Raw genomic sequence first — 111,559 nt, 5'->3', positions numbered from 1 at the left:
CATCATATTCCTGTCATGCAAAATGTTAATGTCATCCATTAGAAATGTTTGCTCAGCAAACATGGTAAATGCATAATAGAAATGTGCAAATGTGCTACAATAAACCTGTATTAGGGGCCTGCTGGAGTCTGACACTTATCTACTCTGCTCAGAGTGTATCAGAACAGATGGAAATACATGGCAGTGATAAATCAAATGCCTTTTAACACATTTTAAACCGGTTTAAAAGTTGTAGACAGATCACAAGATGATCAGAGGTTTAAAAAAATAATAACATTGCCACTGTGGAGCATTACTGAGTAGTTTGTAATTAGCCGGTAATGTATCTGTCTAATCAAAGATCAGTAATTTGATGCAGGGAGTGGATAAGATTTCCAGTTCCTTTTGTTACACAGAGAAACTGTGGACACACAGGTAACCACTGAACAAGATCTCTCTGACTCGCTGACGTTAATCATTGATGAGCCTCAGTGCCAGCAGAGGAGTCGGGCTGAGAGAGAGAGACCGCTAGACTGCTACCGGGAGCCTCGGGATAAAACTACAGGACTGTTCCTTAATGTGGATGGTGACGGAGCAGCTTGGTAGCCAGTTTACCTTGAGGATAGTCAGGATGTAAACCAAGGGGTCTTACCTGGAGCCTCTGACAACAATAGGGGTCAGCTTCTCCTGCACAATGGCACTCCACACTGGATACTAAAACACTCAATTCTATCTGGAGATCTTTTTGAAGCTGCTCTGACTGTATATCGACATGACTCCAGAGGTATTTACTAATTACTTTTGCATTGTTTCTCTTTAAAGGAAAATGTGGTATCGGCTGTGATATTAGATGCTAGCAGGATGCAGATGCTCCCGAATAGCAGCAACAGGACCTGTACCTGAACATACACAGAAAAGCTATATTAGTGCTAATGATGGGTCAAAACAATCCTGGTTATTAAATATGTAAACTGCCCTTCCTAAATCGTCTTCAGTGGCAATGCAGTGGTCCTCCGACAGCAATGCAAGGGATCTGTACTAAGCAGCAATAGTAGCACAGTGGCAGCTACAACTGGATGTCAGAATGGTAAAATGTGGTACATGTTGACTTCCCAATGGTGTGCATTGCTGTGCTACTGCACCAGTACCAATGCCCTACCATGTACACTTCCAGATTCACTGTGCTGCCGCTGCTGGGAATGCTGGTGTCTGCCAGGGTTCTGTCGGAATTAAAACACAGAAGGAATCCTAGTGGTGTTGTTCAGTAAGGGTGATTGCATTCCCTGACATAGCCTCCTCAGATTCTTTAATCTCTAGCGCTGTGCCATCTGAAGCCCAGGTGTGTGTGTCTTAATGTTGTTAATCAGTGTCTGTAATGTCACACCTGCCAGGAATGAGAGGAGATGGCTTGTGTTAAAGATGTTATTTATTTAGTTGCACCGGGAGATTCTCATCGATACACAGATGGTCGTGAACACAGTACCCTGTAACGTGTTACAGTCATTTGCTGGAATGGATTTATTTTCCCCTGCGTAGATTTCCCTAGCACTACGTGCTGCTATAAAAACAGTTCACCCCCCCTCCTTCTTCCCATATAAAAAACAGTTCCCATGTAGGAAGGGGGAGGCAGGGGAGAAAGGAAAGGGGGTGCAGCGGTTGAGAATTCCGACAGGTCTTTGTGCGATTGAAGCTGACGTTTCAAATGGTACTGCTTTAATGGTACTGTTCACCTGTCTCATTGGCTTAAAGTAGGGCCAGGCTGTGGAGAGGTGCCAGGGGGGGTCGGGAGCTGACTGGCGGAAGAAAACCCTGAGAGGAGCCCCCGGTCTCAACGGGGCCCGCACTCTGAGTAATGAAGTCCAAATTACAAGACTCTATTGTTCGAGCTCCTCTGTAAATGAGTGTCAGAATGGGCAGGGGGCAGTGACCATTAAATGCACAATTTCTTCCGCCCGTTGTCTGGAGCAGACCCCACCTTCTGAGAGTTTCTCAGATTAGAGATCTGTCCCTTGCCCTCCCCTCTCTAAATAGGCCAAATCCCCTTCTTTTGTGTGCAGACTGCACAGTGTGAAATCCACAGTGACGTTAAATGTTTTCTAATGAATAATTAGTGAAAGGATACGCAGAGGAATATGTGTAATGGATTGTAGCCTGGGTTCTAAAACCTTTTTGTTTTGTTTTGTTATTTTAAGGAACAAAAAAAAAAAAAAGTTGCCTTTCACACAAGTTACAGCGATTGTTACGAAACTGAAAAAAGAGGGCTTTGTGTCAGTTTGATCCAATGGATTATCTTTTAAGGTTTTTTTTTTTTTTTTTTTTTTTACATAGAAAACAGAAAATCAAAGGATGCGCCTCCCCACCCCGTTTAAAAATAAAAGCTTTTGCACTTTCAAACTGGCAGCCATGAAACCTATGCGCTAACTGGGGTTTGATTTTAAAAGGACAACCTGAGTCGTGGGATTTTTTCTCACTGCTGTGCCTCCCTTTGATTTCGGTTCCACTCAAAGGTGCGACTGTTTCGTAACTTCACCCCCTTAACCTTCGGGAAAAACTCCCACGTGTGGATAAAGTAGAGACTGCTGGAATCTCTAAGGGTGCCAGCCTGCAGCACCCCTTGCATGTATTAACAGTGCTTTACTCTTATACAGCCCTCCGCACTGAGATCACTGTCTGTCTGGAATAATCGTGTTATTAGAAACGCTAATGTAAATCGCAGGTATTAAACGAGGGGCCCCATGCGAGAATCGGAGCGCTTCTTAGAAGCAAACGTTAAGCCAAATCATTTTTGTGTTCCGGCGTCATTGGACAAATCAGCAATTAAAAGAAATGCAAAACAGAAAATGTGTGTTACAGGAGTTCGCTCCCAGACTGACCTCTGCGAATCGCTTAAACTGTTGCTCTTAAAAGAACAGCAGTCGTGGGATTTTTTTTTCCCGGTTCGTCAGGTGAAGTTGGAACAGTTTAAACAATGGGATCATTCACAAATGGAGAGGGATGGTGAGGGACAGGCCTCATCAGAGCTCCTTCCCAACAAAGCATCTGTCGCGATTGAGAATGCACTGTATGTATGTTGTGGTTACTTCACTTGCGTGTAACACATGAAAAAAACATGGCATTCTGGTTTGGCTTTGTTTTTTATGGAAGGGGCCCCTCAGCACTGCAGTACATACAGACTTCAGACTGGGGTTGGAAAATAATGAAATATTCATTTACAGATAATCTGCTACAAATGATCACTGTAATCAGGATTGTCTTAATGAAATCATGTTTTAACCCCAGTTAATCGAGACTTTCTGCCTAGTTATTAGTTCTTTCTCTCTTACACCCTTATCTTTTCTCAGTCTACTTTTCCCTTTAAAAAAAGTCATTCTGCTGTTCTCTCTCGCTGTAGAGTGGGGACTGGATTAATTTAGATGAGTTTTCATTGCACTAAACATCAGCTAGCATCTCTTTATGGACTTGAATCAGTTCTCTACAGATAGAAACACTTTAGATGACTGTCCGAAACATGATTATTGATATAAATGATCAAGAATGAACAACTTATCGATGACATCACGACAATTAATTATTGTTCCAACCCTGCTTCAGACACACAGAGCCAAACATTAAAGATATTATTGCCCAAGATGGATTTAAAACTGTTAGTTCATGAATCAGTTTGGTACAATGCTTTAATTAATGGAGTGTGACCTTGTTTGTTCAGTGCTGAATTGCTGTTGTTGCTGCTGACAGTGCTGTGCTATGTAAACACTTCCCAGAACCACCCCTCCCTCTTTACAAAATAGAAAAAAGCAGCTTTGGTCTTAATTGGTTCATCTGCCTGGGTTGCATCAAATGGTAATAGTCACAGACACCCCCCCTATTAACACCATTCCTGAACACAATGGCTTTCCTCTTCTGCCGCCGTGGTGAATTATTTCTGTTTCTTTCTGCTAATCTAAGACTTGTTAGTTTTGCTTGTGCTGAAACACAGCAAGCTGCTGCTGTTGATTATGACTGGAGGAGACTGAGCAGGTGTCGTGCCGCGGTGTGCGTGAGCTCCCTCTTCAGGAGAGAAGAGGAAGTACTGTAGTGTAACACAGAAAGGCGGCCCCTGTCCCTCTGCTCTGTATCTGGTGCGCTCAACAGCTGACTTTTGGATTCAGTCCACCAGTTTATGTAAAACGCTTTCCTGTGGATCCGTGCATACCTATATAAACAACTGCAGATAAACTGTGAAAAGACTTTAAACTGCCAGCTGAATCAGAGCAATGTGCAAGCTGTACCACAGTGTGATTGAAACTGGAATTACAGTCTGCACACTGTAAGCGTTATTCTATAGTGGAGGTGCAATGGGGGCTCAGATTGCCTGGCGATTCGTAGGCTTGCTGGTACAGACACATCCTCATTCACGTCACATGTATTTAGCTTCTTCCACACTGAACATAGTCCCAGCATATCTTCCAGAGCTTATTTAGTGACAGTTAATAAAAGGATTTGTAAGTGCCAGCTCCTAGGTGGATGATTACAGCATCGCTTGTGCACATTTTCAGCACTGTGCTTTAGCTCATTGTTTTTGGGTTGGTTACATGGTCGCCATGTACAGCACAGCACTTGTATTAAGGAATAGACTTATGGATCTGCTATAAACAACCCAATAATACAGTCTGCCATTATTAGCAATACCAAGCTAGAACAGTACTGTTTTGAAAAAGTAATTTCCAGGAAAGCGTAGAATTACTTGATAAAAATGAATGACTGTAAGGTTACAAGTGTTCTATAGAGGACAATACAGAGATTTGGGGGTCTCTGTTAATTCGATTTTTGCTTCAACACACAAGCCCCCCATCTGAATCATTGGAGTTGATGAAGGACAAGGTCAAGATGATTAACAGACCTTCCTAAAGTGTGGACACCTCCAGGGAGAATAAACACCTCTGAATAAACCCAAATAATAATAGAACAGAGTTGGTTTCCCAGTGTCCGGGCAGAAGTCGGGCGGTGGGTATCCTGTTTTAGCAGCTCTGTGTTTGTTTTGGCTGCAGACTATAGATGTAGGAAGTGGTAGGAAGTCTTCGTTAGGCGCGCACAGCCACTGTTGGGTTGACGTCAAGGAGCCGAGCCGAGCCGAGCCGAAGTGAATACAGAACCGCAGTGAGCACCTTGCCTGTGTGTGTATCTGAGAACGTGCCCTTCATCTCTCTTACAAGGAAAGAGGCTCAGGAAAGGGGATCACAATTCTAAACAGATTCATTACTGTTTAGTGTAGTGCCCTTGGTCCAGTCACCGACTCACCCTAGGAACTGGCAGGACTTGGTCTTCCTGTGAGTTCTGCTTACCAAAATAACCATGCATGAAATAATAGCACTAAAATATCAATGAAAACATGCAATTGAATAGTCTCTCTCTCTCTCTCTCTCTCTCTCTCTCTCTCTCTCTCTCTCTCTCTCTCTCTCTCTCTCTCTCTCTCTCTCTCTCTCTCTCTCTCTCTCTCTCTCTCTCTCTCTCTCTCTCTGCCTATATTATTGGTGGTTTCTTATTGGTGGAAACCTGTCAGGCTTCAGCTGTCAATGTTTCCTGTCAAAGATAGGACTTGTTTTTTATATAAGAAAAGTGAGTTCCCCTTTAAGCATATAACCGGTCTCTACGAGACTGTCAAAGGAGAGGCACATATACAAGGTAGGGGATTTTCACTGATTCGTGTTCTAGTTCAAATATATATAATTCCTATATCTCAACATCTAGTCAAAGTAAATGGAATATATTCCTTATTATTCTTTACTAATTCTTGTATCATTTACCTTTAAGATAGGACAGGCTTATTATTTAGGGTGGTGACTTGTGAAGAACAGCAGCTGCAAACCAATCAAGCGATATGTACAAGGAGCTCAGAATATACTGCATTTCTAGCAGCTCCTGCATTGTGTGATGAGAAGATGGTAGAAGTCTAATTTCAACCCATTAAAGTTACAAAATACAAAATAAACAACTCTTAACAACATTATAGCGATTGAATGCATTGGAAGAAATGTAACTTTGTATGTGTTTTATGTATTTATTTGCCTATTTTAATTCCATGCTTTCACAGAAGGACTCTCATAACCACATTTACACAGGTGGCCTTCTTCATGAGTTGCTTGTTTTAACTTTTTTTAAAAAAATTTTTTACAAAATGAAAACGCAAAGACATCCTTCTTATACAAGTATTCTATTAGCTGCAGGTTGACAATGAAAAACAGCTTTAAATCATAAAGATATTAATAAAATATGTAATTAAACATAACTGCAAACAGTTGGCAATTATATGAAATAAGTTCAAGCAGAGACGCACAGTAATAGCAGACGTTTCAGTACAGTGTCTGCAGTCTCAATGCAGTTACAGTGCAGGTATGATGGGTCTAAACTGCGCTTCAAATTATACTTCAGCCTCACTAGCACTGCGCCGGCCCATTTCATATCTGTCTCAATTGAATGCATTAATTGCAATGGTTTTCTACATGTTTTTCATTGATGAATAGCAGCACTGTATTTAACCACTGATTGCCCTGTGAACGTGGCATAAGCTGGCCATGGACCCCCTATGGGTATCTTCTATCTTCAGTGTTCATGGCTTCTCTTTTTGATATTGTCGGTATAGGTGCCCAGGTGCGACATGTGTTCTGCCTTTTTTTTGACCCCTGATGGCTGGACCATAAGACACCTGTGACCTCTAAGCACCTCCAGGGGTGAAGGATAATCCTCCTGCACCTCCCACCTAGCCCTCAGTGTTTTGTTTTTCTTCTTGTTGAAACAAATCGCTTGACCTCCAAAAGCAGAGCTATTGTTGTGCATCCGTTTCTCTTTCTTTCAACAAGGCGGGACGTTCTCTGCCACAGCTGACTGTATGAAAGGGCGTGGGGTGTTTGTGGTTTTATCTCAGTGGTATAGTGGAATAATAGAAGGTGGGTGGTACTGCGGTGGTTGCAGCTTGGCATGAGCTCCCACGTCTGAAAGGGAACCTGTATCTCCTTGCTGTCTCCTCTGCTCCGGTTCACAGTGATGGATTATCCAGAGATGGAGACGGGGAAGCAGGTCGGAGATTAGAAGCCCTGATGCAGTCCCACGCTTCGGGTTGATTTCCAGTTTTAGGATTAGGTTAAAGGGAAGTCCCTCTAGGGTGGGACCGAACTGAACTTGATCACTTTTGCAACATTTGCAACTGAACTGAACTTGAACAAAAGTGCAGCTAATACTAATACTAATCAGTGGAGTAGTGGTTACAGCTCTGGACTCCTGACCGGAGGGTCGTGGGTTCAATCCCAGCTAGGGGACACTGCTGCTGTACCCTTGAGCAAGGTACTTTACCTAGATTGCTCCAGTAAAAACCCAACTGTATAAATGGATAATTGTATGTAAAAATAATGTGTAAAAAAATAATGTAGTTGTATGTAAAAATAATGTGATAACTTGTAACAATTGTAAGTCGCCCTGGATAAGGGAGTCTGCTAAGAAATAAATAATAATAGTAATACTAATTCTAAAAGTAATACTAATTATAATAATAGTATAAACTAGCAGTCAAAACTATTAGTAAACCACATGAGTTGTTATAGTTCCACTGTAGCAAAAAGAAAGTCTGTATTTCTTTCCACACAGAAAAACGCTCCTCTAGCAGTCTGCTGTAATTGCCTCTTCACTGGTTGGTCAGGTTTAAAGAGTGGTGATAGAAATGTTTTCCGAGGTGACTGTGCTTGCTTGTTGCACACTTGGGTTTCAAAGGGTTACAGAGCTGATGTTTTCAGTGGTGTTTGTTCTGCTGAAAGGGAGTGCGGGCAGCCTTGACATCTTCAGATACATTTTGAGGAAACAGGACGCTGGGGACGCTTTGTTTTCAGAGCTGCTAGTCCAGTAAAGGGGGGGGGGGTCTTCATTGTAGTGCCATTGATAAGCTAAAAACCCACGACTTGCTGATATATGACTAACTAGCTTTGCACTTGGTATTGCTGTTGGGCTTATTATAGAGCTAGGGGTACCTGATCTCCAGAGCAGGAGTGTACAGGGACTTAGCAGGTAACCCTGCTGTGAGTTTCAGTGTGGCTCACACTGCTGGGGAGTGTGAGGGGCTGGCCTGGTCTCTCCAGGCAATAAAGACATGACTTTCCCCAAGATTAAATAATAATTGTGGCGCCACTATCCAAATAACAGAAAAGACAACATCTCATGTTTGTGAGATTTGGTGTTTTTTAAAAGCCGCTATAAGGATAGCTGTACTATACTCTTAGTGTTGCCTGCAGCAAAATCCAAATGCAGCTTTATTATTTTTTCTATATAAATCACAGATAAAAGAGACAGCACAAGGAAGTACAAGTAAGTCATTAGTTTATGATAAAGACATTGTGTTGTGTATCTCTTAAAATACAACTTTCCGGCAACATTTTCTGGCAACTTTTCAAGCAATTATTTACTAATGTCAAGAGAAACAGCAGTAACAAATTGCTTTAAAAAGTCACAACCAGTTGCTTCAGTGGTTTGAGTTGTATTGCTTCATGTCCCTGGAGATGAACCTGTCCCCCTGCCCCTGTGTCCCAGGGCTCGGAGGTGCGATTGAGCCGGGTCCAGCTCAACATGGAGGGCGCTCTGACGGCACGAGACCGGGTCGGGATCCAGGACTTCGTGCTGCTCGACTCCTACACCAGCGAGTCAGCCTTCCTGGACAACCTGAGGAAACGCTTCCGAGAGAACCTCATCTACGTAAATATGCTCCGTCCGCAACCCCGCGGCACGCAAGAGTGCCACATTCACGAATACTCAGAGAAACCCAAGACATTGGGTTTAACGTTTCAGTTAGAAGTCAATTTGAATGTCTTCGATGTTTCAATGAGTTTTGATTAATATATCACTGATGATGACTCTACCCCACCACCCCCACCCCCGAGTGATAAAGTGTGAAGGATCTCTTAATGGAATGTGCCTATGCTGGTTTTGCTTGTATTAGGCATTGCATAGCCTTGCGCAGGTGTGAATGGCGCCTTGTTTTTCCGAATGGGCTAGCAGTTATTAGTTGTTCTATTTTCTGTTGTCTTTCTTGCAGAGTAAATATGCTACCCATTGATCTTGAGCTTAGTATATTTAATATAAAGTACTGTCCCCACTATCACAGTTCAGCTGCAATATATCTTCTTAACATCACAATTCAGAGGTAGAGGTATAGAATGGGAAATTCCAGAATCTATACAGAAAGGTTGACACACTGACGATGTCACTAGAGTTAATTATGGGAGCCTGCCTCATTAGTAGCATCAGATAATCAGAGCCTCCTTCTGGGTCCCTGAGTGCCGGGGCTATGCCTCACCGCTCCTAGTCAACTGAGGCGGGAATCACTATCAGACAGGTACTATTCAGCACTGAGCCAGACTTCAGCAGGCACTTGTCTGTGCCCCTGTCACTGTGACCATCTGGCTGTCTCTGCCATTGTTTTCCAGGCACCATCCAATGCCAGGAGCCTCAAAGAAAAGTACGCTTTCTGACTCGAACTACAAACAATCAAACAAACAAACACACACTCCAACTCAGACAAAGACCCAGTAATTAGTTTACGCTGGCTAGTTAATGACAAATTGGAGGCTAAAACTGGAGGTAAAACTCAGTTGAGACTAGAAACTTTACACATTTGGTGGTGTAGTATTTTTAATGAAATGTTGGTCCATTCATACGGCTCACATTTATACTTGGCAATGTCTTTGTTTAGGATATTTTCTTTTCCGTTTTTGGGTTTCATAATTGGTTATTTTACATGCACTTAAACCTAAACTGCACCTAAAACAGTGAACAATCCACAAGGACTATCCACAAAACAATAATCCGTAAAACAAAAGTACATGTAAAAACTAAAAACAAGACCTGGTGTGGACTGCATAATTTAACAATTGCCCTACCTCGACAGTACATTATTAATACTCTTCCTCTGTCTGTGTGAATTGTCAGACGTACATAGGCACCCTGCTGGTCTCCGTTAACCCCTACAAGGACCTGGAGATCTACACCCCCAAACAGATGGAAATCTACATGGGGGTCAACTTCTTTGAGCTGCCTCCCCACCTGTGAGTACACCCTGCACAGTGCATGTGAAAGGGTTCATTTAAAACAGCATGTCAGAATATTGCAGTCAATTTTGCCTTTGTCTCTGGATTGCCTCAGCTATGCTCTGGCTGACAATGCCTACCGCACCATGCTGACGGAGTACAACAACCACTTCATCCTGATCTCTGGAGAGAGCGGGGCGGGCAAGACCGAGGCCTCTAAGAAGATCCTGCAGTACTACGCAGTGACCTGCCCCTGCACAGAGCAGCTCCAGACTGTGCGGGACCGCCTGCTGCTGTCCAACCCTGTCCTCGAGGTGAGAGGTTGGGGTTGGGGTTGGGGATGGGGTTGGGGTTGGTGATGGAGTTGGGGTTGGGGATGGGGATGGGGTTGGGATTGGGATTGAGGATGGGGATGGGGATGAGGATGGGGGTGGGGTTGGGACTGGGGATGGGGGCGCTGACTCAAGGGGCCAGGTTTATCAAGGTCCAATTTTAAGCAGTATAATTTTTTAATCCCACAGTAAATTTGGTCAAATGAGACCCCATCCCACCATTTTAAAATCTGTTAAGTTTCTGCTATTAAGATTTTCTCCAGTAATTGATTGCCGTTGTTCCAGGCTTTTGGGAATGCCAAGACTCTGCGGAATGACAACTCCAGCCGCTTCGGGAAGTACATGGACATCCAGTTTGATTTCAAGGTAGAGAGAAATCAGGGTGCGGTAGTCTACTAGTTACAGACAGATTCTATTACCACTCGATCATTGGGCTGTATATTGCACTCACACTACAGGTTTCAAAACAAATCTTTCTTCTCTGGTTGAAACAAACCCCCATACGGCTGTTTATTCTACCGGTAGGGGGCGGCAGTGGGCGGACACATCTTGAGCTACCTGCTGGAGAAGTCGCGCGTCGTCCACCAGAACCACGGAGAGAGGAACTTCCACATCTTCTACCAGCTGGTGGAGGGGGGCGAAGAGGAGCTGCTGCGCTGGCTGGGGCTGGAGCGCAACTGCCAGCACTACAGCTACCTGGTACAGGTGAGAACTAAACAGAGCACTACAGCTACCTGGTACAGGTGAGAACTAAACAGAGCACTACAGCTACCTGGTACAGGTGAGAACTAAACAGAGCACTACAGCTACCTGGTACAGGTGAGAACTAAACACAGCACCACAGCTACCTGGTACAGGTGAGAACTAAACACAGCACTACAGCTACCTAGAAAAGGTGAGAACTAAACACAGCATCACACCTGGTACATTGGCACAAATAAGGGTTTTTCTTTGCCTCTATGCCTCTACTGTTACCGGATGAAGGTAATGTCCATACCTGCTATGGGTTGATGTTACTTCTCTATGTTGTTGGTACAGGTAGACACAGTAAGGTTTTGCTGCATGCTCTGTTGTTTCTAACACATTGCTTCACTGCATTGCCTTTTCTCCCCACTGACAGGGTGAATGTGCCAAAGTGAGCTCCATCAACGACAAGAGTAACTGGAGGACAGTGCGTAAAGCCCTCTCCGTCATTGACTTTAACGAAAACGACATTGAGGTGAGCGCCACAGAAATATAACTAGAAATGTATGTACAAAGAACTCTGTACAGGGGATCTGAGAGCCAACAAAATAAGACTAGACGATACAGTAGCAGGGGATTGGGTCTGTGGGTTAACAGTTTCTTCTCTGACCCTTCCCTTTAAAGCATCTTTTTGGGATCATTGCCAGTGTCCTTCACCTGGGAAACATTCAGTACGATGCAGACAATAAGGGATCCGCCGTTATTGGTAACAACGCAGAGGTGCGGTGGATTTCAAAGGTAAACCTGCGCTTGAGAATCCATACAGCTGTTTGATTGGCAGGGAGCTGGGGGCATGCATACAGCTGGGATCCTCTGACTGCTTGCTCTTTCTTGTGTAGTTGTTGGGGGTGTCGGTGTTGGTGCTACAGGAAGCTCTCACTCACAGGAAGATAGAAACCAGGGCAGAGGAGGTAAGACGTGACTGCATCGTGACCCTTCAAAAGAGGCTCTGTCCACATGTTAGTTCGGGGTCCTTTTTTGTTGTCATCTTGGCAAAAGATGAGAAACGATAGCAGTAATTCGTGATTGATTCCTTACTCCAGGTTCTAAGCCCTTTGAATGTAGATCAGGCCTACTATGCCAGAGACGCTTTGGCCAAAGCAATCTACGGACGGACGTTTACGTGGCTGGTCAACAAGATCAACGAGTCTCTGGCGAACCAGGTAAGGGCCCGACAGCCTCCACACAGATGCAGCTTCTTCATTTCTTCCATGGCATCACTCGTCGTTTTTGAGGTTGGGCATGCGGAGAACAACCATGATCCAGGGCACATGTAAGACTTCATTTTGAAGTTGAGGTGAACACATAACATGTCTCCAGATGGCGTAGGAGTATATACGTGTTAGAGAAATGAGGTCAGGCCAATCCATGATTTCTGTTTTCTTTGCATTACTAGATTCTCAGGTTCTAGCTTGTGTATTCCGGAGATGTCTCAGCAGCAAGATGTTAACATTGTATAAAGTCGAGCTGGTGAGGTGTAGACGTCAGTGCTGGTGTTACCCGTCACATTGCTCCTTTATTGCGGGTTGCTCTAGTCCGTGTGTCCCTGTTGACTGTGTGTCTCTCTGCTCTGTACTTCAGGATCCCAGCAGGAAGACAGTGATAGGGTTGCTTGACATTTATGGCTTTGAAGTGTTCTATATAAACAGGTACGGACCCTTCACCCTGTGATCTGCCTATTCTCATATCACAAGCTGAGCTGGAATTCTAGCACATTTATATATTTATAACTGTATATCTGTGGACCAGTGTCTATCATATCTAATTAAAGATACAATAACCATGACTACTAACAGCCAGGGGGTGTCTGCTTTAAAATCCTTGCAACAGTTACTCCATTTGAAAGTAAGGGGGCACTGTTTGCTATGTAAATATCCTACTAGAAGTTAGTCTCTGTGTAGCCGGCAGGAATCTTGACTGAACTGTGCGGTAAAACAGTAGGTTTTTGTTTGTGTGTTTCAGTTTCGAACAGTTCTGTATAAACTACTGCAATGAGAAGCTGCAGCAGCTCTTCATCCAGCTCACCCTGAAGTCAGAGCAAGAGGAGTATGAGATGGAGGGCATCGAGGTGACTACACTGCTGTTGATGTTGCTTTGGTTTGATTTAAACCCTGATGTCCTTAAAGCATTTCAATTCCGTCCTGTCTAAATCCCACCTACCCAGAGTACTTCCATTCACCAACTCAGGAACAGGACTTCTCAGGGAACAAGATGTGTGTGGTTGACGTATTCAGGCATGTATAAATATGCTCTAAACATCTCTTTGCTCTGCTCCCCTCTCTGTGTGTTTCAGTGGGAGCCAGTGCAGTACTTCAACAACAAGATCATCTGTGACCTGGTGGAGGAGAAATACAGAGGCATCATCTCAGTCCTGGTAAGCCGGCGAGCCGCAGGGTGCTGATCACAGGACAGTTCCACTTGCACAGCGGGCTCCTCTGCACAGTCTAACTCAGTAAGCGGCAGCAGTCCAGTCCAGAAACCAGAATGTGTTTTTTTTTTCTTTCTGTGGACCAGGACGAGGAGTGCCTGAGACTGGGGGGGGCCACAGACCTGACATTCCTGGAGAAGCTGGAGGAGACGGTGGGGAATCACCCCCACTTCGTGACGTGAGTACCGCTGTAGAGCTACGGGAGATATAATGAATGCCTGTGTTAAGACATTCAGAGACAGTTCTTCATGCAGCATTGATGAAGAACCTATTGGTTGTTGTGGAGGTGCTTCGTTTTCACCTGACCCCTAACCCTGCCCTGTCCCGTTGTCTCCAGGCACAAGCTGGCGAATCAGAAGACACGCAAGACCCTAGAGCGAGGAGACTTCAGGCTGCTACACTACGCTGGGGAGGTCACCTACTGCGTCATTGGTGAGGACTAACACAATGCATCTGCACTGTATAACAGTATACAGTGGTGCAGGGAGCGTTGTTTAAAAACGGTCTTCCCCATCAGTAGTTTGGATATAGTTCGTTATTAAGTTCTGTGATTGAGCACTGGAGGTTTTACCGGTTCTTCACATGTATTCTTTTTATCACTGCGACAGGATTTCTGGACAAAAACAACGATCTCTTGTACAGAAATATCAAAGAGGTAAGAAAATGATTCTAACAGCATGAATACATTTGCCTGGCCGTCTGTCTGACTTGTTGGCAGTGTTGACAGGGCGCTGACCAGTCCTTTTCTCGCAGGTGATGTGCAAATCCCGCAATCTCATCGTCAAGCAGTGCTTTATGCCCTCGGAGCTGGACAGCAGGAAGAGACCCGAGACGGTAAGGACCAGAGAGAGAGAGTGAGAGGGAGGCCGTGTCTGAGTGTGCTCGGAGGGCAGCATGATTGAGAGTGTGTTTGTGTGCCCGCAGGTTGCCACCCAGTTCAAGAGCAGCTTGGTGGGGCTGATTAAAATCCTCACGGCCAAGGAGCCCTCCTACGTGCGGTGTCTGAAACCCAACGATGGCAAGCAGGCAGGTGAGGCTGGCACTGGGTTAGAGGTGGATGTACAGGGTGCCTGTACTGTAGCCCTGTTCTGATCTCTCTCTCTGTCTTTCAGGACGGTTTGATGACGTGCTGGTTCGGCACCAGGTAAAGTATCTGGGTCTGATGGAACACCTGCGGGTCAGACGGGCTGGCTTTGCATACCGGCGGCGGTACGAGATCTTTCTGCAGAGGTACAAGTCTCTGTGCCCCGATACCTGGCCGCACTGGCGAGGCCCGCCTGCAGAGGGCGTCGAGAGGCTGGTCAAGTACATTGGCTACAAACCAGACGAGTACAAGCTGGGCAGGTGAGAAGCTCTGGGCTGGGAGATGGACAGTATTGTATTGGAATAGTACTAAATATTCAACGTAATGCCGTAATTCAGTAATTCCAGATTCTGTTTCGTTTTCTACACTCAGAACGAAGATATTTATCCGATACCCCAGGACGCTTTTCGCCACCGAAGATGCATTTCAGATCTGCAAGAATGAGCTGGGTAGGGGCTTTTACTACTGATACTTTTATTGGTTCTTTCATTTAGAGAGCCTAACCTATGTTTATAATCTTCACAGAAAGCAGTCCTAAAAGAGTGTTGTAAATAGGGCTCATAATAGCACTAAGTCTGCATTACCCTGCCTGTTTGTTTACATTGTAGCCACGAAGATTCAAGCCAAGTATAAAGGGTACAGGGTGAAGGGGGAGTACAACAAGCAGAAACAAGCAGGTGAGTGAACGCTGTGGTGAGGAGCTCTTACATTGATAGGAGACGTTTAGCAGACTGTACCTCTGATGATAAACACAGAACAGTGGTGTGGAGAGGCTGGTTTGAGAGAGCTGTGTAATCCTGTCCTGTAGCCATCAAGATTGAGACGTGTTTTAGAGGAGTGCTGGCCAGGAGGAACCGCAAGAAGAGGGAGTGGGCCGTCATCACCATTAAAAAGTAAGAAGCGCTCGGAACTCTGGGATTGAAAAGAGCACACTGAAGAACTCTGGGACTGAAAAGAGCACACTGAAGAACTCTGGGATTGAAAACAGCACGCTGGAGAAGACAGGGGCCGAAACGTTTGTCTACATGACTCGTAGTTTCTTATAATTCTACCTTATGCTTACTCTATAGAAAAAAATGTCAAAGTCATGAAATCCCAAATCCCAATTTAATGATATATATTCATTGACAAAAGTATGTTAAACATACAGTAATGTTGGGAAGTTGGCTCTTTTGAGCAAAACTATATGTATATATATTGGGCTTCTAAAATGAAATCTCTGGTAGTTGACTGTGTTGAGTAACAGAAAGACGCCTCTGTGTGAATGGAGCCTGCTTCTTTTGGTATAGCAGGCGGTGCATTGGTGTCTGGATAATGCATTTCCAATGCCTGCTGTTCTCTGCATCAATAGACTGCACTGTTATCGGGTGGAATTGACTTTCTTTTTCCCCTGCCAGGTTTATAAAAGGTTTCATGTACAGGAACCAGCCTCTCTGTGATGAGAACGCGGAGTATTTAAACTTCGTGCGATACAACTACCTGACGAGACTGAGAGAGCACCTCCCCAAACACGTCCTGGACAAGACCTGGCTCAAGCCTCCGGCCGTCATGGAGACGGTGAGGTCGTCTTTATCATCTGAAAGACAAGGGTCTGTGACACGGGCATTTCCATAGATAATATTTCATTTTTGACCATCACAAAATGTCCCTCTTACAGACCATTGTGCTTGAAAGAAAGAAAGTCCTATTAAAAAGTATGGCTTATAATTATAGTTTGAATTCTATAAGTATACTTTATATTAATAATATCCCAGCAGGAAGAGACACAGTGAAAATATAAGACCTGGAAAACACTATCAGTGTAACAAAGAGCTTGTAGATGACACTGCTGTGCTGCGGGCTGTAGCGGCGTGGCTGTGCTGTTTGACTCACATAGTGACACAGGGGCAAGCTGCTTTGAGAAGGGGAGCCAGCAGGGGCCACAAACAAGTAGGCAATTAATAGACTCTGCAGCAGGGCTCGGGGCTCAATGACAGTCCTTGTTGTTGTCTGTCCAGACCTCAGAGATGCTGCGTAAGATCTGCTATCGAACCATGGTCCGGAGGTACGTCAGGGGGGTCAGCGCCCCGCGCAAAGCACAGGTAAGGACGAGGGGAGGAGGGAGCATGATCAAGCAGGACTGGAACTCAAATGGTGTTAACCCTTACCATAGTAAAAGCACAGCAAAGTGTAATAAAGCATAGGGAAGCCCAGAGAGGTATGGCCAGCATATTAAAAAACATGGCAAACTATGGTAAATGCATATTGTAAGTGTGAGAGCATGGGAAAATGACTGTGCACATTTATCATGAGAGAAACGCAGATGTTTTTAACCTACCAATGAAAAGAAAAGGAATAAACATATAATTTGACTTCCTCTCCACAGCTGCAGCTGAAAGTGGTGACCAGCGCAATATTTAAAGGGAAGAAAGAGGGCTATCCACAGACAGTGCCCAAACCTTTCATTGACACCAGACTCAGTAAGAATGAATATCAAGCCTTATCTCCTGCATTGCAGAACATGCAATAAATAACACTGAAAAAAACAAGAATGTGAAGACATTCTGAAATGATGGCCTCCATCCTTACAAACAGAGGCAAAAAGATATTTTTTAATATCGCTTAGGATTATCACCATTATCTTAAACACAACAATAAGGAGACAGTTTATATTGCTAATCCTAAATGGTAAGAAAATGGATCGACAAAAATGGCAACATGAAGAAATTCCATTTATATGGAACACCAGGGACACAGAGAGGTGATATCCTTTTTTTTTCTTTTTTTTTTAGAGCTTGCTCATTATTTTCTTGATGCTTAAAGACACAATATTTTTGTAGTGCAATTTGCAGTTATACTTTGTTTAGAAAGTTACTGTGTCCAAAATACTGCATTACACCGTATTTATAAATTTTTTAATTAAAAATCCCTGCACTAAATTGTATACTTGCTGTTTTTGCATTCAGGTGAACAGGAAATAAACATGAAGGTTTTGCAGATGATTCGAAACGAGAGGATCAAGGTAACTAAGCCATGTGGTTAAGGGGATGACAGCTGACAGCGTCTGAAGCTCGGAACACAATGCCAAGCAGCATCAGATTATACAACCAATACCTGCTTTTTCAGATCAACACAAACATGTGTGTGGCTGGAATACAGAACCTTCCATGCAGCCGTTCAGTTCTCCATCCAATAAGCCACTTCGCGGTCATTACTGGGAAAAAGTTTCATTTGTCTATTCGGACGTGATGTCACATATACTGTGAGAAAATAGGTCATGCACAAAGTATATCCAAGTACCTTAGTTGTCCTACTCATCTGTGTGTGTGTGTGTGTGTGTGTTTTTTCACGCAGTACGGCACTCCGGTAGTGAAGTATGACAGGAACGGGTACAAGCCCCGGCCGCGGCAGCTCGTTCTCACCCAGGGGGCAGCGTACATGGTAGAGGAAGCCAAGATAAAACAGCGAGTGGAGTACGCCACACTGAAGGGTAAAGGGGACCCCTGCACAGAACTGCCTCTGTACCACTCAAGCACTTCAGTTTGAGCTTCACAATAAGAGCTGTAAAAATTGAAGAAAAACAAGATGCAGCAATGAGATAATGATGACACCACGTGGGGTTGGGGAGACTCATCAGTTGAGAAAGGACAGTAGAAAATAAAAGTTTTTAATCCTGTGGTAACGTTCACGGGTTAAATAATGATCAAACTCTTTTAGGGATGTGCAAAACCAAAAAATCTGAATGTCATGGTTAAAACTACTTCCTAGTAAACCTTTTATTAATAGTTACCGGTATTTAAAAATGTGCTACTTGGCCCACAGTGCCCCATCGTGTTGAAAATCGCAGCAAGATTTTCATGGGGAAGTTGAATTGCAATCATACTATCTGTTTACTGTTAAAGTTGTCCTGCTCTTTGCTCATCCAGGTGTGTCTGTCAGCAGTCTGAGTGACGGGGTGTTCGTAATTCACGTCCCTTGTGAGGAAAACAAACAGAAAGTAAGAGCCTGAATCTTTACTAGCAGTAAACGATTTATTGCTTGCAGTTTGTGTCTTTGTTTGGAAGGACAGTATGTTCTGAATTGCACTCTGTTGTATTCCAGGGCGATGTGATTCTGCAGTGTGATCACGTGTTTGAGACTGTGACAAAGCTGTGTGTGTTGGCCAACAAACAGAACTCCGTAAAGGTAGTTCAGGGCAGGTACGCAATCACCTTTTCAACCTGTAGTGTGTTGAGCACTATGGAAATGGACATCATCTGTTTCAGCACGGCTAGAATTTGCATTACTGTCGATTTAATGTAACTGGATGTGGATGTATTGTTGCTTTCTCTCTGTGGTTTTGGGACTCTTTTACAACCTATTTGGATTTAGGGACTTGAAAGAAACATAAAGAAATATATTGCACACGAATGAAGCAGCTAATTCAATCTGCTTCTTTCCCAGCATGAAGTTCACCATCCAGCCTGAGAAGGAAGGCATTATTGACTTCAGCACTGGGCAGGAGCCAATGGTCTACAAGGCAAAGAATGGGCATCTGATGGTGGTGAGTGAGATGTATTAGATTGTATATCAAGGTATTTGCAAAGCCTGTAATGGACCTTGAGGACCGTGGATATTAAGCACCTTCATCCCTGCTTGTTGGCAACACATTTTCTAGGTCCCAGCACCAAAAAAAAAAAAAAAAAAAAGGACAGGTTCAAGTTATTATTAAATAAATACCATTATCCTTTCAAATTAATGCAGCTTGCAGGTTTCTTTTAAGACGTGAAAGAAATTCTTGGTTTTCTTTTTATTTGCCCCAGGTATCTCCAAGAACAAAGTCTCGATGACCTGTTATGAATCCTGGACTGACTGCATAGAGGGGCTCCGTGTTATAATGACAGTGAATACACTCTGTGTTCTTCTCTCTATGGTTTCATTCTTACAGAGTACAAATAAGCAGTGCTTTTAGAACAGGAGTCCTTAATTGGCATCATCTCTTATTCTGTTAAAATAAAATGGCCCACCTCTATAGAAAACAGTGGGAGAGCAGCGTCTGATTGTTGTATAATTGAAGATATAAAATAGGACAACTATTAGTATTCTGTATGTATACCACAAAACAAAGAATGCATTGCAACAATTACTTACAATTAAAAATAAGGGTTGTACCAAAAATAGATACTTTTTAAAACCAATTAGTGCATTTGGCACTGCCTTCTACACAGCTACGCTGTTAATATTGTCTGAACTTTAAATACCAGTACCTGCTTGAACCTACAGCCTTCTGCAGTGCATCCCAGAACGGTCTGAATTGGACGTGTAGAAGATTATTGTGAACTAGCTCACTGTTTTAATTAGCTGGTGCTGATTTCTGCTGTTCTTAAGTTTTCATCCTGTATGTGGCCAGAAGAGACTCATTCCACAAGCTTGCCTGAATTACTTTGTTGGACATTGCTCATCATGTTCATTATTATTTTGTGATACTGAAGCCATATGTACCATAACATTTTTATACATATAAAACCATGTTTAAATAAAATTAATTCAAAAACAACAAAAAAGGTCTTGGAGAAATTTTATTAGCGTACAAGTACATGTGAAGTATAGACACAGAATATTTATAAATATAGTTTAAGCTTTTTTTATTATTATTATTTGTGCACAGCTAAATAAAGTGACAGTTTTTTTTTTTAGTTTTTATAATGATTGTAAAAATACAGATTTGTATCTAACAAAATAAACGTACATTCCGCTGGGAAAGCCTGGAATGAAGTACAGTATTGATTCAAACATTTTTATTTTCTACTGCAGCTCAGCAGAGTGAAACACAGTAATGCGAATAGTCTATCTAGTGGGAAAACCCTGACTTGACTAAGTGTTTGCAATGAGGGGGTATGTATACTATATGTAGAAGTGACCATCTTCTATGACCAACTGGTCAGAGCGTATTGTTCCTTATGTAATTCTGCCCTCTAGTGGCAGTCAACAATGTTGCAGCACGTGCCATGTTACTTTGTCATTATTGTAAATTTGGAAGGACCTCATAACCCCTCCCCTACTGTAATACTAAAATGTTAAATGGCTTGAATACAGGTACCAGATAAGTGATTGGCCATAGCATGCATTTATTCACCAACACGGTAGCCAGTGGAAGTTATCAGGGGCCCCTACAAGAGCTACAAGCTTCACGTCATTTTACACACATCACTCCAACACATCACTTTAATATGAAGCCAACATATGTAATGGCCATGTGTGGAGTACAGAGAAGACAAGCTTAGTTTATGTTATTTTATGCGTCTTATTTATTTAGGTTCTGCAGCATTCAAAGTGACACAAGTGAGAATGCAACTACTGAATCACATGGTACAGGAATAGAAATTTGCATGATCTGATTTTCATTATATAGTAGAAGCTTAGTTTTGTTAATCCGTGTTTTTTCACACTGTTGAATTAATGTCCAGAGGAATAAAATACAGCATTTATGTATAAAAGTTTATTTTAAATAAAACAGATTAATAAAATTGCCAATAATAATAGTAATACAAATCAATTGGACTCCAGTGATATCACCCACTGATACAGCGCATTGCTCCAGGCACTTTGCATTCAGTAGCACCTTTATTGATAGTACGGAAATGGATGGTGCAAAAAAAAAATTCATAATGGTAAGCAGCTAAAAATTAAGAATTAGCAGCTAAAAATTAAGACTCAATTAAATTTTATGGAACTAAAAACTTGCATCATAAACAAACACTCACACACAAGTATATAATACATCAAATTTACTATACAGGAGACTTAACCTTTTATAGCTGCTTCAGGAAAGGAGAGGATTTAGGATTTGTGTTATCCTGAACTGCAAAACAAAACTAATAGAAAAAATAAATAATTTTGTTCTTCAGGCTTTTTCGTTTGTTTTTGTAAAAAAAAACAAAAAAAAAACAGCAACGTCCAGTTGTCTTCCAACCATTACTATTATGCTATGCTTATTTTCAGCCGCATTTTAATCTTTACTTCAGCATCTCAAAGCATTGAAATATTATATACAAGGTGTATTAAAAGTAGGAATTAGGTGGACCTTACAGAAAACGACTCAAATGCATTCAGTCTTGTTAATGCTCACGTGCATTCTTTCTGGCTTTTGATACGTCTCGACCCCAAATCAAACCATTTAAAACTGCTGCTACACTGTGTGTATACACTGAACAATCTGCATGTTTATGTACATTCTCTCTGTACACACATACAAACACAGATTCACCTTCCCACCAACAAAGGACTATCTTGTGTTACCCCTGAAACACATGACCCTTTCCTATTCTGAGAATCAGTCTGGAAGCAGAAAGGATGTGTGCACCTCTAAGGCAGGCTCTAATCCTGTAGACACACTAACAAAAAAAAAAACTCAGCCTCCATCACAAAATTACTGACTGACGTGCGAATTCTATAAAGTGTTCCATACCCCATGTCACATACCTATCATAAGCATAGGCTGCCAACATGTCTTAGTTTAAGTGAGTTATGATCCCATCTTTACAGGCAGCACAGTGCCTTCCATAGGCAAAAGACAGCAACAAACATTCATTTCCTTTAAAAATTACACAACCGAAGGACAAATTCAGTATCTCTGGACAAAGGCAGAAAGCAGCGACTGTATTGAATATGGGAGTTCATATAGTAACTGTAATAGGAAAGACTCATTAAGTTGCTGTCTTTTACCTTTGCAGGAATCCCAGTGGGGAGCGTTTGCAGGAGATGCAGTATAAGTGGAGGTGAACTGCGCTGGTAGTGGAAGGTCGGCCGGTTCCTCTCACTGGTGGAGGTGTGTCCTGTCATCCGGCCGTTTCACATGGATCCTCCTCACTCGCTCAATGCGTTCCCTCTCTTCGTCCTCGTCCAGGTGACTTGACCGCCCCGCAGCGCCCCCTGTCGCCTCCAGCAGAGCATTGTCTGGACCGCGCCCGTCCTGCGCCTCGTACAGAAGGATATTGAGAGTCTCCTCATAGATTCGAGCCTCGGGGAACTCCACCTACAGCACACAAACACCTCAGATTAGCTCTGACCACAACGTTCACACAGCCTCCCAGTGCTTTAGGACTAGTTACTGGAGCCACCCTGCCTACTTGTCCCTAAACACCAACTGCTAGGCCACACAGTCCTTCGGCTTGAACGTCAAAGCCCCACTCCCATGCCTAATTAACTCTACCTTGGTCTGTTTCTTCTCAGTGGCGTACACGATGGAGGTGCAGCAGACCTCAGCGATCTTGCGGCCCTGTCCGTAGAAGGACCAGCAGCAGATCTCGTCCCCCAGGACGTCCTTGATAAAGAGGACCCTGCCGTTGAAGCGTAGGGACAGCTTGTCAAACAACTCGATGTTCTTCAGCATGTTGTCGTCCGAGTTACTGCACGAAAACAAACGCACACAATTTCAAGATGTATAAATAACGCGGGTGTTTTACAAAACACTAGAACAGCATCCAATGAAAGCTGCTCTCAGCACAGGAGCAGCTGCTTACCTGGTGTAAGAGTATTTGTTGTTGCTTCTGTTATACAGCAGCTTAACAGCAGGCTGCGGAAAGAAGAGATTCCAATGGGTTAGGCACAGCACGAGGGACCAAATCAGACAAACTGATTCTAAAAAACATATATAGTAGTGTGCGACAAGCTCCAGTGGTCTCAGTCTAGTCCACATCAGAGAGCCATTAAAAGAAGCATCAACAGAAGACGCGGTTGTGGCATTCTTATAAATGAAATCCAGAGGGAAGACCCTGCTGTTGCTTACCTTGTTAGAGGTGGCTATCAGTCTCTGTTCCTCTTTGCTTGATGTAATCACAGGGACCTTACAGAATGGTTCGTACGTGTCCTTGTTCTGTAATGACAAAATCAAATCCATTACACTTCTGAGGTAGAATCCATACAAAGCGAGAGAGACAGAGAGAAAGGGGTAGAGACAGAGAGGACGGTGTAAACCAACAATGGGGACAGGCTTGTCTCTACCAGCCCCTGTACCAGGTAAACAGAGAGAGTAAGGGGTACAGAAAGGGATATATCGGGAGGGAGGCTGGTACCTGCAGTGCTGCCTGACACTCGTCTGCCAGCCCCTGCACAAGGTAGTATTTGGCCTCGGCAAGCAGCTCTTCAATCTCTCGCCTACTCTCAGGCAGGGGCACCGCTCCATCACGCAGGTAATTCAGGACGGCCCCAAAGTGCTTCCCACAGCGGTCAATCAGGATCCATCCTGAAGGAGACAGGAGAGACACAAGCCAACACAGGGAATTAAAAAAACAACTACCTTTCTCAAAAGTGAGTTATTTTTAACATGAGTCATGGGCCTCGGGGGGGGGATGTTTGTATGTTTTCTTTGTTCTCCAATCAACTTGAGTTCAGCCCACACGTTAGGTTTCTCTGCTTTATTACTGAACACACTACATCCTCACGCCAAGTCTGGCCCACACACAGTGGGTCCGATTTTCTATTGTGGGCAAATTGCCCGCATCACATATTTACTGTGGAGTGGGTCATTTTCCTGTAGTTTGCCCACAGTGGAAAATATAGTCCACTACCTGTAAACTTTGGGATCTATTTACTAGGGAAAAAGTATTTTTGCCAAAAGTTGTTAAAAGAATGGCTAACATAGATACAGTTTAAATGCAGCTTTAGAAATCCTACATAATATTGAATAGGGCGCAGTATGATAAAGGCTTTAATGAAATCACACTGTGTCGAGTAACAATTCTGATTTAAAGAGGTGATTTAAGTATACACGTCCCAAAACAGCGGGAGAGCAGGTCATTTTCTTCCTTTCCTTTTTTGTTCAGTAAAATCAAGTCTTTAAATCCCAGGCATTTCCTTAGTCCTGCATTCCTGAACTGCGGCCCAAACAAATTGGAAAGAGAGAAAAGGAGAATGAGAGGAACAAAAAAGGAGGAATGCAGATACACTGCGGGAGGATGAGGAGGGAGAGACAGAGGGCTACAGTGAGAGATAGATGGAGAGAGAGAGAGGGGCTGTAGATATGTTTAACCCAGAATCAGTTTGAACATCCTGCACAAAACCAGATGTTTGTAACCACAATATGCTGTTATTAAGAATTACTATTTTCAACTCCACAACCATGCAACACCATATGCTAATACAAATTAAGACTTATGGTTCGCAATCTGCTTTAGTAACTATTCTCAACTCATCAATACCAAAGAATAGTAGGGTTTCTCGCCCTAAAACAACAAAAGCCAGAGGGAGGATACAGTATATGGCTACTTCCCAAGCATTGATGTATAATCCGGTCGTGAATCGGACCTTGATCAGAACTCTGGCAATCTGAATTTAGTTAATATCTATTAAGACTGGATGCTGCGTTCTGAAAAGTCAAAAGATGTAACTAAAACAAAGGCATGAATTAAATGCAGTGTTCCAGTGGATACTGCAATTCCTTAGAATTTAGGATCTCAAGATTCAAATATCAGGCCTGAGCTGTAACGTTTTATAATCATTTTGTTTATTTTACCATTACTCAACCCAATGATATGAAAAAGGGACTGAAGATCCCTGAGAAGAATAATATGTATGCTTGTAATGACACTACCACATACACACACACATTCAGTACAGCATCAATCCTGTAAGAACATTGGGTACACACATGATAATCTTGTGCTGATTTCATTACTGTGCCTGTACAACAGTAGACAGCATTCATAAAGTATTAGTCAATGCATTTCAGAGAGCTAATATTTCTAAATACAGCCAAGAGAGTTTGCATTGTTTTTTTCTTTTTAGGTTTAGATGAGAACAAAGATCTTTCTACTTATGACCCTGCTTACCCATCAGCAGCTCTGGCATGGAGCTCTGCTTCGTCTGAGGCTCCTTGGATGCACGTACCAAAGCAGTTTAATTCTGTTCTATAAAATCTGTTACCTACACAAAGTAAGATCGCAGAGAAACGTGGCACACCTCAAACTGCAATGCAATGGCAACCTTTATATCCATCCCTGTGATATGCACTGTACATACAAGCACCGCACTCTTCTGAAAGTAAAATACTTTGCACTGCTGCTTGGATGCTGCCCATACCTTCACTGTCTGTGAGCACCTCCATCCTGCCACTGAACATGGCCTTCAGCATGGTGTCCTGCTTGGTGAGGGTCTGCATGGTGGTGTAGTAGAGCGCTCCCCCCACATTCAGCTTCACGTACTTGGAGCTGGGGCTCGAGCCCTTGAAGGAGGTGGTCCGGGTCGATGCCGCCGGCACTGCCGAGCTCAGCACACTGTCTCCTGACATCTCTTCCTGCACTCAGAGAACACACACACACACACACACACACACACACACACTTAGGCATAAGGATTTTTTAAAATTCTATACAATACAAACCAGACCTGGGCTCAATCGCAATTATAATTGTGCAAATCTTAATTAATTGAACCTTGGCACTTGTAATGGAACAAAATAGCACTGTAATTGTAATTAGATTTGTGTAAAGAATTCTGCTTGAATTGTAATTGACTCCAGGTCAGATACAAACCAGTGTTTGCTTCCTATTTAAATGATTCTAAGAAAACACAGTAACTCTGAATATTTATATACAGCAATCAATACATTATTTATAATTGCTCTATTAGATTATTAGTAACTTAGTCAGAACACTGCCCATGATATATAAAGCGACCACTGGGATTCAGTATTTATTACTGTAAATTATTTATTCATAAACCTAATCCCGAGAGGATCAATTGTTGTCTAAACGGTTTTCATTAATAATATAGCTAGGGTACCGTTCTCCTAGCTACAGAACACCGTCCTGTAGACTAGCTAGTCATTTAATATTATTAATAATATGTTTTAAGTTAAGCATTTCGACTTTCCTTTACACTTCAGCTTATTGATAACATTGACCCGAGATATGATTTGCCTCCATATTTAACGCCTCTCCTAATAAACTGTACAGTACTTATATTTAATTAAAGCGGGTTATATCGTATGTTTATGATTCCGCAACAATTGCGTTTAAGAATAGAATTATTTTTTAAGTAAGTTTGATCTCGGTGAGATTGTGGGTAAAAGGATACAATTTGGAGCCGGAAGACTATGAAGTTTAAATGCCTTTTTTTTCTTGTTCGTAGCGTACATACAAATACGTAAAAGACACAAATAAATAAAATATTAACTCTCCAAACCCAACCACAATGTATCTCTTTTCTTTTACAGGCGGATTATAAATCGACGGACACGTTTAATACATTCCGAATACAATACGAGTATTTCAAGTTTATAAAATAAAAACTTTTGTCTTACCATCAAATCCAGAAACAACACACTGCGAACCAGTCTGGAAGGAAACACCCACGTCCGGGCTCGGGCACGGCCACCACGAAGTATTTCCGTCAGAGATGACCTCATCGGCGAGAGAGCGTCACGTTATCCACGAACATCACCACCGAGATCCGAATCTGATCTAGAGCGTCTGCATTCCATTACACTGTACTTAGGATTCTGTTCTTGAAAGTTTACTGCACTGTTGTTAAAGAAACGAGCAACCCATTCCCATCAATAAGAAGGTAAAATTATACAAGGATAAAGATACACTTAAATGTTGATGACTGAGTATACTCAAAAGCGCAGATCTTTGGTACAGTAGAGCGTCATTGTTAATCCTAACACTTTCTGCCCCTCAATGATGCCAATAAAAATGATTTCCGCCCCGCAGTGTGTAACATCAAATAGAACTCCATCAAAAGATAAAATTAATAGTTCCTATATTATAAGAACGCTGAAATACACACTCTATCCACATACATTACGAAAAAGACGAACTATTTATAGAGAAAAAAATCTAGTTTTTATTTATAAGGGTAAAACATGGAGTTTAAGTAAATGTTAAGAGGAATGAAATCTGTGTATTCCCCCCGGAAGGCTTTAGATGTAAAACCGCGAGGATTAATGGCTGAATTCAGTGTATGGTTTTGTTTTTATTGTTTACAATTTTTTTTAATTTTCCTGCTCTGGTGGTAAAACGTCATAATTCCTTGACAACACATATTCAAGTATTGTTTCATGAGTATATTAATAAGAGAGCCGCGTTTTATAATCACAACATATACAATAGCGATAGTTTGGGTTCATTATTTTCGCAGTGCATAAATTGCTATTCGTTTTGAGTGTGTTTTACTGTTAGTGTATCGTTTATCAGGCAGGTAGGAAGGAACACTGTTCCATTTATTAACGTAACTGGTATTTGTAATAATGGCAACTGTCCGCTAACTTTTAAAACAATTGGCCAATATGTTCAGTGTAGAAATTCGTATTTTGTTCTCAGTTCGTGGGAATAGGCTATTCGGAAGAGTTTGAACTTGTATTTATATTTAACCGCTGTATTCCCATCTCCTTTTCATGCTATGGTAATTTTTTTTTTTTTTTGGGGGTGGGTTGAAGATATATATATGGTGTAAATATCCCACCACCTTAATTTTGCGTGTTTCACACTCTTGCCGTGGTGAGCGAAGTCGGAGTTGTTTCAGCCCATTGCTTTTTAAATCTCCGTGTAATATTACATGATGTACTACCTGTAAATATACACGTTAAGCAGGTAAAGGGCATTTTACGTATTTGCATACATCGGGAAGCACATTTATTTTAACGAATTGCATAAAAAAAGGCTATGCAGTTTTTCTAGGAATTGTAAAGGCAGTGGTTTTTCACGTTGTTGTTCCACAGAGATGACACCGTTGATCAGCTTGGTGCTGGATTTAAACCCGCTGCTGCGGCGTTTTGTGGATTTCGCAGATTGAGCCGGGGAGAGAAAGGCAAAGCATGATGCGGTTTCTGTAATGAACTGTGAATCTCCAGTCAAGAGCAAAGCTTTAGGTGAGTCGCGCTTTATTTATTTAAGCATCGTTTAAATGGGGGGCATCATATAAAATATTCAGTGTAGCTCAGCATGCTATGGTCCTTGTCAACTTTATAAAGTCAGTAGGATGGCTGCCAAGAGGTATACTGTGTCACTGGGCAACAGCTGCATTCTGAGACCCACCATGCCCATTTTAAGCAGTTAGAGAAATTACGCTTGCAGCTGTCAGCAATAAGGGCCTTTATAACCAGAAGAGGTAGTTCTGGAGTCTTGTTTCACACAGTTTGGTGCTCTGTAGTGAATGTGATTTCTTTTTTTCCCCCTGACTTAACCACTTTGTATGAGAGCAGTGAACTGTTGTATTAAAAGCATATGTTCATAAGTTTATTGCAGATGAATAGCATTGTATGTACAGAGATAAAACAAAACAGAAATATACTGTACAGCAACATGTCTGAATGTGCTCCATGATGGGTCTGTGCACTGCTGTACTGTATTGAAGGGCTGACGGTTTCTCTCTGTGGCTGGTGTAAGCCTGTGCTTTCTGCCGTCCCTTCAGGAGTGAAAGATGTTTGGTGTGGCGCAGTCCTCCAAGTCCCAGTTCCTGGACAAGGCCAGGCAGGCTCGCGAGGAGAGGAAGGGGCAGCGGGAGAGGGAGAGAGCTGCCACACAGATACAGGCTCTCATCCGACGCTACCTCTGCCGCTGCCAACTCCAGAAGCAAATCAGGTGAGGTGGACAATTAGAACGGAGCCCCTACTGTGATCCTGGCATGAGATAGCATATCCAAGCTGCAGGCTTTCCTAAAAACTTTATTTTTTAGCACAGTGAACGAGGGATCAGTAATAATATTAATAAAGTTAAGGTTACCATATGACTCCATGTACACTAGGAGAGTTTGGGACAGTTTGGGATTTTCAACTCACATCCCAATGCATTCTGGTAAGTGTAGTCCTGCTGTGAAAGGTACCTGAGACAGGTAAAGCGTACCTGAATGCATTGCGATGTGAGTTGAAAAGCCTGAACTGTCCTAGTGTACGTGGAGTCGTATGGTAATCCTAAATAAAGTAAGTCAATGGAATTTAAAAGTTAGCACTCCCTTAAACTCTTTCCCTCTGGATACCAGTCTACCTCTGCAAACATATATTTCCAAGTTAAAACATTTGAGAAGTGTATTAAAGACATGTGCTGGTGCTGCTGTTCAGCAGTTCAATGTAACCTAACTTGCTGAATCTATACTTTCTTTTTTTCAGGAGGGAGGTTGATGAATTCTTTGATGGCTGCGATGCTGGATCTTCTAAAAGAAACGCACTTTCAATTTTTAAAATTGCAAGAAAATTATTATTTATATTCATAATGAAAGAAGATAAGTTGGTGAGTAGGACGCGTGTGTATGTTATTCCCTTCGTTTTAGCTGGGTATCACAGCATGAAACCTAACATTTTCTTTTGATGTGTGCTTTACGTTTCATTCTCTCTACTGTGATTTGAGCTAAGTTTGTAATGCTGTAAGTAGCAGGTAGACCCTCAGGACTTTGAAGAAATGCTAGTAATTGTAATCATAGTATCACAGTATGACATATCTTTTATTTCTGTCCAGAGGTTTGAAAAACTGTGCCGCTGCATCCTTGGGAGCATGGAGGTGGAGAATGAACACAAGGTTAGTGTTGTACTTTACTGATCCCCTTTCTGCTGTCATTTCCACAAAGACAGCTAGCCCATTCCTCCATGTAGATGACACAGGCAGCGATCTGACATCCAAAAACCATTTGCGTGCTTCAAGCCTTTACACCTCTCACAGAGCTATACATTGTAAACAGATCTATGTTTCAGCAGCAAAAATCGATTAAGACATGTGCCCCAAGCTCATCATTGCCCTCTGTTTTTCCTTGTCTAGGTGTGGTATGTGTCCTTAGCACTTTCGAAAGACCTCACCCTCCTGTGGATAAAACAGGTAAAGGACATCCTCTGGGTATCCTGTGAGTTCCTGAAAAAGCTGAAGGTAGGTGGGACTAGCTGTCTGTCTGTCTGTCTGTCTGTCTGTCTGTCTGTCTGTCTGTCTATCGTGTGTATTCCAAGAATTCAATATTAGATTTAATTATTGTTGTCTTTATTTAAAGAAGTATTTTACTTATTACAAACCACATGTTTTCTTCTTTCAGCCGGACATCCTGCAAGACAACAAGATGGTGACCCTGTACCTCAGCATGCTGGTGACCTTCACAGACACGAGCACGTGGAAGATTCTCCGGGTGAAGGGTGAGCACTGGCACTGCGGAGTGGCACCTGTGCTTCACCATGGCTTTGCTTTACTGCACCCTGCAATGCTTTTACCACATCACAACACACTCCTATTTTATAAGGGAAGTTCCTTACGATTTTTTTCTCTTTGATATAGGAGAGGCCCTGCGGCCAGCCCTGAACCGGATTTGTGAGAACATTATGGGCCAACTCAATCAAAAGGGATTTTATACTATACTGCAGGTACCGCAAAGCCATTCCACCTGCCTTCAGTGCAATACAGTGCATGTTATTACAGGACTTTAATGCATAATGACAAAATAGCCACGTTTAGAATCCGGTGTCACTCGTTCATTTCTTGCAGATTTTGTTAACAAACGGACTGGCGAGATCCAGACCCTCTCTTTCGAAAGCCACTTTAACTGCCATCTTTACTTTGGCGCTACGGTAAGAGAAGTCCTGATCACTGTGCGTGACCTACAGCTGGGTCCCCATAAAGCACAATCCGGGTTGAATTCTCAAATGTTGCAGCCCTCTGTACCAGATTCTCCCAGCACTAGTGTTCTCTGTTGATTTGCCAGGCTACTTGATGTACTGAAATTGCTAACTTAAGTTCTTTGTATGGGATTTTCTGGCTGCTACAATCCCAGTACTGAATTATCTTTATTAAATTTGCTACCTCCAGTCATTTTTAAGATAGAACTAAGTTGTGTGAATTATTTGTTAGAAAACTGTGTGAATTATTTGTTAGAAAACGAAGCTGCCTGGTATTGCTGCTGAGCCTGTAGTAAATTTTCTGGCTGTTGTACACAAGACCCTAATGAATTTGCTGGCTCCAAAGCTTCTGGTTCGTTTGCTACTTGTGTCCAGTGCATTTCAGTACTCTGTTTATTATGTTATGAGCCTAACCTACAAGTTGACCAAAATGCAAACAAATATAGCCCCAAAAACCTGCTTGTAATGACCGCGAAAGTTGCCTGTACAATCAAAAATGTGGTTGTTTGTAATGGAGTGTGTCTTTCCCTGTGTCCTCAGGCCTGTTATTGCTGCTCACTTCTCTGATAACCTGTTGAGATCCTTGCTGATCAACATCATGTCTGTCCCAGCCATCGTCTCGCACCTCCACACTCTTACACCAGAGGTAATAAAACGTCATTACAATACATATCGAAATTCACGTGCACAGCATTGGAGAGGATTCACAGGCAGGATTGTTCTTGTGTGTTTGCAGTGCATAGCCATGATCCAGGCTCACGACCTCCTGCGGAAGTTCATCCTGTTTCTGAGCAGGGAGGAGCAGTGCAGTGATATCTGTGTGTGCCTGGAAGGGAGCCACACGCTGTGCCTGCTGGGTAAGCACCCTTCACATCCCGCACGTTTCACTCCTATTACATGTTAAGGTTAGAGTAATTCGAGAGATCGGAAATCAAGATGTTATGTCCCCCCCCCCCATTGTGACAACTAAATTAACTCTAATGTGAGAGACAAGAGTGTGGTTCACTGGTTTTAAACCTTACCCTTGCCCTCAGATTCTTAGCGATTTGAAGAGTTTTATATTAAACACGTTTTTGGGTGGTAAAATAAAGAACAAATATCTCAGGCAGTAATTCTGTAAATGGCTTATATTTGAAGAGCAACTGCACTTGTGGGACATCATGCTTTTACAAATATTTTTGCTGCTCCTTGAAGAGGAGACGGTTAGCTGTTAAGGTATACAGAGATATTTAGTTAACAAGCAGATTGTGCTGGGAGGAAAGATGGGAAACAAAAGCATTGGATGCTTTTTTGTGTATCTGTCCATGGTGAGGATGCTGGTGTGTGTGTCACTGCAGGGAACCTGATCCACCTGGGCTACCTGACTGAGAAGGTGCTGGAGGACGAAGCCAACCACTTTGTGAGGGACCTGACCGACATGCTGTCCTACTGCCAGAGATACGTCTCCCAGAAGAAGTCCAACCTCACCCACTGGCACCCTGTTCTGGGCTGGTTCTCCCAGACTGTCGACTACGGGTCAGCAAGACCGGTTTAATTCTCCCAGAAAGCAAGCCTAGCCGCACTTCCACTGTCAGAGAGAAATAAGACTTTCTTAACAGAGCTGTAAGGTCACATACGCCCGTCTTCTTTAAAACCAGCTACTCTGCTGACCAGTTATCTCCGAAACAACACCGGGCTGTGCATTGATTAAGCTGTTGCCTCCTTAGCAGCAGTGTAAATGTTATGAAATTAGTAAGAAACAGCTTAAGAATACTTTAAAAGTGCAAGTTTGTTGTATATATCTAGTTACTTTTAATGGCCGTTTCTGTCAGAAATTAAAAATATTGCATGTTGCATCTCTGGAGCCTATCAAATGAAACTGCAGTACACTGCTCCTTTCCTTTAGCTCTGTCTGTCTGCCTGCTGTGTGACTGCACTAACTGGCCCTCCCTCTCCTGTCCCCCTCGGCGCAGTTTGAATGAGTCGATGCCTTTGGTCACCAAGCAGCTGCAGTACCTGTGGGGGGTCACTGTGATCCGAACGCTCTTCAGCGATGTGCTGAGCAAGAAGCTGGAGAACCAGGAGCCTGCTCAGTCAGGCGCTCAGTCATCGACACAGCAGACCAACCTACCCGTGAAGAGTGAGTGCTCACTGCTCTCCTAGTGTGCTGCACAGGACTGTCATCCCTTTACTGCAGGGGTGCATGATCCCAATCTTCGAGTTGTGGAGCCCATCTGTACCCACAAGTTAGTACAAGCTTATGGAGATTATTTTATTAAAAGCTCGTGTTCTTGTTTTCATTCCCTCCAGGTCTCTTCAAGCGCGCGTTCCAGAAGTCGGCCTCGGTGCGGAACATCCTGAAGCCGGTGGGGGGGAGGCGTGTGGACTCGGTGGAGGTGCGCAAGGTGTGCAGTATCTGTGTGCTGTACCAGACCGCCCTCACCACGCTCACACAGATCAGACTGCAGATCCTTACAGGTCAGCCCCCCACCAGCTAAACCCATTCACTGGCTTGCGTTGTAATGAGACAGATTTCACTGCTTATCTCTCTTCTTTACCTCAGGGCTGACTTACCTGGACGACCTGCTCCCCAAGCTCTGGGCCTTTATCTGTGAGCTGGGACCCCAGGGAGGACTCAAGCTTTTCATGGAGTGCCTGAACAATGACACCGAGGAGTCCAAGAGGCTCCTGGCCATGCTCATGCTGTTCTGTGACTGCTCCAGGCACCTCATCACGTGAGCCTCCAGCCCATACTAGCTCTATACTAGCCCTGTACTAACTCTACACTAGCCTGTACTAGCTCTTTACTAGCCAACTCATCACATAAGCCTCCAGCCTCTAGCTCTATATTAGCCAATACTAAATAGTTCCTCGTTGCATGGCATACATTACCTATCCCCTCTCTTGCACTGAAGAGTTAAGAGGAACAGCATGTGTTTGCCGTTATTTAGACTCACATTTTGGATTACGTTTTGTTTTCCAGCTTAGCCATTGTGAAAAGCCCCCTTCTTAATGCTGTACACTTGAATCTGATCATCAGAAAGTATGCTCTTTTCTAATTTAACTACGACACAATGCCACACTTCCATGTCAAGTATCCTTCCATGCAAACACGGTTGCCCTTGTGTGGATGTACCCTGCGTCCTCTGATCTTGAGTGTGAATCGTTGCAGGATCCTGGATGACATAGAGGTGTATGAAGAGCAGGTTTCCTTTAAAACAGAAGAGCTGGTCACCATCTCCTCCTTCCTCAACACCTTTGTGTATAAAATGATCTGGGACGGAATCCTGGGTGGGTGCACCTGCCTGAAACTGGGCCGCTTTACATGTTACAGTGACTTCTTTGTTAAAAAGCAAACCATACATAGAATAAAACATCTGATGGAAACCAGGACAGTACCTATAAAATTATTTGGGCCAGACTAGTGCAGCTCAGAGCTTATTTAGGAGATCAGATTACGTATTCCAACAGAAGCTTCATTATTTACCCAGCCTTGTGTAGCTCTCTAAATGTGAAAGACACGAATTGGTAAGGAGTTTTAAACAGTTGAAACAACAACGATGTCCTGTACGCTGGACTCACGCCTGCATGCCTCCTCTTTGTGACTGTAGAGAATGCGAAAGGGGAGACCCTGGATCTCTTCCACTCAGTTCACGGCTGGCTGATGGTGCTGTACGAGCGGGACTGCCGGCGGAGGTTTGCACCGGACGATCACTGGCTGCGCAAGTGAGTTACACTGCCACCTAGGGGCTGGAATGAGCACTGCGGCTTATTACTTGGAGCTCCCGGTTAGAGCTGAGGGACGGGAGACAGTGTAGCTAAGATGGGAGACAGGGTGGCCTAGCGTTAATATCCAAGGAACTAGAGACGGTCTGAGGGACTGGGCCACACACAGTGGTGAAGAGAGGCCCTGATTGTAATTATTGTTTTTCTTCTCCCTGCTCTAGAGACCTGAAGCCCAGCCTCCTGTTTCAGGAGTTAGATAAGGGAAAGAGGAGAGCCCAGCTGTTACTGCAGTACATCCCACACGTCATTCCTCATAAAAATGTGAGTAGAGCCACATCTGGAGGTTACATCTATACATCATGGATGGAAATAAGACTCCTATTGCAGAGCAGTTCACCCATCCCAGGTATTAATATGAGCTTTTTATTAAACCCGCAGGAAAACCAGGAATGCAGTGGGAGTCTTATTTCTATCCTTGATACATGTACATCTCTGTTAATCTTTTTATTTCTCTTACAGACCTAGCTTTCCCTTGCTGTACTCTCCCACTCTCACAGACCTAGCTTTCCCATGCTGTACTCTCCCACTCTTACAGACCTAGCTTTCCTATGCTGTACTCTTCCACTCTCTCTCTTCTTGCAGAGAGTCCTGCTGTTCCGCAACATTGTAACGAAGGAGAAGGAGTCTCTGGGATTGGTGGAGACGAATTCGGCCTCGCCTCACGTCACCCACATTACCATCCGGCGCTCCCGCATGCTGGAGGTATGCATGTGTGCCGGTGCCCTTCTCTGCACACCTCTTCTAGTGGTCTGGAGAGCTTGAAAGTATTTCTTCTGGCGTGTGTGGCATTCATTGTGTTTTGTTCTTGTGTGTGTGCTACTATTACAATACCAAAATTAAAGTGGATATATTTTTTTTTTACTATCTAGATAAATCAAGGTTTGTAATAAATAATAGTATTGGAATATTGATCCAGCTGTTAAATCTGCTAAATGAGTTGCTGTTGTCTTTGTGTGTGTGTGTGGTCGACTCCATGGGAACATGGTAGCCCTGGGGTGAAATGAAACGCAGGCTCTGAGTTCTGTGTACATGCACTGGGGTTCCCTGCAGTGAGCGTCTCTCTGCCCTGTTGCAGGACGGCTATGATCAGCTGCGCCGGCTGCCCGTCAACTCCATCAAGGGTGTGATCCGGGTGAAGTTCGTGAACGACCTGGGGGTGGACGAGGCTGGCATCGACCAAGACGGAGTCTTCAAGGAGTTTCTAGAGGAGATCATCAAGAAAGTGTTTAACCCTGCGCTCAACCTCTTCAGGGTACGCATCTTCCATTCGCTGTATTTCAACAGCTCTGGGTTTTGAAAAGGTTTTATCCTTGAGGTGACTAGTGATATCCAAGCGCCTCCTGCTTATAGAATAAAAAGAGGAGCAGGGTTATTATGACATTCGATATTAACGTGAGCCTGGATTGGAATCAGTTGTGTCCCATAAAAAAATTATTCTAGGGAATAAATATCCGCAGTAATGCACAGGGTGTTTTGTAAATGGGTTTTTACTGTCTGCAGACGACCAGCGGTGATGAAAGACTCTACCCCTCGCCCACCTCCTACATCCACGAGAATCACCTGCAGCTTTTTGAGTTCGTGGGCAAGATGCTGGGAAAAGCCATCTACGAGGTGAGCTGGGTGCGGGCGATCAGTGGCGTTTAAAAAGAAACTAAAAGAAACTAAAACTTAGTGGTGAACTTGCTGTGTTTTAGGGGATCGTGGTGGACGTGCCTTTTGCTTCCTTTTTCTTGAGCCAAGTCCTCGGACATCATCACAGCACCTTCTACAGCTCCATCGACGAGCTGCCATCGCTGGACTCCGAGTTTTACAAGAACCTCACGTCGATTAAGGTAAGAACTTGCACTTTTATCAAGAGAATAAGCCATGTACAGGATTCCAGCAGTATTTGCTATTCTTTTGTCGTTCCTGTAATTGCGGCAATAGTTTAAACCACACAATTGTATAACATATGTAGCAAAAATGTACATTTCTTACAAGCTTCGTTCCCCTTTCTGTGGAGCGCTGGTAGGAGACCGGTCCTGATGCGCCACATGTTCTGTTTTCTTCATTCCAGCGCTATGACGGGGATGTTGGCGACCTTGGTCTGACCTTGTCTTACGATGAAGATGTCATGGGGCAGGTAATGTGGTATCGGTCATTGCTAGAGCACCTCTTAATAGGCGTTGTTTAATACTGTTTAGTATTGAAATCCAAGCTGTGGACGGTAGACTGCAAGTTGAAGGTCCGAATCCACTGTTGTGAATTCTCCTGCTGATATCCGAGGTGGCTATGTGTGCAGAGGGAGTGCTGGGTTTTGTTCCGCTTGTTAAAGTCATGTGTTCTTGTGCTCCATAGCTGGTTTGCCATGAGCTAATTCCAGGAGGAAAGACCATGCTGGTTACCAATGAGAACAAGTAAGAATAAAATAACTGTATTGTACATCTTCAGTCATTTTTGTGGTTTTGAGTTTAACAGTAGTAGATCTCTTCTAGAAAAGAGGAAGGAGATGTCGTGACTCCACAAGGCAAATGAATGAATGAATGAATGAATGAATGAGTTTGGTAAATGCTCTAAACTGTCCGATTGCCTGTGGTGTTTGTCCAGGATCAGCTACATCCATCTGATGGCTCACTTCCGAATGCACACGCAGATTAAAGAGCCGACCACGGCCTTTATCCGCGGCTTCCGCTGCATCATCAACCCCGAGTGGCTGCACGTGTTCTCCACGCCCGAGGTGCAGAGGCTCGTCTCCGGGGACAACGCCGAGATCGACCTGGAGGACCTCAAGTGGGTACAACTTGGGCAGAGCATGGGAGAGGGGGTATGAGCAGGATGGGTCCTGCAGTACAGTAGATTAACTTGTTTGTTAAATGTTCCAGATAGTCGCTCACGCGTGCTCCAGAGCCTGTGTACTTGACAGTCTGTAAAAGTGATTGAACGGGTCTCCTTTTTCCTATATGTTTTTATCAGGTTTTAACAGCCAGTTGTGCCAATTTCAAATGAGGACAGTGTTACATAATGGATAGGAAAAAGGATGTTTCTTTCTTTATTTCTTTTTTGTATTTTACAGAAAGCACACTGTGTACTACGGCGGTTTTCACAGCAGTCATCGGGTGATTATCTGGCTGTGGGACATTATGGCGAACGACTTCACTTCTGATGAGAGAGCCATGTTTCTCAAGGTAACTCAATGACACTGAGCGCAGGGTTCTTACAGTAGAGCCATGGAGATCGACCCCTAAACTGACAGCTAATGTTTCACGTTGCAGTTTGTCACCAGCTGCTCCAGACCTCCACTCCTGGGTTTCGCCTACCTCAAACCCCCCTTCTCTATCCGCTGTGTGGAGGTGTCCGATGATCAGGTAAGGGTGTTGTTGCATTGTATTATTACCCTTCATGTGAAAATCCAGACTTTTTTTCAAGTAACGTTATTTCTCGGTTACCTAGTGTTAAAGTAAAGGAAACAAAGTCATAACAGGCCACACAGCCCATTAGCACTGTGTTAGCCGGTCCGGATTAGACTAAGCAGAGCTGAGTTGGTTTCCCTTGTAACCTGAGGGGTGTCTTTCTCTGCAGGACACAGGAGACACGCTGGGCAGTGTCCTCAGGGGTTTCTTCACCATCCGCAAGAAGGAGCCGGGAGGGCGGCTCCCTACCTCCTCCACCTGCTTCAACCTGCTCAAGCTGCCTAACTACAGCAAGAAAAGCATCCTGCGGGACAAACTGCGCTACGCCATCAGCATGAACACAGGCTTCGAGCTGTCCTAGTGCACAGCCCAGGGCGAGAGCAGAGGAGAGGAGGGCAGGGCGGGGCAAGAGCCAAACAGCACTCCCCCATCACAGTCCAGCAAATACCAGCCTCTTGAAAGCCATTGTAAAGCACTGGAGATGGGTCTTCTATACTTTTGAAGCAGCAGCCACCCTTGGAAGGTCTTGGCTTGTGTTGCCATTGAGGCAGATTTTTAGCTGGAGCCGTGTGAACCCCTTTTTCTTGTGCCCCCCCCCCCCCCCCCAAAAAAAAGAGCTGAATTAAGTAAATAAAAGCGATTGGTTATTAATTCCAGTCTTTTGACTCTGTAAACGTCAAGGCTTTTGTTCAGCCCGGATCAGAATACACCCTCACTCTCACACTGCTTATCCGAAGACTCAGAGGGGGGCTGCAAGGAGTGCTGTAGTTTATGAGCACCGGAAAGCAACGCAGACGTCGAAGATTGTATTCTGGTTGAAGCAAAAGCCCTGTCATTTCGAGGCCTCAGTAGACTGCAGTTGCGAACCACTGGTTTTTATTTTTAATCAAAGCAAGTGCGATTTGGGTGAAATGAATGAATGGACTTCGTTAAAAAAAAAACCAAGTGTATGTCTCCTTTGTTGTGTAACCCCTCCCCCATAGAATGACTCATTATTTAAAATAATGACCTCAGCCCCACTCCCCTATACATTACACTACTTTGAAACTCCAGTACGGTGCTGACTGATTGGGTGCTTGTATCACTCTTCAGATCTCATTGCACCTCTTCCCTTGTCGTGGATGTCTGTGTGACTGAATGATGTATGTCTTCTATCTGGATGTGAAGAGAGTTCTTCCGAGCAATCCATTGGGGTGCTTCACTATTCTTTTGGATTTATTTTTATCGCTCGGTTCGGTTCATCTCAAAATCCACAAGCCAACAAACTGACAAAACACACACAAGACAGGTGCTGGATTCAAATAATCTAACTGTATTGTTCTAGCATTGTGGAGTTCTCATCTTTGCTTATATTGCATAGATTCTTTTTTTTCATTATTTATAAAAGAATAACTTTATAATAAAAAAATTATAATAATAATAATAATAATAATCTAGAGCAAGTCGTATTTTACATAATTGACAAAGCCGCACATTGTGCACTGAAGGAACCGAATTGCATTGGTTCATGCAGCAGTGGGGAAGCAATTTCTAGCTGCCCTAAACCTGTTAACTATCCTGACTGACCTCAGTAAGGGAACGAGTTTATTAGTAAATCATTAAAACTGGCAACATTCATTCAAAAATAGAAACGCACAGCAAGCTAAGAAAACAAGAATGACATTGTTAGAACTTACTTTCATACATTCATGATCAGTTTTAAATGTGCTAGTCGTGCTGTCATTATGTTGTTTTGTTTTGTTTTTTGTAATATTACAATCCTGTGCATGTTTCCAGTATCTCAGTATTATTGAATGTTACAACCATGGAAGGTTTCCTGTGCCTCTAGAACAGCTGGGATTGCACTCCAGGACCACAGTTATCCCTGTTCCAGATAGCCCTAACTGCACTCTCTAGGAATATAGAGACACCCAAATGGAAGAGCACCCAATTGTGAAAGTTCCAGAACTGTCCTTTCCATGAAGATGTGACCCAATGAAACTGGATGTGTACAAGAGCTTAACAGACAAACTTTATACAGTGTGGAGTATCAGTGAGATGTGATTAAATGCACAGGAGATACGCACACATCACTGGAAAGCTCTTGGACTGAGAAGTGCAGCTGATCTGAACAGCAAGATTGTTATAACAGAGGGTATGAAACTGATCCATTTCTTCCCTGTGTTTATCATTTTGGCGTCAACAGTTTCCTAGTGTATTTCAGGATACCGACTCCAGGTTGGAGCCATCCTATTTATACCTTGCTGAAGCCAAGATGGGCTTCAGTTTCATACTAAGCCTAATCTTCTACCACAAAGGAGGAATGAGTCAGTGGTTGTTTGTGAGAAAGGACTTCCCTGTGTCTTCTTCAAAGCAACGTTCACGTTCTCCATTGAACTAAAACATGTTCCTAATATTGATAATAAAGGACTTGGCCACTTTGTACTAGTGCTGTGAGGGAAACCTTCCTCGCAGCATTGAAGGACGCGCCCCTGTGAAAATGCTGCATTCTCTTTCTGGATGTCATGCACTAGCACTTAAAGGTGCCTGCTGCATGCTGGTAGTTCTAGAGCCTTGTTGCCCAGCAACTGGGCTTTCTGCAATGTCTGTGCAAAGTACCCAAGTGATTTCTAACCCTTCCTGCATATAGAGTACAGTATACCTCTTGTTTGTCTCCTCTGATTCCATTGTTTTACCCCAGCTGCTGGTTCCATTACGCTGTCGGAAGTTTAATTGGTGTAATTTTTTTTTTGACAGAACCAAGCCATAATCTGGGTAACTCCAGTGGGAATAGAAAACGGGCCCAGTGCACTGCAATGCTGTTGAGAGAATGCTGTTGGTCCTCTGCAGTAGGTCAGGTGTTGGTGTTACATAACCCCATGTTACATGTAACTACGCCTTGAAAAGCACACAGTCACTGGCTTACTGTTTGGATTGGGGAGGTGGGAAGGCAATTCAATTGACCTTGCATTGCATTCCCACCCAGCTCTAAACCCCCCCGTCCACTGCAAACAGATCGATGCATCTCAGCTGTGCTGTGTTTCAGTGGAAGTGCTCAGTCACATCAGACCTGTGTGTAGAAATGTGTGTTTTTTTTAAAAAAGACTCTTTGTATTGATTGCATCACAGTGCCACGGAGAAGCTTTTCTCTTGATTGGTTTTGCAGGATCGTTTTTGCACTTTTGAGAGTGCAGAGTGCAGCTGTTTAATGGCAGTTGTTCTTCAAAAAGAGCATCAACGTGTAAGCAATAGACACCATTATCACAGCCAGACGTGTGTTAATATGCAAACTGTGCACTGAACGTCCATAACGCATTCTGTGTGTTAGGGTTTGGGGGGGAGCATTGTTGGATGTGTTTGATCATGTTTTGGGGTACCTTTCTGGGGAATCCCCACCGACCCCAGTGATTTGGGGGGCTCTGCATGCATGATTGTGAGTGAGGTTTGTAAGAGACGGGAGACACATTGTTTTTAATTTAAGCAGTCCCCTGGAGGTCCTCTAGGACATTCGGAGGCACCTGTGTGCAAGTTTTATTTATTATTATTTTTTTGATCCCCTGCAATTTATCTTCCTAAATGAGTCTTCACAGGTAAATGCAAAGTAGTGTGATCTTTGGGCATTTTGTCTTGCAAGACTGCAAACCGACCCCTTCACTTTCCTCTCTTGTGCACCCTCTTTTTACAATTCCTAAAAAAAACCCAGACATTTTAACACTTCAACCAAGCTAGCATCCCTCTTTTATACAGTGTCATTAAAAACGTTGCACTATGTGAATTGCTAGTAGTTTAAATAATGCAATTTCAATGTAAACATTTTGATTAATGTGTATAACCCATGTGTATAACCCCCCATAAATAAAAATGTTACTGCTGTAAAATATTAATGTTATTGTTTATGAGTAGCTACCCCTGTGGTTTTCTTAAATCTATACTTTACAGGTAACTCTGTGTGTGCTGTGGTTTTTCTTCATCGAATTCATGTGAATTATTGCAAATACCAAATAGAGTAGAGTAACCTCTTCACCCTTTACAGCCCCTCTTAAAATCAACACTCTCAAAGGCTAGAATAAGCTTAAACTGAGAAGAAACCAAGTCAAGTAGACAAATGCTTCGGCTAGGGCCTTCATCAGTGTACAGATTTCTCATCTCACTTATTGCCTTGAGCAAACATCCATCAGGACATCCTTTAACTCTTTCATGCATGCACGATTGAAAATAGCTGGAAAAAAGTAGTTTTGGACACATTAATAAATATGTTTTTAATTTTTTTCCATTGCTTTATATGGGGAAATAATGGCATCCTCATACGAGGTCATCATGCATTTGTGTCTTCCATATGCCCCCATATAAAGAAGATATATATATTTTTTTTAATCGGTACTCATATGAGGTTGCCGTGCATGAAAGGGTTAAATTGCAAAGTGCAAAGCAAAACTGCACTGGGGTCATGCTGGATTGAGCCCAGTGACATGTGCGACGTATTGTGACGAGCAACAGACACGGTTCAGTGGTGCATGTCACAGAAACTTCAACTCTGGACAGCACACACCTGTCTCTACTTGAACAATCGGCTCTGAACTGCATGGTCCTTCTCATTGTTCATATAAGACCACTCATACATGTTTTGTCAGTGTAAGAGAGACCTGCAGCCAGCCATGTGCAATCCAGCAAAGAGGAAATGACAGGTAAGATAAGGGTCTTCAAGGCAATGAAACACTTTCTCAGCTTCTCCTAATGGTAGCAATGGTATTCCAGATCAGTGGTTATGAAGTGCAATACGTCTTGAGTTCAGGCCTCCATACACTGATAACAAACTGATAATAATGATATGCAGTGTACCCGGAGAGCTTCAGGAATATGCAGCTATAGTCTATGAAAAGATGACCAGGGAACACTTAAAGGGGCAGAAAAAACATTACAAATAATAATAATAATAATAATAATAATAATAATAAATAAAACTCTGGATTTTTTATTTTTTTTTATTTTATTTTTTGTGCTCATTGAACATTTTCAAACACTTACACAGGAAGTTTGTTTTTGCATTTCAATTTGATGGACTTGCTTCTACCAAACTGTCCAGTCCAAGTCATAAGAAACATTATGTAGCTCCAAGGCTGGCCATCAGTAAGTGCTCCACAGCAGTATCAACCTTATCATACCTGTCTATAGGAACTACCCCCACATTCATGGTAATGAACAATTAACGAGTCAGGTGGGTTATTTGAACCCCGTCCCTCCCTCTCACCCGGCTCAGCATTCTGCGCAGACTCGGTAATCGACCAGCCACTGGTCCCAAGGACTGCATCAAAACCAACAACTTTGGAACTGAGTAGTTCTGAATACGATTGTCGCTTCGGTGTTATTTATATTACTGAAAATAAGCGACGCGTTTGAAGAATGTTACCTTCACCTCCCAGTCCGTCTCCGGCGCGGTGGTTCAGAACTTTAAGAAGGTAAGTAGGAGGCTAGTAACTAAACTTTTTTGTTTAAGAGTCCGGTAGGTTTAATAAAACTGTAAAGAATAGAGAGCTCATGCACAGGGTACTAGACTTGTGGAACTGGTATGTTTTGCTTACGCAGGTAGTGTATTCAGTTTTAAACTGGGTGTTGAACTAACACTGTTTAACGCGATTAATGTTTATTATTATTATTATTATTATTATTATTATTATTATTATTATTATTATTATGTATATTTTAGGTGTCGCTCTTTATGTTGGGTTATTTAGCGTTTATTTCATCGAACATTGTTTTCAGTGTTCTTTTTTGTTTGCTTTGACCTTATAATACGATTGGTGTTAAAACAAAAACGTGTATTTCTTAAACGAAGCCACTGCTTGCATTTGCTCTTTTTCATGAATATAAATTATACAATACATGGTAACACTTTAAAATACATGCATGTTAAATAACTAGTGTTGCATACAGTTTGCATGGACTCTCAAACAATACGCAACCCAGTAATGGTATTAGACAGGGCTCAGATTACCTAACTGTGTACATCGTGCAGAAAGAGGGGTGGTTGATGCTACAGATTTATGAGGAATCAATAAACAGCCTGTGTTTTTTTTTTCATTTATGGAATGTGGCATGGCTAGGTTTTTATGGATTATATTTCTTGTTTTGGTTTTACACAGTTGCATTTGAGCTGACACTAAGCGTTATTAAGTCACCTGTGGCTCAACCCTTTAATGGTTAAGATGCTCACTTAGGGCCTGCAAGATTGCCAGTGTTCACCCAGCTGTTATATTGGTTCGGTATTAAATGCCATATTTTTGGATCCACTTGTCTTGCAGCCACAGTTTCACTGTAAATACTGAAGAGCTTGCTTAAACATGCATGCAATTGGTACTACCTAAGCTACTATGGTTAAAATGTCAGGGGTGAATTCTATGTCATTTATAATAAATGAGAAGCTGCATTGTTGTCTCCGTTGTCTTTGCTCCCAGAACTAAATCCACTGAGCAGAGTTCTAAATTGTCGCTGTCCGTCTGCACTGAGCTCCTGAGGAAATCCCGGGAAGCACTGGCATCCGGGAGGACTCTTCGGGAGGAGTTCCGGCTCTCACAGTTGGAGGCGCTGATGCGTATGCTGGTGGAGAATGAGGATGAGTTTGTGGACGTGCTGCACAAAGACCTGCACAAGGTAAGCACGGGGCGGGGACCAGCTTGTTTGATTCTCACCTGAGCACAGCTTAGACATGTTTCATTTCTTAACGTTGCTTGTGAGGTCCTGCGCTTCGGGGGTAACCTGGACTGGTTCCAGCTCTGCACCAGCACCCCAGCATGGGATTTGCAATACTGTAATACTACCATCCCATAAATTAGAGCTTCTAGCTGACAGCTTAAACTACAATGTTATGTTGCTTACACTTGCCAGATGCACGAAGCTGCACAATCTCGGGACATATTTGTGAAATGAAAAAGAAAAACATTCAGAAGTAATTAACCTCTGCATTGTTAAAACCGCGCTCTCAGTTTAGAAAGCAATTAAGTTTGCACTCCTTTTAAAATGTTCAAGTAGCAACACAGAAAACGCATTAGGTATTGAATGAATTGAGTGGCTGATACTGTTGCTCTAAGGTTTTAGTAAATGGCTAAATCTTTAGTGGTAGCACATGCTGTACTTGCAATTCTATGTGTGTTGGTACTGCATTCACTTGTGTGATCATAGAAATGAACTGTAGATAATCTCTGTGTGTGCGTGTGATGACAGCCCCGGTTCGAGACAGTGTTGTCGGAGCTGATCCTGGTGAAGAATGAGGCTCTCTTCGCAGTCAACAACCTCAAGAAGTGGATGAATCCCGAGTACGTGGCGCGCAGCCTGGTATGATGAGACCGGGGATCTCAACACTGTCGGGTCTATTACAGGACTAAAGAAACCCCTCGCTCCCACACAGAAACAAAGTACACATAGTAACAGGAGGCACCATCTTCTTATTCATGTCTCTCCAGTTATTCACCCTGTTCTGCACATTTGTGTTCTATACAGTCACACTTTTGCATTGCTCTTCAGTGTTTTGCCTAAACAGGAGATTTTCCTGATGTAATTGGATTAGAAATTGGTGTCTCGCACTGTAAGCACATGATCAAAAGTATTGCCCAATCCTTGGCTCCACAACAAAGAAGTCAGTTGTGTCCTGTATTCGCTGGGAGGTTTGCATTTAATTTCAGCACTGTGGGATTCATTGATCCAGAACCTTGTCTTGTTAGAATTGATGACTGTGTACATAACTTATAATCGTATGGATACAACAAAGAATGTTCATTTTTCTTCATTCTTAATAGCCTCCCAAGTGTTTTATTTCATGTCGGAAAAACACTTTGCTCTGTGATGCTAATTAAAGCGATTGTTCACTGTAATGAGCGATCTCCAACTCCTATTAGAATTCAGAAAGTGAGATGAAGTCTATGGAGGACTCCAGTCTAAAACACATTTGTACCACTGAATATTTGTTCTGCTTTCTCAAGAGCAGCAAGCGGAGAGGGGGGTTGTGTTTTGATTAGATGGAAGGGATTTTAAAGGTCGTCTTGTCTTGTGTGTGTGACAGGTGACCTCACTGGATGAGTGCTTTGTGGTGAGTGAGCCCCTGGGAGTGGTGTTGATCATTGGCTCTTGGAGTTCCCCTGTCCAGCTGAACCTTGTCCCTTTGGTAGGGGCTGTGGCTGCAGGTAACAACCCTTCTAAACCCATGCAAAATTGAGCGACTTCACCCATAACATGCCTAAATGCATGCAAGATCTACTACTGACTCTTACTAGCAGCGTTTCATTTTATTTTAGCCTGGCAACCTGGTTTGGCTTGTGGAATGCAATGCTCAATAAAACAGTTGTACTTCTGTAGTCTGATGTTTTTCTTAACTATTTGCAGGTAACTGCGTGATCTTGAAACCGTCCGAGATTAGCTCACACACAACCGAGCTGCTTCAGAGACTCATCCCGTCCTACCTCGACACTGTGAGCATCCAATAAGCTAAAACATTCATCATATCATGAAGATTAATACTCTGTTAATTTGATCTAAAGTATAATTCAGTGTTGCTCTCGGGTATCTGATTGGCTTGTAAAACATTGTGGAATATTAAGGTTCCCCTCAAACATCTAAGTATAGTATCATTTACTGACCACTCCTTTCTCTAATCAAGGGGGTTCACAGAATCCTATAGGTTGCATTCCAAACAGGACTGCATATGTTCTAGCTGTGCTCATGTGTCTCCCTCCTGGTATCCACAGGAATGCTATCATGTGATCAGTGGAGGCCCCAGTGATCTCACAGACTTGCTGGAACTCAAATTTGACCACATCTTCTACACAGGTATTACACACAGCCTCGGGTATTAAGAAAACAACATGCTTTTCATGAACAGAAACCGACCGGCTTTGATTCTGAGGTTGAAACTATAAGAAACTTACTGTAGTAGTCTAACGTTTCTACAAACTCTTGCCCTTGTTGATCTGAAGAGCTCTGGGATTGGTTTGGTTTGCAGGCAGCCGTGCGACTGGTCAGCAGGTGATGCAGGCCGCGGCTCGCTCGCTGACCCCAGTCACCCTGGTTCTGGGTGGGAAGAACCCGTGCTACGTGGACCGGGAGTGTGACGTGGGCATTGCTGCACAGCGCATCGCATGGGCGCGCTTCCACAATGCCGGGCAGAGCGACGTGGCTCCTGACTTTGTGCTGTGCCACGCCGATGTGCAGGCCCGTCTCATCCTGGCACTGCGCTCCTACCTGCTGCAGTTCTACGGCCCTGAGCCACGCCATTCCGCCAGCTTCGGGCGCCTGGTCAACGCAGAGCTCTTCACCCACGTCCGAGACCTGCTGCTGGCCAGCGGGAAAGTGGCTGTAGGTGGCGAGATGGATGAGGCAGAGAAATACATTGGTGAGCAGCTCTTCCTTACTCCTCTGCTGCTTTTCCAGCATGGTGAATTTGTCTTAGATTGCTGTGGTCTTCTTGGGTGGCACCAACAGGTGGTCTGTTGAAGTAATTTCAGTGTCGCTTTTTTATACAAACACCCACACACATTTTCTGAAGACATCCAAGTTAAATAAATTGGTCCTCCTTGACTTTACTGGATTATGATGCATACTGGGAAAATAAATAACGTCTTAATAATGAGGAAATGTGTCTCCTGCTTGGAGGTCAGTGTTGCCCCAGTTTATCAAGTTCAGCTCTTGGAGCTTTCCTGGTGTTTTGTTCAAAGCCCCCACGGTGCTGACAGACGTCCTGGAGTCAGACCCAGCCATGCAGCAGGAGATTCGGGGGCCAGTTCTACCGATCATGACCGTCTACAGCGCGGACGAGGCCATCAACTACATCCGGAGGAAGGAGAAGCCCTTGTGTCTGTACGTCTTCTCCAGCGACAGAAAGGTAGTCCTGACACTCATGTTAGGCTAGAGCAGGGGTCGGAACAAACTTATAATCTGCCTCAATAGCTTTTTCATGTTTGTGGGCTGCAGTTACTGTTGCATAGTGGAGCAAACAAGAGGATTTATACACTTTTACTTTAGTACCAGTTACCAAACCTTCTGAACCAGGGGTGTCCAATCACGGTCCTGTAGGGCCATTCCACTCCAGGTACAATGATGTAATTAAATACTTGTCTGGATGGAGGTTTAATTGGTTCAATTAAACAATTTAGAACCGGGTTGGAACAAAGGAGTGGAAAGGGGCAACTTTCAGTAGATGACAAAATGCTGTTATCAGAGAATGTGCTGCTGTTTAAGTGAAGTTTCTGGATGTTTTGAAGTCTCCTTGCCAGTGTCTTGTGGTTTGCTGCAGGTTATCTCGAATATGATGACGTGCACTTCCAGTGGAAGCTTCTGTGCCAATGACAGCGTCCTGCAGAGCATGATGGTTATGCTGCCTTTCGGGGGAGTTGGTAAACGGGAGACTTTTCATGTGTCCTTGCAAGTTTTTCAGCTTCTTGGGGATCACTTTGATTTCGATCAGATAGTATGTTTATTACTGTCACTTTAAATGAACCCAGCTGCAACATCTCTCTGCATTCCTCTCTGTCCATTTTAAATGCTGGGAACCTGTGTAAACCTGTGTTCTCCACAGTTTCAGCGTTTTTCTTTTTGTTTGTAAATCCTTTCTGTTTTCAAATTTCTGGTTTTGATCGGATCTAACCCTCTGCCCTGAAGACGTGGGAGGAAAAAAAAAACCTTCTAGTTGAAACATTTGTCATTGAATTGAATCTGTTTCCTCACCCTCTGCCCCGCTCGTTGTTTCACACAGGAGCCAGTGGGATGGGCTCGTACCACGGGCGCTGCAGCTTCAACACCTTCTCGCACAGGAAGTCGTGCGTCCTGCGGAACACCCGCGTGGAGTGCGTCACGTACCTACGCTACCCCCCCTACGAGGACCGCAGCCTGTCCCTCATGATGTGGGCAAGCTCTCTGTCTCGCAGGAGCCAAGGCTGGTGCCAGATACTGTGAAGCAGAGGGCCTGCTCTCAGACAAGCATTTCATAAGACAAGCATCCGGTCGTTTGGAGTGTGAGGCTCATCTGGCTAAACCTGTAGGAAGGCTCTCCTGGTTGGGTTTGTTTCAAGGATGGTTACAAGGGTATCGGGACACGTTCTGTGGTTCTGAACCCTATTATTTCAGTATAATTATTTATAGGCTGAATGAATTTTCAGTGTTAAAGCATGTGTTGTTACCCACTAGGTATGTATAGAAAGATGGATAGATTGTGGCAAGGGAAATAGGTAATTCCACGGGGGTGGGGAGATTGTACGTAGAATTAAAAAATGTTCTGATGTATTGGTTTTTCGATTTGTAAGGCGTGATGTGAACTTGAGCATGTAGCAACAGATGGAATACCAGAAACAATGTATAGTTGTAATACATTAATGAATAACCTTGCAATTAAAAATCATTATCAGATTTTTTTCTTGAATAGGTTTTGTATAGATTAATCTATATTGCATGTTATCATTTTTTTTTAAAAAGTATACAAATAAATTAAAGATTATTTTTCCCTTGCTTTGAATTGTATTTATTGGGAAATGTACAGTATTATATATTACAAAACATTTAAAAAAATCACCAACACAGAGTAACATGATCCATGATCCATATATATTATTTACAAATCTAATTCAGCTGTGCAGTTATATCAGCTGCCAGGAAGCCAAATATTCCAAACAATGTGGTGTGGGGATAAGGCTGAGGTCTCCAGAGGTCAGGCTCGCCACACACTGCTGCTCCTTGCAGGGGGGCTGAAGCACGGCTCATCCACTGGTCTTACCAGCCTGCTGCTTTCATTCCTCCACCGTTCTTCTGTAAACCATCTCTTCCTTTCCCTCTTTCATAGCTGCAAACCTGGCCAGCGTGAACAAGTAGTCGCTAAGCCTGCAGGTATTGAAAGGTAAGTTGTTATATGAAGAAGACTGTGGATCCTACTACAGAGCAGTATACAACTGCCCAGGAAGTTTGCAATAGAAGGGAGAAGTAATTCAAGAGTAAGCAGTTTCAAAGTTGTGTTTTTTTTTATAAAACAGGCAAGACAAATGATCTAATGAAGTAAGAGCCTGTGTTATTTAATAATTGGGGACTTTGGATGAAGTTTCCTGTGCATAGATGGAACTGGTGTTTCTAAAAGACAACCTACCTGTTAAGATATTTAGCAACACTAGGATCAGCTTCTCCTGCTCGTACGATCGGAGCCACACTGGAAAGAAACAAAAACGCCACTTTAGTTACTGATGAAACGTAATAAAAATAATTGGAAGACCTAGCAGACATATCAGTAATTGCCACATATATTAGTCTATATGGCGGATATCTGCATTTACACTGCGTTGAATAGCTCCACAGACCAGGTTTAAATCCTTTTAATATCTGTTATCTTGATCTGGACACAGACGCGCTCTGACTCACCTGCGCTCCGCTCTCCGACAGACTGCTCTGGCCAGGTGTAGGGCAGCACTGCTCTTCCCTCCTGACTGTGGAAGAGATGCAGAACAAGGTGCAGTTATACAGTTACCACCTCCCAAAAGCATGCAATCACACTGCCTCACCATGGTGCATTTAAAATGGACTTCATCAACAAACTGCCCCTTGTATAGGAAATGAGTACTTACAGGTAGGATGAAATTGGTCAGGGCTGGCAGCTGATCTGTGTATTTATCAATCCAATGCTCCAAATCTGAGACGGGCGTCTCACTAAACCTTGTTTTTTCTGCAAACACAGTACACAGAAAGAGCCTTTAACAGGGATCAGTGGCTGCATTTCAAGAGCAATCTAAACTTGTATCTAGGAGCTGATACTTTCCTCCGTTAATAGTGTAGTGAGTACGAATAACCTCTTCGGTCACAAATTTGTAATTTAATTTTTAGAAATTTTAAAACAGTTTGTGTGAACTCTATGGAGTTTGAGAAGTTGTCCTGCCACAACTTAATTTTATATATGCATTATAAAATAGATACATAGATTAAAGAAACTCAGCATGGTACAGTTGTGCACCCGGTGACTGAAGGGGATATATACAGAATTTTAAAATAAGAATGTGCTACTTTGTGTAGCAATTTTTGGATGAGAGTTACTTATGTGGCTGTCTCTTGCTGAAGTAACTGGGGTAGCAATGTTCGATCCAACATCCTGCAGCACACTCTGGATCTGCGAAATAACAGAAAGTGCTTTCTATGAAATCTCACTTTAGTTTCATTTTGAGATCAAACAAACTATGGTCAGAAATGTTGCCATCCAGACGCTGACCTTGTCAAGCTCCCCCACAAAAGTGTGACCCTGCTCAGCGCAGAACTCTCTCGCCAGCCTGAGAAAGAGAAAAGCGTGCATTTGGCATTTTGTAGACCGTAGTTTAAAAGGACAAAAAATAAATAAACTTGTCGATGTCATCTGCATGTGCTACAGCTTTCCTAGAATGTTTGTTGCCCACAATTTCTCGGTTGCAGTCTGGGATATGTATGGTCCCACTATTTTAGTGCAAACTAGGCCTTATACACTGCACAGGCAAACATGTTCTATGTCACCTGGCTTCATCATTTGCATAACACTGCTGTGCCATGTTCCTGCATTATTTCCTGGATGACCCTAGACTGCTGTCTGCCCAACACCCTGTAATATATGACAGGTCATGCCTGTATAAATAATTACCCAATGGCTGACGTCAGTTCATCTGCAGTTCCTAAAGCTTCAAACACCTGATCTTCCTTTGGTCTTCGCTCCCCTGTGAAAGTGCTAGAGAACCCTTGGAAACAGAAGAAAAAAACCCAGTGATGATATAACTGCACAGACGATATGGTAGGGTAGTGTTTTTGAATCTGTGATGCTATAACTGCACAGACGATATGGTAGGGTAGTGTTTTTGAATCTGTGATGATATAACTGCACAGATGATATGGTTGGGTAGTGTTTTTGAATCTGTGATGATATAACTGCACAGACGATATGGTAGGGTAGTGTTTTTGAATCTGTGATGATATAACTGCACAGATGATATGGTTGGGTAGTGTTTTTGATTTTACATACATATATATATATATATATATATATATATATATATATATATATATATATATATATATAGTTTTCCTGAAACTCATGTGCTTGTTACAATTTGATAACGTTAATATATATATATATATATATATTTTTAGTTAGTTTCCTTTTACAAAGCATATGTGAAGCGCATTCAGAGTAAATACTATACTAGTGCCAATTCTATAGCAAAACAACGAATACAAACAAACCTTTATCTCCTGTCCTTGTGTAAATCTTGGGACTTGCATTGGCTCTTCCAGGTTTATCCGAAGACCTAGAAATTGAGCACGAAACGAAATGCTTACACAATGACGTTGTGTCTTCCAGTATGAACACAGTAATAGCAGGTTTTCATAATTCCCATCACATCTCCTGACAAACGTGTTGTGTAACAAAACGCGCTCAGTCAAACTTAAAAGTGCTGCACAGACAGTATTTGCGAGCGGGCTCCACCTCATTGCATTTCATTACCAGTGCTCGTAGTATTTCTGCACTGACAAATCCGCATTGCAAGAAGACTCCTATTGCATAGCCGTTTAGCCATTCCAGGTTGTATAGTGCTTGATTAGCCCCCGTCTATAGGTAACATGTTCTGGTGTGTCTTATTAAACTCCGAGTAAAACAGGACTTGATCAAGCTGTTATGCAATGTGAGTCTTATTTCTATCCCTGGACTGCTTGTTGGTAGTTTACTGCATTGACAGTAAATTCAGCCTTTAAATAAACACCCCATTTATAATATATAGCTCACCCTTCGTCCTTTACACTTAAACCGCGGTTCCACGAAACACACAGCGCCTTCTCGGCTGTGTAAGCTGAAAGGACACCTCGGAGGGGTAGCCTTCTAAAAATAAAGCCAGCCATTCATTAATTTAGCTAAATATGTTAAAACTGTAGCGCCTTGACTGAAAAAAAACAACACCACCAATCACGTGTCCTTGTTCCTGTCGTGCTTGACCTCTCTCGCCTGCCGTACTCGAGGAGGGACGGTCTATCGGCTCATCATCACACGACCAATGGCACCAGCACTAACTCTAACATCTAATTGGCCCCGGTGTGTTTGCAATGGTCGTTAGTTCTCTGCATTGAGTAACAATGCAAAGTCAGAACTGATTTGCTGTTTTCTTGCGCCTGTCCATCCCAGCAGTGAGAGCGTGTGTCTGTGCCTGTGCATTCATTTCTGGAAGCAGCAGAGACTGGAGTATTTGATTGCCGAAAGGTACGTTTAAATATGTTTAAAATGTGCATGTGTGTGTTAATTTTATATGGAAAACGTGCAGCACCTATTAACACCTAGACTGCATTTATTTAGACCAGGTCTGAGTCAAGAATGACGTCAAAGGCATTAACCAGCTCCGTTCGAGTGGTGACGCGTGCTGTTATAAGTATCGTGTATTCATATGGCACTGCTGTGTGTTTTGTTGTTTCAGAGGGTCGGTTCTGCAATGCTCGCCAGGGAATGCATCGTATCCGCACCTGGAAAAGTTATTCTTCACGGTGAACATGCAGTGGTGCATGGAAAGGTACAAAAAATAAATCCAGTTTTCACGAATTAACTATTGGAGAAGTCGCAGAATCACTTCTGCAGCACTCAAGGTGTTGTCCAGTGCTTCAGGTGTGTGGGCTGGTATAAGTGTACGTGTACAGTTATTGGGAGATAGCTTTTAGCCTGGTAAACAACACACCTTTAAAAAAAAAGGAAAGAACATCATTACAGAACATGGCTTTTCCGCAGGATCTTAGACAACGCATTCCCAGGCCATTGGCTAGGGCTCTATGACAGTGACTCTACTGTCACTGGACTGTGGTCAGAAGTCAGGACAAAATGATAACAGAATAAGCAAACATCACACCCCCTCCTGACAATGTCCTCGCTAGCTGGAATGAAACAACAATGTTCCAGTGCAATGGCATAGCTCAGTTCTGTAATACTATAATGAACACATATAGTATGTATATGTATATACATATAGACTCCTCTAGTCAGTTTAACTCACTAGTTGTAACTCATGTCTGTGTTACAGGTGGCGTTGGCTGTAAGCTTAAACTTGCGGACATACCTCCGAATCCAGCCTGGCGCTGCAGGGAGAGTGTCCATCAACATGCCCAACATAGACACCTTCCTGAGCTGGGACGTGTCCTCCCTGCACACCCTGCTTCCTGCCAGCAGGGGTGAGTCGAGTGCGGGTTCGGCACAAACATCATTTCAAGACTCAGTATTTAAACCCCCCCCCCCCCCTCCCCTGTATGGTCTTCATATAACTGTCAGGTTTGCCCTTGTTTGTGTAGCTGGTTTGCAGAATGCTGTGGAGCCAGACGCAGCAGTGGTGCTGAAGCTGCGTGAGTATGCAGGTCTCGGGGATGGACTGGCAGACACACGCAGCCTGGCAGTACTCGCCTTCCTCTACATATACCTCTCTGTGTTTGCAGAATCCAGGTACTGCTCAATCTGGGTTCATAGGGGACAGGTATTCAAATATCGAATGGATTCGGTGGCAAAAATTGACCATGTACAGCTATGGTGTGGCGGAGTGTCCCGCCCCTATTTAAATATTATTCCTTCTCTCCGCTCCCCGTACTCTCTACTCCAACACCCCAACATCAAGTGCAGAGAGCTGCTGGTTTATATACTCTGGCCGAGGGATTTAACTAGTTGGTAATTATCTTATTATCCCTCGGCCAGAGTCTGCACGCGTTTGGTAAGGATGCATGACTGTCAGCTATTTAAATAATCAGTAGCTGATCAGCCATGCATCCTCACGGGGTTTTTAAATAATAATATAAGACGCGGCGCTTTTACCCGCGCCGCAAACAAAAATACAAATAATAATAAATAGGGGCGGGACACTCCGCCACATATGGCCAAAAGTTTTGCATCACCTTGAATTTTAGGATTCAAGTAAACTACAAAATGATATCGCACAAGTCTACCAGCAGCCACAATAGTAGTACAGTAGTATTTCATGTTAGATTTCGAAATGTCACATTTTTCAATTTGTGTTTTTCGTTGAGTATATGGAAAACTACAAAGCGGTATGTAACTCAATATGTTAACGTAACATTATTCAGCAGGTTTCATGCGACTTTTATGAAGCAAAATTAGGTCATTCTATAAGGTGAGCTGTACATACTGTAATCATTCATAGAAGAGAATTTGTAAACTCCCTGTGTTAAAAAGATAGCATGAAAATGGTCTCTCTGTTCCATAACTAAGACTTTTTGTTTGTGTTCTCTTCTGTTGTAGAGAGCTGCCCAGCTTGACCATGGCTGTGTGGTCTGAGCTGCCCACTGGGGCTGGTCTTGGCTCAAGCGCTGCTTTCTCTGTCTGCCTCTCCACTGCTCTGCTGGCCTCTAGAGGGGCTATCGCCTGCCCGGCTGTAGAAGCAGCGCAGACTGCAAGGTAATCTTTATTCAGCAAAGTCAGGACACTTCACACACTGAGGAGGGCATAAGCAAACAGCAGGGCTCACACCTGAGGGTCCTGCTGGCATGAGAAAGGGTGCATACTCTGTTTATTAATGGAAAAACGCAACACTAGAACAATGTCAAGTCATCTCGGAAATGGAAAGGGGGGACCGCAGCACAAGATAACCCTTTTTAATCCTGTTGGATGCAGGTGGAGTGACGAGGATTTGGAGCTGATTAACAAGTGGGCGTTCCAGGGAGAAAAAATCATCCACGGCAATCCATCGGGGGTGGACAACGCAGTGGGCACCTGGGGTGAGGTCTGCGGAAACTGTTACCTGGCACGATTTAAATATTTCATTGATAGGCAATTACATTGATGCCACGCTGTAATTATTCCCCACATTGCATATCTAGTTATTGTTAATGAATAGTCATTTATACCATGTGAAATCACGCGTTACCAAATTTCTCTGTAAGTAGTTACTTCATTTGATATGTGTTGGGTTCTCAAACCAGCTCGTTTTCTTTATTCCTTGTAGGTGGAGCTTTACGATACCACTCCGGGAAGATCAAGCCATTAAGCAGGTTAGAAATGCCACGCTGTTCCCTTGTGCACATGTCTTATTCGTCATGTCATTTCACATGCAAGGAGAGAGCAACACAGTCATGGCTGCTGTATTAATCTGAAAGAAATCATCCGGTTCTTACAGGAGTGTGACTTCTCTGCACCTGTACTGCGCTTGCATTTATTTATACCCTGATTGGAAGCTGCCACAACTACAAAAAGATCAAACAAATTCAATTTTCCTCTGAGAATTCCTGATCAGATCTTAACATTCCAAACTCTTCCCCGAGGTTCTAATGGAGCAGGGCCTGTGTGTGCACAGAAATATGCATTTATTTGCATTCCATAGACTGAGGGGAAGTGTATCTCTTTTTCCATTATTGGAACGATACAAGGAATCAATGTCATTTTTTATTTCAAATGAATACAATAAAACAGAATGAAAAATGACATACGATGAATGCTTCTATTTGCAGTACTCCTATGTTAAGAATTCTACTGACAAACACTCGAGTTCCCCGGAGTACCAAGGTTCTAGTGGCAGGAGTGAGAGACAAAATAACCAAGGTTTGTGCCCTAATTCTACTCTGCTGTTTCTGACCCTTTTCATTTCAATTGCATTGGCTATCCTAGGGGCCCCATACCCTGCTAGCATGAATAAAACACAGAACAGTAAATAAACCCCATGCTCAGCTTGTGTAGCAAAGCTTTGCCTCCTGTGAGCAATTTGAACCGGATTGGTGATAGCAAAATAAAACCAGCATGTTAGAAAAATCAGGTCTCAGATGGAAATGAAGTGAGATGACACTGAAGTACCAATTCACACGAAAGATCAGAGCAGTTCGGCTGAGGAAGATTTTACAGTTGGCTAAAACATTGATCGTCTTTATCACCGTTTGCGTTGGTTTTGATTCCTCGTAAAGCTGAAGGAAAGGAGTGCCGCAGAATCCCAGGAGTTTTAACAGCGCTGGTTTGTTAGCAGCTCAAATTGCTTAGTTTTTAACCCTGGTCGTAACTCCAATGTACCTGTCCTAATGGTTCTTTGTTCATTTAATTAGGCACAAAGCAAGGTGCCTCACTTCAGCATTAACCTTTGGCAATGACAAATTAGCAATTTTCAAAGAGAATATTGCACTGCGAGGTAATTGCAGATGATCTGGCATTTTCCCATGAACCCACTTAAAGGGAACATGTTGCCAGTGGAAGGTTCTTCTGTCCCTGAGAGAGCCAGTGGTAATCTGCATGCCTGCCGCTTCAGTAATGGGTTCTGGCATTGCATTGTGAAATACAACAGCAGAGTCGAAGTTAATGCAAAGTGTATCCTTCCTTCTCCACTTGCATTTTATCAGCAATTTGCTAAAACCACTGCATCTCCATAATCAATAACACTACAGCAACATTTCTGGCTCTGACTGTAGAAAGCAACAGTTGTTTTTGATTTCTGTGGCTGAACTGGTATGTTGAGAAAAAAAAAAAAATAATAAAAGATTTTAGCAATCATTTTTATTTTTTTATTTAATCATTTGAAAAGAAATTGCTAACTACTAGAATGGTCATGTTAATATCTGACCACCAGATGGTGCTCTATGCTGCCAAATGACTCAAAAGAAGCCTGAAAGCTCTGGGCCTTGAAGTGTTGGAAACAGTCCCAAGAATAATTGTTATTCATTGAATTTGTCTTTTAAATCCTTTAGTTTCCTGCTATAATGAATCCAGTGCTGGACTCAATAGACGCCATTTCCTGCGAGTGTGAGCGAACCCTGATGGAGATGGCGAGAGGACCTGAAATCCAACACTACCGAGTATTAGAGGTGAGGCTCGTAACCAACACCGTTCTAGTGTAATTACTTGGCATAAAAGGCATCGTCCTGTCATCGCTGACATGGACCACCAATAACTGTCTTCCATAAGAGTGCATGGATTGCTGGAAAACAAGATCAAGTCACATCCTGCCAAAAATGTAGGAGCCATACACAATGAAAACTGTAGAACTGCTTCAGTACATTTGAATAAAGGTGTGTTCTTTACGTCTGCTTACTCCCTTTCATCTAAATACAGCAGTAATGTGATGAGTTCTTCACAGTGTCAGCCTTGTTTGCCATGCTAGTTGTGTTAAGGGTTGGGTCAATTCCTGTTTTCCAATTTCAACTCCTTTGTAAAATCAATTCCCAATTTCAATTCCCTTTTAATCAATTCCAACACATCACTGATCAAAATTGCAATTGGCAGTGTTCTGTTAAAACGAGCTTCTCACAGTGGCAACACATTATTTAAATTGAAGTCACAGTTAGTTAATTCAATTGGCTTCAAGTGAAAGCAGTTGAATAACCACAACAATGATTACGTCTCTAAAATATCACTTCCAATTCCTTCGAAGGGATTGTTTTTCAAAAGGAACTGGAATTGAAAAACAGCAAATTGGCCCTGCCCCTGGTAGTGTAACATTGACAGATCTGTTTCCCTTGTGCATTGCACTGTGCTGTAAGCGGTGCTGATGTGTAGAGGCCGTGTCTCAGAGCTGTTCTGTTTTCTGTGTCAGGAGCTCATTGACATTAACCAGCACCACCTGAATGTGATGGGCGTGGGGCACCCCTCCCTGGACAGGCTGTGCCAGGTCAGCCTGGTACACGGGCTGCACAGCAAGCTGACTGGGGCCGGGGGAGGAGGCTGTGGCATCACTCTGCTCACACCAGGTACTGCCAGCCTGCATTCTCCAGAGGGCAGAGGGTAGAGGGCAGAGGGTAGAGGGCAGAGGGCAGAGGGCAGAGGGGAGGGGTCAAAAGACTACAGTAAACAGGGCAGTGATGTCAGCAGGAGGCTAGAACTCAAATATAATGTGTAGTAGACTCTGATATTTATGTGCTAAAGCTTATCTGAAATTTCTTTGTATGAAATAGTTTGTGTCGGAGAATTCAAAAACAAGAAACAGCTCTATATCCATATCCACGAGGCTACTCGTACATCACTAGAAGTACTTAGTAGAGAAGAAATGTTTTATCAATTACTTTCCTTTAAATAGTTTGCTTCAGATAGAAATTACCTTAAAATATGCTGTATTTAATTCTGCATGTATACAATAGTTTAATATATTGTAAAAAATAAATCTTGGTTGCTGTGCAAGATCAGAGCATCCTCTGATGGAGTGAATATCGTAGTGTATTGCACAGCACCCTATATGAAATGATATAATGAATGTAATGCAGATGTACTGAATGCCCGAGAGGTTGCTATTTAGAAAAGTGATCAATAAGGGTGGATTCAGTATCGTAAAAAAAGACATCACGGAATCAACCCACAGATTACAACTACATTCTAAATTATTATATCCCACTGCTGAACAGTCATTGCAGGAATATGGAAAATGGAGCTTGGTAATTATTCTCATTTTTGTAATGGTATTTTATTTTCTCAGAAGCCTGGATAAATCTTGCACACATCAAAACGCTATCGCTCCCACCTCTCAACAAGCACCTTCTCTCGTTAGACCCGCACCGCAGGGTTCATGTCTCTGCAGTTCTCAAATTGCTTTACTTCTGCAGCCACTCATTTGCAGCGTGCCGGGGCCTCTTGCTTGCTCGCTAATGTGAGATTCTTTAGCAGCCTGTTATATCGTGCCCATTACATTGTACCCTGTTGTGTGCCCTTGGAGTCTGATGAGGGTGATTTACGCATTCCTCCTTTTCATTACCTATCCTGCCATTACCTTCGTGTCTCGTTGCTTCACATTATGCTCTGCAGTGTTGTGAATCCGCCTCTGTTAATGCATTTCTAATGTCCTCTTACGTTTCTGAAGTGCCAAAATTCTATCTGGTGTGTGGCTTTCCACCTTCCGCAGGGCATGCCCAGATTATGAAAGGAACGTCAGCCTGCTGTTAACCTGTTAGAGCCTACACAGTCCTTTTTTTGTACATTGTTAGAAAGGTCACCTGTGCTTGTATGGGGGGGTATTTTATAGCTGGGAGGTTAATTGACCTGAACCTGCCCTTTTGAATTTGACATCAGGGGTATAAATATATATATATTTTTTTTTTTTCAGACACTGACAGCTCAGTAGTTGAAAGATCGATACAGGAACTGAAAGACTGTGGCTATGACTGCTGGGAAACTAGTATTGGTGCACCTGGTGTTCTGCATCACTCTCCATCCTCCCTGACGGAAGACGTGTTAAAGATTTTAAACAGTTACTAAGGGGATGTCTGCAACACAACGTTCGATTTATGCTGTCGACTTTCTCAGCCTGTGAGACGCTCTCACCGCAGGATATCAGTGGATTCTCCACCGACACGCATGGTGTTAGACGAGTGCTTCAGACTGCTCCCACCACATATAAACAACCAAACTGATGTTTCTTTGCAAAAATCAGAACACAAGCTGTGTTTATGTCATTTGGTGCATTAAATTTAGAGTTGGCTTTTGCAGTTAACAAAATTAAGTCATAATAACAGTATAGTTAAAGAGAATAACGTTGAAATAACAGGTAAAAATGCTCCAAAAAAAACTACAAAGTAGCCTGTCCTCAATTAACGGGTTCCAGGTGAAGTGCCCCATATGGCTTTAAAATTAGATTCTGCCTATTTAAGAACAAGTCTTTCATTTTCTACTCCGCTAGAAAAAACATTTTGTAAGTAGTCACGACCACACAAGCAGTTGTGAGCTTGGCAGCTCCATGCCACTTCTCAGGTGATCTTTAACTTTCCTAACACAGCCAAACATTCCTTCATCTGAAGCCTGTTCACATGAGTGCAGCACGCACACTGGAGATTACCCTGCGATTTCAGGAGCAGCACGAGCAAGTCTGAACAGTCTGACTTCATCCTCAGCAAAGGCCTGCTGACAAATGTTATTGTTTTTGATGCTTCCTGTTCAAATTCAATGACTTGCCCAGAGCTCCGTACAATTTAGCCTGAAGCCCTTTAATGATTTCCTGTGCTATTAGATAATTGGAGCGATGAAGACAGGGCCATGCGCACCATGCTGTTTGTGTTCTTCTGCGTTTTACGCAAGTAATACTTTGTATTGTATTTCTGTTATTTAATGACAAATGTGCAAGACCTTGTTCGACACACAGTAATAATACCAGACTGACGGCTTGATATTTATTGGAAGCTTCCTGAAAAATGTATTTTAAAAATAGTAAATTTATATATAAAAAAAAAAAAAAAAATCATAATTGAGAGTGTTTTATATTTCAATTTATAGTTAAATGTTTTTGTTTTGTTGACTCAATCTCTCAAACTATATTTAATTTTGGTGCCTTTTCTACAGAATCTGGTTCAGTACAGTAAATGTTGAGTCTAATGGGTTAGAGTCTCTGCATTACTTTTCATTGCCACAAGGGGGCAGTAAAGACTTGTATTAAGTTCACAGGGGTATATACATAATTGATAAATCAACAATCCTCTCCACGGCTTATATTTGGTCTACAGTATACAACCCATGTATTTGAATTGGAAAGTATTATTTTAAATTGGTAAATTATGAAAATAAATGAGATTTAGATTCTCTAAAGAAGTAGGTCCTGGAAAGAAAGTTTTGTTAAAACGTATTAAAAAAGGTACACTTCGAACTTCAAGGAGCTTTTGTTACAGAATGTTTCAACAAATTAAACCTCAGCATGTTTTTTAATCAGTCAAATGGGAGCAGTGTGTAGCTGACAACATCCAGAGGTAGTTCATTACAAAACGGGATTCAGAAATAAATCTCTTTATTCTTTTTATACAGAGAGCTGGTAAAGTTAGTTATGATTCAATACAATTGCAATGCTTTCCCATTTCTATACATAAGACTGAAGCTACGATTACATTCCGTAATTGCTTAAATAAAACATCACGTGATGGTCTTTGGCCGTGTTTAACACAATCAGTATTGCACTGACGTTTTCCCTGCAAGAAGTTGGAGGAAGTACTTTTAAAGTCATTGATTTTAATGGTCAAAAAAGAAGATGAATCATGAAAGAATAACATGCTAAACTGTTCAGATTGACACCGGTACTGACCTCTGGGATTGCTAGGTTGCGGTGGGAATCATGCTTCATTAGACACTGCAGAAGAGTGTATTTGTATCACTCCTCCAATTGGGATGAGACTTGCTGTGGACAGTTCAGCTCTTGAGGGTGTCCTGATCTAGGTCTTATGGGGGAGTTGGTGTAAGTTGCCGATGTGAATTTGTCTCGAATCGCTTTTCTGCTGTACACACTGTGAATGCTGTACACACTGCTGTATTATTGTCTGACTGATATGCATGTTACTGTAGGTTGATTTTATCAGCCTGTATCCAACTCGGATAAGCCACAGCTAGAACCCCCTCCTGCCTTCCATGAGCCACATATTTTTAGGAGTAATCTCAGGATAACCACAGATAGGTAGTTGATGCAATCCAAGGTGATTTCATGGTGCTGTAAAAGGATTTAAAAAAAAAAAAAAAACAGCTACTGCTTGATCAAACTGATGATCACTGCTTTAGGAGTGAGTGAATTATTTATGACCTGATACAGTACAATATAAATGTGTATGTGTCCGTAAAAGAAAGACCTGTTAGTTTAGTGTTTTTAAATCGTTTCCCGTGCACGTGAGGATAGGAAGCAAGAAATGTGTTTTAAACAACTGAACTTTTCTTCTTTGAAAATAAAAAGCTGTGTCATAACTGTGTCTTTAAAACCCAGCGCTGTCTGAAATTTCAAAAGAGAGGCTTGAGAGTTACAATCCCTTTCATGTGGATCCTCGGCCCCGCATTTCTAAAGGTCAGACTGTTTTTTTTTTTTCTTCTTTTAGATCTTTGGCAGATATATGGAGAAGTGTTTCCTCAAGCCTGTAATAATTTATCCCGCTTGTCGTACAGTCCCAATTAATCCCTGATCTGATCAGTGTTTGGGATTAAAAATATCCAGATACTGAATTGAATCAGTTGAATGTTTTGATTGTTTTTTTTTGTTTTTTAACTCCCCCTGTTTAAAGCCCAGGCGTATCTGATTATCTTTTAAAGGTCAGGGTCTCGGATTTGAGGATGTCAGGAAGATAGAGTGATACAGCCTGAAGTCTTTTTTTGTGTTAATAATGGACGTCCTACATATCACCCCTCCCCAACACGCAGCCTGGTGCTTCAGCGCACTCTTCTTTATGTCAGGACTGCCCCTGTTGGAACTCTGCTTCAGCGCTCCTAACCCCTGCTGGAATTTAATTACCACTGCGCTTTTCTATTTAAATGGCAGACGAGAAGGGAGGGAGGGGGGGACAAGAATGAGACAGCAGCGTGAGGCTCATTTGAAGCTTTCTTTCCCCTGCGAGGCACAGATGGTATTTTTTTTTTTTATCAATGTCAGCGCTCGCTTCTTTCTGCTCTGATGAATAGATTCTAAAGAGGCCCTGACATTATTTGAGATAACGGAGGGAGCAAGAAAAAGGGGTCAAGGATGGAGGGAGAATGTCAGCCACACGGAGATAAAAGAAAACTAGAGAGACAAAAAAACCATACTAAAAATGGGATGATTTAATCGATTTTGCACATCCTTGTTTGCATACAAGCTCACAGTCAACTGTTTAAAAAAAAAAAAAAATCTAGCGGTCAGTATAAAAAGAATGGTTGTAACAAGAAAACACTATATGAAGAGCCTGTTGAATTGGATTTGCTGTCTAGAGCCACTTGCTGTGCAGAAGGGCAGGAGAGCCACAGGTTGATTAAGAATAACTTTTGCTGCCGGATTCTGAAGCGCTGGGGGAAGCAACCCTTCTCCGATTTTCTATAAGAGCTGACAGTCAAAGTAGCCAACCTTGTAGAAACACTACAAGAAAATGATTTGGCGCATTTTTTGATAGGAAGTCTTTGTCAGTGTCGAGGAGTGTGTTCCTATACCTTCGGGTGGCTGTCTCTGTCTCTGAATGTGTGGTGCTGGTCTCCACGTAGAGCCCGCTGACCGACCCCCAGATGTGAATTTAACATATCTTACTGTGCTCTGAATTTCTGTGGGAGTTTATACTGGTGAGGTGCATCCCATTCCACTCTCTGAGAGAGGGCTTAGGGCTTCCCTCCCCCTTTCTTCAGCAGCATTGCTGTTGGCAGGAGCAGCTACCTCATTTTATCCAGCAGCAGTGCTGTGAGCCACCAGTGGAGGACACGGAGCAGCATTAGCTATCCAAGGCCCTGGGGGCTGATCCGACTAGCTGTCCAGTAAGGGGAACTCCTGCATGGCCCCAGAGACTTTATTGCTTTTCTTTCTGGGTTTATTTTCCAGTTGATCAGTGTGTTCTCGGCTCTCCGAGCTGGTGCGTTGATCTGGGCACTGTTTACTGGTTTACGATAAGCCTTGGCTTGCCACACTGGTGTCGTGGGACTGAGTGGGTGATACGCTGCTGTGAAGAAGAATAGTGCCCCCTGTTGGTGACAAGAAGGCATGAAGGATATAAGCTCAATAACTACTTGTTCAAACAGACCTCATCCTTTTCTTCAATGGATAAAAGATGTGTGTATGAAAATTCTCCATTTTCATGTGACAACGGTGCCAGGTAAACATACACAACTCACAAGTCTCTCAACTCTCTAAAACAGTCACAAACTGGAGTATAGGTAGACCTGGACTGTATCTCCTGTAGAAAATATATAGCTACATTATAACTGCAAGCTAATACATACAGCAGTCTGTGTCTTGGGCACTGTAAGGCTGTATCCATTGAGCTCTTCATGTGAGTGAGAGATCGACAAATCTCAGCTGTTATCAAAGACCTGTACCAGGAGAGACCGGGTCAGTGTAACATATTAACTCCTCTCTTATTTATTTGACACCTGTGTTGTTTCACTGAATAAATGGTAACCTGTATTCATAATCCCCCATTGTGCTCCACACTGGGTGCTGCTAGAGTATGATCACTGAACCTCGCACGCCATGAACCTCGCACAGCGACTGCACACACGCACGCACACACACACACTGTTGAATGGACTGGGGCCAGATCCTCTTCTGGCTGGATTTAAACCAGGGATGTCACGGCCCTGAGGTACAGTCTGCGTTCCTGGAAGCCACGTGATTCATCTGTCAAGTAAAGTCACTGAAGGAAACAGCAGCTCGTGTCCCTGACAGCTGCTTTACTTTATTTCTTGCCTGTATTTATTTATTTTTAAACTTGATTCAATGAAATCTCTCGGGTTCCTCCGGAACTGCCTGGCATGTGATGTAAGTGACAGAGGGATTAGTGTGTGTCTTGTATGAAACGCGTTCTTCTCTAATCTACAATACACTCGGGAACAAATGGAAGATTACTTCGATTTTTGGGTTTTTTTTTAACATAATGCAGTGTATGTATACATAAGCACCGGACTGTGAGGAAAAACAGTATTCTGGAACATGTCTGACTAGAGCTCTGCTGTGTCGCTCGACATGATTCCTGGAGCTTTCAAGGTGCACTGCTACCTCCAGGTGCTCTCGTCTGGGAGTAGCTGTAAAACAACATGTTCTGCTGTTTGTAAAGGACCTATATGTGTGGTTAGATATATCAACTGAGCAACTGCTATATCACCTTCAAATTCATGTAACAATCCATCCCACAAGTGCAGTGGTAATAATACCCATTTACTATCAATGCAAAATGACTGGCTGCGACTTTTGTTCTTCATTTTAAAGAACTTGTCTCTGCCACGCTGCCTGCTAAGACGGGTGCCGCATTGAATGCCTGGATATTTAGTAACTTCTGCATCTGCATTCATCCGTTTCATTGTTTGTTTGATAGGAAGTATATAATATATTGTTCTTTTTTTCCCCCGTCTGCTTCACATTTCTTCAGAATCTGTGATGCGGGAGCAACAGATTCTGTGCTGTATGAAATCCATCAAGCAGAGACAAAGGCCTTCAAGACAGACTCCTTGACGTTGATGCCTTCCGTGCAGTCAGTCTCTCTTCTTTCTTTTCTTGTCATTTTTCTCTTTTTGAGAGGACAAGGCTGCATTTTTTCCTCCCTTTCTAAAGGCTGAAAGGGTTGCAAATCTTCAAGGTTAGTTTATATATATATATATACAATAATGAAAAGAAAGTTTCAGCGAGCTGTGGCCTGTGAAAGTCACGGATCCCAGAGCCACAGGGTTAGAGTTAGATGTCATCAGCTCATTAGCAATACACAGAAGTGATTATAGGTCCAAACTTCACTGTGCTACTGTCATCTTCAGGTACCCTGGCAGATCTGTGTGTCTTTGTCTTCCAGTGCTAAACATTATAAATATATATGTTAATGGAACTTTGCAGAAATCAACATGCTTGTTTTTTCACGTGTATTGAATCCTGTTTTGGTCCACTTGTGCAATATTCTCGTTTTTAGGTTATTTTCTCTACCTTTCATCCATATTCAATTGAATTTAATCAAGTTTAAAAATGGCAAGAAAGAGTGTTAGACTTTTCCTCGTCTCACAGTAAAGCAGGTGCTTTATTATTTGAACAGGGAAGACTCTACACTGGATTTTATCACAAAACAAGACTTAAGGATGTTGCTTCTCCATACAGAAAACAAAATATCTATTGAATAATTTACTAAAGCCTTGGAAATAAGCCATTGTGTACAGTACAGTCCATGATGGTTTCAAGAATAACAGAACATTGTGGCTGCCTGTTTTTCAGATTCAGGTATTCTCTTTGTAGTTGAAGAAGCTCTAAAGTATTTATTTTCATGTTGTTTTAGCACGGTGCTGATTTGTATAGCCTTGCAATTTAGAGATTTCCTGGAACAATTAGGCAACTAACCAAGGGGTGGATGGATGTTTTCTGGCGAGACAGGAGTCTTTATACCTCCGCATTAGTGGGGGAAGCATCTGTCTAGCTGACAAGAGTTCAATCCAAATCCGTATTACAAGGACGTTTTCGGAAGTCCCATAGCAGCGTGTAATGCATCATAGGGAATTGAGAGCAACATCAAGATCTAGGCAAGGTATACAAACAGTCATCCTTACTGTGTCTGCAACATCCAGACGTCCCAGTGAAGTCACTTCAGAGCAATGCCCCTTGCAGGCAGAGCCTTCATTCTCAATGCAATCTGCTGCTTACTCCCGTCTGTAATGTGCTCCTATTAAACACCTGTTAATTACAACAAAGAAGCAGTTTTAATTTAAGATTCTTGCATCATTTCATAAGGGAACTTAGAAATGAATACCTGAAAATGTATTTTCCCTGGCATTAAGTCCATTATGTGAATGTTTGTTTCATGGGTATTTTTAAACTTTATTAGTGACTGGTCAATAAAGCAATGGGTTTCACAGTGTTGAGCATACCAGCAGTATAATGCAGCACTCAAAAGAGTCCTTTCCTCCTGCATGAGGAAATGGGGAAGGGATCCCTTTTGCATGTTACACCCTGACTCTGTCTGCTTCAACCACCTTTTTGATGAAAATGTACGTTTTAAAATTACTTTTGCATGGAACACATCAATCTATTGCACTTTGTGCAGTGCAGAATCGATTTCACGTGGTCATTTCTTAATTAATTCTACTAGGTCCAAGTGCTTTCAGTTCCAATAGTTTCTTTTCCACTCTGTAACATTACATTACAGACCTCAGTAAAGAGCTCTGAAAAGGGAGTCCAGTTACACATGCATAGAAGAGAGGAAGCAATATGACCTGCATGTAATTCAGAATCCAATAAGAAGCACTTGGACTTCACAAGGACTATAACAAGTTGTGATTCCTGTGGTACAGATTGAGACACGATCACAGATCACATCTCCGGGCAAGATCACAGCTGATATCATAGCGTTCGAACTTGGCATTACGAATACCAGAATGGGCATAGATCGAGCAGCGTGACTGTTATATAATCAAAGTGGTTCTTCCCATATGGAAGAATGCACCTCTCTGAGAGGCGTCGGAGTGTCAGGTTTGCCCCTGGCGCCCCCCTCTGGCCTGGCTGTGCTTCACCTGCCTGTCAGGTCTCTGCGGCGTGGCTCCGCTCTGGTGTTCCTGTGTGAGATCCTGCCTGATTGGAGCAATGTGTGAATAGCCCTGTCACACTCAATAAGCAGCACAAGTTCCTACGCTGTTTGACAGGGAGAGAGGGTGCGAATGGTACTGAATCATAAAATGGTGTTTTCCCCCCCTGTGGCAGTGTCATGCTTCCAGACAACGTGCAGACTGTCGCTCAGTCAAACCCTAATAATTTGCCTGGAGACATAATTCTCCAGGCAAATCTGAAGAGTCACTGCAGTGCCTTTTCTGTTTCCATAGACGTTTAATTAATTAATCAATCTTTATTTCTAATATAGCGCCTTTCATGATCCATCGCCTCAAAGTGCTTTATAGGTAAAAATTAATAATATACCAAACAATTTAGAGAACTAGTCAAAGATAAGATGATTAAATACCCCTTTAAATGACATACATCAAAATAATAAAAAGTCATTTTAATTCTTACTTTAAAAAGCAGTGACAAAAGTAAGTTGTGTAAAAAAAAAAAAAAAAAAATCTGCAGCAGATTCCATACAAGATTAAACATGCTTTTAATCTTGTTTTAAAAGCAGCAAGAGAAGGTGCCTCCCTTGCAAATTGAAATCTTTACTTTATAATTTTCTATAAGACAGGATATTTCTTAAAACAAGATTTGACCTGTGTATAGGATACTGTATGTATAATATGTGTAGCAGAATAGTGTAGATGGGTCATTATTGATTCCAGTGGTATTTCAATTGAATATTAAAGGAAACATCTTTAACACTGTAAACAGATTCATTGACAACCAAATCCCTAATCTTCAGCCAAACAGTAAGCAGTGATTTTGTTTCTAATAGAGTGAGCAGACATGTTAAAACCTTGGTTTAAATTGGAATTGAAAAGACCAGGGCTGCTTTATTGCTGCTGGGTTTCTAGCAGGTCTGTTATGCTCATTTGGCTTTCCTTTAGTGGAGCTAGTCCCATCCTGTCATATATGGCAGTGTATGTTTCTATCTGTGCCTGGCAGAGCTCCTATCATGCATGCCCCTTGCCCCTGCGCTGGGATGGGATGCCAGGCTTCTCTGGGGACTGAACAGGGACCCTGAGGTTCATACTCCTGTTACTCTGTGATAAGTGTTTTGGGATCTCTCATCTGCATGGCAGAGACAGCACCCTGGCTTTAGGGCTCTTTGATTCAAAGTCATTTCAGCCGTGCACTGCAACTTTTCAAAAGGTAATAAAATGTTTACTTTTTACTTTGCATTTACTTATTAAGGTGGAAAAAATGCATAGAAATGTGTTGTGACGAGACCACAAGATAAATGACCTCAGGAACTTGACATGACACATTTTCTATTTACCATACCTGTATTCTTAACAAACTAACATGAACAAATAAATTCAGTAACCAGGGCAACCTAACATTTCCAATGGAAAAACCATTACAATAATTAGCGGAGTGATAAAGCAACATCAAAGAGCGGATTTGTTAAGTGAAGACACAGATAAGGCTGGATTTACTGAGCTCTTTTTTCTTCAGTGCAAAGCTTGTGCATTGCATTTGCATTTCCCTTATCTTATTATAATGTTTGCAATCTTTTCAAAGTGGTTCTGCCTTCTGTTTTTTTTTCTCTCGAGCTGTATCCAGATGCATTCCGTATTACTGCAGTTTGGAAGTAAATGGCAATGCAAGGTAGCTGTCAATGACAGGTGTAGGGGGAAGAAGTCAATATTGGAACACCAGGATTCGATTGCAAACATCACAAAAACTGAAGGGGCTTTTGAAGCTGCTGTGCACAGTGTGTCCACCCTGGGGCTCTTATTTGCCCCTATGGTGGTGGTTTCGGATTGCTTTTTCTTAGCTCCACAATGTTTTTCTGAAGTGGGCAGCCGCTGTCAAGAGAAGTTGAAGATATCCCTGCAGCTGTGGCCTCTGCACTGTGCTGTTTGTGATCGTCTCTGTCTGATCAGAAGTGATAAGGTGAGGGGTGAGATCTGATTACCTGCCTTATAGCCACCGCTTCACTATAAATAGCCCACGTTAGTGGAATATTGAATATGCTTTTGAGGTGTTTTTTTGTAAATAGATTTTTTTTTTTTGCCTATGCATATGAATCACAGCGATTGTAAAACAATAGATAAGACGTTGTGGTTAATGATTAGTTTGCGAGGATGTGTGTCTGCTCCTCAGCACTTTCCATCAGATTTTGAATGTCCCTTTATACAAACCTTTTCATCGACTGGTTTCATAGGCTGGTTTCATTGGGAAATTGCTGGTTTACGTGACAGTAGGCTGGTTTCATCTGGAAAAGGTTGTTTTTTTTGCTGCTGGGTAATGGTTGGATTGTTTTGCTTGAAAAGGAGTTCCTTGTACATTTGAAGAGAAAATGAATTTGTCTGCTCTGTGGCTTTTGCAATGTGGAGGACTGCTTCAAATTGCAGATACTTCCTCTGGTAAAGTCCTCCTCTTGCTGTCTCTGATTGGTTACAAGATTTCATAGAGCTTTCTCATTGGCTCCGGCACTTGCCCTCTTGGTAGCAAAACAGCACATTTAAATCTTTGTCAACTTTGAGAAACTGCCAACATATATAAAATAAGAAATATATAGGACTTTTGTTTGATTATCATAAAACCTGTCTCCTTTTTGTATATATAAAACCAGGATGCCCACTTTTAAGATCTTCTTCCAGTTTCCCCAAATGGTTTTGGTTTCCTTTATAAATATAAAGGAGCTTTTTATTCTTTTTTTCTAAATCAAATGCTAATAAGACATCAGAGAAAAACAGAGAGAGAGATAGAGGGGGCCCATCAACATGCTGCTCCAGCCCTCCCCTGCCGCTTGCCCTATAATTAAGAAAAACATCCTTTCTCAGCGATTACAGGGGAGACCTGATGCTGCATTGTGTTGGTCTGTTTGATTAATAAAGGCAGCTAATTTCAGACTTGGAAGACAATGCTCCAAAATGGCTCCTAATTACACATTAAGCTTTGAAAGTCTCCTGCTGTTCCCCTCCTGCTAAAGTACGATGGCTGGCATCCCCACCAAGGCATTCATTGCCCTCGGAGCACCGGCTGATTTTACGTAACCCGGAACGCTATCAGCGGCAGATGTCGGGAATCGAAAAAATGATGAATTATGAATATCCCAGATTCAATGTCCTGTGCCAAAAAAAAAAAAAACAGCATCTGCCCATCCATCCACATATACATACATGCATGCATACAAAGAAGACACAAAGAAGGAGACCCAAACCTAATTTAGTTCTTTATTGGATCATTGTATGGAATCTGCTGCTGAATGACAATGTAAGAGCAGGCACCCACCAGAGGGGCTTGCTTTCAACTGAAGGAGCTTGGTGTGATGCTGTAATACGTTGCTGCTTAATTGTAATAAATGTCACTGTAACTCAGTTTTATAATCTCTGGCGGTTTTGGAATACTAGCTCATATACCTACACTGCAGCATTTGCATTGCAATGAGATTATGCACTGTTGTCATGTGAAAAACAACTGCTGTGTAAGTGTATTCATTTAGATCAGCAACTTTAGGTTTGGCTTGCAGTTCCATCATTATGCCACCGGGTGGCACTGCGCTCTATTTTAAAATCTACAGCTACTTTGTAATTGCAGTCAAAGCACTAGAATATGCAGTTATGCAGAGCTGACAAGCCTATATGGTAACTAATCACAGCACAGTAGATGCAGGTAGCCTGCGTTACTAAAATGAGTAAGGGCACAGCACCATCCGGTGGCAGAATGTTGTAATTGTGGCAAGGGAATCATGCCCCAATCCACCCACATAATAACATATTGGAGCAGGGATAACACGACAGTGGTAATGTCAGCTTCCTCAAATTGCCCAGCCTAGGAGAGGACCACCCATTTCTGTCTGGGGGTGCGAGCAGTTCAGTTTCCGTGCCCATTCAATGCCCTGTACCAGTTTTGTAAGTTTTGTGATGTGGATCACACAACTGTCCACCGATGTGACTGCTGCATTGAGGAACTCATTTGAAACGTGACCCCAGCCAGACTGAAACCTGAGCCCCCTTGTGCATTAACCCGCCGCGCCACCGCGCCCCCTGCCTCTCTCAGCTGGCTTAGCGGACGCTTCCTCCACCTCCTCCCATTCATCAAGGGCATGACAGCTCAAATTCATTTGAAGAAGAAGAAAGTGCCGGCTAATCCTTTCTGCAAGACATTGATAGACTGGGCGCTCTGAAGGAATTGCACAGCAGCAATGAAATTAGGTTAAAACTGCTGGGGGATTGCAGATAATTGCCCTTGTCTGTCACTGGGAATAACATCTCTCAAATCCCACAATAATGATTATTAAAGTTACGGCGGCTTCTCCTTTCTTTTTTTTCCCCTTCTTTAATTTAATTAATTTTTTTCTTTCTTACTTGCTTGCATTTTTTTCCAGCCTTCTATAAAGGAAGATTCGATCTCAGAAGAGCCATTGAAACCTGTGCTTCAAAATGATTAAGGCTGTAATGATAATACAAAGAATGCAAATATCACTTTGATCCATACAATCTGAATTCCAATTTTAAACTTTCAAGAAACTAAGTGCAGTGATCAAACGTTTCAGCTCACCACTAGCCTACTTATTGTCTTATAAACACTGTATCTGGAATCGCTTGTATTTAAAAAAATAATCTTTTTCTGGGGTTTGCTCATAAGATGAGTGACCACTTGGTTCATTAGTGACCCTTAATACAGATTTTACTGTAATAATAGTAAATAATAATAATACATTAGCATTCGTGTGAGCTGTAGCTTTATCTATTTGAATGTAACTAGTCTAACAGTCTGTATTTCAGTTCAAACACAGAAGACCAAATATTCACCTCCCCTGATCGTCGTACAGTTGTGCTTGTCAAAGTCTCTCCAATTAAAGTCAGATGTCTCTCTTTTTTTTCAATGGTTCAGAAACAGCAATAGGAGCAGCAGAGCAGTTCATAGATAAACCCCAGTCTGAGCTCCAGCAGTCAATTCAGTAGTGCAGGGGGGTCAAGCTGAAACAGGGTGGGGGGTCTGCAGGTCTCCTTTTACCAGGGCTGCTATTTCAGATCAGGACAAAACTAAGCTTCTCAACCTTTGCTTTTTAGTGTTGAGGAATGAGTCTGGACTATCACCCCAGGACATGTGCTGGTGACGTGCCTGTATTGTTGACTGCTTATTAGCTTGTGTTGTTTGTTCTTACCTCAGATCAGATCTCCAGGATGTACAGTATATGGTAGATGGTAGCAACACCGGGCAGCATTGGCATCAGCATTGATTTATAGCAGGAATACTGTTAACAGAAAACCCCTTACTACATTGTATTGCAATACAATGGCAAAGCTTGCACTGAGAGGGAGGGTAAAGCACTTATGAATATGTGGTAAGCATGGTAAATGCAAGATTACAAAATTATAAAAGGACTATTAATTACAGGAACACTTTAATTTAGAGCTCTGCTAGTAAGGTTTTTTTCTGTATATATTTTTAAACATTTTTATGACATGATTTCAAATGTCTTGCCATTTTTTTTTTTGCTGATGGTAATCTGTAGCATAATTAATAAAACGTTTATAGGTTGTACCAGAATTGCTATACAGTAATCATAAGGGATGGGGTTGAATGGATAGGTTAACTGTTGTTCATTTTTCTCCCAGTGGTGTTTTTTTTTTTTTTTTTAGCTGTGCAGATCCTCTGTCCACCCTGGTGTGCTGGTGACCACTGGCCATTTATTCCTGCCGTCTGTGATTTATTGCCGCGGAGGGCGGCAGGCAGGGTGAGTTAGTGCACTGTCCAGCCAGTGTAATGCTTTACGTGCAGGGGCTGGGGCCGGTAATTTACTGTGGCAGACAGTCACATATTTCACCTCCCGTCTCGCCGATGAAGATTAGTGGTGTTTGAAAGTGCCTGTGTATACAGTCAATTTTACTTAAGTGTTTGACTGCAGCCGGCCAGTCCTGCCTCAAAATAAATACCTTTCCGAAACAAACATTTACATTTCTTTCTGTGGAGATTTAATGAGAAGGAATTGTTTGAAGGAAGCTGTTTCAGAAATGCTGTGCCATTTTTTTTTTTTCTTCCTTCGGGCCAAAAGGTGTTTTTCTTTTTTTTTTTTTTTTATAGATGACATGCCGTGTATTATAATGCTGCAATTCCATCAAGGGTTGCCTGGCAAAGAAATAAAAAAAAAACAAGAGACAAGCTTGAGTAGTGGAGCGAGCAGTGTCACAAAGTGAATGAGAAATGCGTGATTTTTAAAGGTTTCTATAGAGGCACACTCCTTCCCACTGCAATGCCTCTGCTGCAGAGCTTATCTCCCGCAGTTAAGTCTCTGTGCATTTCTTTAAATTACATCCCCTGAAATATGGGAAGGATCACTCTTGTCTAATCCAGACAAAGCCCTGATAACAAAGAGGGGCACAGCAACAAACCCCTCAGCCTTCCTGCTTGCTCTTGATGTTTGGAGCTGGCAATGCACAGTAATGTCTTGATAACACTTGCCCTTTGTTTCATTCACACTTTTCCCTCGTATAATGCATATTATGGCGTGATTTATTTGAATGTAAAGGTTATTACAGCAGCAGCATCTTTTCACTTACCTGTGCCCCATTTTTGATGCAGATTCCAAATCGCTTAATCTATAACTGTGTTTGAACCTGTCCTTTAAAATAGCATTTTTTATTGGATGTTCTCTGGTTTGTTGTCATGATTATCTTTTCTAATGTTGCTATGCCAGGGTGTGTCGGATTAAAAGAAGAGAATCTCTCCTCTTTGTTGTTAACCTTTCTGAATGAAGTGTAGTTTATGCCTGATCCTATTGAGATTATCTGTTTGCCAGTCAGAGGCCAGGACAATATTGAAATGAAAAGCTCCAAATCGGCGGTCCCTCTCGGATGTAATTTATTGAAAAAATGTGTATGGTTTCTGACAACCTCTCTCCTAGGATGTAGGGGGAATAGGATGTTTTAATATTTCATTATTTCGATGGTTAAGTAATGAAACGTGTTTTTCAGCTCCTTGGATATTACTTTTTAATATTGCACTGACGTTAGAAAGACACTGCAAGTTATACTGCTTTATATCGGGTAGGCTCGTCAAGAAATTCAATTTGACTGTCGCCAGTTTTAATACCTGCCGAATGTACTCCTTAAATAAAATATTGATAGAGACTGGCGGAGATCCTAAGGGAAGTGTGGCTGCTCTGGTGCAGTATCGCTTTCTGCTTTGTGCTGCTTCAGTGAAAAAGAAGACCTCTCTATGTTAAACTACCACAGAGGACTTATCCAAAAGAAAAGAAAAAAAACAATAGTAAGTAGGCTGCTTCAGTATGCCGGTTCAGAATCCTGTATTCATAACAGCATGACTTTTAAAACCACGAGATAATAACAGGTCTGATCTCGCTTTTAAACAAAAGGCTTACTGCTATTCACAGCTGCAAAACTATAGCAACTTTAATAAAAATATATGTTGGGATTCAAATGCTGAAAATGCAATATTTGGGAAGTGAATGCTTTAAAGTGTTTCCCTTTGATGCAGCTCTTACATAGCTCCTGGCGACACCTGGTGTCCAAATGTTGTCATTACTTATAGATTATTTACTATATACAGTACTCGATTGTAAGTTAATCGTTTGTGTTTGGATAGGAAAGAAAACTGAAATAAAACCCAGAAGCAATCTATGTCAGCTGTGAACCGATCCAAAGCTAGCAAGCTCAGTGGTGTTTGTTTTTTTTTTTTTTTTTTTCTCTCAGATAAATCTGCCTCCTCGCTGGCATTTGAAAAGCCATCAAAAAGGTCAGGGGGCGTGAAAGGTCAACAGGGGGTCAGATTAAAAGCCAGGAGCTTTTGTTAGCGCACTTTTCCTTTTCAAAGTCGAACTGACAGCTGAGAGAGCCTCACTGATTGCAATCAAACCCCATGCACTGTGTTACACTCCTTAACACATCTATACAAATCTATAACCTGATGAGGCTGAATTCAGCACCCTGTAAAGACTCTCTTCAGTTGTGTTTGTGTCTGTTGCTTCATCTGTTTCTGCTATACATGTATTCTTAGACTTTTTTGACTCCCATTAACACTCTCTCTCTCTCTCTCTCTCTCTCTCTCTCTCTCCCCCTTCTCAGCTCTATCAGTTAATTGTAACTGGCAGCTTAAAACATGAATGATAACAGGCAAAGCAGACTAATAAATGGCTTCATTCTTTATTAATTAAGCACCTGCATGGTACAAACAGTGCAGGGGCGGCGTCTCAGAAACCCAGAAGCAGTTTTGTTGTTTTACTCCCTTTTTCCACTTCCTCCTTTTTAACAAGCAGGCTTAGCAGGTTCCACTACTTAGATTGTCATCCTGTGTTTCAGGTTATTTCCAGTGAGCTGTGCTATCTTGAGTGTCCAGCAGGTGGTGTTGGTGTATATACTGAAAAGAAGCTCCAGGAATTCATTCGAATGGGATCTGCGCCCTTTCGTTCGCTGGTTTAGATGTGAAGGTCAACATGACAATTTTATGTTGTAAATGCACGTCTGGTTTAGTGGATCCGAATGTATGTCTGACTTGAGCTCTATGGATATTTGCACATGATAGGCAGGTTTGTACATTGCAAACTGAGAATCCAAATGTTTTGTGGTTTGTGAAAGATGTATGGTTTACTTTTAGGAGGCTGGCTTTCAGACTCTGGTAAATGACTTGTGGGTTTTATGTGCGTGTTTTGAATATCTTTATTGCAAATAGGCAATGCCACTGTTTATCGTTTTTGCAATGTGCTTATTTTTTGCTGAAAAGTTAGGTTGATTTGATTTATTTATTTATTATATGTTTAACTCCAGGAATTTCCTTGGCCAATCATTAATTTCACTTTATATCGTTAGCATTCAGCTGCAGGCAGCTGGAATTCAGGAGCTGAATGGGGGCGTTCTCTGATCCCCTTCATCACGCAACCTGCCTCCCTCCCTCAGCAACCTTGTGAACCCTGCTGGAGCTGCACACAATGGGAGGCTGCTCCGCTCGAGTTGTAGAATATGCATTACAGTGGCTGTATGGAGCCTGTGCAGTCAGCCCTGCTCTGGGTGTCATCTCTCCCAGAAGAGGTAGTCTCTCCCTATTGACTGTCCTGCACCAGCTGCCTGCTGGACAATAGCCCCAGCCCTGCCGTCCTCCGACAGAGGCTCCTCCTGAAGCTTGTGCTTCACGCAAAGGAAAGAACTCCATCTCCATCAGCATCCATTGAGAGTCAGTGGTGTAAAATGTGTCGGTGTAGAAGAGGGGGAATATCTTTGGTGTCGCTTTGGGTTCACAAAAGAGCTGTAGTCAGGACGGTACAATGGAAGGGAATTGCAGGTTGGATAGTTACTAATATTCATATTTAGAATATTTGAGCAGTTCTTTGCTAGAATGGAGAAACCCACCAAAACCACTGAAATAAATCAAATAAAAGCCAAAGCCAACACCATCTTTTGTTAATGTGGAACTGGGAAAGAGAAATAGGAATTCACACCAAAGAAAATTCAAGGTTCAGGGCTATGAGGCATATCTTGGATAACAGCAGCTTATATCGTAGTGGAGTGGGTTACTCCCTCAATTAAGAACGCTAACCAAGGCTTTCAAATCCATTTCCTTGTTGAATTTCTCTATGTTCTTTGCTTGTGTTTTTTGGAACATGCAGATAATTTATTGAGAACACTGTAGAAGCAGTTGCAGCTGCTGCTTCCTGGTACAGTAGTTCTGTTTCACTCCAGTTGCCTATCAGCATTCAGACCATGCGACCTTCCGCACAGGAAGTGATTAGATACCAGGAAGACAGGTTTTAAAAAAAATGATGTACAGTAAAGTGTACACAAGAAAGATGTGCAAACCTGTATGATACTAAAACAAGTACAACAGTAAGATAGTACAGTTCGATTACATTTGTACCTGCTCTGTCACTGCACAATGTTACTGTAGTGCTCTCCGTCTGTACAGTGTTTCCTGTAGTGTGGCTAAACCGAACTTACAGTGCAATTTAACCACAGTCTGATTGGGTTAGCATGAAAACAGCCATGACACAGATTCCCGTGTTTAGTCACGTTCAGAGTTACAACCCTGATAAATTCCATTCGAACTCAATTTATAAGTCAGAGATCAACTTAAATGAAGTGTGTGGTGAATGCCTAATGAGTGATTAAAGCATGGAAATAGACACACATGGCCGGGCATGATTTCTAGCCTCGCATCTAGACTCCTGGACTCTTCTATTGTTCATAGGGGCCGTCAAAACCTAAAACTCATAAAGAGGGGTGAGAGTGTCCACTTAATCCCGGACGACCCAGGTGACAGGTGCACGGTATGTCTGTTGTGGGGTTTCAGTTTGATTTCATTCATCATTTAGGTCAGTCTTTCCTTCAGGTGCATCACCATCTGTCCCTGGGATCAGAGCCAAGACTCAGGGCAAGGACCTGGTCTGTGGAGACTGCTGGAGCAGCCTTAGGAAACTAGACAGCAATCAAAACTAATGCTGGGTTTGGGTGGCTCAGTTTATAAGAGCTGGCATAGGGAGATTAAGATAATAGTTTTGTAAATGTAGGAATTCAACTCTTGAGAATAAGCCACTTGAGTTGTAACATCTAGATTGGGAGCAGCTGTACAGGGCAGCAGTTGCAAGTGAATATGTAACACACAAGACCATAGTAGACCATACAGACCCTCCTTCTAACCACACTGCCTCTAAACACTTGACCATACACCTTCCAACCAATTGTCCACCCTGCCTCACAGTTTTTCAGTTCTAATCAATTGTCCACTCTGCCTCCCGTTCTCTAAGCTCTAACCCCCTAGGCCACACTAGCTCCTAGTCCCTGAGCTGTAACCACAAGGCCACGCTTCATTCCAGTCCCTCGGCTCCAGACACTGGATTGTTACGACTCCCTGCTGCCTCCCTGTTGATCCACTAGACCAACATGTCTGGCTAATTAACAGTGAGCAGCCTGGCTGTGCCTCCTGCCCCTCCTCTCTCTCTTTATTTTGGAAGCTGTGCACAATCCTCAGCCGGCAGATCAAACCAATGGGAGTGTACAGTGGTGGATTCCATTGAAGTGTGTCTGAAGCGGAGAGCGTAGGGGATTGCTGTGATGGGGGGGGCTGGCTGTCCCAGACAAGGAGCCCCCTGGGAGCAGCTGTCACTAATGAGTGTTGATGTGCCAGTCTCTTCAGTTTATCTCCATTTGGTGCCAGTGGAAGGGAGGGCCGGTGTTGGCTGGTAGACATATACAGTAAGCTGGGCACTGACAGTCAAGAATGGTGCTCTGCAGTGACACTCTGGAATGTGAGCTGTGGGGTACCATGAGGGAGAGCCCATTGGATCAGCAGTGACACCCAGGGCCACCAAAGTCAAGTGTTATGTATTGCCATTCTCCTTTGGATGAATCAATGAAATAAATTGTCCTGCAGTACAGTGGCATCTTCAGCACTGCTATTTGAATATAGCCACTGTACATTATCGCAGGTGTTTTCCTAGAGGGAATGGCTTGAATGTTGTAGAAACGAGGCTGGAATCCAGGCCTTAGCTGGCTGTTTATTTATTGAAGCATATGTATTAATTGTAATCTATGCTATATACTTCTACATTATAAGATCAGTAGTACACTGGAGTAGGTGCTATGAATTTATGAACACATTAAAACAAATGGAGTCTGTATTGCAGTGTTAAGGATAATTAACATCATAATGTAACCGCAATAACAGAACTTCAGCAAGAGACAAAACATGCAGAAACATATGTTATATTCCAATTCTGAATAGATCATTCCGAGTAATAAAATGCACACCATTGTTAATTTGAATGGTATTGTATTTTCATATTCACTCTATCCAGTTGTTTTGCAGTCACAGACACATGTATAAATGGTGCGGAATATTTTCAGGATTCATTTTTGTATTAATTTGGCTAAGGGGTTGATTTGATCCGCTGGGAGGATTTCACAGCACTAGACAATTCCCCTTTATTGTACCTGCCACCTGTCCTTGGTTATCACGGGATTACCTTTAGAAATAGCTAGTAGATGCTTGTGTTTACTAGTAGATATATTAAGTAACACTTTGTAGATCCTAAATAGCTGTGTATAACTACCTCTAACCCTAACCAAATCATCACACTAATACCCTTCACATAATTGCAAGCCAAAAAACTGTCCCTCCCTAATCCCTGCTAATAATCTATGTGCCAGGTATTATTGCTTCAGTAACAATATTAATGCTATAAATACTTAATTATAAAATGTACTATTTTTGTTATTTCCTATGTATTTTATTGTGGACTGACTGATCATGATAGAGTATTATCCCTCCCTTTCAGACCCAAGCACTGAATGGGTTTAGTGACTGGTGCTGCAGGGGTTACAGAGACAAATCAATGGCAGTGAGACTCCAGCAGCCTCGCCCTGGCCCTGCTCTGTGTTTGATCTGCTGTGGAAGCGGGACAGAGCTAATCCCCTGGCAGCCTGTTCATATTGGACTGTGGCTGGTAGGTTTAGGATTAAAATGTGTATGGGGGTAGGGGGTAGAGGGTAGGGGGTCTTGTGTAGAAATCCATTGAGTTGCTGTCACTCCCTTCGGCACTAAGGTGATTTGACATGGATTTTAGATAAAAAAAAAACTTTATTCAATTACTTTGAGCTTTTTTGCAAGAGATTTCGAGGAAATTCAAGCAAACAAGCATCATGCTGTTAGTGTCCGATTTCCTTTGGGATTAAAAAACAATCCGAAACCCTCCCATTCAGGGTTGGTTCTGAGTACTGTAACTAGGGTCCTGCAGTTTGTTAAATCTGCATTAATTGGCAAAGGGAAACAGAAAAAAAAGTCAGCTTTGTTCTTTGGAAAATAACTTAAGTAGCGTATGTCTTTCAAGCTTTATTACAAGCACCGGTACTTGCTTGTCAAGCTGGGCTCTTTAACCCTTGTTCCTGAGACCCTCTTTAAGGCAACTTTTACTACTTTTTCCTTCAAATCTTACAGTAGTTTCCTAGTGGCCAGTGTATGCGAACCTGTGTTTTTTAATTAGAAGCTACTTTGCCTTTGCAATTACTTTCAATACAATGTAGCTTGTGCAGGAGTAGCAGCGGCACTGTCTTCATCATCTTCTTTATGCTATTTTAACATTAAAAAAAAAAAAAATGGTTGTAAATTCTGATTTATTTCTAACAGATTCATTTTACAGTGCAGTTTTATAAAATTGGTAAACGCTTTAGATCCCTCCTAAATACATACTTTGTGTTTTAAAAACGGTAACAAATTCAGGTTTGTCAGCTCACCTTCCATTCATCTGGTCTCGTATTCAAATAACCTATCATTACAATATCAAAGGCAGTCCTTGCATTGAAAGGAGTGTCTGATTGTTAGAGAAAGGGCAAGGTGGCATTGTTTGTGATGGAAATGAAGAAATAACAGGGATTTGGTTTTCAAAGACCCTTGTAAACTGTGCTAATTGGACCCAGTTAAACTATGCAAATGATACTGTCATGAAAAATGGATATTCGTGGGTTTCGATTAATGTGGAAACTGGGCTTTGAATAATTTTACATGAGATTTGGTTTGAGTGCCAGTATCTTCTTATATCTAGACTGTCTCATTATTTGCATGCCTCCCGTATGTGAGTCTGTACTGAAATGTATAAAACATGAACTGGCCACCATTTACTTCATTGTTTTTTTTGTTTTTTTAAAGATCAACGCTCATCGAGCAATACACGTTTTTTTTTGTATTCTTTTTGTCTTGTGGCTCAAAGTTTTCTATTCCTGTTTTGCTTTTGCAAACAATCTATTTTAGTGGGATCATTCTTGCAAGAAATAAAATGTGTCTTTGCACTTGGACTGCAGCGTGTCAGACGTGCAGAACAGATTTGTTTCAGTAGCGTTAAAGGCTGGGCTGCCATCATCCTGGATGCGGAGACGCTTTGTTCCTGTTTCTCCAGACAGTTGTTCACGGTGTACAGATGTGCTGCACAGCTGCTGGGGCTCCTGCAGTGACTGACAGGCTGGGGTGGCTGTTTAGGTGCAGCCGTGTGCTGCAGTGCCAGCGCTGGGCCTTGTTTATACTCCAGTTGCTGATGTCATGAAAGGAAATTGCCAGACACTTCAGTAATGTTAGTACAAGCCCTGCTTTTCTGTGTGTGTGTGTGTGTGTGTGTGTGTGTGTGTGTGGAGGAATCCACTGTGACTTGAGGCTTCGGGTATGGTAAGCATGTGTTCTAATGACTACGAATGCAATGTTTTTGTATAGGGGGCACATTTAACACATTTAACATTGAAATGATTTTGTTTAAAAAAATTAAAAAATTTTAAAAAATCAACTGCAGATTGATGTATTTCATTTTGCCACAGTTCTAAGCATTATTGCCCCTTGACTTCTTTTTTCATCAGGGCCCCAAGGGAGACAAAGGTGATCCCAAGGGCAGGCCAGCAGCACCGGGGAGCCAGTTCATCAGAGGAGGGGAGATGAAAGCCCTGGGAGACTCCGGAGTGTCTTTAATCCTGGAGCCTTCAGAGGGACGCTCTGTGTTAAAATGCTAACCTCTCGGAGGAAAGGTGCCAGCGGCTCAGGCATCTATCAGTCTGCTCTGCCTTTGATGAAAACTTTGACAAGCAGGAATGCACTTCACACAACAAGTTGGTGAGTGAGGGAATAGAGTGTGTGTGTGTGTGTGTGAGAGAGAGAGAGAGAGAGAGTTTTAAAGTGTACATGCCTATAGGCCTGTCCCATGCTTTCTTTGTGGGCCAAGTATGTCTCTGCCAGTTAGAGCTCATTTTATGCCACCTCGGTTTACTGAAACTCTTGTAACATCAGTTTTATTAAATTAGATTTTACCCTAGCACACTATGCCATCAGATGGCCAACTGCAGTAACTCCATGAGAATTAGTGGTGTATCTCTGTAAAGTTAATTTGAGGAGCTGTTTGGATAAGTCATACACAGGCAGATCGCTAACTGGCCTTTCTTGACTAAACTCATTCTCAAGGAAATCCGGAGTCCAAATTAAAGCAACAATAAGAATCAGAAATGATTTCAGACATCTTAAAGTTGTTATGAAACACGTATCGGTGTTGCAGTATTGTTTGAAGTGCCAAAGTGCAGCTCCGTGCTGAATTTCAGCAGCACACCACTGGATTGGAATGGAAGCAAAGATACATTTGAAACTATCCCCGGTAAGCGAATCCACAGCAGACATCTTAAATTCAGTTACAGGTAATATTGGAATATCAGCATCTCGTAAAGCTTTGACCAGTGACCTAATGAGTGACATGATTTCATTTGAAGGGCTCTTCCCGTTGACTGAGCTGCCAGCGAGCATTTCAAGTGCAGCATTTAAGAGACCTATAACTCTAAACTAGTTACAGAACAGCTTGAATTATATTAGGAACAGATCAAATTAGATTTGAGATATATCAAAAAATGAAAACAGCGAGATTTCATTCTCCCTTCCAGATTTATGGAAGACCTGTCTGGTTTCTTGATAAGTCAAAGACTTTTGAAGAAGCAACATATCAGGGGCTTTGTGGATAGTCCGATTGAGTTACTCAGACCATCCAAATGCGTCGCAGCACCTGGTATAATGTGCGTCTTGCATTACTGCGTATCATACATTAGAAATGGGATAATAGGATAATTTCACAGACAGATCTTTCAAAGCTTAAAAGGAACGCCTAAGCACAGCGAAAGCTCCATCGGGGCAAAGTTCACCATTTACTGCAGACGTCTTTTGGTTATTCCAGCTGGTTTATATACAGAAACGAAAACTGTGATCAGCAAGTAACGAATAGAAACTATTTCACTCTGTGTCACTCACCTGTCCCACTTTGTAAAGCATCATTGACTGTTGGATGAATACCACAGTTCAATGGAGATGTTGAACCCTTGTGCTGTCATTGGCTGTCTCAGTAAACACAGATGTGTTCAGTGAAACCGGAAAGGGACCTGTAATAGACAAACATCTCTGAGGCGGCGTACTTTTTAATACGGCTGTAGAAAACTGTAGAAGACTGCAAGAGCTTTCTACTTTTCTAAAGGTCACTTTAAACCTCGTGCAAATCACTAGACAGGGAATTCAAATGTATGATCTCCGGAGGTACTTTATTGCAGGATATACAGCCGCTGCATAACCAAATGTGGGCTTTGTCATCCAAGGATTATTCTCTTCCAGTGCTCTGCGTGACCTTACTGAGACCTTTCTGAGAGCTCGGCTCAGTGTTTAAGCAGCTTGTCCTTGGGGTGTGCAGACGATTCAGATTTCATTTTCCCCTGGAGCAAATACTGTGGTGTACACCAGCAGTGGCAAAAACACAAACCTCGAGGGGGCTGCTAACACACATATAACCACCAACCGAGGAAAGACATAAACGCATCCTGAGCTAGTTATGGGGCTTTGACTATTTGTTTTTTTTGTGATTCCCAGGAATAATCGTGATGTTTTCAGTTTTATCCTATTCAAAAACCAATAGCTGTCATTTTAATACAAATCCTTTTGTGGATAAATTGCTCCAGTTCTGCTGAAGACACCAGACTGTTTTGGATGTGATTTCCCCATTGAGACCCATTGAAATGCTGCTCAGCTGGCTGGATATATGTGACATGGTTCTCGGGAGATTGCCCTCAATTTAGGGGAACTAATATGCTTGGCAATGCATCATCATGTAATATTTAGTTCTGTTTTGCCAGTGCTGTAGAATACTATAGTACTTTTCTCTATGGTGTGTGTGGGCTGCCTTTTAAGATCCTTAACACAATTATCACATTTACCCAGCAAGATGTTATATAAAACTTGGGTGCTATTGCAGAAAATATGAACCTTGGAATTAAATTAAGTAGGGGAAAAATGAGCTGGATGGATGTTATGCATATTTGCATATTTCCAGGCCTTTTTAATGTATCATTGACTGATGTGTGAATACCGCAGTTCAATGAGACATATTCCGAATCCCTGTGTTGTCATTGGCTGCAGAACATTAGTCTTGAAGGCCTAGGAAAGAAAGGGTCAGGGTCTCTCGCCCGTCTTAAAGCAGTGCTGAGGTGAGCTTGCTAATTAGCTGTTGTCAAGGCAACGTGTGTTTCTAAAATGACAGCCGCGGAGAAGACAGGAAATCAACAGCAGACAATCACACAATCAGCGGAGGCAGGTAGCAGGGCACCTCAGCGGGAGGAAGGACGTCTCCTGCTGCTTTCTAAGGATCATCAGTTAGCTGGAGAGGAGGCGAGACGGGGAGGGGACAAACACTCAGATCACTGGAGCTCTCGGAACACTGACTGCTGCTCAAGGAGTGCCAGAGGAGAGTCAGGGCAGAGCTGCATAAAGAAAAGTATATTTTACTGTAGTAGACCTATTACTATACCCTTTCATTTCCAGAAATGACAATTTGAAGCACAGTATTGCACAGTGACCCTGATCTGGTAGCACACTGGTACTGATATGGTACCATGGTATTGCATTACCAGCCAGTATTGACTCATACCACGATGATACAGTTTGTCTCCTTTTTGATGGCCAGTAGGTGGAAAGAAAAGGTAAAAGGGGAAAGAGCTGGGCTAGTCTGTACTGGGTCAGCACTACAGATCTGACCTGTGGAAAAAAAGGTGTAAGGGAAGTGAGACGCGTCACAGAGCCCCCTTGTGTACAGAGAGATAAAATGTGATTTATTTGCTTTCAGAGCGTGCGATCGAGGAGGGTGTAATGTTAGAGTTCAGGTCTAGATTGCGGTGTGGACGGTGCATTCAAAATGTTGAGTTGCAAAAACGGAATTGCAGTTTTGAGTTATTGAACGAGCGGCTGGACTCGCTGTGTGCCTGAACTTCGTGCTTTAGAAATTGCCCTGGGATGCCAGTGCGTGAGAGGTGCTGTATAAATGTAGAAGGTATGGTAATAGAAATTGGAGGTGCACGTATCGGAGTTAAAGTTACAGGGGTTCCCCATCAGAAGGTGCTGGTGCATGGATAGGTAGTGCATTTCCCTGCAGTCTGTGGACCCTGGCTCTGGTGCTTGGTCCACAGAGCAGTGCGGTGTGATTATAGAATATGTACATGGGGTCTGGGTTCTGTCTTGCTCTTGGGCTTTTCCCTTGTGATGAACTCGGCCGCTCATAAGCTTTGCTCCTGTACTTTGTGAAGAGAAGAGCGGGGAGACGGGGTTGTGGTATTGATCGGTTCTGTTAATCTGGCACGGATGTGGTCTCTCCGTCTCCACAGCCAATGGCAATCAATAGGAATGAAAGGTCCCTTAAAAAGTGACACTTCGTAGACGAGGTTTGCTAGAGAGTAATTGAATGAATCCAATCCTGCCTGAGTGAGCGAGTCTGCCTGCGTCTCAGCATGAATATTTAAAGGAAGGCAGTGAGAGAGCTGAGTGAGTGAGCCTGGGGCAGCGCTGGCTCAAACAGCTGTCCGTCCCCCCCCCCCCCGTTTCTCCTCGCTTTCTATCCTGAAACCTCATAATCCAAAATACCACAAAGAAAAAAATGCAGATTATCTTTCATTATTTTTTTTTTTCCCTTTCGCCATGCATACTAAATCAGACAATAACAGCACTTGATCACATGATAAAATGACAATTGGGGGGGGCATAGCTTTATTTCTATAAGAGAAGCACAGCTGGAAAACTGCAGTAACTGGTCACAGATTAACAGCAGCAGGGCAGTGGCTATAGTTTGCCTACAGAATGTCTACCCTATTGCTCCGGAGCAAACTGTGTACCTGTTAATCTTAAAGACAGAAAACAAAACCTAAAATGCCGCTGGGATATAAGGGGCACAACTTCCGCCTGCTGTACTCGGTCTTACTACACAAGTACAGAAAGTGTAGGGAATCCAACAGGCTGTGTTTGCAATGGATGTGTGCAGGGGTGTGTGTGTGTGTGTCTCTGTGTGTGAGAGACAGAGAGACTGAGAGAAAAAGAGAGAGTGAAAGGCAGAGAGCGAGTGAGTGCTGCCCTGGACAAGGCCATTAATCTCAGTGACACTGCCTGTGCAGAGGCACAGGAGGCCTGGTGACATCGCCGATCTATCTGAATGTCATCGGCAGTGAGAGAATGGACAGAGCAGCAGGGGTGCAGTGAGAATGGACAGGGGTCAGGGGCAACAGGGGTTAAATAATCCCCCCCCCGTCCCGTCCTGTCCCGTCCCGACGCCACGCTGGGCTTGTCTATTCAGATGCAATATCACATTTCCAATAGGGACCTGCTGCTGCTACTGAGTTTTACAGCTGGGGCGGGACTGAGGGACAGGGAGGTCAAGGGACTTTTGAAAGCTGCTGTTGCTTTGGTATGGCTGGACCACAGCCTGCCCCCTACTGTTGAAACAAGTGCAGTGCTGGACTATTTATTTGTGTTTGCTATTATTATTATTAGTAGTAGTAGTAGTAGTAGTAATAGTAGTATTAGTATTATTGTTGTTATGAAGCAATATCTTTTTGTCGAGTGTGTCCCAGCAGGATACTAGCCATGCAGTTCAGCCCATAACAGAGCAGTGAAGAATTCAAAACCCAGTAATACGGTACAAGATGAACAAGCACTAGCAAGTGAGTCACTGGGTTGGTTAATTATGAATTAGGATTAAAAATATAACATATGCCTTTGAATGCATCATATAGGGAAGATTTGAGATACTGTAATTGCATTGCAATTAGCAGGAGCTTTTGAAATTCTTTCAACAAAGGAAATTAGGTTGTTTCATTATGCTATTAGCAAAGCTTCTCACAACATAAACCTCCTCTAGCACTTAAGCATAACACAGCCTGACAATATTGAACTGCATTAATTAACACACTCTGCTCCGAAAAGCTTCACTTTGTTTCTAAATCTCATGCTTGATGAGTCGCTGTTCAAATGAAATCTCTAGTTACCTGTAGAATTACAAAGGGACTGTTTGTGCTTCTCAAGAAAGCTGCGGTCCGTTACATGCATCTATGGAAGTATATCGATTCTTTTCTTTGTTGTTGTGATGTATGAGTGACTTGTCCTGGCTTTCCCTGGAGCCCCTTTTGAAAATGAAATGGCTATTTTATATCTCAGGAGGTTTGATACTAGCGTGCAGAGGTTTTAATTGTGCAAAGTAATAACTATAGATTTATAGAAATGTGTAACAGAGGAAAGCGGGTTTTTTTTTTTTTTTTTTAAGAACGCTTGAATGAGATGAGCTTTGAACCTACAGGATCATGCAATGGGATGTGAGACCTTTCAGCTCCAGGTCACTGGTTCCTATCCAGCCATGGTCAGTAGGAATAGAATGTGCTGTACTAAGTATTGTGTGGCCTCAGCCCATTTATACAGTAAAACACATTGCAATGCCACTGAAACTTACCTATCATATACATCAGACAGGTAATAATATATAATTGAGAACGCTTTATTATTCAAAAGAAAGAAGCAAACAAAAGCCTTTAAATGCATATTATTATTATTATTATTATTATTATTATTATTATTATTATTATTATTATTATTATTATACATAATATATGCATTAAGAAAACGTTATTCTGTTATTGATAAGCAAGAAGACAACTTTTTCCTTAGGTTCTGGCATTTCTAATCACAAATCAAATACAAACAAAGAGCTGTGGTCTAGAAACTTGCAAGGGAAGCATGTGCTACTGGGTAGCCAGCAATGCAAGACGTGAAGCTCCAAATGGTGATCAATAATTAATGCACCTCTTAATCATTGCATCTCTAACATGTGTCTAATATTATATTTCATGCCTGTTCAATATCATAATGTGTGTGAGTGTGTTCTATATGATTGTCTGCTGGCATCAGCCATGCTTACTAATGTTTCTGAAAAGACTCCTCATGGTTGATTGTGGTGTTTGAGGGTTGCACATGAAAGCTGAACCCCAGATCCTCAATCCTGTTTTGTGTTTTTGTGGTTTGATGGCAAAGCTTAACACCTTAGGGTGCATGTAGATTTTTCAGTAATGCAGCAAGTCACATACAATGAATCAGTGGTTAACTACAGTGTACTGGGACAAAAATCTCATATGTGACTGCACTGCTTCTCAGTGCTGGAGGTACAGTATAGTGATGCCAGAACTGCAGATGCAGTGTCATTTTAGCAATCTGAAATGTCGGGTTACAATGAAATGCAATTACAAAATGCAATTGCCATGTAGTTGTATAACAATATGAAATCTGAGCCCCAATGTAATTTCAGTGGTCTGGTCGATGTTACAATGCAATAAGATCATTACTTTTTAATATCTCTGGAACAGCATTTAAACTGCAGCTCCAAAGCGCAGTGGAACAATGCTCCAGATATCTGTCCCAATTTAAAGCACTTTCACTGCAGTTCAACTAGGCTCTCTCTCACTCTGTGTGTGCACATCCTTCTTTATATTGACAAGGTCACCCCTGGAAACCATATCTTATATCTCAGCGGGCTTACCATGTGTTAAATCAATCATTAAATGAATGTATCTTTCTGGTACTGTATCGGTAGGCAGCCAGATAGATGGATACTAAAACTATTTTTTATTTTGTATTTTAAACATTTGGGTTTGTGTGAGCTGTGACCAGGAAGAGTTTATACAGCAAACAGATGAAGTGGCTTAGCGATCATTAAAGCTGGACAGAAATTAAGATTTGAAATATTATCCCGTCTCGTCAAATCGTGTACCCCGTGACTTTAAGGAATAGAGAATATCACGTAAGCAGTTCTGTTTTTTTGGGTTTACCCAAGTGAAGCCCTCTTGCTACCCCACAAATGGGATTTTATACAATAAGGGTGAAACCCAGTTTCCACAGAAGAGGGTATAAAAAATGAGCCATTAAGCTGGCAGGTCAGTAATGTTAAGTGGCTATTGTAAAGTAAGCTGTATTGATGAGACTGAGGGCATGGACGCTCTATTAGGAACACCACAGACAGAGAGAGAGGGCGAGAAGGAAAGAGGGAGAAATATAGACTTTGTGGTAACACTATATTTATATAAGTATTTAATTAATATGCAGTTAACCATTTGCTGAAGTTTAGTTCCATGTTAATAACCAGTCAATAGACATGCCGTGCATGTGTGTATCTATCATTAGACTGCCGTTTGAGCTCATATTTCAAATGTATGTTGAGTATGTTTTTAGAGACTTGGTAGTTTCAGTAAAAACAAGACACACAAAGACTGGTGAGCATTCGTAGCTTTACATACCAGTCTTTGTACTGAACAACATCCTTGTTTTTTGATGGCCTGTGAGTCTAGACCAGGGCCAGAGTTATTAAACCTTGACTTCTGTTTGTCAGCGTTCTTCCCTGGTTCTGTTTTCCATGCAAGCCTGGGGGAGCGCCTGTATATATTGGTTATTAAATTGATTTTTTTCTCTCCCTTTCCCTGCTCACTGAACATTCAAATGAAAGCTGTGCATTGTTTCCCTTGTCTGGTGTATAAACCCCTGGGCAAAGCTATCCCATTTACAAGGCAATCTACACTAATATTGCAGCGCTCGTGGCTAAGGATCTAAAACCACCGATCTTTCAAAAGAGCCTGAGCAGAAACAGCTAGACGCACGAGAAAACAAAAGGTGGGTTTAAAACATTAGTCCCTGTATCCAGTCAAATGCGTGTCGGGATCTTTGTTATAAATCATATACCCTGAGGTTATTGTAATACTGGGAGCTGGCGGAGGCATGAGTACTCAAAAAGATATACGTTTCATGAATTAAAACTGCAATTAATATTGGAAATAGAGGAGGATAGATCTTGAGAGGGGCATACAAATTGGTACTCAGTTTTCCTTTTTTTGTGCATCTAAACGGGTGCTGTTCTCTCGATTTCAGATGAAATAGTTTTCCATAGTTTTTCTTGTATTAAATAAGGAGAAGAAGGTTTCTGCAGTGCCCATCAGGAGGGAGGCGGGTAGAAGCAGCTGCTTGCAGTTACAGAGCGTCCCAGCCCTGGCTAGGATAGCCTGCTTTGAGGAGACAGCCACCAGTCACAGGCCACTTCGTTAGGATGAGTGATTCATGACTGGCCTCCGTTCCCACAGTCACTGATGAGGGTGGGCACGGGCCGGGGCAATTAGTGATTAGCTGCGGGGCCCGGCTCTTGGGCTCTGTGCCAGAGCATTAAGCTGGGAAGCACCTCACACTGAAAATGAGTTGTTTTTTGTAGGTGCTCCACTGTATCCGCTGTACCATTTAAGAGATACATTTGGGACACTATTGGCAAGTGGTAACACTGACTTGTATCAAATAAAATTTATACCGATACAAAAGAAATCTTGAAAACAGTGCTTGCAAAGAAACCTTCTTGGCATAAATAGCATAAATAATAATAGTAGCATAAATAATCACCTGTTGGACTGTATTAATATGGGGCTGACTAATGACTTGTTTTTTGTGGCTGCTCTAGTGTATCTGCTATAGCTCCTCCTGCAGTTATGCTGTAGTTATTTCTGCTGTGGGCAAGCTGCTGTGTGCGTGCATGCGTGTGCGTGCATGTGTGTGTGTGCACGTGTGTGTGCGTACATGTGTGCGTGCGTGTGTGTGTGTGTGTATGCGTGCATGCGTCCCGCTCCAGGAGGGTGTGAGAAGGGCAGCTCTTGACCTGTTGCTCAGCCGGTGGGTGAGTTCTGCTTGTGGCAGGCAACACGCCTCTCCTGACAGCACAGCCACCTGTAGCAGACAGTCCTCAGTGTCTCTGCACTCCACAGACTCTCACTGCTAGTGCCGGAGTATTAATAGGAGCAGGTCAACTGCAGGTGCTGGGGGGGGGGGGGGCGGGGGTGGAACAACTCCGGGGTGACTTCGTGGAATCTGCTTTACTGCTGTACTACCCCTTGTTCAGATCTCTTCTTTTTAATTGTGTTGCTGTTGTTGTATGATTTGTTACTTGCAGTAATAGGGAATGTTGACAGCGCTTTCTGTTTGGTGGCTGAAGGAGCCAGCAATTACTTCTGGAAACAAAAAGATAAGACCACGAGATACTTGTGAAACCAGAAACTGTTGTGTCGCTAGAGTGCAGTTGAATTGTTTAATTGCATTGTAACTGCAGGAGCACAATCAAAAGGGTTTAGTTATACCAGGCTCCTATCAAATGCTGATCAGCTGTGGCTTCTACTGATTTCCATGGACAACCAGCAAACTGCTCCTGGCCTTACAAAGTGCACACTGGATCACATGGCTTATTATGTGCCTTTATGCCAGAGCTCCTAATAAATCATACTGCTGTTGCAATGCAGTACCCATGCTACAGCTGTATGATGTGAACAAACTGGACAGTCAACACAAAAACATGGACGAATTTAGTAAACAGACACTAGGAATGAAATTATAGTGTAATGTTAAACTTGAATCTGGGACATTTTTCAATTGCAATACACAACATAGTGCTGATAAACAGTTGCAGACAGTACATTTAAATTATAGTTGTTTTCCATATGGATTACAAAAAGCTCTTGTTTGTAAAGGGAAGCATTTGTGATAACCACTCCTTGATAATTACTGCTAATTCCAGTGAGCTCCTGCTGTGAAACACAGGCTGGTTTTGAAAGCCTTTCATTCCAGTGTAAAATGTGCTTTCTGAAAAACTCCAGGTGATGTTAGTCTATAGGTCAAATTAATCTTCTGCAAAGTCTGCCTCTTTTCTATAGGGAAATAATAAAGTTTACTGCAATAGTTTTCCCATGGTCCTACAAAGCATTTGAACTGGTTGCACGTTTTAGTTGCTCTAGAAATAGAGGCACAGCTATATTACAGTAATCTGAATTGCAGTTTGCCCCAGTACAGAAGAGCTGCAGTCTAACTGCACTAGCCCCTGCTGTTGTGAATGTACATTTACTGCACTTTCATTGCATTTGGCAGCACCAGAAATAGCAATCAATACAAGAAGGTCAAGAAACTGTTTGCAGTCCAACCAGAAACGGACGAGGGGTAATTAAAGTGAGTGGATTTCTGCCTCCCAACACCACGCCTCTATATCATTTATTTAATTTATTTAAAAAATATATATATATAGAAAGACCAGTGTCTGAAACACATCATAAATAACCAGAATCGTGAAGAACATTAAAGGGAATAAACAGTACGACTATGAAATGTATTTGATATATTTTATATAAAGCATATCTAATAAAAGGTGCTCCAGCTGCCCTGAATGTTGTGATCTGAATACACAAATCTCAGGCTCTCGTCTTCCTGCAGCCCCACTGAGCGCTCCTGTTGATTAAAGAGCCGACAGGAATGCAAACCTTTTCTGTAGCGGCTGCCAATTAATCTGACAGCCCTATAAAAACGAAAGAATGAGTTTGTCTGTCTGTCAGTCTTTCTATCTATCTCTCTCGCTCTCTCTCCTCCCTCCCATTTGCTTTATTAACATGAAATTAAAGCAAAACAGAACGCTGCGGGCCCTGCTTTTGAGAAAGCGCCAAAACATTTAGTTTTGTCCTTGTTTCTTAGTAGTTTTATACCGTTGCAATAGTTTTCTTTCTCTCAGAACACCTGCTTTGTCATTTGCACTTCTTCGCATAGGGCCTTGTGTATTTTTTCTTTGATGTAAGAGCCTCTGGCACACAGTGTAGGTCTGTGCTGGGTTGCAAATACACCCTGATAAAAATATCTAAATAATTTAAGAGAATAAATTATCCCATGCAGTCTTGGAGCACGGAGTGGGAAACACTGTCTCGCTGACAAAGCATTTAGTGGTGAGCGCTCAATCCTTGCAATAATGTTTATACAGAAAAGAAGCCAGTGATGGTAAAACTAATTGTGGTAGAGTTTTAATTCTAAGGCGTTTTGTTACGATTTACAGCGCTGCGATCGCAGTTGCTTTCCACCAAGGATTGTTCTTACAGAAATGTCTTTTCTAACTCTTTAAAGGACCGTGTTTCTCCCCAGAGTAACTGGATCATGTTCTTGGTCTTACCCCACAGCAATTAGCTGTGTATCCACTCCACCATTCCCTCCCTCTGTCCGGCAGCCTGCTTTTCATCAGAGGTCTCTGACCCCGAGCAACCCTGATCCTTCAGCCCAGCATGTTGGTTTCGCCTTGTAGCCCCATTCTTCCAGGAGACTGTGTGTGTGTGTGGATGTCTTTCTGTGTCAGTGTACATGTGCGTTTGTGTAACTTGTCAACATTTCTCCAGCCTCTATCTTCAGTCAGGTTCTAAAAGAAAACTAAAGGATACAGATAAAAGAAATGCATAGTCATCAAACTACGTATTACCAGATTCCAGTGGATCCTATTAAAACCATCTGGCGTGGAGAAGTTTGGTTATGGAGGGGACAAAACTGGGATTGCAGCTTGAAGGCTTTATATATTAATAAACGGACTACCTAAAAGTCTGGAGCCCCTTTTTTCCATCCATTTTAAAAATATAAATCCAGCAATTGAATTCCTCTGACCAGGTTGCACAACCACTTTGACTGGATCTCCTCTTTCTGCAGGTCCTGCTGCTGCAGTCAGTAATCTTCCCACTGTATTTGCTTGTTACTGCTGGAATATTAAACTAACAGGATTTCCTCTGAACTCGATTTGTTGTCCCAGAATAAATAAATAAAGTGTGCCTGTCTTATTTGAGCGATATGTTAAAAGTTGCTGTTGCTAAGTAATCTGGTTCCACATGCTCCAAGCAGCTGCCTGTCATATCACACCAATAGAGCCCAATCAGCCACGAATGACTTGCCTTTACCAACAGCAACCAACAGTTGCCATGGTGATGGGTTTTAAAAGGAGACAGTAATCACTGTAGTTACAGATTGGTAATGAAATGATAATACTCCGCAGCTGGGAGGGTTGTCAGGGAGGAGTTACTGACTTTGATTCTCTCTGTCTCTCACCGCTCTAGTCTTCTAGAGAAGCAAGGTGTTTGGTTACTGTCTCAGTGACAGGACTGGAGTGAACCTCGTCTGTCGTTTGTGTGTAGTTGGGCATTGCTTGTGTGGCTGTGTGAATGCGGCAATGTTTTTAGTACCGTGTAGTTTGTAAGGTCACCTCTTGGCTGATCGCAATCTCAGTGTTTATTATTATTGTTCCTTCTGCTGGTTAATGTGAAGTAAAGGCAATAACGTGCACTGTAACTGCTGAACATTGCAGCAGCAGTTGAATGATGTAAGTTTCCACTATAATTATTTCAGTGTCTTTAATGATTGATTGGATGTAGTATCTACGGCATCAAGAGATCCACTCGATATAAGAATCAACCTCAGATACCTACTATATTATACTTAAGTGAGCCAAAAGAATTAGAAACTTAGCCAAGCCGACAAATGATTAGACCAGCGTTTTATGCCAGCTGGACCATTTCAAGATCTGCTCGATACACCGCCGGCAGAAATAACGATGACACGGGAAATAAGGTTCAAACAACTAAAGAGAAACCAGCAGCATGGACTGAAATTGCATTTCTCAGTTTAAAAAAAAAAATCCAATGAAGGAGAATGGAGCTTCAATGTGAGTGTTTGGGGAGGGAGCCCCCTGGGTCCTGGTTGCCCAATTCTAGCTATTGATTTCCTGTCCGCTTCTTCAATATCTCTAATGACTGGCCTTCAATAGATTATGACAAACATGCCCGCCAGAGATGGGAGAGCTCTTAATTGAACTTGATAGAGTACAGCTGAAGATCGCAGGCTCTGGAAATTCTATGACATAGGCAGCTTTTTCTGAAGCACATCCAGTGTTTCTGACAGCTAGGGTCTTCGGGAGCAGTTTATTTGCTCTTTCTTTGGCGTCTGCCACATAAGACTTTACTCTTGTCTTCGGGACACAATAGGCTCAGTACTTAACAATAACAGTCTCGCAACAAACACAAACAGCAGAAGAAAAGCTCCCTGCTCTATTTTGATGTAAGTAACAAGCACAGCTTGTTGTAAATAGGCTTTCTAGGGCCTTAGGCAGACTTTCCCCCCAGGGGATTTCTGTGGATTTCTCCGAGGGTAATGCTGACGGTTTGTTTTAATACAAAAAGTTCAGCTGTTAAGAAAATATTATTAGTATTTCTTATCATTTAAAAAACTGTTTGGAGCTTTTATGCAGTAGTTGAGGTTTTTATGAGAAATTCATATGAATGAGTTTCATATAAAGTTGAAATGAGTGTCATGTGTTATTGCGTTGTTTAGAGACCGTATTCAAAACATTGTCAGGAATCCCCCTCATTTCAACACATTCAAATAACCTTGACAGTAAGCACACTTGCAAATCAGGCCCAATCCCTAAACATATGTAGGCAAATTGTGAACCTTCATTTCAGTTGATCAGAGATGTTTTTCCGAGACGGAAAAAAGGGAGGTGATAATTTGAGGCCTTTTGGTTTTGCACGGACCTGGGGTAACCCTGGGTTAATACAAGGGAAATACATGAGTAACAATTAGCATTCTGGAATCTGGAATTGAGCTCTCGTATGGGCCATCGTGCCTTTGCATGGCAAGCATCTCATCTTGAGAATTCATTAAACATAAAAACAGCCTCTTCCTTTTTAAATCACTTAGAAATATTTATTTGAAATCTGACCAAGGTTGCAAATCCTGTGAACCCTGACTATGACCGGGATCATGTACATTGGGATTGCTTGATTTGTATCATACTGTTTTTATGATTGTTTAAAGGTCATACTGTTTTTATTTCTCATAAAAACCTCAACTACTGCATAAAAGCTCCAAACAGTTTTTTAAATGATATTATTTTTTTTAATAATAATAATAATAATAATAATAATAATAATGTCCTGTTTGAATGATTTGTCTCTTTTGAGATACATCTCTCAAGGGTTCTATCCTGGTTCATTAAAATACACTTGAAACTTGAAATTTGAAATCCATGCCTTGTTGTCTGGCACCCATTATCCTACTAAGTTTGCATTCTACTAACCAGACCTTCCTAATGACGGCAGTATATATCTGCTTCTAAAAGTTTACCTCGGTAAGTGTGCATAGTAAAGCAGTTTACCATGCTTTCCCACGTTTATACAATGCTTTACTGTGCTTTACCATCCTTATCGGTGCCTCGCCATGCCTTCCTGGTCTTTACCCAACTTTTATAATAACAGTATCTTTTCAGTGGTTTGTGAAGCAGACAATGGTGTCTCCTCTCACTCTCTGCTGACGTGACTGGGGTGGGGTAGCTCTTAGCCCTGGAGACCAGGTGTGTTTGCTTCACGAATCTACCTTTTTCTGATGTGGGATTACATTTTTTTTCCATTAAGTGGCTTCATCCCTGATCCTCCTAATCTCTGATGATTTTCAATGATAATAGAATTTCCAGTCCTTCTCAAATGGGTGCTGTGCATATCTAATCCCCTTTAATTACAAACAGGAGACCAAATCCTCAGCAAGTGCCACTCCATAAGCAGCCTCTGTTTGCCCAGCACGCCCCGTCATACATTATGGATCTCTCTATTAAATCTGAGGATGTTAATTTCCCAGTTCCTATAAGAGGCGTGTTGCTCGTGATTATGTCCCTGTTTGTGTACACAGTTAAAATGGCTGAGGGCTGATAGATTTTGGTGACAGCTGAGTTTGAGCATGCATGTGGATTCCACTGAGCAAGCCTGATGCACCTTGCATAAGATTAATATTGGACTGTCCTCTACAAAACTGCAGTAAAAGTACAGAAAAATGTAAAAAAAAAAAAAAAAATGAAGTCATTGTATAAAACTAAAACTAGAGGATGCATCGCTTGGTCCTTGCTAGTACAAAATATTCGAAAAATACTATAATAATAATAATAATAATAATCTTTCATACTCAGAATGCACCATTTATCCACCGTTGGATTCCAGCCTCATATGATGCTCAGCAAGGTTTGGCCCCTTTAGTACTTTAGGTGACTCATTTTCATCTCTCTGCCCTGAGTGCTCAGTAAGCTCCTCCTGGTGCCTCTCTCTGCCCTCAGCCACACTGTGATCTCATCTTCATCTCTCTGCCCCGAGTGCTCAATAAGCTCCTCCTGGTGCCTCTCTCTGCCCTCAGCCACACCGTGATCTCATCTTCATCTCTCTGCCCCGAGTGCTCAATAAGCTCCTCCTGGTGCCTCTCTCTGCCCTCAGCCACACCGTGATCTCATCTTCATCTCTCTGCCCCGAGTGCTCAGTAAGCTCCTCTCTCTGCCCTCAGCCACACCGTGATCTCATCTTCATCTTCACATTTCAGCGTAATCTGTTTCCCTTCCGTGCTCCTCCTCCTCCTCCTGATAAATCTCAACTGTCTTGGCAAGCTGTCATAAATCATTTCCTGCTTTCCGCCTGCTCCATTTGCACTTAACGTTTAATAAAAAAAAAAAAAACTAAAAAACTAGAAAAAACCTTTATAGCTCTGGACAATGCAGCCTGTTGATGAGGGCTCAGCACAGTAGTTTTTATCAGAAAGAAAGAATCCATGCAGAAAACTGTTCTTGAGGTCAGTTCACCCTGAATGCTCTGGAACAATTAATATAGGTGCACTAAAACAATATAAGCAAAACATTTTGTGTACAGGGGAAGCACAAATAGCAGTTTTGGCCGCCCTAGTCTGGTACTTTAGCTGCAGTAAGCTAGAGGGTAATTTATTCATTCGTTTATTTATTTATTTACTTAATTTGATTAAGCCAAAAAATCTGATGTGTGGCTGCTCTGTGTGCGAGCAAAGAGTGTGCTTGAGGAGGAGAAAAGTATTTGTCATCACACGAGTAATTAAATGAATCTGAAACTAATTAACTAATTCCCTTGATGCCACAGCCCAAACGATATATTTGTCCTCACTAGTACTCTTAGTCTTGTCTTTAACAACTGTCACCTAAAACGCCATCGTCATGGCAAATGGCGCAGGTGAGACTCATTACAGTTAATCCAGTAATTACTAACTACCTCCGCAATTGGTTGTAATTACTTTAGGGACGCAGTTAACCTCGGATTTGGTATGCAGGGCTGATTTCACGGAGCGCACAAACAATGTCAAGCCCGGTAATTTACCACAATGCACTTAAAGGCTCCGCTTTTGTCTTTCACTTAGGGGCCTCCAGTATATCTCCCTGTCCCCTGTCGCCATTAACCAAGAGACTGTTGCCATGGCAATTAATCATCCAGGCTTTCATCAGCAACTTTTGCCAAATGTCACCCGGCGCTTCTGTCAAAAAAAGAGTGAAGCAATATAAACCGAACCATCTTCCTTGTTATGTTCTTTCGAAACGGTTCTCAACTTTACAAACAAGGCTGAAAGGGAGGTTGTCCATTTTTTTTTTTAAGATTTACACTAGCTCTTTGATTGGTTGGTCCCCCTTTCCCATCTTTACTGGTGTTATTAGAGGCAAACCTCCATTCAAACAGGAAATAAATACTCCTCGTGTACAGAGGCTGGTGAATACTGGGGGTGAGGAGGCAACTGAGTCAGGTGAGCCTCAAAGTCCAGCAAGCAGAGCCTGGGGCTGGTTGCATGAAACAAGTTTAAGATACATTTTCCCTTAACTAGGGTATCGACCTTAATGTGCTAAGCTGCTTTTTGCAACTCCCTTGAACTCAAGAAACACTTCAGGGCAAGACTATGGGGAAATTATGGAACTGGTCGCTGCAGAATAGCCATTACTCATTGGTTAGTCTATTGGAAGCCTCTTTTTTTTTCTAAACCAACATGCTTAATTATTAGGATATTTTACTTTAGGATAATTTCCATTATTGCATATGGTAGAATGCCAAAATTCACCTGTTTATAGTATTTATACAAACATGAATCATGTGTTATACAGAAGATAGCTAAAAATTGAATGTTTTATTTAATTGCTGTTATTGTCTATGAGAAAATGCAAAAAAATAAATGCCGTTCTTCCCATCACAAACATGAAAACACCAAAGTTTAAAATAAACAAATCAACAAAATAAAGTGTATACACCTGTAGCCATTATTTGAATGCAAACCAGAACGTCTTCCACAGAAATGGCAGGTGTTGTTATCTCATCTCTGTGTTTAGATGTTGAAAGGCATTTTCTTTGTGTCCTCGGTCAGGTTCTGGTCTTTGTGTCGGTGTGGAATGTCTACCAGGATGTTTGGGTTTGTTGGGTTCCTTTCCCTTCCTTCTATTCTGTCGACAGGCAGAGGCCCTCAATCACACTGGTTTACATCTCTTGATCCACTGCTGCTTTCCCTGGGGAGCCCTTCAATTATAAACTACCCTATTCCCAACAGCATGTGAAACTCCTGGGGTTGGGAAAGGTCAGATCAGTAGATTGCATCCCGAGGGGCGGCGGAGAGGATGGGTGGTCCAATATGAAAGGTTCAGCCAGAGGAAAGCGGATTGTATATACTGTACTGCACGGCCGAATGCAGCCACAGCAAGGAACTGAAGTGAAGCTTCAAACAAATGGGAGAGCTGACAGAATTAATGCTGCATTTAGCTGGAGTTCAATAAATATGCCGCGTGTAGAAGCGCTATGGCTTAGCCTGTGCTCTGTACAGATTATTCGTCTTCATTTTTAGAGACGGATTGGGATTTTTCAAACCTGCTCTCAAAAGCATGTGTTTTGTACAACCCGGTATTAATATTATACAACATATAAAACACTGATTACCAATCTGAGGGGCACATGTCAGGTAACAACCCCTTAATCATCATCATCATCATCAGGTCTTTGAACCATTAATATATTTTAGGTCTTTAGAAAATGCTCAGTACCATTTCAAAATGACAGCATGTCCGAAGGCAATAAACAAATGAAAGTATTGCAAGTTATTAGTTCACATGCATAACACTCATGGTGCTATTTACATTAATAATAATAATAATAATAATAATAATAATAATAATAATAATAATAATAATAATATTATTATTATTATTATTATTATTATTATTATTATTATTAAGTGTAGGTATATCTAGTGTCATATATTCCAGTAACGCATGTGGTTACCCGTATGATTCTGCCTGACTGTAGTGTGGGGGGTCCAGCATGCCTCCAGTATGAATGGGTCTCAATGCAGTTCCCTTTGAATTCTCTTTTCGATTGACTCCAGCCTGCATGAAAGAGAACTCCCCATTCCCGGCTCGTTTTTCTTTTTCTTTTTTTGTATCCTCTGTGCAAGTCAGTTTGGGCAAGCAGACAATTCCCGGATGCGGGTGGAGGACCAATCACCTTGCTGAATCGGTAGCCCAGCGGGAGACAGGTTAAGCCCCTTTAGTTTCTGATTTTCCACCGTACGCTGGCTCTTGAAATCCCATCTTTTGACACGGCTGTGTAAAGTGCCTCGATTAGTTTCTAAACTTTTTTTTTTTGCTGGATTAGCATGACAGAAGCCAGGAGGTAAAGTGTGTTGCTACAGCAACAGATTGCAGCCATTTGCAGTTTGAACAGAGGCGTTAATAGCAGAGTTGGATGCTGGCACTGGGATAGACAGGCCCTTTGGGGCCTCGATTTGTCAGCTTTTTGAGTCAGGATCTGTGTGATTTCTTAGACAGCTGGGTTTCAGCTGGATAGTCATCTGGGGCTGGATGTGTGATATTACTGTTAATAATATGCACTTTGGTAGCATTTTTAGACTTTTGGGCTTTCTGCATAGCAGATCTTTTTTTTTTAATCAGCAAGAGATAACTAATCAAATTATTTTTGAGTTTGTGCTATTCAGTAGATAAAAATATTTGTGTACCCGGTTTAGATTTTTCTAGTTTGTCCTCAGAATTGACTAGGTTTGCGTAATCACGGCGATCACATTTGAAATCCTTTACCTGGCAGACTTGTAAAAACCTCTGCAGTCTATAACAATGAAAAGATAAATACAGGTATTGATTTTCAAGTAGGTTACAAAGAGATTATGTTGCTTATAGAACCAGCATGTTTATGCCAGTAGTATTGACCGAATTCCATACACTTTTGAATGCTGTGTTCTGTACAGTGAACGCAGGCTCAGGTTGGGTCCTATTACATGTGACATGGGACACAACCCTGCTGTGGCAAGAAGAAAAGAAAAGATCAATGGCAAAATAATAAGGGCTTGTTAGTATGATGTTGTGCTAATGGGAGGGAAGAAAATGTTCTATCCTTTAGCTATTGAAATATACAACTAATGTACTTCAAGGTTCATGTGGATTAGTTTTAGGTGTGTGACAAACTTTCCAATGGACAAAATAAACATGAAGCAACAGCAGAAAGTGTGGAATGCGTACAGTGTGTGTGTCTGATTGTTTAGCTGATTCAACAAATAGCATGAAGTGCTTCAAAGTTTAACGAATCTGAAAGGAGTTTTTCCATTATCCTACACAAACGCCACTCCTGCCTCTTTAATTCCCCAGCACAACAGACAGAAATCCCCCTCGTTTGCCCTCAGTCACCCTAAGAAATACAGCACTGCCAGAAATCCAGCTGTAGTTTTGAGTCCTGCCTGTCAATGAACCTGCTTGCGTTCATTTCCCTTCCTGATAAGCATGTCTGCTGATTTCTAAATGATGGATTTCTCTATTAAATGTAAGGATGACAGTTTTTCCAGCTCCTGTGCGTGTCTGATGCTTTCAGCACCCTTTGTGTACACAGCTAAAAAGGCTTGAGGCAGAGAGTCCTGGGTGACAGCTGTGTGAAAGCACTCAGGTGGATTTCCGATTGTACTCTTGTTAAAAGCCTCACGTACCTCTCCCTTAATTCATTTCTGAGTGCCTTCTAATACCCTTTGATTGGACGGGCTTCCTCTTTGAAATTTCTAATGAGGACGCAGCCCGGTATTGTTTTTCTTGTTCAAATTTTAAGTCATGTTTTCATGAACAGCAGCTAGATTCATGTCTGTCTATCAGGGCAATTGCATGCACACAACGGTAAATTTTGCATGTAATTTAGTAGTAGTTGTGTGCTGCTTTTCCCATGGTTATACTGTCATAGTTAACCATGGGTTGCCATGTATTTTTTTAATGTTCTTCAACATGCCTCTCTTACCCATTCTGTACCATGCTTTCATGCTTTATTACCATTTGCTAGGCTTTTACTAAGGGGTAGGTTTTAGAATTCAGATTTCAAAACTCACATAAACACATTTTCAGTTTTTAGATGAACGGGTCATCTTCAGAAAACCCGAAAGTGAACAGTGTGGCTCCTTCATTCTTGACATCAGCAGGACTGATCCAGTATGAAGCATGGTGTATGTGTAACCCTCTGTGCTGTGATGAAGCTTTGAGGTATACATCGCCTGTCAGCAGAACCCTTTCTCTGCTATTAAACCTTCAATTTCACTACAAAGCAGAGGATTAAAAGAAATAATGGATAAGGGGAATAATCAGATGATCTGCCGTGCCAGGAGTATGAGGGAATATTAATAGCAGCTTTCAGGAAACGCGATGTTCTGACAAATTGATTATTTTTTAGGTGTGAAACAGAACAGCCCCTTTGCTGTGGTGCCTAAATCCCTCTTCACACTGAGCCTGCTGATTCAAAAGCAAACGAAATTAACACAAGGTGTAAATGGGATCGAGGGGCTGAGAGGAAATCAACATCAGATAAAGACAGAAAGGCAGAAAGTTTTTTTGTAAGCTGATGGGGGTGGAGACGGACAAGAGTTGTAGGCAGGCTGATAGACTGTCAGGCCCGTGTGGGTTGTGTCTCAAAGGTGACGTCAAAAATACAATTAAAAAAAGCTCAGGAATATCAAACTAAGTTCTCGCTAAAATCTGGATTAGCTCAAACTGTTATGCAGCAGTAACAGGCTGATAAGTAAACAGGCGGGCAGACAGATATAGAGGATTTTTTAAATCATCTCGGCAGTGTAATTAAAATAGGAATCTGTATGTATCAGTGCAATAAACCAGCATTCCTAACAGTGCATGTGGACCTCTTTAGTGACAGAGGGTCTTCCATGAACAGTTTAAACAATGGTATTTAACACACATGCCACTGCTGAGTTCACATAGACACATATAGAGACAGGCACTGGTCACTAGACAGACAGACAGACAGACAGAGACGCTGCAGACATGCAAATGAACACCCGGCACTTCATTCAAAAGCGGATCTCGGGTTTTAATTCCTAATAGCATAAACCCAAAAGCGCAAAACTCTTTTTAAGAGCCAATTATATCTTGCAAAGGGGAAACGCGGACGGTTTAATTGCACCCTGTTCTGTCACGGAACCTGTGTAATTGCACACTGTATATTTCCGCTGGGCTCCGTCCCTGTCTGTTGATTGCACATTTCTAATTTATATCTTGCCTCTGCTTCTCCTGCAAAAGAAAATCACAGATTTCATCCCCGCTTCTGCAGCTCTTGTGAAATATTAATAAAGTTTGCTTTATTTAATCTAAATCTGCGAGTGCTGACTATCGCCTATGAAATTGCACATTCCCTCTTCTGAAACACATCCACAAAAGCCAACCTATTATTACAGTATATATCCCACAGAGGTGCACAGTCTTGTTTCCATTCACCATTTATAGTGATTTGAATATTGCTGTAAGATCTTTAATGATGAACGCAAAGCAGGCAGGAGGTGCTCCCTTATGGAGCCTCCAATACCACACTTGTTTTGGACACATCTAGTGACTGCAGTTACAATGCATGGCCCCTGGTGGCACTGTGTGCTATGTAAAAATCATATTCATGAAAAGGTGCATACATTTTAGGCATGATATTAGCAGGTTTTTATGCATATAAGAATGAGTGCTTATTCACTAAGTAAAATACAAATCAAGTCTGTATTTAGAGAAGCCATTCTCATTTAGAATGGTTTTTGTACAGAGCCTCCTTATATTGTTCACAGTGCCTGTATTGCGTTTGTTAGTCACACGGTGTTAGTCACAAGTTAAATGGTGTAGAACTGTCACAGATGTGTCACAATAACACAAGCACAACAAGTGACTAATGTGTGAACATTGCAGAAAAAACCTGAAGTTTCTAATACAAGGATGTTTATTGGGTTTTTTAGGATTGTATTATTGTTTGAGGTAATACAGTATGTCTGGGGCTGTCACTTACTCTTCAAATGCCCTTGCAAACACTGTTGAGGAAACTCAGCCTAGCCATACTTCATACCAGTCAGCAGTGCATGCTAAGTTTTATTTCATTAAGAAATAACTGAACATGCCATTATTACCATTAAAGGTACCTGTAAACACCATTGAGCAGGTAATGCTGGCCTGGCCTGAACCTGTTGTGTAAACCCATAGCCCTGAATACTCATTAAAGCCAGGGGGTAGAGCTTCCACATGGTGGAGGTAAGCACCTGAGACTGGAGTGCAGTGACGCAGGGTCAGGTGAGGAAGGGAGATGCATAAGGAAATCAATTAGCAGAGTGGAAGGATTAATTAGCAAGGTGTTTGTCTTGTGCTTTCTGGACGTCAGCCAAACTTCTTACAAACACACGGACCCCACTGACTCTGTAAGCAGGTAAAAACTTGAAATAAACCTCAATAGAATGACTGTAAATAAAATAACCGAATTCATCATAGAGGTCGCTAACGGTGGTCCTTCCAGCAAACTGATTTTTAATACAGGTTTGACTGTGTTTTTTTTTTTTTTTCTTGGACTTGCACGTTCTTATCCATGGCTGAATATGGTATTTAATTTCACAGGTTTTTCTGACAGATTTGTTTTCCCCCTCTTTGAGTGAAAACACTTCAATCCCACACGCTCCGTATAGCTGTCAGAGCTGGCATCGGTCTATCACTCGTGAATGGAAGTGCAGAATTGGGCAAAACCAAGCGTTTGGAGAGCAGAGGCTGGAGGGACCTGACTGCAGACCAGGGCTGAGTGAGCAGCAGAGCCAGATCAGTACTGACTAAACCACTGCTGCCAACAACTAGAGGAACCCAGTGAATAAACCAGCTGTACTTGAACTGCACTCCACATGCTGTGCTGGGTGCAAGCTAGAGCCCATACATGTAGAGACTGCAGTTACCCAGGTACCTTGCAATATATAACACTGCATAAAACTGGCACCTTGGAAAATGGATCCATTTTTGGGTTCATTGTAATTATGGCAGTGATATCTTTAAAGATAGATCAAATAACAAACGAAATACAAACTGTGACCAAGAATCAAGATTATTATTGATGATAATGTTATCAGGTATGGTCCTATTTAAGTAAGCTTTTTGGCTAGGCTGGGTCAGGGCATTTATTTGAGATGTTGCAATAATAATAATAATAATAATAATAATAATAATAATAATAATAATAATAATTATTATTATTATTATTATTATTATTATTATTATTATTATTATTATTATTATTATCATTATAGTATTGAATAACACTTTAGCAAGATGACATTTGTCGTTTGAATTAATAACTCAATACTTGCAAATGCATGTTTTATTTATTTATTGTTTACTCTGTTGAATGCCATTGCTTTGGTTTTGCATAGTATTTTTACACTTGTAGTTTGACTACCTGTATAGCTGTTCTTTCCAGGGAGGCCGAGCTACCTGCTGCTCAGATGGTGAATCAAACCACTCAAACCTGTCAGATATACGCACACCGCACCCTGAGCGCTCCCGTGCGCCGGCGGGGAAGGGGCTCTGAGCACCGGGGTGTGTGTCACCGTAAAGGGGTTCTGTTGTCAGTCGGGGAGCGCTGACAAAAACAGCGGTGCGGAGACCGTCGGCTTTCTCGTTTTCAACGAATGAAAACTTCTTAACTTAATATGAAACTAGGGCACAAACACAGACAGGCATAAACACAGCGAGAAGGGACAGGAAAAGAACCCCCAACATACAAACATAATAACCACCCTGGCTGGAAAATGAAGTACCAGGTAACCTTGATATTACTACATATAACTAAATACAGTTAAAGTAAAGAGGTTTTCAACAATGTCTTTGTTAGAAACTTTCCCCTTTCTTTCGGTATGAGTGAAAGGCTGCAGACAGTTTCTGCTGCACACCTGGCTGAGCTGCTCCTCCTCGGCCCTCATCATCTTCCCTTTGAAGTCTCTTCTCCCATGAAGGCTCCCAGCCTCCTGCGACCTGCTCCTCAGCATCCCATCGCTTTCCATGTGAATGCCCGCGTGCCGGAATCGCTCAGGCTGACATCCTCATCCTGTGTGTGTGAGTGTGTCAGAGCGCAGTGATTCACGCTGCCTGCCTGTTTAACCTCTGAGTGATGTGAGCTCAGGCGTGTTCCTTCCCTCACACCCCAGCTCACCTTCTCCTCCACTGAGCCTTGCATGATGTAAGCTAAGCATCCTCTTTGATAACTGTTACCAACTCAACCCTTCATTATAAAACAAACATGTCAGTGACATACACCACCACCACCCCTTTCCCTTGAAGAGAAAAATAGAGCTAACAGTCCTGTGAGTTACCATGACAGACAGACTGAAAGGTAGCCCCCCAGATCCTGATGCACTCAATCATAAATGCTGAAGAATGTCCTTAGCTCGCAATTGGATAAGCTGTTTTCTACATATATGTACAAATGTGTGTTACATACAGACCGAAATACACACAGTGTTTCTATATACCCCCTTTTCCTATGCACTCAATTTCAGTTTATACAGTGTGTATGTGTGGGCACCTCCATAAGTGAAGTTATTATAGCGAAGTGGCACAGTGGGTTTATAAACTACATTTATGAACTGAATCCTGCTGTAAGTGAAATGTTGGTGGGCTCGATTTAGCCCAGTAAGCGCATACTGTACTCCACACTAGAAATTGTGTCCTTGTCTGCCCCAGTATTTCAGCAGTGCTTGACTGGCTGCTCAACAGAGTAATTGCTGTAAGGGATAACTCCCCTTTTGCTCCCTCAGATATTCACTCTTGCTACCTGTTTCTAAGCTCAGGTTCTCTGCTCTCAGCTCAGCCCCCGTCCCCTCCCCCTGTTGTTATTCGTACCACACTTGGAGAGAGGATGCTAGCTGCAATAAACCATAAACCAACCATAAAGACTTTCCAATTGCATTTGATATGTAAAATCAATCCAGGAGATGGGAACTGTAAATATGTCAAAGCACAGACATTTTGATTGCTTCTTATTCATTTTGTAACATTGACATTTTAGTTCTGAATTTCTGTCTTGCTTACTGCACAGTTTTGAATATTTTATAGTGGCTAGCAGGTTTCAAGCGAGAGAGAGGAAGCTTGATCTAAATCTAATTGTAAAGTTATTGTTTTTTATATATAAGTTTTATTGTTCTTTTTTTATGAAACATGTAAGCAAACTGGACTTTAAACAGGGTCTGCTTTCTTTCTTATAAAGCAGTGTGCAGAAACCTGAACTAAGGACTAATACAGTAAAGAGAAAATACGGATTTACACTTTACAGTTTCCCCTTCACCCTGTCTCTTTCTCCCCTATCTCTCGCTCACTTCCTCCTCCTCTCTGTCTCCGCATGTCCTCTAGCCACTTGTCACCTTTCAGATGCCTTCCCATCAGCTGGCAGAGTGTGTGAGCGCTACCCAGGCCTTGAGGCAGTGACCCAGAATATCAATGGCAGGTGAATCAATGCTATCTTTTTTTCCCATGCCTGTGCTGCTATTGATTTTTCGTTCCCTTGCAGTTCATGTAGCGCCTGAACTTTGCACAACTGAACCGTTTAATTTGCAGGGGAAGAAATTGAAAACGTTTCCCTGGTTGATGTAAAACAAAACAGCTTGGAATGCAATAAATAGGCGTGTTATTGCAGACAGCACTGTTTAGTCCAACATATATTTAGATTGTAAATAAAAATATATAGCTTTTTATCCCTTAGGATTTTTGCTTTCAGAATTGTGAAAATGTGTGAAAAATACAATTGTGGGAGTCAATCGTCTTCATAAATACATGAAAGAAAACTAATGCTCAGGGCATGTGTACATTTAGACTGCAGCTTTCCTCACTTCATCTGCAATTCAGCTGTTTCTTTGTTTATCTGATCCACATTATGATCTGTTCTGTGGCATGCATTCAAACCAGTGTCTTGAAATAGCACAATGCTGTTGTGATTTTAAGTTTGTGTTCCTGTTGGATGTTTAAGATGGATTTAATAGAGACATACTCTTGGTCGTAAAGAGGTTCTGTATATTTGCTGGGCTTGTTGGGGTTTAATCTAACACTTTCAGCACTTTCCCTGTAGCTACACAGCAGTTGTTGTGGCTGCCAGGAATTTTTGTTGGCTTCAATACTTGAGCCCTTCAGAGGAGATAATAAAAGCCTGAAGGTATTGTGGACATGAGGCAGGTGTTGCAGCCTCTTGAAATCCATCTTAAGCCAGATCATCAATTTCCACCTCCATGCCTGACAGCAGACTGGAACCAGGATCTGCAGCAGCTCTGCTAGGCCCAGTCCAGCACATTGATATGTACAGTACAGCTAGCAAAGACTGGACAAGCTGAGACTCTGCGTGCGCCTTTGAAATACAGACTGGAGAGTTGCTGGAAATGGACTTGGAAAGAGTTTACACGCAGTCACTGTATCTACCAACAGAGCAAACAAAGATTTCATTTTTTTTTTTTTTAAATCAGCACTTCAATCTGTGCAATATAATAATAACAATAATAATAATAATAACTAGAACTGCCAGGCAGTTTTACAGCTTCTAAGCTCAGTACCAGTTGGAAATTTTGGCAAGCTGAAGCATTGCAGCACAAGTGTCAGCAACAGATCAGTTTTATGGAGCAGTTTCAATTCAAAATACTGCATTAGCTCATTATCTCATGATGCTTTATAACTTTAAACACCATAGTAACCATGACCCTATCTACACACTGTAAGGAGTTATAAGCTAATTTTACATTTAACCTTAAGGAGAGGTCAGAGGTCACAATCAAGGTAATTTCTGAATAGAGCATATATGGGTTCCTAAATGTGTTGTATAGTAACCATAACCCTATGTGCACTGTAAGGAGTTATAAGCTAGTTTTACATTTGACCTTAGCGAGGTCAAAGGTAGCAGGCAATTTTGGATAGAGCACATATGGTTTCCTATATGTGTTCCATAGTAACCAGTAACCTATCTGCACTTTGTAAGGAGGGAGTTATAAGCTAGTTTTACATTTGACCGAAGATTTTGAAAGGTTTTTAAAGAAATGCATCAGGTGACCATATTGGTTTACACACAAACACATTTTTGAAAAAGTCAATTGTATTGACACAGGGATGATGCTTGTCAACTTTGGAGTTAATCAAATAAACCATTTTTCTGAAGCGGTTTTAAATTTAAGAAGAAAATGTAGGTCTGGTGGCCATCTTGTTTTACAAAAGAACACCATTTTGCCATATTTGAGTTCCATTGTCCCCAGGGTGACGCCTACCAAGTTAGGAGTTGGTTAAACGGTTTGCAAACAGAAGCAGTTTGATGTTTTGGCGCATTTGGTGGCAGCCATTTTGATAGTAAAATTTATCCAAACAACTTCTGGTTGCTCATGACATATGCAAAGTTTCAGATCAATCCGTTCACCGGTTCCCAAGAAGAAGATTTGGACCAAAAAATGTGTCAGGCCGCCATCTTGGTTGACTGCAGGAGCTCAATTTTTTTGCATCTGAACTGTAATCTACAGGGGATGATACCTGTCAAGCATCATGTTGATTGGTTTACACCACGTGCCAACAGGGGCAGTTTCAAATTTGGGGAGAAAAACGACATTAAAAAAAATAAATAAATCTTTACATTAACAATAGGCTTCCCAAGCCACCTGGGAAGTCTAATAATAATCAGACCTCTCAATGTTTGAGTTATAGGTGGAGCTTTGCTGTAACAATATCAAATGTTACCCTGCAGTGCTTTCTATGGGTGAAGCTGGCAGTTAGGTAAATGTATTCAAATGAGCCCATCTTTGCTTTACATATAAATGGCCCGATGCATGGATAACAAGTTGACATGTAAATACAGCGCTCATTCAGGTTCATTTAAATATGTTTTCACTCATTAAAAAAATATGTGTGATCGGTGGTATACGGCGATGCAGTACTTTATTTATTTCAATAACTTCTTTATTTAAAGTATTTAAATTATGAATGTATTTTTTTTCTTAAATAAACGACACTACCAGATAAATAAACAGATGAATAAATAACAAAAGAATGCCCAAAGAGCTTCTTACAAACCGGTCGCAGTATGCCGGCTGAAGTCATCAAATCTCTTCACTGGAGCGCCTCGGGAGGGATGATTTTCTCTGAAGTTTATTGCGCTTTTGTTGAGCGCAAGTGTCAGCTAATAAAACGGGCTCTTCAAATAAGAAAGGCGGAGAGGGTGTCAATGGTGATCGGGATGACAAGGGCAGATGTGACTGCAGGCAGGACAGTTGACCGCCAGATATATTTGCATAAATACTGTATTTTCTTCTCATTCGTATTCTTGTAGTTTATTTACCTTACTATTTTGTACATAGCATTGGTTTGTTTAAAAGTATGTAGATTTGTGAAAATGTACCCAACATAATTCAACAAATGGAAACAATACTTCTAATGTAATATTAACAACCCTTCTTGTCTCTCTGAAAGTCGTCTTTGTTGTCTTGTGTTTAGAAAGTTTCAACATTATTTTCTCGGATGCACATTATCTGTACTGTGAAGTTAATATTTACTGTATTGTTAAAGTCATATTCTCAAGATACCAGGT

At 42.1% G+C, this 111,559-nt stretch overlaps 6 protein-coding genes across 13 annotated transcripts; 4 read left to right on the top strand and 2 right to left on the bottom strand.

The window, feature by feature from the left end:
- Positions 1–5,584: 5,584 nt before the first annotated feature.
- LOC117428085 (unconventional myosin-Ih-like) lies at positions 5,585–20,087 on the top strand. 4 transcript variants are annotated; one of them, XM_058994392.1, is made up of 31 exons: positions 5,585–5,640; positions 8,530–8,691; positions 9,925–10,040; positions 10,138–10,336; positions 10,640–10,720; positions 10,880–11,059; positions 11,475–11,573; positions 11,723–11,836; positions 11,938–12,009; positions 12,142–12,261; positions 12,680–12,747; positions 13,061–13,166; positions 13,392–13,472; positions 13,613–13,704; positions 13,864–13,958; positions 14,135–14,181; positions 14,280–14,360; positions 14,451–14,556; positions 14,639–14,870; positions 14,983–15,059; positions 15,219–15,287; positions 15,419–15,503; positions 16,008–16,167; positions 16,608–16,691; positions 16,976–17,069; positions 17,556–17,611; positions 17,944–18,079; positions 18,516–18,586; positions 18,691–18,788; positions 19,033–19,132; positions 19,392–20,086. In XM_058994392.1, the coding sequence occupies exons 2-31, from the start codon at positions 8,566–8,568 to the stop codon at positions 19,416–19,418; spliced, it is 3,072 nt and encodes a 1,023-aa protein (XP_058850375.1). In that variant the 5' UTR covers positions 5,585–5,640; positions 8,530–8,565; the 3' UTR covers positions 19,419–20,086. The 4 variants fall into 4 exon arrangements, 3 of the variants coding, with proteins under 3 accessions (XP_058850375.1, XP_058850376.1, XP_058850374.1); XM_058994391.1 differs by lacking the exon at positions 5,585–5,640 and having other exon boundaries at positions 8,477–8,691; XM_058994393.1 differs by lacking the exons at positions 5,585–5,640; positions 16,608–16,691 and having other exon boundaries at positions 8,476–8,691; positions 19,392–20,087.
- A 47-nt stretch (positions 20,088–20,134) lies between these two features.
- LOC117428086 (BTB/POZ domain-containing adapter for CUL3-mediated RhoA degradation protein 3) lies at positions 20,135–27,028 on the bottom strand. The gene is made up of 7 exons (XM_058994394.1): positions 26,870–27,028; positions 25,648–25,861; positions 23,643–23,812; positions 23,357–23,443; positions 23,091–23,143; positions 22,781–22,976; positions 20,135–22,603 (listed from the first exon to the last, which is right to left on the bottom strand). Exons 1-7 carry the CDS (start codon positions 26,972–26,974, stop codon positions 22,385–22,387), a joined length of 1,044 nt encoding a protein of 347 aa, XP_058850377.1. The 5' UTR covers positions 26,975–27,028; the 3' UTR covers positions 20,135–22,384.
- Positions 27,029–27,323: 295 nt separating this feature from the next.
- On the top strand, positions 27,324–42,167 carry LOC117963192 (ubiquitin-protein ligase E3B-like). 5 transcript variants are annotated; one of them, XM_058994385.1, is made up of 28 exons: positions 27,324–27,529; positions 28,289–28,438; positions 28,981–29,150; positions 29,675–29,795; positions 30,021–30,080; positions 30,318–30,422; positions 30,583–30,679; positions 30,819–30,904; positions 31,026–31,108; positions 31,697–31,802; positions 31,893–32,013; positions 32,494–32,671; positions 33,109–33,275; positions 33,446–33,613; positions 33,699–33,870; positions 34,308–34,426; positions 34,747–34,861; positions 35,083–35,182; positions 35,504–35,623; positions 35,997–36,173; positions 36,422–36,532; positions 36,616–36,753; positions 36,978–37,043; positions 37,259–37,317; positions 37,508–37,690; positions 37,974–38,085; positions 38,173–38,265; positions 38,480–42,167. In XM_058994385.1, exons 3-28 carry the CDS (start codon positions 28,990–28,992, stop codon positions 38,669–38,671), a joined length of 3,210 nt encoding a protein of 1,069 aa, XP_058850368.1. In that variant the 5' UTR covers positions 27,324–27,529; positions 28,289–28,438; positions 28,981–28,989; the 3' UTR covers positions 38,672–42,167. The 5 variants fall into 5 exon arrangements, with proteins under 5 accessions (XP_058850368.1, XP_058850371.1, XP_058850369.1 ...); XM_058994388.1 differs by having other exon boundaries at positions 27,324–27,618; XM_058994386.1 differs by lacking the exon at positions 27,324–27,529 and adding an exon at positions 27,536–27,768.
- Positions 42,168–43,529: 1,362 nt separating this feature from the next.
- LOC117427066 (aldehyde dehydrogenase family 3 member B1-like) lies at positions 43,530–49,769 on the top strand. The gene is made up of 10 exons (XM_034901498.2): positions 43,530–43,745; positions 44,742–44,937; positions 45,508–45,618; positions 46,343–46,463; positions 46,663–46,748; positions 47,025–47,106; positions 47,279–47,668; positions 47,991–48,157; positions 48,569–48,668; positions 49,028–49,769. The coding sequence occupies exons 1-10, from the start codon at positions 43,690–43,692 to the stop codon at positions 49,225–49,227; spliced, it is 1,509 nt and encodes a 502-aa protein (XP_034757389.2). The 5' UTR covers positions 43,530–43,689; the 3' UTR covers positions 49,228–49,769.
- On the bottom strand, positions 49,763–53,290 carry LOC117427824 (corrinoid adenosyltransferase MMAB-like). The gene is made up of 9 exons (XM_058994384.1): positions 53,048–53,290; positions 52,507–52,571; positions 51,911–52,004; positions 51,512–51,569; positions 51,340–51,412; positions 50,877–50,974; positions 50,674–50,738; positions 50,405–50,464; positions 49,763–50,145 (listed from the first exon to the last, which is right to left on the bottom strand). The coding sequence occupies exons 1-9, from the start codon at positions 53,158–53,160 to the stop codon at positions 50,055–50,057; spliced, it is 717 nt and encodes a 238-aa protein (XP_058850367.1). The 5' UTR covers positions 53,161–53,290; the 3' UTR covers positions 49,763–50,054.
- Positions 53,291–53,317: 27 nt separating this feature from the next.
- LOC117427823 (mevalonate kinase-like) lies at positions 53,318–61,304 on the top strand. Its single transcript, XM_058994383.1, has 11 exons — positions 53,318–53,515; positions 53,727–53,819; positions 54,321–54,468; positions 54,586–54,733; positions 55,541–55,696; positions 55,913–56,016; positions 56,244–56,289; positions 56,746–56,836; positions 57,964–58,080; positions 58,809–58,962; positions 60,306–61,304. The coding sequence occupies exons 2-11, from the start codon at positions 53,742–53,744 to the stop codon at positions 60,455–60,457; spliced, it is 1,194 nt and encodes a 397-aa protein (XP_058850366.1). The 5' UTR covers positions 53,318–53,515; positions 53,727–53,741; the 3' UTR covers positions 60,458–61,304.
- The last annotated feature ends 50,255 nt before the right edge of the window (positions 61,305–111,559 follow it).

The sequence above is a fragment of the Acipenser ruthenus genome, chromosome 21 (assembly GCF_902713425.1).
Source record: "Acipenser ruthenus chromosome 21, fAciRut3.2 maternal haplotype, whole genome shotgun sequence".
Lineage (NCBI taxonomy): Eukaryota > Metazoa > Chordata > Actinopteri > Acipenseriformes > Acipenseridae > Acipenser > Acipenser ruthenus.
The sequence above is the reverse complement of the archived record's forward strand: the minus strand, read 5'-3'. Positions and strand labels throughout refer to the sequence as shown.

Bases quoted from the DNA above. Each gene is read 5' to 3' on its own strand.
- LOC117428085 (XM_058994392.1), top strand. From the start codon at position 8,566: ATGGAGGGCGCTCTGACGGCACGAGACCGGGTCGGGATCCAGGACTTC. The intron at 17,612-17,943 runs GTAACTAAGCCA...TTTTTCACGCAG, and splicing joins TTCGAAACGAGAGGATCAAG to TACGGCACTCCGGTAGTGAA. The intron at 19,133-19,391 runs GTGAGTGAGATG...TATTTGCCCCAG, and splicing joins AGAATGGGCATCTGATGGTG to GTATCTCCAAGAACAAAGTC.
- LOC117428086 (XM_058994394.1), bottom strand. From the start codon at position 26,974: ATGAGGTCATCTCTGACGGAAATACTTCGTGGTGGCCGTGCCCGAGCC. The intron at 23,144-23,356 runs GTAAGCAACAGC...TTCTTTCCGCAG, and splicing joins TGATAGCCACCTCTAACAAG to CCTGCTGTTAAGCTGCTGTA. The intron at 22,977-23,090 runs GTAAGCAGCTGC...GTTTTCGTGCAG, and splicing joins AACAAATACTCTTACACCAG to TAACTCGGACGACAACATGC.
- LOC117963192 (XM_058994385.1), top strand. From the start codon at position 28,990: ATGTTTGGTGTGGCGCAGTCCTCCAAGTCCCAGTTCCTGGACAAGGCC. The intron at 33,871-34,307 runs GTGAGCCTCCAG...GAATCGTTGCAG, and splicing joins TGCTCCAGGCACCTCATCAC to GATCCTGGATGACATAGAGG. The intron at 36,754-36,977 runs GTAAGAACTTGC...TCTTCATTCCAG, and splicing joins AGAACCTCACGTCGATTAAG to CGCTATGACGGGGATGTTGG.
- LOC117427066 (XM_034901498.2), top strand. From the start codon at position 43,690: ATGTTACCTTCACCTCCCAGTCCGTCTCCGGCGCGGTGGTTCAGAACT. The intron at 43,746-44,741 runs GTAAGTAGGAGG...CTTTGCTCCCAG, and splicing joins TGGTTCAGAACTTTAAGAAG to AACTAAATCCACTGAGCAGA. The intron at 46,749-47,024 runs GTGAGCATCCAA...TGGTATCCACAG, and splicing joins TCCCGTCCTACCTCGACACT to GAATGCTATCATGTGATCAG.
- LOC117427824 (XM_058994384.1), bottom strand. From the start codon at position 53,160: ATGGCTGGCTTTATTTTTAGAAGGCTACCCCTCCGAGGTGTCCTTTCA. The intron at 52,005-52,506 runs GTTTGTTTGTAT...TCTGTTTCCAAG, and splicing joins CACAAGGACAGGAGATAAAG to GGTTCTCTAGCACTTTCACA. The intron at 50,146-50,404 runs GTAGGTTGTCTT...CAATACCTGCAG, and splicing joins GTTGCTAAATATCTTAACAG to GCTTAGCGACTACTTGTTCA.
- LOC117427823 (XM_058994383.1), top strand. From the start codon at position 53,742: ATGCTCGCCAGGGAATGCATCGTATCCGCACCTGGAAAAGTTATTCTT. The intron at 53,820-54,320 runs GTACAAAAAATA...TCTGTGTTACAG, and splicing joins ATGCAGTGGTGCATGGAAAG to GTGGCGTTGGCTGTAAGCTT. The intron at 56,837-57,963 runs GTTTGTGCCCTA...TAAATCCTTTAG, and splicing joins TGAGAGACAAAATAACCAAG to TTTCCTGCTATAATGAATCC.